General features: G+C 50.5%; 2 protein-coding genes and 1 pseudogene across 19 annotated transcripts; 1 reads left to right on the top strand and 2 right to left on the bottom strand.

Moving 5' to 3' along the window:
• Positions 1-1,485: 1,485 nt before the first annotated feature.
• On the top strand, positions 1,486-61,908 carry ZFYVE1 (zinc finger FYVE-type containing 1). 16 transcript variants are annotated; one of them, XM_089322288.1, is made up of 12 exons: positions 1,488-1,735; positions 3,155-3,971; positions 31,744-32,248; positions 36,682-36,896; positions 51,048-51,154; positions 53,615-53,723; positions 54,185-54,282; positions 54,372-54,489; positions 56,469-56,639; positions 57,650-57,830; positions 58,305-58,418; positions 60,474-61,908. In XM_089322288.1, exons 2-12 carry the CDS (start codon positions 3,489-3,491, stop codon positions 60,704-60,706), a joined length of 2,334 nt encoding a protein of 777 aa, XP_089178414.1. In that variant the 5' UTR covers positions 1,488-1,735; positions 3,155-3,488; the 3' UTR covers positions 60,707-61,908. The 16 variants fall into 16 exon arrangements, with proteins under 16 accessions (XP_089178415.1, XP_089178414.1, XP_008270324.1 ...); XM_008272102.5 differs by having other exon boundaries at positions 3,085-3,971; XM_089322287.1 differs by lacking the exon at positions 1,488-1,735 and adding an exon at positions 1,859-2,022 and having other exon boundaries at positions 3,085-3,971.
• On the bottom strand, positions 40,274-40,429 carry LOC127490139 (U2 spliceosomal RNA; annotated as a pseudogene).
• Positions 61,909-68,582: 6,674 nt separating the features above from the next.
• Positions 68,583-101,513, bottom strand: DCAF4 (DDB1 and CUL4 associated factor 4). Of its 3 annotated transcripts, none has more exons than XM_008272110.5 (14): positions 101,352-101,513; positions 87,171-87,270; positions 83,643-83,776; positions 82,785-82,942; positions 81,712-81,794; positions 80,928-81,030; positions 78,495-78,638; positions 77,301-77,350; positions 74,048-74,127; positions 72,502-72,597; positions 72,321-72,418; positions 71,419-71,592; positions 71,030-71,144; positions 68,583-69,148 (listed from the first exon to the last, which is right to left on the bottom strand). In XM_008272110.5, the coding sequence occupies exons 2-14, from the start codon at positions 87,260-87,262 to the stop codon at positions 68,955-68,957; spliced, it is 1,521 nt and encodes a 506-aa protein (XP_008270332.3). In that variant the 5' UTR covers positions 87,263-87,270; positions 101,352-101,513; the 3' UTR covers positions 68,583-68,954. The 3 variants fall into 3 exon arrangements, with proteins under 3 accessions (XP_008270332.3, XP_089178411.1, XP_089178412.1); XM_089322285.1 differs by having other exon boundaries at positions 82,785-83,103; positions 101,352-101,425; XM_089322286.1 differs by lacking the exons at positions 74,048-74,127; positions 83,643-83,776; positions 87,171-87,270; positions 101,352-101,513 and having other exon boundaries at positions 76,758-77,350; positions 82,785-82,885.
• Positions 101,514-120,941: the final 19,428 nt, after the last annotated feature.

The following is a 120,941-nucleotide window of genomic DNA, read 5'->3' as shown; positions in this document are numbered from 1 at the left end:
CTCTCCAATCATAAAAAATATTATCTTGTTCCCAGTACGTCTCAGTATTCTTATTTGATAAGCAGGGATATGAAGCAAACTGAGAAGACTTCAAGAAATTATAGCAGTCGTCCTAGGAACAAAAGCTTCCAGTGCTGTTTCACGGCACACTAGAGCCTAGATCAGTATCTGTTACCTTAGCTTGTTTCTAGAATCTCTCATTTCCTTTCCCCACACCCCTGTATTTCCAAATAACATTTACATTTTACAGTGCTATATATAGCTTAGCTCTTGATAGCCTGGTTTGTGCCCTGGCGTAGGAAAGAAGTCTCTCAGTCATGCTGTGCATTTGGTGCATCTGTGGCTTTCTGCCCAGTCTTGAAAACTTCACTTCCGGCCATGTAATCATCAGACCTGGCTCATTTATTGTGAGGTAGATTTGATTTTATCATTGGTCTATGTATGTTCCTTGAATCATAAGGTAAGCAAAGTATCTGCCTTCAGATCAGGAGGTGGGGTCTTGTCACAGCTTTGTCAATAATTTGCTGTGTGACCTTGGCAAAGCACTTGACCTTAGTTTTTCCCTTCTGGGTTAACGATTATCAGGATAGAATCATATGAGGTTACCGCCGGCATGGACCTCAGAAATTACGCAGTACAATTCCTTCATTTCAGGGATGGGTTGAGTGACTTGTTCCAGGCACCCATATAGCCCGCAGCTTTTCTAGAACATGCACTCGTCTTGGGCATCACAGATCAGTGCTCTTCTCATTACATGAGATTTTCTTTCAATGTTGTTCCAAGAAACAAGCAGGGAAAGAAAGCGAAAGTGCTAGGCAAACATGAGGCCATTTTCAAAAAGCAAGATAACAGTGTTAACCATTAGCAGGCACTGTAGCCTGAAAGTTTATCTGACAATGTACTCTTCTGACTTAAAGAGAATTTAAAATTCAGAAGCTTGAAATTATGTAAGGAAAGATTTTAAAAATAATAGGTAGGAAAAAAGTTAACTGTTGGTTTGAAGAATATCCTTGAAGCGAAAGCAAAACACTATGGCATGAGTACTTGCATTCCCCAGTCAATTCTTTCTAGCTTTTTCCTAGTTTGTGCGGAGTGAAATTGGGGAAGTGTGTTCTTATAGGCTTCTGAAGCAACGTTGGTAGTAAGGGTTATTTGAAATCACGTTATTTGTCTCGCCATTTTCCATCTGTACTTAACACGATTACATCAGTTCTCTAATTTAGCGCCATTCCTTCCCAGGCCACTACCCAAAGCAAGGAGCTAAGACCTGTGAAACCACAGTCAGTGCAAAAACTCCAAGTCCCGAGATGCCCTTTTGTCGGCCTCTACCGCGGGCTCGCCAGCAGCCTCTGCGCTACTGGGAGTTGTAGTCATTAAGCGGCACCACTTCCGGGAAGGAGGCCGAGGACGCACCTCCAGGAACTACCTCTCCCAGGAGACTGTGCGCGAATTCCCCGCCCCCGCCGGCGTCGGGCTCCTCCCCCTCCCGCTCCTCCCTCTTGGACTGCACCGCTCACGCCTTCCTGTTAGTCCGAGCTGGGAGAAGTTCACTCCGATCAGCTGATCCCAACTGACAACAGGAGAGGAGGAAGCCCGGGAGGCAACGAAGGAGGAGGGAGGCGGAGATGGAGGAGATGAGGATGGATCCACCGGTGCCCTGAGAAACAGCCCCCGCCCCCACCGGCGTCCCGCGCGGCCCCCACACGCGTCCTCGCTGCGGCCGAGCTGCTCCGTGGTGGGGTCCCCGGGCCGTCGCGGGCAGGGTGGGGAGGGCACGGCCCTGCGCGGGGCGAGCGATCGTCCTGGGGCTCCGGCTGCCCCTGAGAGGAAGGGGGGCCGGGTGCGGCTGGGGTGGGGGTGGGGTGGCATAAACAATGGATTCGGCTGTGGGCTTTGCCGGCGTGGGGCAGATTTGGGGGGCCCGCCTTTGTTCTTAGGCTCCGCTCCTACCCCTCGGGTTGTGGTGGTGGTGTCCGGGAGGAAGGCTGCCTGAGGAACCCCCGGCCGGAGGGCTGCGTCGAGGTGGGGGCCCCGGTGGGCAGATTGTTTGCTTGCTCTGGCGGGGCCGGGGGGTGGGGGAGGTTGGTGGTGAAGTGTTGTTTTTTGAAGGTTGATTTTCTGTTTTTTTTCACAAATGTGACAAGTTTTGATTTTTGTTTCCGTTTTGGGAGCTGGCTGAGCGTGTCTGAGGTTCTGGTGTAAATAAGGGCCCTCTTCGCTCCCTTGGCCTTCCTTGTTTATGTAAAGATAAGATTGATAGACTGATTACGGTAGGGGAGCTAGCAGAGCGGGAATGGGGGTCAAGGCTGCAGAGAGTTGGAAAATAGTTGTCCCGGTGACAGAAACCTCTTTCTTGCTCCAGCTATCCCTTTTCCTTTCTTCTTTTTTTTTAAAGTTATTTTTAAGTTAGATTTTGAATGACAAAGAGAAAAATGGTTTTGACTCACTGAGGCCTGGCTCTGCAGTGGTCAGAGTGGAGGAATTCTGTCTCCTGTTGCTCCCCCCACCCTTTTTTCTTTTTGCAGAGAAAGGGACTAAAGGAAGTACACTAATTGCTTTATTGTTTTGAACGTGCAGTTGTGGCTGTTGTTTCCAAGTTGCGATCCTTACTAAGCATCTGTCCAGAATGGAAGCAGGCCAGGCAGAGGGTAACTGGTTCTCCCCAGGCCTCTGATGGATCTCAGGCTGTATTCTCTTTTTCCTCTAGGTTTTTACAGGGCTCTTCCTTCACCTCCCCCAGGTGTGCGATGCAGGCGGTTGTCCTTTCAAGGGAGGGAGTATTTGGTGATTTTTGGTTCTCAATTTCATAACAGGATTTTAGTCCGAGAAATAGGGCAGCAGAGTCTCTTATACATGGCTTGGACCTAAAGGTGCTGTTTGTTTTCAAAAGGAGGAGCTTTGGCCCTGATTTTGAGAAGATTTCTAGTGTCAGAACAAGCCAGTCTGAGTCTTGTAAGTGAGGATGCGAATTTTTCTCAGGAATTTTGGCCTAGTATTTAATCACAGTCTTTTTTTTTTTTTTTTTTTTTTTTAGGTGTACTTCTGTTTTTTAAATGAGTGAAATCCATTTCCTTCCTCTTCTAGGCATCATCAGAAATGCTGCCTTGAGGCTGGATTCCATTGGAAGTCTCCCACCCACTTTCTTTTATTCCAGAACCTTTGTGCCTGAGCACAGCAAGGGAGAGTCCACCTGCATGAGCCCGTCAGACTTAGCCGGAAAAGCCCCCTTCAAGTTCATCCTCACAACGTATTTGCCTGCGCTGTATGGAGGAAGAAACCATCAAATCAAGTCAGCGTCGCTGCTGACGCCAGAGTCTTGGAAGCCAAAAATCAAAAACCCGGCCGTTGGTGAGGGCGTGAAGAGCTGAGACAGGACACTGCGGGTTCCCCTTCCTGTGGCCGCCCTGTGCCGCCCCTTCTCTGCGCTCGCTCCTGGTAGAAGCTTGACAACTGTTGTATGGTGCGTGTCACACCCGACCTCCCCGAGTATGAGCGCGCAGACCTCGCCAGCAGAGAAGGGCCTAAACCCGGGGCTGCTGTGCCAGGAGAGCTACGCGTGCAGCGGGGCGGACGAGGCGGTGTTCGAGTGTGACGAGTGCTGCAGCCTGCAGTGCCCGCGCTGCGAGGAGGAGCTCCACCGGCAGGAGCGCCTGCGCGACCACGAGCGCCTCCGCCTCAGGGCCGGCCACGTCCCCTACTGCGACCTCTGCAAGGGCCCCAACGGGCACTCGCCAGGCGTGAGGCAGAGGGCGGCCGTGAGGTGCCAGGCCTGCAAGATCAACTTGTGCCTGGAATGCCAGAGGAGGACTCACTCCGGGGGTAACAAAAGGAGGCACCCCGTTACCGTGTACCTCGTCAGTAAGGTCCAGGATTCGCTGGAGGCAGAGGAGATGGATGAGGAGACCAAGAGGAAGAAGATGACCGAGAAGGTCGTGAGTTTCCTCCTAGTAGATGAAAATGAAGAAATTCAGGTAAGCACTTGGGCACAGAGAGGTCCCAGGACCTGGTGTTGCAAGGCAGTACTCAAAAGCGAATCCTGGGGGTGGGTGTTTGGCACAGCAAAGATAACCGCTTGGCACTCCCACAGCCCACATTGGAGTGCCTGGGTTCCAGTTCCAGGTCGGCTTCCGATTCCAGCTTCCTGCCGGTGCACGCCTGGGAGGCAGTAGGTGATGGCTCAACTTCTTGGGTCCCTGCAACCCACGTGGGAGAGCCAGGTTGAGTTCCCAGCTCCTAGCTTTGGCCTGGCCCAGCTCAAGCTGTTACGCCATTTGGGGCGTGAACCAGCAGTTGGAAGACCTATCTGCTGTGTCGGGTGTGTCTCCGTCTCTTCCCCTTTCTCTTTATCTCCCTCCCCTGTCTTTGCCTTTCAAATGAGTAAGTACATAATAATTAAAAAAAAAAAAAAATCGAGGAGTAGTTTACCTTTTAATCATTAAAAGGCAAGACCTCTGAAGGGTTCGGTTACAGGAATCAGATGTAGCTACCAACTGCTTGACCTTGGGCTGAATTGCTTTACTTCTCTGAGCCTTAGTTTCTTATCTATAAGATGGGGACAGTGCCCGTTTCATTGAGTTTTTGTGTGGATGGGAGAAGACAGTGTTCATAAATCCTGTCGCATAATAAATGCTCAGAATGTGGTAGCTGTTGTGGACATTATTGTTCATATCAGGAAGAGCTGGCTTCAGACAGTGTTCTGAGTGAGAACACTTTGGCGGGTGGGAGTCAGTGTCACCGGGAGGGAGGAAATAGTAGCAGTGGGTCCATGGAACAGCCAGGCACTTAGGCCCGGACTCATTTTAGAAAGGCAGATACTGCAGAAATGTGTGTTTCTTTTTTAGAGATTTATTTATTTGAACGGCAGAGTTACAGAGAGAGAGAGACACAGAGAATAAGAGATCTTCCATCTGTGATTCATTCCCCAAATGTTCACAATGGCCCGAGCAGAGCTGATTTGAAGAAGGAACCAGGAGCTTCTCCTGGGTCTCCCGTGTGGATGCAGGGGCCCATTAGCAGGGAGCTGGATCCAAAGAAGGGCAGCCAGGACTTGAACCCACACCCATATGGGATGCTGGTGCTATGGGCTTTACCTGCTGTGCTACAGTGCTGGCCCTAGTAGTATTTTATTTATTTATTTTTTTAGGATTTATTTTTATTTATTTAAAGGGCAGAGTTATAGAGGGAGAAAGAGAGACAGAGAGATAGAGATCTTCAATCTGCTGGTTTACTTCCCAGATGGCTGCAATGGCCAGGGCTGTGCCAGGCTGAAGCCAGGAGCCCAGGGCTTCTTCTGGGTCTCCCACGTGGGTGAAGGGACCTGGACTTGGGCCATCTTCCACTGCTTTCAAGCTACATTAGCAGGGAGCTGGATTGGAAGTGGAGCAGCCAGGACTTGAATTGGCACCCATATGGGATGCCGGCACTGCAGGCTGGGGCTTTAACCCGCTGTGCCACATCACCGGCCCCATGTATGGGTTCCTTAATCCATTTTCTGTTGCTGTAACAAAATGCCTGAGGCTGAATAATTTGGAAGGAGTAGGAGTTTATTTATTTATCTATTTGGCTCATCCTTCTGGAAGCTAGGACATCTGGTGAGGGCTTCCTGCTGCATTGCCAGGGGGCAGAGGGTGTGGGCATCACCTGGAGACAGAGCCAGGGTGTGTCAGCTCAGAGTAGCGCCCAGTCCCTCAGTCCCCAGCCCCGCCCTGCTGGCCGCACCTCATCCTTATTACCCCTGCAAGAGCCCCCCTTCAAAATGCCATCAACAATTTGTAGTTAACCGCCACAGACTATAGAGCGAGGGCAAGGACAAATGAAAACAAACAAGCGACCAAACAAGCAATGCCATCTGCAGAGGAGATTGGAGAGTGAAGTGTCCACCTGCATTTTGCTGGAGACATTGGCCCATGGCGATTTGGGATTAGTAAAAGCCAGTGAGGGCATCGGGGAAAGCAGATGCCTGACTGCGGTCACTCTGAGTCCCAGCTGAGGAGCAGAGAGGGTGTGATGGAAGAGACTGATGTCGTGTGTGACGGAATGTCAGGGAAGGGGTGGTATCAGGGTTGTGCTTGGAGGTGATGGTCCAGGGTGTGTACCTTTAACTCCATCTGCTGGGATTCGCATCCTGGTTTGCTGTTCACTGGCTTTGGAACCATTTAAGCTCTAAGCCTGTTTGACTTGTACTTGATAGCACTATCGAGAGGGTTCAGAGAGACTGGGATGGAAAGGATTTGTCACAGGCCCTGACACACCGTGTCCACTATGACTTTGTTGTCAGGATCCTTGGTCACTCAGTCCTGCAAGGCATCCCTGTGTCCATTACCAGTTGAGAAACTTCCCAAGCACCTGGTAAACGTTTTTTAAATCTCCTTTTCTCCTCCTTGGAGAAGCTTATGGGAATGAGTTGTATCATGATTCCCATGTACTACCATTGTCAGCGGAATACTTTGCTAACGCAGACTTTTCTTTATTGGTCGGAGAGGAGCTCACAGCGTTGTGGGAGAGTGACCCAGATCCCGTCCTGCCTCCCTTGTCAGCAATAATGTCTTCATTATGGACTACGCGCTAATTGGGCAACATTGTGGACTGAACAGTTCGTACATGGAACACCTGGATCTGGTTGATTTCTGTTGGTTTTGCTGTCGATTCTATATTTTTTGTCAGCCTCTGGAAAGTCATAGTTTGAGTTCCTGTCCCTTTCCACAAGTGAGAGATTTGGGATGAACCAGTAACTCTCCTGCTATCCTCCAAAAATGTTTTTTGGGTAGAAGGAGAACGTGCATTGTTTTTTTCTTTTTGTTAACATTGGTTCATGTTAGTAGGGAACCAGAAAAATATAAAGAAATGTAATGAAGACAAGTCGGGCTACCCAGGGATGATTCTTAGTCTGGGTTTTCCTGCAGGTGCATGTGCCATGTGTATGTTTGAGTTGTTTATGGATATTCATCCTGCTTTTCCACCCTTCATAAACATGGACTGCTTCCCAGGAAATAACAGACTTGATTAACTGCAAGCAGCATTAGTTGGAACTAATGGACTAGGTCAAGATTCGTTCTGAGAGTCGTGAGTGGAAAGTGCTTTAAGAAAATAGGGGCGAGCGGTCAGCACAGCCCGTTGGGGTGTCCGCATCCCGTGTCCTGTGTTTGGCTCCCGGCTCTGCTCTCCATTCCGTCTTCCTGCTGTTGTGCTTCCTGGAAGGTGGCAGGTGATGGCTCAAGTGATTGGAATCTTGTCATCCGCATGGGTGACTCAAATTGAATTCCAAGCCCTTGGGTTTGTCCTGGCCCAGCTCTGGTTGCGGGCATTTGAGGAGTGAACCAGCCAATAAGAAACCTCTTTGCCTCTTTCTCTGCATTTCAAAAAATAAAAAAGAAAACTGAAAAAGTTCAATTTTCTGCTAGGTGGATGTCCAAAATAATTAGATATTTGTCGTATACAAATTAGATTATAAATTCAATTAGAGGGGCCAGTACTAGTGTAGTGGGCCAAGATTCGCCTGCAGTGCCGGCATCCCATCTGTGGCCTGGTTTGAACAATTACCATTGACAGTTAACTGTAGGCCCTTGTAGAATTTTTTCAGGGGTACTTATGAGTATAGGTATGCATTCTTCTCATTTTTATTTATTTTTAAAAGATTTATTGAAAGAGTGACAGAGAGGTCTTCCATCCATTCTTTGACCCCCTAAATGCTCACAACAGCTGGGGAACTCCATCTGGGTCTCACCTGGGTGACAGGGACTCAAGGACTCGAGTACTCTAGCCATCTGCGGCCTCCCAGGTGCATTAGCAGAAAGCTGGATTGGAGGGAAAGAAGCCAGGGCTCTAACCAGGCAGTCCATCAGGGGATGGGATATCCCACACGGCTGCTTATGTTGCTTGCCACAGTGCCTGCCCCTTTGCATGGTATTTCTTTGAATGTTTTTTCTGTAATTTTGCCTGTTAATGAATATTTGAATTGTTACAAACAAGATTATGATGGATATCCTGTATATCTATTTAGAAATAGAATCTCTTATCAAGTGAAATGAATTTTTTTTTTTTTTGGACAGGCAGAGTGGACAGTGAGAGAGAGAGACAGAGAGAAAGGTCTTCCTTTGCCGTTGGTTCACCCTCCAATGGCCGCCGCGGCCAGCGCGCTGCAGCCGGTGCACCACGCTGATCCGACGGCAGGAGCCAGGTACTTCTCCTGGTCTCCCATGGGGTGCAGGGCCCAAGCACTTGGGCCATCCTCCACTGCACTCCTGGGCCACAGCAGAGAGCTGGCCTGGAAGAGGGGCAACCGGGACAGAATCCAGCGCCCCAACCGAGACTAGAACCCGGTGTGCTGGCGCCGCAAGGCGGAGGATTAGCCTAGTGAGCCACGGCGCTGGCAAAGTGATATGAATTTTAAATGTATATAGACTTGACATTTCTGACCTTTATTAACCTCTAAAGTGCTTAAATGACTGTCTCATGGGTTCTAGTCTTGCTCATGTTAGCTAAACTCTGGTGAGCTCTTACTATGGTATCAGGACTTATTCTTAGAACTTAATTATATGTGATCATTTATTTATTTTTAAAGATTTTTTATTTATTTGAAAGAGTTACAGAGAGAGGTCTTCCATCTGCTGGTTCATTCCCCAGATGGCTGCAGCAGTCAGAGCTGAGCTGATCTGAAGTCAGGAGCCAGGAGCTTCCTCCTGGTCTCTCACGCTAGTGCAGGGGCCCAAGGTCTTGGGCCATCTTCTACTGTTTTCCCAGGCCACAGCAGAGAGCTGGATCAGAAGTGGAGCAGCAGGACTAGAACCAGTGCCCATATGGGATGCTGGTGCTACAGGCTAGGGTTTTAACCTGCTATACCACAGTACTGGCCCCTGTTTATTTATTTTTAAAGACTTATTTATTTGAAAGTCAGAGTTATAGAGAGAAAGTAAGAGAGAGATCTTCCATCTGCTGATGCATTCCCCAAATGACTACAGTGGCCACGGCCAGGTAAGGCCAAAGCCAGGAACCAGGGCTTTGCTCTGCTCTGCTTTCTCCCTCCCTCCCTCCCTCCCTCCCTTCCTTCTTTCCTTCCTTCCTTCCTTTTACTTGAATGGCAGAGTTATGGGGGGTGTGTGTGCAGGGAGAGAGAGACAGAGATCTTCCATTTTCTGTTCACTCCCCAAATGGCCGCAATGGCTGGATCTGGATCAGGCCAGAGCCAGGAGTCAGGAGCCAGGCGCTTCTTGTGAGTCTCCCACATGGGTGCAGGGGCCCAAACAAAGACTTGGGCTATCTTCTGTTACTTTCCCAGGCACATTAGTGGGGAGCTGGATTGGAAGTAGAGCAGCCAAGAATTGAACCAACGACCGTATGAGATACCAGCATCTCAGGTGGCAACTTTACCTGCTACACCATAGGACTGGCCTCTGTATGAGATCTTTTAATCTGATACGAGCCCTATGTGTTAGTTTCTTCTTGCTGCTCTAACAAATTACCATACTTAGTGGCTTAAAACAACACACACTCAGGTCAGATATGCCAGAATGAGTCAACAGGGCTGTGTTCCTTCTGACTATAAAAGAGAGTCTCTTTCCTTGTCTTCTGGCTTCTAAAGTCCACCCGTATTCCTTGGCTCTTATTCCCATCATCCAACTTCAAAGCCAGCAATGTAGCATTTCCCAGTATCCCTTTCTGTTTCTCTGCTTCCCTTGTTGTGTTACCTGCTGTAACTGTGGCCCTTCAGCCTCCCTCTTACAAGGAGCCTGTGAATACATTTGGCCCACTAGATAGTCCACCATAACCTCCCCATGTTGTCATTCTTAGCTCAGTCTGTCTGCAGAGTCCCCTTTGCCACATACAAGTGACATACTCACAGGTTCCAGGGATTAGGACTTGGACATGGGGCCTGCCACACCCTGTGAGGTAGATTGTGTTTCACAGATGAGGACACTGCAGCTCAGAGACAAGTAACTTGCCAAGATCAAGTTACAGTTAGCCAACACAGACGTTGGGCTCTATAATTCTCACTCTTAACGGTGAGCATTACATTCTTACTGTCAATGAGTCTTATTTATTTTTTATTTTTTGGATTTATTATTTGAAAGGCAGAGTTAGAGAGAGTGAGTGAGTTAGAGATCTTCCATCTGCTGGTTTACTCCCTAAATGGTACCAGCACTGGGCCAGGCTTAAGCCAGGAGCCAGGATCTCTGTCTGGGTCTCCCACATGGGTAGCAGGGGCCCAAATGCTTGGGCCGTCTTCCGCTGCTTTCTTAGGCAAATTAGCAGGCAGCTGGATTGGAAGTGGAGCAGCTGAGAGCGGAACTGGTGCTGTGATATGGGATAACAGCATCACAGCCTAACCCGCTGCACCACAACACTGGGGCCTCAACTTTGTTGTTGTTGTTGGCTGTGCTGCTTCTTAGTTTAGTACATAGATTATTTAGCACCTTGTAGGGTGTTACTGTTGTGTGCAGTTTCCTCAAAGTCTGTGGCCTAGAGCCTTTTAAGGGTTGTTGCTTGGGTTTTGGATATTACTCAGTGTAATGGCCAGGGCTGGGACAGGCCAAAGGCAGGAGTGAGGAGCTTCTTTCGGGTCTCCCATGTGGGTAGCAGGAGCACAAGTGCTTGTGCCACCTTCTGCTGCCATCCCAGGCACGGTAGTGGGGAGATGGATTGGAAGTAGAGCAGCCAGGACTTGAACTAGTGCCCATATGGGATTCCAGCCCTGCAGGTGGAAGCTTAACCTGCTACCGCACAGTGCCAGCCCCAAGTGTTGTTTTTTTTTTTTTTTAATGAAAGGTAGAAAGACAGTCAGAGCTCCATCCGCTGGTTCACTCTCTAGATTGGCACAACAGCTGGGGCTGAGCCAGGCCAAAGCTGGGAGCTGGAAACTCAAATCCAGGTCTCATGTGATTGGCAGGAAGCCAGTTCCTTGAGCTGTCACCACTGCCTCCCATAGCCTGCATTAGCAGGAAGCTGGAATGAGGAACCAGAGCAGGCACTCTGATGTGGGATATGGATGCCCACCTGGTAGAGGCAACTTCTAAGCAGAGACGTAGACCTCTAGAGAGAGGGAATGCGAAGAGACGGCGCGTTTGAGACACAGGAGCAGACCAGTGTGGCAGGTGTGAGCTGGTGGAGAGCAGTGAAGAACGTGGCATAGCGGTAATGGGGGCCGGATTCGAGGAGGTCTTGCCAGCCCGAGACGGACATGAGGATTCTCTTTTAAGGGAATGGGAAGCAGCAGACTGCTTTACGGTAGGAAGTCACATGACCTGACAGCAGGTTTCCAGAGATTTCCTTTTGTCTTTAGCATAAAGACTAGATTGCAGTGATTGCAGTGCCTAAAAGGGAAAGCTGGAAACCACAGAGGCTGTTGCTGATGAGGTGAGAGGTTATTGAGACAGAGAGGCATTGATGAATTTGGGACAAAGTTTGGAAGCAAAACAGGAGTGTTGGTCTATTGAATGGAGGAGTGAGTGGGTAGGAGAATTCAGTGGTGACTAAGTGTTTGGTTTATGCAAATAACACCAGCTTCATACCTCAGATTTTATTGATGTCAGCTGATTGTCTTTGAGAACCCACCTTACCCCATAAAGAGGCTGTGTTAGTCTCATTTGGTATTACCTAGCAGTGGTTCTCACAGGGGTGATTTTGCTCCCCCAGGGGGCTTTTGGCAACGTTTGGAGACATCTTTGCTGTAAGTGGGGCAGGAGAGGATGCCGTTGGCTCATGGGTAGAGGCTGGGGTACTACTACGTATCTTCCACAGGGCGTAGGGCAGCTGCTCCCTCTCCAATGCCCCACATAATTATCTGGAACAGAATGTCGGTAGTGTTGGGACTAAGAAACTGATGATGAAGATTTAGTCTGGTAGTGGATGTGGATTCTACTAAAGTGGGAAACATATCAGGGACAAAAAATGTAACCAAACATGTTTTTCCTTCCTCTTTTGGTTCTGTTCACTGCTCAGAAGAAACCAAGCTGGTCGAATCAATATTCTCTTTGGGTTTCTTTTGCAGCCTTTCCAGTGAAATGGTTGGGCTCTCTGGGTTGTGCTCATTGATTTTGTAGGCCTCAGTGGAACAGTGCTAGGAAAACCAAGGGACTTACAGATCCATTATTTAAAACCCATAATAAATAGATGATCCACGTGGACAAGTCATCCAGAATCTCTTGAAGCCAGGGCGCACCCTTAGCAGAGAACTCAAAGGTTAGAAAAATAAAGTTTCTAGCAATTGCGGTTCCTAGTGGAGGAAGAGGAGAGTGTTTTCCTACCTGTTGTGTCCTATAAGGGACTCAGGCACTTGTCTTCAGAGTGTTTACCAATCAGGAGGGAAAAAGGGGAAACACTAAAAGGTATCTTTCCCCTTCATTCTTGTCTTTTTTTTTTTTTTTTTTTTTTTTTTTTTTTTTTTTTTTAAGAGAAACTCATACAGGTTTTTCCTCGCTTCATACCACCCCATTCTCCTCTTTGTCTCTTTTCGGCACACTTCCTGTGGCTGTCCTCTTTCCAAGAGAGCGGAGAAGCAGCAGACAGGAAGTTTTCCCTGTCTGCACCTCATGCTTGTTGACCCCTGATGGTCATGAGAGGAGACCAGGAACTTTCTTGGCTGAAAGACCCCTGACCTTTGGTCTTCTCAGGCTGAGCATGTGGGAGGGCTGATGAGGAAGCCAGTGACCCGAGGGTGGTCGAGAAGGGACTAGGAAATGCCCCCCTGGGCCAGGTCCTCCATGACTTAGACATAGCTGTGGACCCTCTCTTGAATGGGAGTCCAGGATGATCTGCTCCTGTCCCTGAGACCGTTCCTTTAAGAAGATCCATCCTGGTGCTTGGCTCCCGCCCTTGTTTACAGTCCCAGAATAGAGCCGCTCCAGACACTGGGCCTTTGCTTTCTCTCTGTTTTTAAATTGGCTAAAGACACATCATTCCAGCGGGATTCTCATTACAGAAGAGCAGAGGGCGCTTCCTTTGTGTGGGGGCGTTCCCTGCCAGGTCTGCCTGAGCTGGTCTGCCATGGTTGTGTGCTGCAACCCTGCTTCAGCTCCTGTGCCATCGACCCCTGGGCCCTGTGCTCGCTTCCTGGGCTGGTTGCTTCTTGGGACCTGCTCCTTCCAGGCCCTCTGTTTGGGACAGGCTGGCAGAAGCCCCTCCGGGCACCATCTGGTCAATAGGATCCTGAGCCAGAGGGATGGAAGTCTTCTCAGGTGTTGAGTGTCCCTGTTTTGTCAAGCAATCAGACTAGAGCAATGTGAGGACTAATTTTGGGACTGTGGCTGGTTAACCCTTGGGTGGATTCTGGTTGGAACATGAATATAGGAGGGGATTCTAGGAAGATGTGGGAAAAGAGAATTATTATTTTGGTGCAGATTTTTTTTTTTTTGAGATCTGTGCATGGTTATTCCAGCAGATACATTTTCCATGAACTTTTTGAAGACCCTTGGTATGCATAAGTGAAGTTCACAATTTTTTTTTTTTTTTTGGCAGGCAGAGTGGACAGTGAGAGAGAGAGACAGAGAGAAAGGTCTTCCTGTTCCATTGGTTCACCCCCAAGTCGCCACTGCAGCCGGCGCACCACGCTGATCTGAAGCCAGGAGCCAGGTGCTTCTCCTGGTCTCCCATGCGGGTGCAGGGCCCAAGCACTTGGGCCATCCTCCACTGCCTTCCCGGGCCACAGCAGAGAGCTGGACAGGAAGAGGAGCGACCGGGACAGAATCCGGCACCCCAACCGGGACTAGAATCCGGTGGCTGGCGCCGCAGGCAGAGGATTAGCCTATTGAGCCGCGGCACCAGCTGAAGTTCACAATTTTTTTTTTTTTTTTTGACATGCAGAGTGGACAGTGAGAGAGAGAGACAGAGAGAAAGGTCTTCCTTTGCCGTTGGTTCACCCTCCAATGGCCACTGCGGCCGGTGCGCTGTGGCCGGCGCACCGCGCTGATCTGGTGGCAGGAGCCAGGAGCCAGGTGCTTTTCCTGGTCTCCCATGGGGTGCAGGGCCCAAGCACCTGGGCCATCCTCCACTGCACTCCCTGGCCACAGCAGAGGGCTGGCCTGGAAGAGGGGCAACCGGGACAGAATCCGGCGCCCCGACCGGGACTAGAACCTGGTGCGCTGGTGCCGCTAGGCGGAGGATTAGCCTAGTGAGCCACGGCGCCGGCCCGAAGTTCACAATTTTTAAAAAAATATTTATTTGAGAGGCAGAGTTAACAGACAGATCAAGAGACAGGGAGAGAGGTCTCCCATCCGCTGATTGACTCCCCAGATGGCTGCAGCGGCCCCAGCTGGGCCTATTCAAAGCCAGGAGCCAGAAGCTTGGCCCATCTTCTACTGCTTCCCCAGGCCTTTAGCAGGGGGAGCTGGATTGGAAGTGGAGCGACCAGGACTTGAACTGCTGCCCATATGGGATGCTGGTCCGGCAGGTGGAGGCTTAGCATACTGTGACACAGTGCGACCCCCAAAGTTCACATTTTTTTTTGTACCAAAATAACCTAACCTTTTAATTGCATTATTCTATGAACTTTTTGAAGAACGCTTGTATTTACTATTGGTTTTTCAGGTATCCTACTTACAAAAGGTAGGAGGGGCAGACATTGTGGTGCAGAGTAGGCTGCCCTTGGGATGCTTTTATCCCAAGTCAGCGTGCTGGATGGAGTCCTGGCTACTTTCCTTCTGATCCTGCAACCTGGCAGGCAACAGAAGATGATTCAAGTACGTGGGCCCCCGTCCCATATGTGGGAGACCTTGATGGGGTTCTGGACTTTTGATGTCAGACTGGTCCTGTCCTGGCTGTTGGGGCATTTGGGGAGTGAACCAGTGGATGGAAGCTTTTTTTCTGTCTGTCCTTCTGTTGTGTTGCCTAATAAACATTTTTTAAAGAACCTCCAGTAGCTGAAATTTTAAAAGAAGTAACAAAATAACAAGTGTTTATGAGCTGTCTGTTAAAATGATAAGCCATAATTGGATGTGTCCAGTAGCCTGCCTTCCCTGCCACTGGGTTTTGCTCATAGAAACCCAAATAAAAGCCCCTTTTGTTCAGTGGTGGTGGCAGCGGGGAAGGCATTATATGGGATTACTGGGAAACACAGGGTGGAGGATGACTCAGACAAACAGAAGATGAAAGAGCCCCTATTTTGTGCCTTCAGTTTCTGCTCAGCATCATGGGTGCTTTCTCAGCTTTGGGCTGATTCAGTTGTAACATACCCCTGGCATGTGCCCTGGGAAGCTATTCTGTTTAGTCCAAGGCTCTTTAAAATTTGACCCGTGTGAGCCACTGAAGCCGCCGTGAGTCAGCTTTTCAGGGAACCTCTTTTTAATTATTTTAAGTTAACCTCCAAGTGGTGTGCTTCTGTTCTTTCTCATCTCTCAGTTTGTTGAAGTGATTGATTTTTCTAGCATATGGCAAGCATTTGGCTCTTTGAGCCACAGTTAATATCATATTAAGTTGGCTTTGTATGTTTTCCCGGTGGGTACATCCACTGGCTGTTCCACTCTTGTCTGTCCTGGAGATTAGGTAGCACAGAAAAGCCTCCCATGGCTGCCTGAGCTGGGGTGGGAAGTCTAACCTGTTGTGGGAGGAGCTCCCGCGTCATCTCTGAGGTTAGCACTGGTAAATGTATTGAGCACATTTGAGGTGATGGGAAACCAAGGAAAGTTCCAGGCAGGAAGAATTGGAAAGACCTTTAGGAAGAGATACAGGCTTGTTTGTTTTTAAAATCTTTATTCACTTTCGTCTACTTGAGAGGCAAGGTGACAGGGAGAGTGAGAGGGTGAGGGAGAAAGAGAGAGAGAGAGAGAGATCCATCTTCCATCCACTGGTTCATTTGCAAAATGCCTGGAACAGTCAGGGCTGGGCAAGGCAAATCTAGGAACCAGAATTCCATGGGAACTCCCATGTGGGTGGCAGGGACCAAAATAGATGGGCCATCATCTGCTGTCTTCCAGGGACATTAGCAGGAAGATGAATTGGAAGCAGAGTCATTAGGACTTGGACTGGGCACTCCGACACGGGTTGTAGGCCTCCTAAGCAGAGGCTTAACCCACCGTGCCACAGTGCCCGCCCCCAGAGGGACTTCAGAAGGCAGGAGAGGGTGGATGCTTCCTTGGAGGATGTTTTTGCGCCTTTTGCCCCCTTTTCCAATGGCCTGTCCAGCAGTTAAGAGGCTATGTTTGGCCTGTCGGGTCAGCTGGGTCGTGGCTGGGGATCTTGGGCAGAGATGTGAGCACCGCATATAAGCAACTGACCCCTGGCTTGACTTAATTTGAGAATTCGACTTTCTGGGAACTTCTATAATTTTGTTTCTTTTCCTTTCCTGGTCTCTCTTTTTCTTAAGTTAGATTATTACTTTTCCCAGAGAATCTGACTTTAGATGCTAGAATGCTGGGGAAGAACTGACAGAGCCTGGTTTAGGCACCTAGTTATAGACTCTCCAGGTTTAAGTTAAGGGATAATACAACCCTGAGCAATCCAGCACTCAGGGAAAGAGTATTTGAGAAATTCTGTGTGATAAGTAGATCATTTCTAGGGCTACACTGTTCCATCATCTCTCAGCCTTTTCTTTCCAGGAGCTCAGCACATTTCAGGTGTGTCATTTTAGTAATAGTCATGAACATTTATTGAATTGTCAGTTGTGTGCCTATTAGTTTGGGTAATATATGTGAACAGATGTTTTATATGAATTGATATTTTAATATTTTTTTTTAGATTTATTTTATTTATTTGGAAGTCAAGAGTTATATAGAGAAAGAGAGAGATAAATAGAAAGATCTTCCATCTGCTTTTTCACTCCCCAAATGGCCATAATGGCCAGGGCTGGGTTGGATTGAAGCTAGGAGCCAGGAGTTTCATCAGCGTTTCCCATGTGGGTGCAGGGGCCTAAGCATTTGGGCCGTCAAACTGCTTTCCCAGGAGCAATAGCAGAGAGCTGGATTAGAAATGGAGCAGCCAGGACTTGAACTAGTACCCAGATGGGATGCCTATGCTGCAGACAGCAGCTTAACCTGCTGTACCCCAGTGCTGGCCTCAATGAACAAATATTTTAAAATTAAAATTCAGGGTAAACAGAGTGGGGAGAAATGACAGCGTTCTTTTCCCCTGGAAAACCCAGTTCTCTTTTGTTTGTCCCCGAGTAGAGGCTATTTGAAGATCCACAGTTCTGTTTGTGCACTCTTTGTGGCCCTGGTGGCCACAGGTGTAGTTTGTAGCGGGTAAGGCACTATTGTTTTTCCCCCATGTCTCAACATGCCAGATAATGCCAGATATATGCCAGATAATCTGTTTCTATTCGCCCCCCTCCTTCCTTTGTTTCTCTCTCTCCCTTTCCTCTTCCATCTCCCTACCCCTTTCATGAGTTAAGACTTTAAATCTTGGAGCAGGTGTGTGGTGCAATGGTCAAGTCGTCTGCGTCTGCATCCCATGCCATTGTGCGTGTGATAGTTTTGAGTGTTGAGGCATGTCTAGTAGTAGTTCATTTCTTTCTATTGCTGAGTAGTGCTACATTTTATGAATATGTCATCACTTACTTATCTGTCCAGATGTTGTTAGACATGTTGTTTAATATAAATTTTAATTGTTTAAGAATTGTTTCTTTTTCATGTAAAAATTTTTTAATTGAAATATGTAATTCATAGAACAGAATGTAGCTTTTTTTTTTTTTTTTTAAGATTTATTTCTGGGCTGGTGCTGTGGCGTAGTAGGTTAAGCTGCCTTCTACAGTGCTGGCCTCCTATGCTGTTCCAGTCTCCGCTGCTCCACTTCTGATCCAGCTCCCTGCTAATGTGCCTAGAAAAACAGTGGGAGACCTGGAAGAAGCTCCTGGCTTCTGGCTTTGGATTGGCTCAGCTCCTGCTGTTGTGGCCATCTGGGGAGTGAACCAGTGGATGGAAGATCTCTTTCTGTCTTTCTCTCTCTCTGTCACTCTGCCTTTCAAATAAATAAGTCTTTTTTTTTTTTTTTTTTTTTTTTTGACAGAGTGGACAGTGAGAGAGAGAGAGAGAGAAAGGTCTTCCTTTGCCGTTGGTTCACCCTCCAATGGCTGCCGCGGCCGGCGCACTGTGCCGATCCGAAGGCAGGAGCCAGGTGCTTCTCCTGGTCTCCCATGGGGTGCAGGGCCCAAGCACTTGGGCCATCCTCCACTGTACTGCCTGGCCACAGCAGAGAGCTGGCCTGGAAGAGGGGCAGCCGGGACAGAATCTGGTGCCCCAACTGGGACTTGAACCCGGTGTGCCGGCGCCGCAAGGCGGAGGATTAGCCTAGTGAGCCGTGGCACTGGCCCATAAATAAGTCTTAAAAAGAAAAAAAAAATGTTCACAGGCAGAGTGACAGAGAGAGAGAGAGATCTTCAACCTGCTGACTCAGAGGCAGAGCAGTGCGCTCCCATTCACTGCCATTTGCTGACTCATTCCCCAGATGTTTGCAATGGCTGGGGCTGGGCCAGGTCAAATGCAAGAGCTTCTTCCGGGTCTCCCACATGGCTGGCAGGAACCCAAGTGCTTGGGCCATCTACTACTGCCTTCCCAGGCACATTAGCAGGGATCTAGATTGAAATTGGAGCAACCAGGACTCCAACATGTGCTCCGATATGTGATGCTGGCTTTGCAAGCAGTGGCTTACATTACTGTGCCACAACCCTTGCCCCCAAATTAATCATTTTAAAGTATGCAATTCAGTGGTGTTTAGTGCATTCATGATGTTACATATCCAGCACCTCTGTCTATTTGTACAACATTTTCATGGGGCCAGTTTGAGTCCCAGCTGCTCCACTTCCAATCCAGCTCCCTACTGGTGCACCTGGGAAAGCAGCAGAAGATGGCCCAAGTGCTTGGGCCCCTGCACCCACTCTTTTTTTTTTTTTTGACAGGCAGAGTGGACAGAGAGAGAGACAGAGAGAAAGGTCTTCCTTTTCCGTTGGTTCACCCTCCAATGGCTGCTGCGGCTGTTGCGCTGGGGCCGGCTCACTGCACTGATCCGAAGCCAGGAGCCAGGTGCTTCTCCTGGTCTCCCATGGGGTGCAGGGCCCAAGGACCTGGGCCATCCTCCTCTGCCTTCCCGGGCCACGGTAGAGAGCTGGACTGGAAGAGGAGCAACCGGGATAGAATCTGGTGCCCCGACCGGGACTAGAACCCGGTGTGCCGGTGCCGCACGGCGGAGGATTAGCCTATTGAGCTGCAGGCTGGCCACCCTGCACCCACTCTTCTGGAGAACTGGAAGAGGCTCCTTGTTCCTGGTTCTGGCTTTGGCTTGGCCTTGCCCTGGTCGTTGTGGCTGTTTGGGGAGTGAACTGGTGGATGGAAAGTCTCTTTCTGTTTCTGTCTCTCTCTCTCTAACCCTGCCTTTCAAATAAATACATCTTTAAAAAGGAAACCAAAAACCCCCACATTTTCATTGCCCCAAAAGAAAACTCTGTACCTGGGAACAGTCTGTCCCCTGGGGCAGTGATTTTTTTTTGTCGTCTTCATACAGCTTTTATTATTTTGCAATTATAAAAAGAACATAGATTCATCATGTGAAAATATCAAACATACAATGAGTGCAAAACTTTATCTTAATTTTATAATAGAATTAAAGCCATTATTAGTACCTCAGTCCTTTTGAATGTTGTGTTTACTTTTTTTAAAAAAAAGTTTTTATTTATTTATTTGAGAGGTAAAGTTACAGACAGTGAGAGGGAGAGACAGAGAGAGGTCTTCCATCCACTGATTCACTCCCCAAATGGCCGCAATAGTTGGAGCTGAACCGATCTGAAGCCAGGAGCTGGGAACTTCTTCTGCGTCTCCCATGTGGGTGCAGGGGCCCAAGGACTTGGGCTACCTTCCACTGCTTTCCCAGGCTACAGCAGAGAGCTTGATTGGAAGAGGAGTAGCTGGGACTCTAACGGGCACCCATATGGGATGCCAGTGCCTCAGGCAGGCTGAGGATTAACCTACTGTACCAGGGTGCCGGCCCCCGTGTTTACTTTTTTTTTTTTTTTAAAGATTTATTTATTTATTTGAAAGTCAGAGTTACACAGAGAGAGGAGAGGCAGAGGGAGAAAGAGGGAGATGGGTCTTCCATCCGCTGGTTCACTCCCCAACTGGCTACTATGGCCAGAGCTGCACCGATCTGAAGCAAAGAGCCAGGAGGTTCTTCCGGGTCTCCCTTGCGGGTGCAGGGGCTCAAGGACTTGGGCCATCTTCTACTGCTTTCCCAGGACATATCAGAGAGCTGGATCAGAAGTGGAGCAGCCAGGTCTGGAACCGGCGCCCATATGGGATGCTGGCGCTTCGGTCCAGGACATTAACGCTCTGCGCCACAGCACTGGCTCCCCGTGTTTACTCTTAAAACAGTTTTACTGTGGTGTTCGTGTATCAGCAGTTCACCTGTCTAAAGCGGACAATTCAGTGGTGTTTGGCTATTTACATGTAATAGGACCCATCACCACAATTGTAGAACATTTGTGTTTTTTAATTAATTAACTAATTTGTAAGGCCGAGTTACCAAGAGGAGAGACAGACAGATCTTCTATCTTCTGATTCATTCCCTAATGGCTGCAACAGCCCAGGATGGGCCAGGTTGAAGCCATGAGCCATGCCCTCCATCTAGGTCTCTTAGGTGGGTGGCAGGGGCCTCTGGGCATGAGTACTTGACTCTTACGTTCATTAGCATCTAAAACAGTGTTTGGCACTTAATAGGTCCTCCAGTGATACCTGGTGAATAAATGAATGTCTTGGCTAGTTGTGCTCTATAGTGTGCTATATTGTGTTCTAACAGAATATCGGGGGCTGGGTAATTTGTGAACAGTAGGAAGTTATTTCTCACGCTTGGAGAGGCTGGGAAGTCTAAGAGCAAGGTCCCGGCAGGCTGGGTACTGGTGAGGGCCAGTTCCTGTTCCTAAGCGAGCTTTTCCTCCCGCACAGGGGACAGTGAGTGTCCTTGCCTGGCTGGGGAGCTAAAAGAAATAACTCACCCCCTTGAGCCTACCTCCCCCTTTTTCTGAAAAATATTTATTTTCTTTGAAGAGCAGAGAGACAAGAGACAGATAAAGCTCCCAACTGGTGGTTCAGTCCCCAGCTGCCTACATTGTCAGGGACTGGACCAGGCCAAAGCCAGGAGCTGGGAACTCAATCCCGGTCTCCATGTGGTTGGCAGGAATCCACTGACTTGATCCACTGCCTGCTGCTTCCCAGGGTGTGTATTAGCAGGAAGCTGGAGTTGGGAACACAGGGGGACAAGAACCCACACACTGCAGCACTAGATACTGGTACCCCAAGCAGCATCTTATTATTAAAGACTTACTTACTCATTTGAAACTCAGAGTTATATATATAGAGAGACAGAACAAGAGATTTTTTTATCTGTTGGTTCACTCCCCAAATGGCGGCAACAACCGGGACTGGGTGACCCTGAAACCAGGGGCTTTGTCTGGGTCTCACACGTGGGTTCAGCGGCCCAAGCATTTAGGCCTTCTTCTGTGGCTTTCCCAGGCATGTTACCAGGGAGCTGGATCAGGAGTGGAGTAGCCAGGACTCCAACCAGTGTCCATATGGGATGCTGGTATCCCAGGTGGAGGCTTAACCCACTATACCACAAACGCCAGCCCCCCAAACAGCATCTTTTTATTTTTTTAAAAAAGTATTTATTTATTATTTGAAAGGCAGAGTTACAGAGGCAGAGGCAGAGAGAGGTAGAGAGAGAGGTCTTCCATCTGTTGGCTCACTCCTCAAATGGCAGCAATGGCTGGAGCTGGGCCGATCTGAAGCCAGGAGCCTGGAGCTTCTTTCAAGTCTCCTATGTGGGTGCAGGGGCTCAAGGACTTGGGCCGTCTTTTACTGCTCTCCCAGGCCATAGCAGAGAGCTGGATCGTAAGTAGAGAGGCCAGGACTCAAACCAGCACCCATATGGGTTGCTGATACTGTAGGTGGTGGCTTTACCTGCTACGCCAAAGTGCTGGCCCCCAAACAGCTGTGCCACATCTGCTACCTGCCATCTGAGCCTTGTTGTCCCACCCATGAGTGCTGTGCTCTCATGATTTACCTGCTGGAATACCATCACATTGGTGATTCAGTTTCTACATGAATTTTGTGAGATCCAAAGGTTCAGACCTTCAGTGTGAGTTAATGATAATGAATGAATGAATTCCACAGTTATCTGAAGAGTATCAGCTGTGTGTTGACAACTGAGGGAGATGTAGCGTGGACTAAGACACTAAGCTTGCCCTCGGAGAGAGGACAGGTGAGTGGTCATTGAAGACACGTGCATAGAAGTAAGGTGGACAGTGCCAGAGTGAAATAGATGGACATTATGGGGATTCAGAGGACGAACTTGCTGGAGGTATCCCCTATTGTTACGGACTTTCAAAAAAGAGTTCCATGCTGTGCCCACATTGTTAGCTTCACCAGGGCCCCGCTGCAACATCTCATGGAGAAGAGAAGTCCGGCCCTTTCAGTCAGTCAGTCAGTCAAACTGTTGTCTATTAAGATCTTCAGCTTAAGCTGTGAGGCCATTTTAGGGAGTCTTTGATGCAGCCATCGTGGAAGCATGTCACATCATTCTTTTGAAGAGGATACAAACGTATTCCAGAAGATTCATGGAGAAATGGAATTAAAATACAATGTATTTTCACTGAGCTTTTTAAAGTAGCCTTGTCTCTGTATTATGCAATCTTGGCCTTTTCTTTTTTTCAGAGATCTATTTATTTATTTATTTGAAAGAGAGAGAGAAGGAGAGAGAGAGAAAGGAATAATGGATCTTCCACCCACTGGTTCTCTCCCCACATGTCTCCAGTGGCCAGGGCAGGGCCAGGCTGAAGCCAGGAGCTTCATCCAGGTCTCTCATGTGGGTGCAGGGAGTCCTAAGTACTTGGGTCATATTCCACTGCTTTTTAGGCATATTAGCAGGTAGCTAGATTGGAAGTGAAACATCTGGGACTTTAACTGACATCCATTTGGAATGTGGACATCGTAGGTGGTGGCTTTACCCACTATGCTACAAAGTTGACCTGGCCTTTTTTTTTTTTTTTTTTTTTTTTTTTTTTAAGATTTATTTATTTATTTGAGAGGTAGAGTTACAGACAGAGCTGTGCCGATCCGAAGCCAGGAGCCAGGAGCCAGGAGCCAGAAGCCAGAGCCAGAAGCTTCTTCCAGGTCTCCCACGTGGGTGCAGGGGCTTAAGGACTTGGGCCATCTTCTACTGCTTTCCCAGGTGTATTAGCAGGGAGCTGGATGTGACGAGGAGCAGCTGGGACTAGAACCAGCGCCCATATGGGATGCTGGCACTTGAGGCTAGGGCGTTAACCTGCTGCGCCAAAGCGCCGGCCCCTGTATCCTGTGCTTTTACTAAGTCCTAGAGCCTTTTCTTGAGCATACATCTGTGTTCATAGCTGGCCCAGTCTGGATACGCCAAGCACTTAAGAAGGGGGCTGCATCTCCCATCTGGAAGCTCCTTGGAAAGATCTCTTGAGGATAATGCGGGTCTTGAAAATGACTCGCTATTTCCAGTCTGTCCTCAGAATTTGGCTTTGCCTTGGGAAGCTTTTCATCCAGAGATAAATGGAGCACCAAACTGGGTGTGTTGGGTGTGGTGGAAGACAGTGATCATGGAGCTAAAAATTACTCTTTTCAGAGAATTTGTTGGTCATCCCTACACAGATTCTTTCCTGCCAGGGTGGGAAGGTGCTGCGTGCAGACAGTGCACGCACGTGCCAAGCACCCCCAGTACCAAGACATGGAGGATTCCTGAGCCCTCAAGTCATGGAACACTTTGGGGACAGTGGAGTGGAAGAAAGTGATCTTTGCCCTGAGCAAATGTGCTCAATGTGTGTGTGAGGCCAGCCTCGTGACTCCAGTGATCTTAAGAAAACATGTGATTGAGAAATGATTGCATTTGCACATGAACCTCTATCGGCACATAATGGAGAAGCACCAAGTGCACACGTTTCTTCTAGGATGAATTGAAAGGGAATTTTCTGAATTGCTGTGCTGGTGAAACAGGTTTAATAGAATTTCTGGTAGTATGGGCTTGCTATTTGGAATAGAACCTCCTTATCATTTGGGCTGACTGACTACTGATCGTTTGACATAGTTTAAGGAAAGTCCTGTTTGAAAATCAGGCCATGGACATAAATCAACGTCCGGTGGCTTTTCAGTGAGACAAAGTTGGTTCTGGATTTCTCAAGGGAGACTTCCCTCACCTACTACTTCTCCTTTCCTTCCCCTGGAAAAAAGAAAATGTCTCCCAGGTTCTGTGCCTGAGCTGGCCTGGTCACCAGGTCAGTGCTGGACGCCAGGTGAACTTGATACATGTCTGCACAGTAGATGGAGAATCAAGTTCTAGTTGCCTCTTCGATAGTGACCCCTTGTGACCCGAGTTCTTATAACAGCGTAAGTGTTGTTTGGTTTCTCTGGTTCTGTCTCTTTCTCTGAAATCAACCAAAAACAGAATGAAAACAAAATAAACCAATAAATAGAAGTCATTAATAGGAACTTCATTTTGGGAATAATATCAACTTATGTTAGTTTTTTTAAAATTTCTTTTTAAAGGTTTATTTACTTACTTGCAAGTCACAGTTACAGAGAGCGGGAGAGAGAGAGAGAGAGAGAGCTTCCATCCAGTGGTTCACTCCCGGGTGGCCACAACGGCCAGGGCTGGGCCAGGAGCTTCATCCAGATCTTCCTCATGGGAGGCAGGGCCCACACACTCGGGCCGTCTTCTGCTGCTTTTCCCGGGCCGCTAGCAGGGAGCTGGATGGGAAGTGGAGCAGCTGAGACAAGAAGTGGCACCTGTGTGGGATGCCAGGTTCACAGGCAGCAGCTCAATCTGCTATACCACAGTGCCGGCCCCAACTTAGGTTAGTTTTAGAATCACAGTGAGGGGCTGGTGCTGAGGCACAGTAGGCTAAGCCTCTGCCTGCCATATGGGCATCAGTCTGTGTCCTGGCTGCTTCTTTTCCAATCCAGCTCTTTGCTTATGGTCTTGGAAAGCAGGGGAAGATGGCTGAAGCGCTTGTGCCCTGTACCTACAGGAGAGACCTGGAAGAAGCTCCTGGCTCCAGGCTCCTAGCTTTGAAATGGCCCAGCTGCAGCCATCTTGGTCATTTCGGGTGAGAACCAGAGGATGGAAGACCTTTCTCTTTGTCTCTCTCTCTGTGACTCTCTCTCAAATAATAAAAAAACAAAAAACATAAATAAATAAATATATTTTTAAAAGAATCAGTGAAAGTTAAAGAATAATCATTTGTTGATCCAGTGATGGATTTTTTTTTCAGATTTATTTATTTATTTATTTGAAAGACAGAGCTACAGAGATGGAGACAGATTTCCCTTCCACTTGTTCATTCCCCAAATGGCCAAAAATCCAGGTCTGGGTCAAGCTGCACCCAGGAACCTGGAACTTCATGCTCATCTGCCACGTGGGTGGCAAGGGCCCAATACTTGGGCCATTTTCTGTTGCCTTCCCAGATGCCTTCCCAGGAAGCTGGATGGGAAGTGGAGCAGCCGGGACTGCAACTGGCCCAGGCTGTGGCTGACCCGCTGTGTCACATGCCTGCTCCCAGGGCTGGGATTTATTATGAACATTGGCTGTGGAGCAGTCAAGCCTCCCTGGCACTTTCCATTAGTTGTGGAAGGTGCTGATTTTTGCCTTGATTTGCAGGAAAATATCTCTGACAATTTTGAGCACCATAGGATTCAGTGTTACAAATGAGATCCCTTTCATCCAGAGGACTAGAACTGGAAGGACCTGATGGCGACTTTCTCCCCTCCTCCATGTTTTCCCTGATTGCTCTGTTGATGTTGCTTCCTTCCAAGGTGGTTTAGTTCCTTCCCCGTCTCTTACTTTTCTGTTCCCAGATCGCCTCGAAACAGCCTTTGTGTGTGTGGTGGTTTTTCCTGGAAGGATTTTTCTGGGGGGAAAAGGAATCTCTTGAGAGAGACTCGACATTTCCTTTGCTGGAGTCAGACGGTGACTGTTGGACTCTTGACTGCCAAGAACTGTTCTGAATTTTAAATCAGAGCAATGGGGATCATTGAGTACTGCCATATTTCATTATTCAGACTCCATTTGGAACTTTGTGCAGAATAAAAGCCTTCAGTGAGATAGCAGAACAAAGAAGGAGGTGCTCTGGGGTTGCTTACAGATTAATGTATTAGATGCTGTCATGACTAAGAGTCAGTTCTCCAGCAGTGTTAATAATACATAGAGGGGCCGCAGCAGGTTAACACCCTGGCCTGAAGCGCTGGCATCTCATATGGGTGCCGGTTTGAAACCTGGCTGCTCCATTTCCGATTCAGCTCTCTGCTATGGGCTGGGAAAGCAGTGGAAGATGGCCCAAGTCCTTGGGCCCCTGCACCCGCGTGGGAGACCTGGAAGAAGCTCCTGGCTGTTGGCTTCGGGTTGGCCCAGCTCCGGCCAGTCAGTTGGGGTCAGTTGGGGTCAAGCCTCCCTGGCTCTTTCCATTACTTGTGGAAGGTGCTGATTTTTGCCTTGATTTGCAGGAAAATATCTCTGACAATTTCTCTTTTTCTCCCTCTGCCTCTCCTCTCTCTGTGTAACTCTGACTTTCAAGTAAAATAAATAAATCTTAAAAAAAAAAAATATATATATATATATATATATATAGAAGGAGAGGGAAGGAGCTATCTGAAACAAGCAGTGGACTTTTAGGTGGAACCGGTTTAGATCGCAGTGCGTTGCTGAACTGGCCCTTGAATGAGCAGTGAGCACAGGTGCAAGGCCAGCTGCTGCTACCGGGCACCTGGGAGTTTTCCCAGCAAGTTGCTCTTTAAGTAATGATGTCTCACATTTCTCGAGTGCTTGCTGTGTGCCAGGCGGTGTGCCGCATCCTTTGCACACTTCATCTCATCTAGTTCCTTCCGTGTCCCTAGGCCTGTCTGGCAGACAGTCTGTCGCTGTCTCATTCAGCTGAGGCCTCAGTAGCAAAGTCCGTCGTGGACTTGGGTGTGAGTGGCTTGCCTGCTTGGGGAGGACAGAAGGTAGAAGTGGGGGAGGGACGGCTTCAGGGTCACTCCTTCTGCAGGTGTGTCAGTGCCAAGGGCCATTTCAGACATGCTGTGGAATCTGGTGGGGTGGCCAGCGGGCAGCTCAGGGTCAGGGAGCTGATTTCTCTACAGCAGTGGAGCAGAGTGGGGTCACTGATTGCAAACAGGCAGAACGAGTAGAGCAGAGCCTTTGGGCCCTTTCCTTCCTTAGTCAAAGGGAATCTTCTTATCTTTTCTTTAGCTTTGCCTCCTCTGAGGGGAAACCTGTCTTGCCACTGCCAAGGCCTGGGCAGTTCTCTTCTTTTTGGCTCAGGGGAAGGCAACCACGGGTTAAGGACAGGTTTAGAGATAAATAGGGAAACACAGTGTAAAATGCAGGAGGAAGCAGCAAGCATGGTTTGAGTTTGCTGGGCATTTTCTCGCTTACCTTTGGATCTCATTGGCAGACGCTGCTCAGTCAGCGGAGGCAGATGCGGTTAGAGCCTCAGTTTACACATGAAAATTGACAATCAGTGCTTGTTAAACGATCGTCCGCAGCTTGTCTGTAGGAAAGCCAGCCTAGTGCATTGAGTGCCTCACCCTGGACACACATACATGGGTCCAAGATGTGAACAGGACGCCAGATGCCAACACAGCACCCCCAGATGGTGTCAGGGAATGCTTTAGTTTCATCCCAAAGCAGCTATCTTATGTATGTTAGGTGCGCACTTAATGTGCGTCCTGAGATGTTCATTCTGTATAGGTTGCCGCATGCACTTTTTAGGTGCCCACACATGTATTCCAGATAGCATTTGTTGTTTTCTAGGTTAATAGATTCACGACAGGGTAGGTTTTCATGGAGAGAAAGCCCCTAGGCCTGGTCTTTCCACAGGGCTGTTTGAGAAGATGGGTGGCTCTCCAGCTGCCACCCTGACCTTAGCTGACTCCTCGCTGGTGGAGGTTTGCGGAGCTTTTGTTTTGTTTGTCTTGCTGGCCAGCTGAGCAGCTTGGACCCAGGCTGGCTGAGTGACACAGGTCCAAAATGGGCGGTTCTGGGTAACTTGTTTGTTGGCAGTTGTCTGCCAGATCAGTGAGGCCTTCACCGAGTTGATCGAATGTTGCGCTGTGTTTAGTCCTGTGGTGCAGGGAGAAAAGCAATTGAAGTGCCCAGCAAGGTGCTTGGTGTCATTCGCTCATTCACTATTGAGCTACAAGGTGTCAGGCTGTATGTGTCTTTTTTCTTTTTTTTAAAGATTTTATTTATTTATTTGAGAGGTAGAGTTACAGTGAGAGGGAGAGATAGAGAGAAAGGTCTTCCTTCCATTGGTTCCCTCCCCAAATGGCCGCCAAAGCCAGGAGCCAGGGGCTTCTTCCTGGTCTCCCGTGGGAGCGCAGGGGCCCAAGGACTTGGGCCATCTTCTACTGCTTTCCCAGGCTACAGCAGTGAGCTGGATCGGAAGAGAAGCAGCCGGGACTAGAACCGGCATCTATGTGGGATGCCAGTGCCGCAAGTGGAAGATTAACCTACCATGCCCTGGCGCCGGCCCCTGTATTTGTCTTTAGTGCAAAGACAAGACAGAGTGTTCCCTCGTGCATTTAAGGAAGAGCACTGTTGGTGTTGCTGCAGAGGGCATTCAGTGAATTGGTGGTGCTCTCATGAACTTGAAGCCTTTTTTTTTTTTTTTTTAAGGTTAATTTATTTGAAAGGCATTACAACAGAGAGGGGAGACAGAAAATTTCCATCCACTGTTTCACTTCTCAAATGCTCACAACAACCAGAGCTTGGCCAGACTAAAGCCAGGAGCCGGACACTCCATTCAGGTCTCCCATGTAGGTGGCAGGGACCCAAGTCCTGGGGCTGTCATCTGCCTCCAGGTACATTAGCAGGGAGCTGGTGTGGAAGCTTGAAGTAACTGGGGCTGGAACCTGCATTCAAATGGGATGAATGCGACCCAAGGGCAGCTCAACCTACTGCAGCACAGTGCCCGCCCTGTTGAAGACTCTAGCTGATGGAACAGTAGTGATGTCATTAGCGGAATAATGAGCGATTCGCCATCTTGGTGAGGTGCAGGAAATGAGGGCTTTGCCTAGGTTCATGTCTGCATTTCTCTAGCTGTTCTCCTTTTTTTTTTTTTTTTCTTTTTTGACAGGCAGAGTGGACAGTGAGAGAGAGAGACAGAGAGAAAGGTCTTCCTTTACTGTTGGTTCACCCTCCAGTGGCCACTGCGGCCAGCACACCACGCTGATCCGAAGCTGGGAGCCAGGTGCTTCTCCTGGTCTCCCATGGGGTGCAGGGCCCAAGCACTTGGGCCATCCTCCACTGCCTTCCCGGGCCACAGCAGAGGGCTGGCCTGGAAGAGGGGCAACCGGGACAGAATCCGGCGCCCCGACCGGGACTAGAACCCGGTGTGCCGGTGCCTCAGGCGGAGTATTAGCCTAGTGAGCCACAGCGCTGGCCCCCTCCCCTCTTCTCCCCTCCCCTCCCCTTTCTTTCCTTTCCTTTCAAGATTTATTTATTTATTTGAAAGGCAGAGTTACAGACAAGAGAGAGAGAGATCTTCTACCTGCTGGTTCACTCTCCAGATGACCACAACAGTTGAGGCTAGGCCAAGTTGGAGCCAGGAGCCAGAGCCAGGAGCTTCTTCTGGGTCTCCCACATGGGTGCAGGGGCCCAGGGACCTGGGCCATCTGCTGCTTTTCCAAGCACTTTAGCAGGGAGCTGGATTGGAAATGGAGGCAGCCAGGACTCGAACGAATGCCCATGTAGGATGCTGGCCACAGCACTGGCCCCCTCCCCCTGTGTTTTCAAGGTCGTCCATGTGGTACTGTGTAACAGTGCCTCAGTCCTTTGTTTTTCTATTCAGAAATGTCAAGCAAATGTTATTCAATAGTCAGTTACTTTCATTTCACAAAAATTATTTTTGACGTTTATACATAAATGTTATTAGGGAACAATGAAAAAAAAATTTTTTTTTAAGGATTTATTTACGTGAAAGTCAGAGTCACACACACACGCATACAGACAGAGAGAGAGGGAGGGAGAGGTCTTCCATCTGCTGGTTCACTCCCCAATTGGAGCTGGAGCTGTGCCAATACAAAGTTAGGAGCCTGGAGCAGCCAGGATTCGAACCGGCATCCAATATGGGATGCCGATACTACAGGTGGTGGCTTTACCCGCTATGCCATAGCCCCGGCTCCTGCTCCACTTCTGATGCAGCTCTCTGCTATGGCCTGGGAAAGCAGTAGAAGATTGCCCAGGTCCTTGGGCTCCTGCACCCGTGTGAGAGACCCCGAAGAACCTCCTGGCTCCTGGCTTTGGATCCGTGCAGCTCCAGCTGATGCGGCCAATTGAGGAGTGAACCAGAGGATGGAAGACCTCTCTCTCTCTTCTTCTCCCTTTCTCTCCCTCTCTCTCTCTGCCTCTCCTCTCTGTGTAACTTTTTTTTTTTTATTATTTATTTATTTATTTTTTATTTTTTTTTGACAGGTAGAGTGGACAGTGAGAGAGAGAGAGAGAGACAGAGAAAAAGGTCTTCCTTTTCCATTGGTTCACCCCCCAATGGCCACTGCGGCCGGCGCACTGCGCTGATCCGAAGCCAGGAGCCAGGTACTTATCCTGGTCTCCCATGGGGTGCAGGGCCCAAGGACTTGGGCCATCCTCCACTGCCTTCCCGGGCCACAGCAGAGAGCTGGACAGTAAGAGGAGCAACCGGGACAGAATCCGGCGCCCCAACCGGGACTAGAACCCGGTGTGCTGGTGCCGCAGGCGGAGGATTAGCCTATTGAGCCGCGGAGCCAGCTGTGTAACTCTTTCAAATAAATACATAAATCTTTAAAAAAAAGTATCCTAAGGACGAAAATAACAAATGCGTTATTATATTAATGGGCGGAAGTAGGCTCAATTCTTCTTATGTCTGAATACTACTTCAGTGCATGAATCTACCACATTCTGATGCATATTTGGGTTGTTTGTACTTTTTGACTATTATGGATAATGCTGTTGTGAACATTTTTGTACATACAAGTTTTGTGTGGACATTAGTTTTCAGTTTTCTTGGTCATATACCCAGAAATGGAATTACTGAGTCTTATGGTGACTGCATAATGTTTTGAAGAGCTGCCAGACTGTCTTCCAGAGTGGCTGTGCCATTTTATAATCCTGTTAGCTGTGTATGAGCTTTGCAATTTCTCCAGATTCTTATTAACACTTCTGTATAATATTTATTGACTATGAAATGATATCTCACTGTGGTTTTAATTTCCATTTCCTTAATGACTAATGATATTGAGCATCCTTTCATGTGGTTTTTGGTCACTTGCATATCTTTGGAGAAATATCTTTTCAAATTCATTGGTTATTTTTTAATGGAGTTGCATCATCATTGTTGTAAGAGTTGTTTGTGTATTTGGAACTCTAGTCTTATCAAATACTTGAATTACAAATCTTTTCCATTTTTGTAGTTTGTCAAGTCACTCTCCTGGTGTTTTTTGAGGCACAAAGTGTTTTGATCAACTCCGACTTATATATTTTTCTTTTATTGCTTGCCTTACCTAAGAAACCATTGCCTAATCCAAGGTCACAGAGGTTAACTCCTGTGTTTTTTTTTCCTAAGAGTTGTATTGTTTTTGCTCTTTTAATATCCGTTAAGTTGCTGTACTGACTGAAGCTACAGAAGCGCCTGGCTAAGGGTGGAGGTAGGGCAGGGCCTCTGCCCTAGATCTTTCTTTCCTCCACCTTGACAAGTCAGCTGAGGACCCTCCACCCTAGGAAGATATTTCTAGCTGTTTTGTGGTTTCTGAATTTTAATGTCCTTTTCAATTGCTTGTTTTGAAGGTAACTAATGAAGAGGACTTTATTAGGAAATTGGACTGCAAACCTGATCAGCATCTGAAGGTGGTTTCCATTTTTGGAAATACTGGCGATGGGAAGTCTCATACCCTAAACCACACTTTTTTTTACGGCCGTGAAGTCTTCAAAACCTCCCCTGCCCAGGAGTCCTGCACCGTGGGAGTGTGGGCAGCCTATGACCCTGTGCACAAGGTAGCGGTGATAGACACGGAGGGGCTCTTAGGGGCTACAGTGAATCTAAGCCAGAGAACAAGACTGCTGCTTAAGGTCCTGGCCATCTCAGACCTCGTCATCTATCGAACTCACGCAGATCGGCTGCATAATGACCTCTTTAAGTTCCTTGGGGACGCCTCGGAAGCTTACTTGAAGCACTTTACCAAGGAGCTCAAGGCTACCACTGCCCGCTGTGGCCTCGATGTGCCCTTATCCACTCTGGGCCCTGCGGTTATTATTTTCCATGAGACTGTGCACACTCAGCTCCTGGGCTCTGGTGAGTAGATGGACACAGTGTCGCACATGGGCTATTTGAGTAGAAGCAGGTCGCCACTGTGCTGGCACTAGCAGAGTGATCAACTATGTCAGAATCTGCTTATGGGTCAAGTAGGATAATGATTGAGACCTGCTAATTGGCTTTGGTGATCTGAATAAGACCTGTTTCTCTGGGGTGGGGGGTGGGGAGGCTGAGAGCTTGATCAAAGTAAGACCAGCTGAGAGCTTGATTAGATAAGAATTAAAGAGTATATTCAGCTCCTTCAGAGAGTTCTATAACTGGAAGCCAAACAGTGGGATGGTATTTCCTTTTAACAATTTACGATGGGAGATAGTGCAGATACGGGATGGTACCGAATTCTGCTGAGAGTGATTCTATAGAGAGGGAGCAGTGTGGGTGCGAGAAAGAGTGTGGGGATGATTGGGATGGGTGATGCTTAGAAGGGAGGCGGGGCTTCATTAGCAGCACGGGCAGTCCATCCGTTGGCAGCAGGAGGGAAAGGGGCGTATATGGACATGGAAACAGGCAAGTAGATGGATGTGAGGGAGTGTGTGTGTAACTTCTTGTGAGTGTTTCTGTTTAGAGAAGTGGGAAGCAAGGCCATCACCTCAGTGGGAGGATGGAGCAGGTGCTGGATGCAGTGGGGCCCTCAAACTCTTCCACCGTCCACCAGTGCATTCAGTCAGCAGTTGCTGCGTACGCATCTGTGCTGAGCCTGCGGCTGGGAGCTGGAACACAAGGCCTCCCTGGAACAGCTGGCAGTGTGGCTGGGGGACCACACAGTGTTGGGTTCTGTGGGAGCTGTGGGAGTGCAGGGGAGGGACTCTGTACTTCCTGGTGGGATCTAGGAAAGACCAAGTGGGTTTTGAATGCCGAAAGTAGAAGAGAAGGCTGTTCTGGGAGGAGCACGCCCCTCTGCCTGCAGGGCCAGCAACTTCCCGAGTTCCAGTCCAGCCCCTCCAGTTCGTTTTCTAGAGGGAGCTTTTCCAAGCTTCATTTGTGATTTAACCCTTGTCACAGTCCTGCTCACCACCAGCCAGTGGCTTTTGACTACATCAAAGTAGAATTCCAGCTCTAACCTCCGAATGGTAGAGACCCTGAGGCCCGGGCCCTGGGGGGCCCTGGGGGCCCTGCTGCAGTGCTTGGGTGTGAGAGGGGCTCCTGAGGGAGCTGAGGCAGGGTGTTACGTGATCAGGGCTCTGCTTTCAGGAGGTCCCTTGGGAGCCTGCTGCAGGATGAATTCAGGGGCCTGCCCGGTACAGGAAGAGCACTCAGGAGATTATCACAGCACTGCGTGAGGAGTGATGAGGATTGAGCCACGCGGTGGCTGTGGGATGGAAGTGAGTGGACTGGAACCTAAGGGGGGATTGAAGGGAAGGACCCGAGAGCAGTTGATTGTGGTGGTCCCAAGGACTGCCGACCCATAGGAAGATGAGAAATCTTTATGTTCCACAATGGAGGAAGAGAGACTCATTAGCAAGCAACTGTAAGGTAAGGAGAGGAGGTGATAGGCTGACTTTAGGATGCTTCTCATGATTAAAACTTTTTTTTTTTTTTAAGGATTTATTTATTTATTTGAAAGGCAGAGTGACAGAGGGAGGGAGAGACAGGGAGAAAGAGGTTTTCCATCCGCTGGTTCACTCTCCACATGGCTGCAATGGCTAGAGTTGGGCCCGATCTGAAACCACGAGCCAGGAGATTCTTCTCGGTCTCCCTGTTGCTCTCCCAGGCACATTAGCAGGGAGCTGGTTTGGAAGTGGAGCTGCTGGGACTGAAGCCGGCGCCTATACGGGTGTACCACCTATGCCACAGAGCCAGACCCTCCAGTTCAGGGTTTTGAAATAACCAATTCCTTAAAAAAGAAAAAAAAGAAAGAAAGAAACAAAGAAAGAATTCCTCAAAAATTATTTTCTGCTTTGTGTCCTGCACTGTGCTAGGTTTTCTAAATAAATGCTAACTAACTTAATTCCAACTTTATTACGCAGTGTAGTCAGTAACAAACCCGTTTTACAGATGCAGAAACTGAATTCAGCCTTTTTTTTAAAGATTTATTTATTTGGCTAATTAATTAATAGGCTAATCCTCCGCCTAGTGGCGCCGGCACACCAGGTTCTAGTCCCGGTCGTGGCGCTGGATTCTGTCCTGGTTGCCCCTCTTCCAGGCCAGCTCTCTGCTGTGGCCCGGGAGTGCAATGGAGGATGGCCCAAGTGCTTGGGCCCTGCACCCCATGGGAGACCAGGAGAAGCACCTGGCTCCTGGCTTCGGATCAGTGTGGTGCGCTGGCCGCAGCGCGGTAGCCATTGGAGGGTGAACCAATGGCAAAGGAAGACCTTTCTCTCTCTCTCTCTCTCTCTCCTCACTGTCCACTCTGCCTGTAAAAAAAAAAAAAAAAAAAAAAAAAGATTTATTTATTTGATAGACAGAGTTAGGGGGGGGGGGGGTCTTCCGTCTGCTGCTTCACTCCCCAGATGGCCGTAGTGGTTTGAGCTGCACCAATCCGAAGCCAGGAGCCAGGAGCTTCCTCCGGGTCTCCCACAAGGGTGCAGGGGCCCAAGGACTTAGGCCATCTTCCACTGCTTTCCCAGGCCATAGCAGAGAGCTGGATTGGGAGTGGAGCAGCCAGGACTGCAGCCGGCACCCACATGGGATGCTGGCACTGCAGGTGGCAGCTTCACCCGCTATGCCACGGCACCTGCCTCTCAACTCAGCTTCTTCGATTATGTAATCAGAAGGTCTCACTAGCAAGTTACAAAATCGGGATTGTTTCTGGAATACCGTTGCTGGTGCTTGTAGCCGTAAGATGGAAACAAGGCAGCAAGATTGTATGCAGGGTAGGAGAAGTGGTGGAATTGTGGACAAGTTGATAATTAGATTTTTCTCAGTCTCATAGGCTTTCTGCATTTCTGTTTGATCGTGTATTTTGCTCTATAGAACACTCCTCGAGGGGAGTGGAGTGGGTATGTGAACTGTTTCTGCTTTACAAATGAGGAGAACCAAGTCATTTGGGAGCAGCGATTCAGTGCATGCATCCAGGGACAAGTCACGAGGTCATGCGGGAGTGAAGTGTCATTTGCCAGGCTGCGCTCCGTAGTTGGTGACTGATGAGCTACTCACAGGGCACTGCCTGCTGATTTCAAAGGTAGCTGCTGCTGAGGCAGATCAGGTAGGCTGGGTGTAGGAAGTAGCTGTGGAGCTACGGCTGGGTCCCTGACGGCGGTCTTTGTGCTTTACCGTCTGGGCTAGTGTCGTCAGTGTTGGGGTTATTTTTCTTCCAGCCTTTCACTTGAAGACATTGAGCCTACATGTGCTCCCACTGCCCAAGTTTGTGGACAGTTGGTCACGTCTTCGGCAGCTAGGACTTTTATTCACACGCACTTTGATCACAGCCGCATCACATGAAGACCAGGACTTCCAAATTATAGAAAATTGTTTTACTTTTTAAGTTCATTAATTAACTTGAAAGGCAGAGAGACAGAATGAGTAAGCTCCCACACTCTGGTTCACTCTCAGTGACCAAGAGGCTCAGAACTCAAGCCAGGTCTCCCACATGGGTGGTCTCCCACATGGGTAGCAGAAACCTAGCTATTTGAATCATCACCACTGCCTCCAAGCCTCTCAGGAGCTGGAACTGAGGATCAAACACAAGTACTTGGGCATGGGACATTGGACATCTTAACTGCTAGGCCAACCATACATCCCAAAGTATAGACTTTTAAATGTTCATTTGTAGGTGATTGGTTAAATATGAGGATATATCAAAAAGTTAAAATTATATATATTATGAAATTAGTATGTTTAGATGTTTCTTAAAATGAACAGCTTTTTAAGAAAAGTCTCTTCCTGGGGCTGGTATTTGGCCTAGTGGTTAAACCACTGGTTGGGATGCGTGCATACCTCATCAAAGTACCTGGTTCACCTCCAGTTCAGCTTCTAATTCCAGCTTCCTGTGAACGCAGACCCTGGGAAGCAGCAGGTGATGATTCAGGTAGCTGGGTTCTTGTCAACCACATTGGAGACCTGGATCAGGTTCCCAGCTCCTGGCTTTGGAATGGCCTGGCCTCCACCATTGCAGATATTTGGGGAGTGAATCAGTGGTTGGGACCTCTCTGTGTGTCTCCCTGGTTTTGGATAAGTACATTTAGAAAAAAATTCAGACTCAGTTTTGAAATATACCTGTGGGGAAGTACCTACCCAGCAGGTGTGTTTCCACAGCCTGAACACGCCCGTGAGATCCATGTTAGACAGGAGCCATGAGCATCCTCTGCTTAGAAGCCTTCTCGTGTTCCCTGGCAGGCAAGGGCCAGCGAATTCTCCTGGTGTGCGTGTGGAGTCCAGGCCGGTCTGACTTCACTGTGAAAGCCAGGCCCCGTTGTGGTTATTTTTTTAAGAAAGCCCCACTCGCTGCTCATGGGCCTGTGTTTCTGCTCGTACAGATCATCCCTCCGAGGTGCCAGAGAAGCTCATCCAGGACCGGTTCCGGAAGCTGGGCCGCTTCCCTGAAGCCTTTAGCTCCATTCACTACAAGGGAACGAGGACTTACAATCCTCCCACCGACTTCTCCGGGCTGCGGCGCGCTTTGGAGCAGCAGCTGGAGAACAATACCACCCGCTCTCCCCGGCACCCAGGGGTCATCTTCAAAGCCCTGAAGGTCAGTTGGCTCCAGCCCGGAGTGCTTATCATCAGGGTGCCCGTGTGTCGGGGGCAACACCCCAGTCTCTGGCTTTCTTGGTGCTCGTGCTGGGCACCGCGGCCTGGAAAGAGGTCAGGAGGAGAGGCAGTGTGTGAGTGGACTCTGCACGTGCTGGGAGGTAGGGTATGAAGGAATCTTGGGGGACTGTAAAAAGGTGACAGGGACTCATCGTGGTGAAAAACTGGGCTTTGGGGGAATAGGACAAAGCCTTCATTTCTTGGTGGTTTGGCCCCGCCCTGGCTAGTTGACCTCGTGCTGAGGCTCTCTGAGCTGGGCAGCTCTTATGCTTGCTTTCTGTCCACTCTGTGGTGCTTTCTTACCTAAATCAAGATGGAAATATTTTGATGTCTCTACGTAGAAAACTAGGATGGCCGGTACAGAATTACCAACACTAAATAGGAACAGATGCATGGCAGCAGGCATTCCTGCGTACTGTTGGGCAGAGTGCAGAACACTCTGCATGAGCTGTCCATGTAGCCCTTACCCCAGCTCTCTTGTCATCCTCGTTTTACAAGTGAGGCAGCTGAGGCACAGAGATGAGGTGCTTGCCCACAGTTAGTTACTGAGTGACAGGGGGCAAACCTCTGGCCATTCTACCCAGAACTCCTTCTTCAGCTGGGACTGCTGCCTCCCAACAAACTCCATAGTATTTCTTAGCTAGACTCTGTGGCTCATGAGACTGTGACCTGTTTTTTCTTTATGTAGAAGGGAGATTAGCAAGTATTCTGGAGGTGATAAAGGTATCCTTCTACCCATGTGAGACCGAGTCCTTAACAGCATCTGCTGTTATGAACAAGCACTAGGAAGGGACTAATTTCTCCTGCAGAATTTGGTGTTGCTCAGTGGATCAACCAAAAGTCTTTTTTTTTTTTTTTATTTTTAAAGATTCATTTTATTTATTTGAGTTACAGAGAGAGGTAGTGACAGACAGACAGAGTCTTCTATCTGCTGGTTCATTCCCCAAATGGCCACAACGGCTGGAGCTGAACTGATCTGAAGCCAGGAGCTTCTTTCAGGTCTCCCATATGGGAGCAGGGGCCCAAGGACTTGGGCCATTCTCTTCTGCTTTCCCAGATGCTTCAGCAGGGAGCTGGATTGGAAGTGAGCAACCAGGACTAGAACTAGCGCCCATATGGCATGCTGGTGCGTCAGGCCGGGGCTTTAACCCACTGTGCCACAGTCTGCACGCTTCATGCTTCCCCCCACCCCTCCATCTTTTTTTTTTTTTTTTTTTTTTTTAGGATTTTAACCAAAAGTTTTGCCCTGGACCACCTAAAATCAGTCAGGAGGTGTGTATCAGTGATGAGATGCCCTCCTTTTGGGAATCTCATCTCTAAGCATTATATCTTTTTTCCTTAAAATTGAGCAAATTGTCCTTGTGTATCCCAGCAGTACTACTGATGGATCGATTTGCTAGACTCGGGTTCCCTGTTGCACACCATGATGGGCAGCGCCTGCTTATTTGTAACACGGGGAGGTGGCTGCCTGCCAGGTACCCCCTGGGAGGCCGTCAGGGTTGAGGCTGCTCTGCTTTATCCAGCAGAATCTTAGCTCTTACTTGCGCCTACGTTGGTAGTGCTGCTGCACCACTCTTACATCCTCATAGCCGTCTCCACAGGTAAGAAATTGCCGTAATAGCGGCAGTGTGGGTAACAGAATAGGACATTGAAATAGGACAACTGAAAGCTATGATTTGGAGTATTACTGATGATTGAAAATTTTATTTTAGAATACGTTAGTTTGTCTTGATGAAATTTTGGTGTCTTATCACATACACAATAGTCATAGCGTTCCTTGAGTCTGCTAAAGCTGGAAAGAATGTTTCCAACAGGAAATTTTAAAATTTTTTGTTCAAAGATTTATTTTATTTATTTAGAGAGAGACACACAGAGATTTTTCATCCACTGGTTTACTACCCAAATGCCTGCAATGTTCAGGCCTGGGCCAGGCTGCAGCCAGGAGCCAGGAACTCCATCTGGGTCTGCCACGTGCAGGCAGGGACCCAAGCAGTTGGGCCATCTTCCACTGCTTTCCTAGGTACATTAGCAGGGAGCTGGATCAGAAGTGGAGCAGCCGGAACTTGAATTGGCACTCACATGGGATGCTGGCTTTGCAGGCAGAGGCTGAACACACTGCACCACAATGCTGGCCCCCACCAGAAATTTAAAAATTGTTAATGTCATCATGGACAAATGGAATTGCAGGACTGTTTATTCAGTGATCAGTGTAAATTGCATTTGTCTAAGTTCATATCCTCTGGTATGCAGGAGGAATATGTGCTGAGGATAGAGAATGTAGACAGCAGGGTAGAGTGTGATGGTGCACAGAGTCACCTGTAATCCCTCCACGGGCTTGCCAGTGTCAACACTTCCTGGGTGTGCTTTACACCACGTGTCTGTGCATTGTGAAAAGATACGTAACTTGCCTTTGCTTATAACTAGAAATTTGAAGTCCTTTTTCCATGTAAAATTATAAACACTTTGCTAAGCAGGATGAGTATCTCTATTCCCGAAATCTAAAATCTAAAATGCTTTAAATTCTGAGACCATTTTTTTAAAAAAAGATTTCTTTAAAGTTACATTGTTACAGAGAGACAAAGGCAGAGAGAGATAGAGAGATCTTCCGTCTGCTGGTTCACTCCCCAAATGGCTGCAATGGCTGGCGATGGGCTGGTTTGGAGCTGGGAGCCAGGAGCCAGGAGTTTCCTCGGGGTCTCCCATGTGGGTGCAGGGGCCCAAGCACCTGGGCCACCCTCCTGTAATTGTTCAATGAATGTTAATTATTGTGATTAATATTAAGGAAAAACTTTGAAAAGTTACTGTATTTGCCTAATTTACGAAATCTCCTCATTAGAATCTGAGGTTGAAGTGAACATAGATGTGTCGCTGCTCGGGTGCTTGCAGTGGGGCAGCAGCTGCAGAACGCGAGACTGCAGGTGTGTTGTGCAGGTGGATGCTCTGGAATACGAAGGTGGATAAATCTGGGTTTGACGAATTGTAAGACAGGGCGAGACAGTTGCAGTTTCTTGGCTGTTTTTTTTAAAGATTTATTTTATTTACTTGATATTAAACTGATACTACACTTGGCCGGCGCCGCGGCTCACTAGGCTAATCCTCCGCCTTGCGGCGCCGGCACACAGGGTTCTAGTCCCGGTCGGGGCGCCGGATTCTGTCCCTGTTGCCCCTCTTCCAGGCCAGCTCTCTGCTGTGGCCAGGGAGTGCAGTGGAGGATGGCCTAGGTGCTTGGGCCCTGCACCCCATGGGAGACCAGGAAAAGCACCTGGCTCCTGGCTCCTGCCATCGGATCAGCGCAGTGCGCCGGCCGCGGCGGCCATTGGAGGGTGAACCAATGGCAAAGGAAGACCTTTCTCTCTGTCTCTCTCTCTCACTGTCCACTCTGCCTGTCAAAAAACAAAACAAAACAAAAAACAAACAAACAAACAAAAAAACCTGATACTACACTTGATCTTAGCCAAAAGGCCGAGAAGCGATTATTTTATTTGAAAGAGAATTACAGAGAGAGGTAGAAACAGAGGTCTTCCATCTGCTGGTTCTCTCCCCAGATGGCTGTAATGGCTGCAGCTGAGGCGATCCGAAGCCAGGAGCCAGGAGCTTCTTCCTGGTCTCTCACGTGGGTGCAGGGGCCCAAGGACTTGGGCCATCCTCCACTGCTTTCCCAGGCCACAGCAGAGAGCTGGATCAGAAGCAGAGCAGCTGAGACTCAGCAGTGCGCATATGGGATGCCGGCGCTGCAGGCCAGGGCTCTAACCTGCTGTGCCACAGCGCTGGCCCCAAGTTTCTTGGCTCTTCTGGAAGAGAACACAGCTGAATGCTTCCGTAAGGGCATCAGGGACACCGAGTGCTGGCAGCAGTCATTAGTGCTCAGGGCTTGAGCCTCAGGAGCCCTGCGTGTCCGGGTCCAGGCCTGTGTGTTAGGTACTTTGAGAAGGATAGTTGTGTGTATGTTTCCACAGTGACTGTGATTCCTGAAGCTTGCCGTGATTATGGGGAGCCCAGTCAGCTGCAGTTCTTGTTGGTAACTGGTGTCCCCAGCATGTCACTTGGGGCTGATACTTCTCTGGGGCACTTTGGGCTGGTGCAGGGTGCAGCCTATCCCTTCTGTGGGAGGAGTCCCTGTCTGTGGTGCTGTTTGGTCTTTCCTCAGAGAACTGTGCACTTGTCATCTAGCTAATCCCTTGAAAAAATCGTTTTTTTGTCATTTTGTTTTGCTGTTAACCTCCGTCTTTTAATTAGAAGTAATTAATTCTCTGATTACCAAGGTCTGCCCTAGGGAAATGCACCATGGAGTTTAGTGCTGTTAAAATTGAACCAAAGACCCGGTTGCCCCTCTTCCAGGCCAGCTCTCTGCTGTGGCCCGGGAGTGCAGTGGAGGATGGCCCAGGTGCTTGGGCCCTGCACCCCATGGGAGACCAGGAAAAGCACCTGGCTCCTGGCTCCTGCCATCGGATCAGCGCGGTGCGCCGGCCGCAGCGCGCCGGCCGCGGCGGCCATTGGAGGGTGAACCAACGGCAAAGGAAGACCTTTCTCTCTGTCTCTCTCTCTCACTGTCCACTCTGCCTGTCAAAAATTAAAAAAAAAAAAAAAAAAAAAAAAAAAAAATTGAACCAAAGTCGGCTGGTGCCGTGGCTCACTTGGCTAATCCTCCGCCTGTGGCGCCGGCATCCCATATGGGTACCAGGTTCTAGTCCCGGTTGCTCCTCTTCCAGTCCAGCTCTCTGCTGTGGCCCGGGAGGGCAATGGAGGATGGCCCAAGTGCTTGGGCACCTGTACCTACATGGGAGATGTGGAGGAGGCTCCTGGCTTCAGATCAGCACAGCTCCGGCGGTTGCGACCATTTGGGGAGTGAACTAATGGAAGGAAGACCTTTCTCTCTGTCTCTCTGTCTCACTGTCTAACTCTGCCTGTAAAAAAAAAATAAATAAATAAAAAATAAAAAAAAAATTGAACCAAAGTCTTCATCATTTACAGCAGTGTATAATATAATGACTGTCTATTCTTTTCTAAATTTATTTTTAAGGAAGACACAAACATACATATAGACACACAAAAAATATTTTGCATTTGCTGGTTCACTCACCAAATGCCTACAACAGCTAGGGCTGGGCCATCCTGAAGCCAGGAGCCCAGAAGTCAGTCCACCTCTCTGGCAGCACCAAGTACTTGAGCTGTTTTCATCTATTGCATTAGTAGATGTGCTAGAATCGTATGTAGTATCAGGACTCAAACCAAGCACTCCCATGTGGGTTCAGGGGCCCAATCACTTGGGCCATCTTGTGCTTTTCCCAGGCCATTAGTAGGGACCTGGATTGGAAGTAGAGCAGCCAGGACTTGAACTTGTGCCCATATGAGATGCTGGCACAGCAGGTAGTTGTTTTACCCGCTTTAGCACAACACCAGCCCCTTAACCATTCTTTTTAAAATACTTCCCTTAAATAGGCAACACTTTTTTCTTTTTTAAGATTTCTTATTTATTTGAGAGGCAGAGTTACAGACAGAGGGAGAGAAGGAGAGGGAGAGACAGAGACAGAGAGAGGTCTTCTATCTGCTGGTTCATTCCCCAAATGGCTGCAACAGTTGGAGCTGGGCTGTTCCGAAGCCAGGAGCTAGGAGCTTCTTCTAGATCTCCTGTGTGGGTGCAGGGGCCCAAGCACTTGGACCATCATTCCCAGTTTTCAAGGCCATAGCAGGTAGCTGGATCAGAAGTGGAGCAGCCCAGATAGGAACCGGTGCCCATATGGGATGCTGGTGCTGCACGTGGAGGCCTAGCCCATCATGCCACAGCATAAAATCTTTTTTTAAAGACTTGTTTATTTATTTATTTGAAAGCCAGAGTTACACAGAGAGAAGAAGAGGTCTTCCATCTGCTGGTTCACTCCCCAATTGGCTGCAACGACCGGAGCGGCACTGATCTGAAGTCAGGAGCCAGGTGCTTCTCCTGGTCTCCCATGCGGGTGCAAGGCCCAAGGACTTGGGCCATCCTCCACTGCACTTCCCTGGCCACAGCAGAGAGCTGGCCTGGAAGAGGGGCAACTGGGACAGAATCCGGCGCCCCGACCGGGACTAGTACCTGATGTGCCGGCGCCACAGGCGGAGGATTAGCCAAGTGAACCGCGGTGCCGGCCTTCTCTACTAGCTTTTTGTCACCATAATTAAATATGTCATGCTATCCAAGTCTGTTTAGCTCACAGCTGTGGCAATTCACAAAGCCCTCAGCATCCAAGATGAGGACCGCACTGTTTTGGTCCCTGGTGATGGCGGCAGCTGGCATCCTGTCATGGCAAGAGCATGCGCAGGGCACTGCGGTCACACTCTAACGGGGTGCAGAGAGGGACAGGCGTGGTCCTTCTCTAACAGCTCTCTTTCATGAACAGGAGGGTGGCATGAAAAGCACCTCAGCTGTTGGAGGGCAAGGGACTCCAGTGGCTGAAGATCCTCACCCCAGGTTCCACTTCCCAAAGGGGCCTGCTACCTTCTGCCGCTCCCATCTTGGCCACGACCGACCGACAGCTTTTCTGTTTGGTATTTATTTGAAAGGCAGAGAGAGAGAGAGAGAGAGAAAATATGAATGAATGAGAATAACTTCCTCCCAAGGGTTCACTCCCCAAATGCTTACAATAGCCAGGGTAGGGCCAGGTCAAAGCCAGGACCCAGAAAGTTAATTTAGTTCTCTCTCTCTCTCTCTCACATCAATCTGCTTGAGCCATCGCTTGTTGCCTCCCAAGGTCTGTTCTAAGAAGAATCTGTAGCCAGGGCTGTAGCTGGAAGTCGAAACCTGTGAGGCATGATTGAGTGTCCTTTACTTTCTTCACTCCGACTCCTCACTCTGCAGATAACTATCATTAGTAGTTTATTGGATGTAGTTCTAGAAATTTCCAACACTGTGTAAAAGTGCATGCATATATATATTATATATATGTCTACACACATGCACACACTTTTTTTTACTTCATAAATGAGATCCATATCATTCATATCATTCTGCTTTTTTCAGTCACTATGCGTCTTGGTTATCTTTCGTGCATAATACATTCCTCAGTCTTTTTAATTACATCAGTGTTCTTTTTATGTAAACATACGTATTTTAAAGGTTTTCTTTGGGGCCAGTACTGTGGCATAGTGGCCTAAGCCTCCAGCTGTGGTGCCAGCATTCCATATGGGTGCCATTTCCAGTCCTGGCTGCTCCACTTCCCATCTAGCTCTCTGCCCTGGCCTGGGAAAGCAGTACTTGCACCCGCGTGTACCTGGGGAAAGCAGTACCTGGCTCCTGGCTTTGGATTGGCTCAGCTCCGGCTGTTGAGGCCATTTGGGGAATGAACTAGCAGATGGAAGACCTCTCTCTCTCTCTCTCTCTCTCTCTCTCTCTCTCTTTCTGTCTCTACCTCTCTCTGTAACTCTGTCTTCCAAATAAATAAAATAAATCTTAAAAAAATGATTTTCTTTACTTATTTTCATTATTGAAAAGTAGAGAGGCAGAGACTGATATAGATTGTCCATGCCTGTTTACTCCCCAAATGCTCTCAGCACCTAGGGCTGGGCCATGCTCCCACGGCTCCTGGAGCCATCACCCCTGCTCCCCAGAGTGTGCATTAGTGGGAAACTGCAATCAGAAGTGAAGCTGGAGCTTAGAGCCTGGCACGGAGGTATGGGATGTTGACATCCCAAGTGGCCTCTTAGGCGCTGTGCCAAACTCCTGCCCCCATTAGTAGGGTTTTAAAAAGTTACTAGCTGTATCTTATTTATGAGGTTCCACCTGACGAATGCAGCACTGTTGGATTCTAAGGGAGTTCAGTGCCACTTTTCGTGTTTGTTATTGAATAGGAAGTGTGCGTTAGGAAATGTGATTAATGAGAAGGAATGAAGGATTTGGAGGGAGGAAGGGAGGGGAAGAGAGAGATTGAGGTTGAGATTGAGATCTGTACTCTTTTTCTGCCTCAGTGGCTTGGCCATTGTTCCTGGGAATGGTTTTCCTATGCAGCCTGCTGACATGGTTCGCTTACGTTACTTAGCCGCATCTTGGGCCAGACCCTTGTCTCTTTTCCACACTGGGTTATTTCCCACTTCTTGATCATTCATTCTTTTGCTCAGGACCCACAGCCCAGATGCTTGTAAAACATGCCCTCATTGAGTAGGGAAATCTATTTAAAGGGACAGATATTCAGGGCACAGTTGAACAGGGTCATTAACTTTGAATCTTGCATTGTGAGTACTTGCTATTCAAAATAATTGGGAGCACCATTTTAAAGTTGAATTTACAGTTTATGTAATACCTTCTTCAGCTACTTTGATCTATAAATGTAGGAACTTTGACCTTATATTCCATCACATCAGGAAGCATCTGCTAGATGTTTATAGTTATTTTATTTTATTGAGGGGTGGCATTATTGATTATCTGAGAGTATCAATGTTGAGTTAGGAGTTCACTGCAAGCCCTGGTGTCTGGGGCTGACCTTGCAGGAACAATAGAAGGAGCCATGCTGTTGCCAAGGCAACTGAAGTTCAAGATCATCTGGTCTCCCAGCAACCTTTTCCAGACTTGTCTCAGAAGCTTTCCCAGCTGCTCCGAGGAGAGGCCCTTTCCTGCATTCCTCTTCCTACTTTGGGACCTCAGGAGGAAGAGGCCAAGACACCGTGGAATGATGTGAGGTTTGGAAGTTTTGAACTGGCAGAGTGTCTGGTCAGGTGGTGTCTTAGTCTGTCCTGGAAAAGGAACACCAGGTTATGGAGAAAGGAGGACAGTTTCTCCTTCCTGTGGGTCTCAAACACTTAACATGGATCTCTGTCTTTTAGACTGCTACTGTTTTGTTCCTGTGGGCTGCCTGACGCTTCCCTAAGTCTGATTGACTACTGCCAGCTTGTAACTTGTGTGAGTCGTGAGATGTTTGCTCTCTTAGCCGGCATGTAGAGGCCAGCAACAGTTTTGCAAAGGAGTTCTTCTCTTTCTGATGTCATAGGTGTCGCTGTTGCCGTGAACAACATAAGCCGACAGTTTGTCTAGGGTGGGGAGGATGGGGCTCTGTGGGAAGTCATGCTTCAGATTGTTTCATGCCAACCCTTGCAATGCTTAACAATGCTTACATGTCTCTGAAGGACTTACAGAGAACCAGGCCACTTAGACTGGAACAGAAAAAACCTTGTGCTGTCACTGCTGTTGGGCTGCCATTTTATATTTCCATGGCTTGTGTGATGCCCCTCCCCAGATTCCACCCAGCTGCTGAGTTAGTGCTGTGACATTATTTTTCATTAGGAAAACCAGTACTTAGGTTAGCGTTACTTACCCGTTTAAAAGGAAAGACTGCAGAGTGGAGAAAGGCTGTCCTTTGGTGCCCACAGACCTCCAGCAGTGTGGGGAAGCACAGAGTGAAGGATTCCCCAGCGGTCCCCTCTTGCTGTTCTCCGTCACCTCCTTAGGTGCCTGAGCACCTTCTTGCAGCTGGGTATTGGTTCACGCATGCAATTGCCCATGAAGACCGTCATAGAAAGTTGAGGGCTTGGGGCCGGTGCTGTGGTGTAGTAGGTTAGGCCACACCTGTTAAGCCCCTCCCATATGGGCTCTGGTTCTAGTCCCGGCTGCTCCACTTCTTATCCAGCTCTCTGCTATGGCCTGGGAAAGCAGCAGAAGATGGCCCAAGCGCTTGAGCCCCTGCACCCACTTGGGAGACCTGAAAGAAGCTCCTGGCTCTTGGCTTTGGACTGGCCCAGCTCTGGCCATCATGGCCATTTGGGAAGTGAACCAGCAGATGGAAGACCTCTACTTCTGCCTCTGCCTGCAACTCTGCCTTTCAAATAAATAATAAATAAATAAATAAAAATACTAGAAAGTTGAGGGCTTCTCATACCCTTGCACTGCCTGGATCTTGTAGTGAGAGTATGTCAGGAAAAAAAATAAGATGGTTCTTAGCATTAACAACACAAGAATGATATTGGTAACAGCAGCTGCCGTTTTCTGAGCTCTCAGGTGCCTGGTGCTCTACTTGGGTAACCTTGAGCCTCACCATGATACCTATGTGGAGACAGCGAGGAGGGTGCTGTGGGCATCCCCACTTCATGGCTAAGGAGACAGGCACTGCGAGTGCAGAACTGCCACCTGTAGGGTCTGTTTTGTTTGTCCAGAATTTCCAGTTTCATAGCATGTCTGTTTTTCATGTGGAAACCACTTCTCCAGAGCTCCAGTAAATTGATTTACTAGGAAGATTACTGCTCGGTTTTCCCCTGGTATCCTGAGAGTCATGCATGAGCCCGACATAGTTGTTTGAGAAACGCAGCCTGGAGAGTTAACAGCAATTTGGTTGTAAGTTAGCCTTAAATTTGAGAGAGCCTTGGATGAAGCCTGGGGCCAGGCCTGGAGCAGGAGAGGCGGCTGGAGGTTGGTATGTGAATGAGGGGTTTGTGATGGGCACCCCAGCCCAGAAGTCCTAGTTGCGTACTGCTCGGGCCTTTGCTAGCCTTTGGAGAAGGATACAAAGGCAGGAAACTTCTTTGGCAGTGTTTCTGATCTAGTCTGGGAGGCAAAATACCTAAAACAGGCCCTTAGCTGTGCGTCCTTGCCCAATTACTCAGTACGTAGTTCAGGTGTGGAGTACATTAGGCCTCAGAAAAGGCAGAGTGGTGCATTCTGGAGTGATGGGGCAGGCTGCATTGGAACAGGTGAAACCAAAGGAATCCCTGAAGAATGGGTCACAATAGAAACGGGGAGGCAGGTGTTCGGTTTAGCAGTTAAGCTGCTGATTGAGAATGCTTCTTTCCCGTATTGGGGTATCTGCTGGCTTCACTTCCCAATTCCAGCTCCTAGCTGCAGCTTCCTGCAAGTGCAGACCCTGGGATGCAGCTGTGATGGTTCAAGTCATTACATTTCTGCCTCCCACAGGGAGACCTAGATTGCATTCCTGGCTCTTGGCTTTGGCCCAGCCCATTCCTGGCCATTATAGGCATTTGGGGGGAATGAACCAATACATAGAAGTCCGTTTCTTTTTGTGTCTCAGCTTTTCACATTAAAAAAATCAATTATAAATGAATAAAAAGAATGATGTATAAGCTGAGTGATTCTACTTGCCTTGTTTATTTATTTTTAAAAGATTTATTTATTCACTTGAATGCTGAGTTACAGAGAGAGAGATCTTCCACCCACTGGTTCACTCCCCAATTGGCTGCAATGGCCAGAGCTGCACCGATCCAAAGACAGGAGCCAGGAGCGTCTTCTAGGTCTCCCACGCAGGTGTAGGGGCCCAAGGATGTGGGCCATCTTCTACTGCTTTCCCAGGCCATAGCAGAGCGCTGTGGAAGTGGAATAGCCGGGTCTCTAACCGGCACCTATGTGGGATGCTGACACTACAGGCGGCAGCCCCACCTTGTTTATTCATATATTTATGTATGCATTCATATTTCTTTTTTGGTAAAGATTTTTTTAAAAGATTCATTGATTTATTTGAAGAATTTAGGGAGAGGGAGGGACAGCTCTTTAATCTGGTTTACTACTCCCCAGATGGCTCAACACCCAGTGTTGTGCTAGGCTGAAACCAAAAGCTTCATCTAGATTTCCCACAACGGTGGCAGGGGCTCAAGTACTTGGGCCATCTTCCCATGCTTTTCCCAGGCCATGAGCAGGGAGCTGGATGGGAAGTGGAGCAGCCGGGACATGAACTGGTACCCATAAGGGATGCTAGCATTGCAAGTGGCTGGCTTAACTCCCTACTCCACAATGCCAGCCCCTAATTCTGGCGGAATCATCATCTGAATGTCCTCAGGTGAGTGGTGTTTCCCCTCGATTTAACACATTCCCTGCCACTCCTCTTACACCTGATTCTCACTCAACACTGATACCACGTGTAGGTACTTATGTGCAACTCCTGGTGTTAAGACTTGATTAAAATTAGGCAGCTTGAACAAGAAGTTCTTGGGGAAGTTCTTGTGGTGCAGCGGGTTAATTCTCTACTTTTTTTTTAAGGTATATTTATTAATTATTTGAAAGCTATTTAAATTTGGGGCCGGGGGAGGTGAGTAGAGAGATTTCTTTCATCTGCTGGTTCACTCCCTGGATGGTCCCAACAGCCAGGGCCTGGCCAGGATGGAGCCAGCAGCCAGGAGTTTCATCTGGGTCTCCCATATGGGTGCAGGAGCCCAGACACTTGGGCTATCTTCTGCTGCTCTTCCCAGGACATTTTCATGGAGCTAGGTCAGAAGTGGAGTAGCTGGGACACGAACTGTCACCCATATGGGATGCTGGTGTTGCTTTATCCACAACGCCGGCCCTAAGCCTCTGCTTTTGATGCCTGCATTCCATATCAGAGCACTGGTTCAAGTTCTAGCTTACCTGCTTCCAATCCAGCTTCCTGCTAATGAGGCTGGAAAGGCAACAGGCTCAAGTTCTTGGGTCCCTGCCACCCAAGTGGGAGACCTGGATGGAATTCTTGGCTTTGTTCTGGCCCAGTCCTGCCTGTTGCGAACATTTGGGTAGTGAACCAGTAGGTAGAAGATTTCTCTCTCTCTTTGCTTTTCAAGTAAATAAATCTTAAAAAAAAAAAAAAAAAAAAAAAAAAAAAAAAATTCTTGTTGAGACTCTCCAGAACTTGAGAACCTTAGTTTAAAACCAGATTTTCAGGCCGGCGCCGCGGCTCACTAGGCTAATCCTCCGCCTAGCGGCGCCGGCACACCGGGTTCTAGTCCCGGTCGGGGCGCCGGATTCTGTCCCGGTTGCCCCTCTTCCAGGCCAGCCCTCTGCTGTGGCCAGGGAGTGCAGTGGAGGATGGCCCAGGTGCTTGGGCCCTGCACCCCATGGGAGACCAGGAAAAGCACCTGGCTCCTGGCTCCTGCCATCGGATCAGCGCGGTGCGCCGGCTGCAGCGCGCCGGCCGCGGCGGCCATTGGAGGGTGAACCAACGGCAAAGGAAGACCTTTCTCTCTGTCTCTCTCTCTCACTGTCCACTCTGCCTGTCAAAAAAAAAAAAAAAAAAAAAAAAAAAAAAAAAAAACCAGATTTTCCTAAACTTGCTAAAATTTCTTCTGTTCTTAAAGAAAAAAGGAAGTGGATCTTGCATTTGGGATTAAGATGCCAGTGGAGTTGCCTGCTTTTCACATCTGTGTATGGGGTTCAGTACCGGGCTGTGGCTCCTGACTTGAGCTTCCAACTAAGGTGGACCCTGGGAAGTAGTAGCAGTGGTTCAAGTGCTTGGGCAGCTGCCTTCCATGTGGGAGACCTGGATTGCATTTCCAGGTTCTGGCTTTGGCCTGGCCCAAGTTCCCTGGGGAGCTTCCTCACTCTCTTTCTCTGCCTCTCAAATAATTAAATGATTTTTCTTTTTGAAAAAGGAAGTAACATCTTGTCCTTTTGTTTAAGGCTGCCTTCCCTTCTCTGCCGCTGAAGAATTAGTGTCCGGCTGCTGAGACTGGGGGAGGGACAGCAGCTTGGGACAGCGAGCAGTGAATGGCTTTTCAAGGCTGGAAAGCCCCTTTTTGATCTGCCTGAAGAGTGCCTTCAGGATCAAGGCTTGCGTGCAAGCAGGCTCGCCGGCAGAAGCCCCCACTCTGTGCCTTGCGTATGCTGTATGGGGCTTGGCTTTTATTTTGGCCATATGTCGACTTTGAGTGTAGCGGAGTTGATAAGCGGCTGCCAGACACTGTAATATTTCTTCCTTGTTTTTCTGCTGATGACATTTTTTCCTCTGTTGAGAGTTCTCTGGCCCAGTAAACTCTGTGGTTTACTGTTACTGGATGTGCCTGTGGTTAGAACTGGGATGGAGGCCCAGGAGACTCCCAGCTCGCTTCTGGGCTCTCCCCTGACTTCAAGAGGGTAGGCCCAGCGTCCGAGGTGAGGTGGGCACTGGTCAGCACTGGAGCCCGTCTCGATAAGAATGCGAGGGTGTCACATGTCCGGAACTTCCAGGCCAACTAGGAGAGACCGGGCGCTGGGCTGACTTTTGATCTCTTGGGAAATGGGCCGGTTCTTTCTGAGGTTTTCTGTGGTGAGGACTGGTGCAAGTTGGGTCATGAAGGTCAGGGGTAAGAGCTGTGGTGTTGTAGGAAGGTGGCTTGGGGGGGAGGCCCAAAGCGTGGGGCTCTGGCTGGGGGCCTCACTGTCGCCTTCCCTCCTCGGCAGGCCCTGAGCGACCGCTTCAGCGGGGAGATCCCCGATGACCAGATGGCACACAGCTCCTTCTTTCCCGATGAGTACTTCACCTGCTCCTCCTTGTGCCTCAGCTGCGGGTAAGTGGGGCAGCCGCCGGCCTTGATGTAGAGCGGAGCCTCAGGGTGGCGCTTCCCGGCCTCCTGCCAGTAAGCTTGGGCCTGGATTTAATGATGGGCAGGGTAAGGCCCGAGAGCCTGGAGGATGGGGACTGCTCTTGGAAGCCACAAGGGCTTCAAGGACCCATGGCCAAGAAGAATGTCCTGCAGCTGACCTGGCCCCAGGGTCAGCTGGTTTTTGTGGCAGGAGACCTAGGGTGGGCCTGTTTTTCTGTGTTTCTTATGCAGGATTTTTTTTTTAAGTATCCGCTCTTTTTTAAAAAAAATATTTATGTGTTTGAAAGGTGGAGTTATAGAGGCAGAGAGAGATGGACAGAGAGAGGTCTTCCATCTGCTGGTTCACTCCCCAAATGGCTGCAATGGCCAGAGCTGGGGAGAACTGAAGCCAGGAGCATCTTCTGGGTCTCCTATGAGGGTGCAGGGGCTCAAGCACTTGGGGCATCTTCTACTGCTTTCCCAGGCCACAGCAGAGAGCTGGATTGGAAGTGGAGCAGCCAGGACTCGAACCGGCACTCATATGGGATGCTGGCACTGCAGGTGGCTTCTTTACCTGCTACAGGACAGCTCAGACCCCTCTTACCCAGGCTTTAAGTCTTTTATGCATAGTTTTCCCTGCACCTGGCTGCCTTCTGAGTGTGGGCCTGGATCCCAGGGTGCTTGTTTCACAGTGAGGGCAAATGCTGAGGCACTTTAGACTTTGCCAGGAAGCTCCCAAAATCACTGAGGCCACGTCCAGGGTCCTCAGTGAAAGTGATCCGGGTGTATGTTTAAAGGTTCATCACCCCGTTCTAGTGCGCAGGACAAACTGAATGCCGAGGACACTGAGTTAGGGCATGCTACTCACGCTCGAGTGTTTATGAGCATCACCGAAGGTCTTAGGAAGATCCAGATTGAGTCAGGGCTGAACCTGGCCAGGGAGCAGCTCTGGGGTGGTACCTGTGCTGTTGATTCATGGACCCCACTTTGTTACATGTGTCCAGAAATTTGGAAGGGTGTGAGAAGACATTGTTGGGCCCTGCTCTGACAGTTTCCGATTGAGTAGGTACCGAGTAGGGCCTGAGGATCTGCATTATTTTTTAAGAGTTACTGATTCATTTGAAAGGCAGAAATGGAGAGAAGGAGAGAAGGAGAGAGAGAGAGAGGTCGATCTTGCATCTGCTGGTTCACTCCCCAGTTGGCCCCAATGGCTGCAGCTGGGCCAATCCAAAGGCAGGAGCCTGGAGCTTCATTCAGGTCTCCCACGTGGGTGCAGGGGTGCAGGGGTCTAAGCACTTGGGCCATCTTCTGCTGCTTTCCCAGGCACATTAGCAGGGAGCCGGTTCAGAAACGGAGCAGCTGGACTCCAGCTGGCACCTGTATGGGATGCCTGCACTGCAGGCAGAGGCTTAACCTGTGTTTTTAAACAGTTGCTAGGTGATCCAGATGTTGCTTGCTGGGCTGCATTTTGAGAATGGCTGGATTAGTTGGAGCTGTTGATGGCTGTCACGTCACAGTCCTGTGACTTGTCTGAAGGGCCACTAGGGGTTTAAATGCAATGAGTCAACGTCCGATGGCTGTCCCTATCTCCTGTAGGCCCTCCCCGAGTTGCCTTCACCGCGGGAGTGTCTGTGCTCATCCCAGCACCACTTCCTGCGTCCTCCACACCTCCCATCGGCAGGAAGAGGCGTGAGCCTCCTGTGGTCATGACTGGCTTTTTTGCACTGAACGCTGCTGGCCAGCAGCTAGATCGTGAACCACTGCTGACCTGAGTACAAAGGACTTGGCTCCTGGATTTTGTGATCTGTGCCAGGATCATCTGGGGCTGTTCAGCTTGGGAAGGGGGACCGGGGTGCCAGTCCAGCGAAATGTCCCTTGCTTTTTGCTGGCCCCCACAAGCCCAGAGTAAGGGGCTTCAGCACTGTTGACTCATCACTTTGCCGTTCTAACTGAACCTCACCAGAATTTCCAGGATTCTCGGTTTTGCCCCAGTGAAATGCCCAAGTCCTCGTCTCTGCCTCCGTGTGGCCAGGCTGGCAGAGCTCACTGTTAGTTAGGAAGTTCTTCTCCTGCTGAAGCCTCCCCATGAGGCACTGCCGCGTCGCGTTGTGGGGGCTGGTTTTAGTCCTGCTGGAGTTTCCCTGAGGGCGCTTGAGGTTTCATTGCCAGCCACAGTGGTGTCTGGTTCTTCCGTTCCTGCTGAGGGGCCAGGTAGAGTTTCCGGGATTCCTCCCCACCTCTTTCTCGTTTGAGGGAAGCGCTTGCCCTGCCTCCGGGTGCTGCTGATGCAGGCGTAGCGCATCTGCGTGGTCTGAGATGAACCGTCCCACCTGCCCTCAGCGGCCGATGCCAGTTCCTGGCCTGGGGTCAGCGCCTCTGTGCAGGTGCCCACGGCCCCCTTGGTCCCCCTTGGCCTCTCAGCATCAGTTTTTGGACCTCACTCAGGGTTGGATGTAAGAACAGCATGAACCATGGGAAGGAAGGAGTGCCTCATGAAGCCAAGAGCCGCTGCAGATACTCGCACCAGTACGACAACCGCGTTTATACGTGCAAGGTGAGTCCCGCGAGCGGGCTGGCCACTCGCGCTCTCCTTTGTTGCTGTCCTGAGCTGTATCCCAAAGTGTCTGATGCTCAGGTTAAATCTCTGCAGCTTCTCCACTGCTCTAAACCAAAGCACTCCCGCTCTCCAGGGCTGGCACCCCTAGGTCTAGTTCTTGAAGCTCTTCCCTCTCTCGTGTGGAGTTTGTGCTGTCAAGGTCACGTGCTTTGGGTATTCATTCTCAAAGAGAGCAGAAGTGCTCGTCTGGCAGGTGGCTGCTGTCTATGACAGGTGTGCATGGCCTGGACCCCGTACACACTCAATTCATTATGCAGGGCGCTGGCTCCCTGAGAGAAATGGACTTTCTGACAGGCCAACCTCAGGGTCGGAACCCTCAGCTGCCATGGGGGGGCTGTCGGGAGCTGGTTGGCCTGGTGTATGTCAGCGCAGCTGGCACGGTGCTCTCCACGTTTCAGGCCTGCTATGAGAGAGGCAAGGAAGTCAGCGTGGTGCCCAAAACATCTGCTTCCACCGACTCTCCCTGGATGGGGCTCGCCAAGTACGCCTGGTCTGGGTGAGTTGAAGCAGCCTTGCTCAAGGACTTTGGGTGTATTTTGTCCCCAGGCACCTGGTGCGTAACAGTATGGATTTGCTCCCTCGTAGGTATGTGATCGAATGCCCTAACTGTGGCGTGGTCTATCGCAGCCGGCAGTACTGGTTTGGGAACCAGGATCCTGTGGACACCGTGGTGCGGACGGAGATTGTGCACGTGTGGCCCGGAGTAAGACCTCTTGCCTGTTTCTCCTGTGTCGTTGGTTACTCACGCAGAAAAGCAGAGCGTAGTTAGAACTGAGTTAGCCAGCAGTCTCAGGTGGTGGTGTAGGAGGGCGCGAGCTGGAGAGCCTTCCTTGTTTAATTGCTTTCTTTCCTCTTGCATAAATAGGAGGAGTGCACCTTTAAATAAAGCAAAAATTTAACATGCAGTTCTAGTCCTTTAGCAAATAGCACTTTTTGATGTTCTCATTCACTTTCGTGTGGTGTATATTTTTAGAGATTATCATTTACAAGCCTTTGTATGCTTTTTTTCTCCGTAGACATTTCCATTGTGTTTTGTTTCCGCATTGCTTCCATTTTTTGTGCTTCTCATTTGCAGTCACCGTGTACAGCTTGATGCCCCATTCCTTCAGTTTGGGGCATTTTTGCTGTTTGTGATGATTGTATATTCACAGTAAATGCTATAGTGGCCATCTTGCTGTGTGTTTCAATTGGACTCCTGAATTAAAAGATGTTGGGAAAACAAAGCTGTTTCCAGCAGTGCCGTGGTGATTCCGTTGCACATGCAGCAACCCTTCCCATTAGAATAGCCCCCAAATCCCAGCAATTCCGAACCCCTTTCTCGTGGGAAAAGAAGTGAGTTTTTCTGACTTCACGGTGCTCCCCTTGCTGGTGCTTCCTAAAGCTATTTTTTTTTTTAAAGATTTTATTTATTTATTTGAAAGGTAGAGTTACAGACAGAGCCAGAGACAGACAGAAAGGTCCTCCATCCACTGGTTTACTCCCCAGATGGTTTACTCCCCAAATGGCCACAATGACTGGCATTGGGACAGGCCAAAGCTAGGAGTTCCTTCTGGGTCTTCTATTTGGGTGCAGGGACCCAAGCACGTGGTCCATCCTTAGCTGCTTTCCCAGGTGCATTAGCAGGGAGCTGGATCAGAAGAGGAGCAGCGGGGACCCAAACCAGCACCCACATGGGATCTAGGCGCCGCAGGCAGAGGCTTAGCCTACTATGCCACAGCACCGGCTGCTCGAAAGCTACTCCTGAGCTTGGTAGTCCCACCTGCACATGCACGTTTGAGCTTGCCTGGCCTCCCGTGGATACCATCAGACTCGAGATTTCCTTGTTTTCTTCCTCTTTTTCCCAATTTCCAGGCCCACTGGGACTTGTTATTGTAGTGTGTTTCCTTCCTGGAGCCAGCCTCCCTGGCGCTGTGGTCCGGGACTTCCTGTCCAGGGGTTTCATGTGGCTGTAAATCGAGAAAGTGTGCTACTGCTGGGCTCACTGACGCTGCCGGAAGTCACTGAGCGGCTGCATTCCGCGCGGTCCTTGGGATTCGAACACAGGCCCCTCCCTTCTGTGTGCACACTCATTCATTCACTCATTCAGTACTTGAACGTGACGTTGAGTACTTTGTGCCCAGAACTGAATTTTAGAATGTTTTTTTTTTCCCCCTAGTTCTGTGAAGAATGTCAAACCTGCTTTGGCTATTTAGAGTTATTGCTGCTTCTGTGTGAATTTTAGGATGGTTTTCTCTGGTACTGTTGAGATTGTATGTGTCCCAAATGAAGCTACCTAGGTGCTTTCCAAAAATACAAAAATGAACCAAGTAGTATTCTCCGAGCACTCCTACTCTGATGGGGAGTCAGGTGCACTTCACATAGAAGTAGAATTCCCAGAGACGTAAGGCACTGCAGGAACTGAGACCAGCCTGGGGTGGAGGAGGAAGGCCTCCTGGAGGAGGTGTCAAGTCCCGTGTCATGGGGGAACAGGATATACAGAGTGAGTAGCTGCACCCCAAGTCTGGCCACCTAGGGCAGAGAAGTCAGGGCTGTTTGGGCGTAGACTTGCCCAGGAGCTCCAGAGGTGGCTGCCCGCCCCTCTGGTCCCTGCCAGGCAGTGAGGGTCGTGCCGCTCCCTGGCGACGCCCTCGCCCGCCTCTTGCTGCCTGCGCTAAGCCTGCTGGGGGCTGTGTTTCCTTTCAGAGCGACGGATTTCTGAAGGACAACAACAACGCTGCCCAGCGCCTGCTGGACGGGATGAACTTCATGGCACAGTCGGTGTCCGAGCTCAGCCTTGGCCCCACCAAGGCTGTGACTTCCTGGCTCACGGACCAGATCGCCCCTGCCTACTGGAGGCCCAACTCCCAGATCTTGGTACAGTGGGACGGGTGTCCGTGCGCCCTTGTCCCTGAGCTAAGCTTACTCTGGGAGAGGGCCACAGCGCTTTCCTCCCAGTAAATCAGCCGCCAGGGCATCTCCTTTTTAAAAAAGATTTGTTTATTTGAAAGCATTAGAGGGAGAGACAGAGAGAAAGGTCTTCCATGCGCTGGTGCAATCCCCAAATGGTCACAGTGCCTGGGAAGCTTTGTCCAGGTCTCCCATGTGGGTGTCAGGGACCCAGGTACTCTGGCTGTCTGCTGCTGCCTTCCCGAGCACATTAGCAGGGAGCTGGATCTGAAGTGCAGCGGCTGGGGCTTGAAACAGCACCCACATGGGATGCGAGCATTGTAGGCAGCAGCTTAACCAACTGTACCACAGTGCTTTCCCCTCACTTTCCGATTTTGTTTTTGGGAGGGGGGCAGGCAGGTAGGGACCGAGTTCTAATCCTGTAGTTCATTTCCCAAATGCCTGCTGGGGCTGGACCAAGTTGAAGCGAAATCTGGGTTTTCCATATGGGTGACAGGGATCCAACCCCTTTATCACCACAGCTTCCCAGATTCTGTGTTAGCAGAATGCTGGCATCAGGGTGGAGCCAGGACTCAAACCCAGGAACTCGGATATCGGGCTTGACCACTAGGCTAACTGCCCATCCCGTCAGCATGCATTTCCTTTGTGGTGATAGGTTTGAGGGTTCTTCCCTGCGGGGCCCAGCTAAAGCCCCAGGATCAGGGGTCGTATCCACAGGCTCTGGAGGTAGAGGGACCTCCGAGGCTTCGCACAGGACCCTCCAGTGCCCTTGCCTCATGCTCTTTGTGGCCGGAAACTTGCTCCTTCCGGGGCTTCCTCTCGCCCGGAGTAACTCTTATTAGTGGGGAGTTTGTGTCCGTATTGAGCTAAAAGCCTTGTCTCGGTTCCTGGTTGCTCCCTGGGTCATGGGGAGGTTCTGTGCTGCTGAGCAGACCCGGTGACCCCTGCCTGTCTCTTCTGTCTTGGGTTCGGAACAGAGCTGCAACAAGTGTGCGACGTCCTTTAAAGAGAACGACACCAAGCACCACTGCCGGGCCTGCGGGGAGGGCTTCTGTGACAGCTGCTCCTCCAAGACGCGGCCCGTGCCGGAGCGGGGCTGGGGCCCCGCGCCCGTGCGCGTGTGCGACAACTGCTATGAGGCCGGGAGCTCGCACCCAGGTAACGGGGACCTGGCAGCTGCCAGGGTGGAGTGGTTGGCACCTGGACTCCCACGGGCCCCAGGCCTGATGTCCGTGCAGGAGCCGCAGCTCCTGTGGCTGGGGCCAGTCGTCCTCTCAGCTGTTCCTCTCGGAGTCGAACGTGTCCTGTGGCTGAAGCTGCCAGGGAGCCTCTGAGAGAACATACACACACGTGGTTACCACTGCAGCTCGCAAGGGTTTGCTTGGACCACGTCTTCCTTGAGAACACTCCAGTTCCTGCCCACAGATCTCCAGCTTTCCTTAAAAGGTTTTAAAATAGTTTCAGAGGGTTGCAGGTGCAGGGTAACAGCTGTTACCCAATTTCAATGTCAAGGTCTGGGCTGACCTGACCCACAGCCCAGACTCTTACAACCTTTGCATGACAGTGCCCTCAGAAGCATCCAGAAGTGTTCTGAGGTTGCGACCCCAGCTTTCCCTTTGTCCTTGTCTGTAGATGTTGCCGAGGCACAGGCGGACGATGAAGGCGGAACATTGATTGCTCGGAAGGTGGGCGAGGCTGTGCAGAACACCTTGGGCGCCGTGGTGACGGCCATGGACATACCACTAGGTGGGCTTCTGCCTGTGCTGTGCATGAGGTGGGCGGTGCCCTGCTGTCTGAGGCTGGCCACCTAGCCTGAGCTGGGGAGCCAGGAATTGGTGACCCACTTCCCAGTGCCTGGCCTCTGCTGCCTGCCGCGGTGGGCTCACGCGCATCCTGGTGCACCACACGCTTCATGAACTGTGAAGGCTCACAGGGACAACCACTTTATGGTGTGGGGCCAGAAGTCGGGAGGGTCACTGCTCTGCTCTGGGTGCCACTGCCTGGAGTTCTCCTTCACTGATACTCCAGGATGCGGCCGGAGTGGTCTCAGCGGTCCAAGCTGACCTCACTCGTATGCCAGCTGCCTTGGCAGGGATTGCCGGAGGAGGCCTGTCCCTCTCATTCCCCTCTCTGGCTCTCCCCAGGAGTAGCTGCACTACCATGGTGGCTCAGGGCTGAAGAGCTAGCATGAGACAGGAAGTAGAAACTGCCTGCCTCTTAAGGCCCGAGCCTGCAAGCTGGCATTTCTCCCATAGCTGGTTGCAGTCACAGGGCAACTGGAGCCTCACGGAGGGAAGGTGTGTCAGGTTTCATCAGTGTGAAGCCCGTTGCGCCAGCCAAGCTCTTCTGAATTCAGGACTTGAGGTTGCCACTCAGCTCCGAATAGGAGGGGTCAACGTTGGTAGCTCCAGGGGGAGAAAAAGGGAAACCGACCAGGGCGTGGAGGGCTTAGGCAGGGGCGGCCCCAGGTGCAGGTAGTTTGGTTCACTAGAGGGGAGAGTCCAGAGGTTCCTGGGTGGGTGGTGATGAAGAGAGCTTGGCTCCAGGCCGGCGCCGTGGCTCACTAGGCTAATCCTCCGCCTTGCGGCGCCAGCACACTGGGTTCTAGTTCCGGTCGGGGCGCCGGATTCTGTTCCGGTTGCCCCTCTTCCAGGCCAGCTCTCTGCTGTGGCCTGGGAAGGCAGTGGAAGATGGCCCAAGTCCTTGGGCCCTGCACCCCATGGGAGACCAGAAGTACCTGGCTCCTGCCATCGGATCAGCGCAGTGCGCCGGCCGTAGCACGCTGGTGGCGGCGGCCATTGGAGGGTGAACCAACAGCAAAGGAAGACCTTTCTCTCTGTCTCTCTCTCTCACTGTCCACTCTGCCTGTCAAAAAAAAAAAAAAAAAAAAAAAAAAAAAAGGAGCTTGGCTCCGATGCACTAACTTTGGCACACTGAGTTTGGCACAGAAAGTGAGTAGATGGTGAGCTCTTGGCTCAAGGGTGTAGGAACAGATGGATTTGCACAGGCTTGAAGCTCAGGTCGTACCTGCCCTCAGGGCTACCTGGAAGAGGCAGGGCTGCCCTTGGCACAGGTTGCTCTAGCTGTACTCACCAAGGGTTCCCAGGCTAGTGTGTCTGACACGTTACTTCTTGTCAACCTCCTAGCAGCTTTCTTAGGGGAGTGGGTGAGGCTGAGTAAGTAACCTCTCTCAGTCCTGCGTGGGCTCGGGGGAAGCGGGCTCTGAGCCGAGGCATGTCTCAGCTGCGTCCAGAGTGCGGGCTTTCTGGGGGCTCCTCCCGGAGTTCTTGATAAATTAATGGATTAGCAAGGCAGAGGCAGAGAGGGGAGAGACGTGTCTTCCTCCTGCTGGCTCACTTCCTGAGTGTGCCCAGTGGCCAGCGTCTGAAGGCAGGAGCTGGGAACTCAGTCCAGGTCTCCCGGACAGGTGGCAGGAGCCCAGTTCCACTGCCTCCCTGGGGTTGTGTCAGCAGGAATGCAATCAGGGATGGAGCCGGGGCTGCAGCATGGGCTGCAGGCGGCCCAGGTGGCCAGCCCCTCCCCCGACTGTGGGTCCCTATGCAGCAGCATTTAGGCTCACCGGAGAGCACGTGGATCTAAAACGTCACTGCCAAGGCCTCCGGGCTGATGATTCTGATGGGCTCGGGGAGCGGGAGTCCTGCCGCTGCTGTTCTCGGCCAGTTGTGTGGTGACACTGCGTGCAGCTGGGGTCGAGGCCGGTGGCTGTCTGAGGATGGCTCTGGCCAGCTGTGACTCGGTCGCGGGTCCTTTCCTGACCGTGCCTGTCCTTCCCTGGCGCAGGGCTGGTGAAGGATGCGGCCCGGCCGGCGTACTGGGTGCCTGACCACGAAATCCTGCACTGCCACAGCTGCCGGAAGGAGTTCAGTGTCAAGCTCTCCAAGCACCACTGCCGGGCCTGTGGGCAGGGCTTCTGCGACGAGTGCTCCCACGACCGCCGCGCTGTCCCCTCTCGTGGCTGGGACCATCCTGTCCGAGTCTGCTTCAACTGCAATAAAAAACCCGGTGACCTTTAACCCCAGCTCCCTCTGTGAGTCCTTCACAATTCCTTAGGTTCTCAGGGTTAGAAACACAAGTCTCGTTGAGGTAGGCCCTCCCTCCGGTCACCTGTGTGTGTCCTCTCCTCTACCCCTCCTGGGGCCACTTGCCGTCGGTGGGGGGCGAGCCTGGCGGCAGGCCCGAAGGCGTCAGCCCCTCCGGGCAGGGCACCTAGCAGCTCAGAGCAAAGGGGACTGAACCAGAATCCGTTGCTTTCATATCAGTTAAAAATAGTAAATAAATCGGCGTCTAGCTCTCCACGTACACACACGAAAGGGCCTGGGAGCGGGATGGGCCGTGCCCTGCGCTGGGGGCGGCGGCTGAGGCAGCAGGTCTCCCGCAAGCCCTGCCTGTCCCCTGCTGCTGCTCGCGGGGCCCGGGAGCGTCTCCACCTTGCTCCTCAGCTGCCTGGGAGGTGAGCGTGCAGCCGCTGCTCGCTTCAAGCAGCCTGAAGGGACTCCAGGCACTCGGGCAGCGGCAGCTCGGTTCTTGGTTTCCGCCTGTTCCTGGCAGATACACCCAGTTCAGTGCGCAGGTGTCTAGAGAGGCGCAGGGCCCGCCCAGAGAAGCAGCGTGCAGGGGCCATGCCGCCCTCCCCCAGGCCACGCCCCCTTGCTAATCAGGGCTCCCGCCATACATCCTCTCCGGCCCCACCTGCCTCTGAGCATCGCACTACAATTTTTATTGCTTATTTTAAAGTATCTTAAATCTTTGTTCCCAGACACACAGCCCCTCTAGCTATTGGAGGGGTGATCGTGAGAAGCCTTCCAGGGAAACAGAGCACAGAATGGACTGTTAGTTGTTTTTTAAAGTATATTTCCACCGATCATCAAGAAAACATCCTCTCTTCTCAGAAGAGAAGTCCAGTGAACTTTGGCTTTTACCGCGAGCTTGGACATCTGGGTCTGTCGTGACTGGAGAGAGACTGTTGTGCTGAAATCCTGTCATGGTGGATTTTGTCTTCGATGGCCAAAAATGAAGAACGAAAGCCAGCGGCTCTTCACAGGACTGGTGGGTGGAGTGAGCGTCGGGACTGGTGCGGGTGTCACTGTGGTGGAGCCTGGACGTGCTGGTCCCTTGCACACCTGCTCCTGCTGCCTCCTGTGGCCCGGGGTCTGCCCTGCCCTAGAACTGTGTATTACCAGGTTCGCCGTTATAAAGGATCTTCCTGCAGAACACAGCTCGTGTGCACTCTTTATGTCTCCCTCTCGCAGTAGATGGGGAAGTGGCTGGGAGCTGTCAGAGCAGAAGCCAAGTGAGAGGCGTGTGTGAGGGGCTGCAGCCGATCCACGCACAGGCGTGATCAAAGACCTCACCGAGGTGCCTGTGCCTGTCAGGGAAGTGTGGATTTTAAAATGTTTTGGCCACAAAATACTTCGAATTCAATTTTCCATGACTTGTTGAAGTCCCTGTTGTACTTAGAGAAGTGTTTCTGAGATTTTTTTCTTTGACAGGCAGAGTTAGTGAGAGAGAGATACAGAGAGAAAGGTCTTCCTTCCGTTGGTTCACCCCCCAAGTGGCTGCTACGGCCGGCACACTGCGCCGATCAAAGCCAGGAACCAGGGGCTTCCTCTTGGTCTCCCATGTGGGTGCGGGGCCCAAATACTTGGGCCATCCTCCACTGCACTCCCGGGCCACAGCAGAGAGCTGGCCTGGAAGAGGGGCAACCGGGACAGAATCCGGCACCCCGACCGGGACTAGAACCCGGGGTGCCGGTGGTGCCAGCCTCTGAGATACTTTTTAAAATATTCATCTGAAAGGCAGAATTAGAGAGGGAGGGACAGAGAGAATCTTCCATCTGCTGGTCCACACCCCAGTATGGCCAGAATAGCCAGGGCTGGGTTAGGCTGAAGCCAGGAGCTCCTTCCTGGTCTCCCACATGGGTGCAGGGAAACAAGCCCTTGGGCCGTCCTCTGCTGCTTTCTCAGGCACATTAGCAGGGAGCTGGATTGAAAGTGGAGCAGCCAGAACTTGAACCAGCACTCACATGGGATACCAGTGTTGCAGGTGGTGGCTTAACCCGCCATGCCAGCAGAGAGCAGCTGTGGGTCTGGAATGGGTTCCTGTCACCATGGCTGGCCGTCTCTTCCCCACCAGCTCGTACAGGGGCAGAACTTGTAACTTAGCAAGACTGGTGTAGAGAAGGAGGTCATGGAGGTCACAGCTGCTGCCATGCCCTTGTCCTGTGCTGGGGCCCAGCTCTGGGTGCTGTGCAGCCTGTGCGCTCTGATTTTTCCTGTTAGCTCTTACCTGCCTCCCTGGACAAGACTGCGTGTGGCACCTCGCTTGTGATTTTTAGGGTTAGAGTGGATGCTACTGTGACCTGTGGAAATCCCGCCAGGTCGGAGCTGTGGGTTCATTCGGGTCTCCCGTGTAGGTGGTGGGAACCCAAGTGCCTTTGCCGTCCCCTGCTGCTTCCCAGGCTGTGCACTTAATGCAGCCAAGGTGGATCTGAAGCAAAAGCCTTGAAGCTGCTTGGTTAAGTTACTAGTCCCTAGAGCCGGCGCCGTGGCTCAATAGGCTAATCCTCCACCTTGCGGCGCCGGCACACCGGGTTCTAGTCCCGGTCGGGGCGCCGGATTCTGTCCCGGTTGCCCCTCTTCCAGGCCAGCTCTCTGCTATGGCCAGGGAGTGCAGTGGAGGATGGCCCAGGTGCTTGGGCCCTGCACCCCATGGGAGACCAGGAAAAGCACCTGGCTCCTGGCTCCTGCCATCGGATCAGCGCGGTGCGCCGGCTGCAGCGGCGGCCATTGGAGGGTGAACCAACGGCAAGGGAAGACCTTTCTCTCTCTCTCACTGTCCACTCTGCCTGTCAAAAAAAAAAAAAAAAAAAGTTACTAGTCCCCCCTAGATGTGAGAGTGTGTGGGGAGGCTCACTTGTGCTGCTGGGTGTGAGCGAGTGGTTAGAACTGGTCGAGGCGGCCCAGGAGTTCCCGAGGTGCCAGGTTTGGTTTCTGCATCTGGATGCTGGTGTTGCGAAAACCAGCCGAGCTGAGATGTGCAGGTTGGTTCAACTGAAGAGGTGGAAGCAGGGAGGGACCAAGCCCAGACTGCAGTGGCCCAAGCGAGGATAGGGGGGTGGCTGGCAGAAGGTGGGCAGACCAGGCAGGGAAGAGGAAATGAAGGTGGAAGTGCCACATTCAAAGGTAGGAAACGGGGCAGGCACTTAGCACAGCAGCTTATGTTGCACTTAGGAATGATGTGTCCCTATTGGAGTGCCTGGATTGAGTCCTGGCTCCTCTGCTTTGAGGTGATGGCTCAGGTACTGTCTCTGTCACCGACATAGTAGACCCAGATGGGGTTCTCGGCTCCTGCTACAGCCTGGCCCAGCCCTAGCTGTGGTGGGCATTTGGGAAGTGAACCAGTGGATGGGAGATGCTGCCTTTCAAATAAAATGAGGTGCGTGTGGGGGGAACCCACCCTCTCGCTCTAGGACGGTGGGGATGGTTGCATGTAGCGTTGGGACCCGCTGGACCCCTTACACATCCTTGGGTGTAACTCGGCTGGCGTGACTTACGTTGGAATGGAGACATGGAAAGAACCAGCACTTCCCTGCCTGTCACACTGCCCGGTATTGTGTTAGCAGCTTTAGATGTGGCTGCGGGAGCTGGCGCTGGGGGTCACTTGGTTAATCCTCTGCCTGTGGCGCTGGCGAACCATATGGGCTCCAGTTCTAGTCCCGGCTGCTTCTCTTCCAGTCCAGCTCTCCGCTGTGGCCCGGAAGGGCAGTGCTTGGGCTTCCTGCATGGGAGACCAGGAAGAAGCCCCTGGCTCCTGGCTTCAGATTGGTGTAGTTCCGGCCATGGTGGCCATTTAGGGGGTGAACCAACGGAAGGAAGACCTTTCTCTCTGTGTATAACTCTACCTGCCAAAAAAAAAAAGAAAAAAAAAATGGCTGGGAACCCTCACAACCACGTAGGTGGTTTAACACAGCAAAGCCCCTGGTGGACTAGACTTGAGGGTGGTGCCAGGGCCCAGCAGGACTGGAGCCAAGGAGCGTGTGCCCTGCCTCCCACACCACTCCCTGCAGTGCCCCTCCCTTCACAGGTTGTGAGTTATTCTGCATTCTAGGGAAGGTGTTTTTCCTCTAGAGGATGTTGTGCAGGCTTTCCTTCCTGGGTGATCATTTCTTCGAGTCTCATGACCCAGGCCAGCAATACTACACTAGGCAGCTGAGCACCTGGTCTACCCTCTAATACAAAAGCCACGCTTCCAACTGGTCAAGGAAAAATCTGATATAATGGTAATTTTACAACTGGCCATGTTTTCATTTTGAATTTTAGAAACATCATTTGGGGAGAAAAACTGAACCCCTGGTAGTAGCTTTCCAGTCAGCTGTAGCTGGGACAGAAATTATCGTAGATGTGAACACCGAGTCCTGTGCAACCGGGCCCACTGCACCCTTTGGTTAACAGATTTACCCACGAGGGCTGGTGCGCTGGCGGTGGGTTAAGCTGCTGCTTGACGCAGGCAGCCCACACTGAACTCGAGTTCCAGCTGCAGTGCTTCCAGTCTAGTCCGTGCTAATGCACTGGGAAGCAGGAGAAATGGCGGAAGTACCTGGGGCCTGGGTACCCATGCAAGAGACCAGAATGGAGTTCCTGGCTCTGGTCTGGCCCAGGCCTGATTACTGCATGCCTTTGACGAGTGAACCAGCAGATGGAAGCTCCTGAGTCTTTTCAGTGTGGACTTGAACTGGCACTCTGATATGGGACGGTGGTGTTGCAGGTGGCAGCTTAACTTGCACACCAAAAAAGCTTTTAAGGATTTATTACTTATTTAAAAGTCAGAGTTAGAGAGGCAGAGTTAGAGAGGCCTTCCATCTGCTGGTTCACTCCCCAGATGGCTGCTAATGGCTGTAGCTGGGCTGATCCAAAGCCAGGAGCCTCCTCTGGGTCTCTTACTGTGGGTGCAGAGCCCAAGGACTTGGGCCATCTTCCATTGCTTTCTCAGGCCACAGCAGAGAGCTGGATTGGAAGTGGAGCAGCTGGGACTCGAACCAGCACTCAAATGGGATGCCAGCATTGCAAGTGGTGGCTTTACCAGCTGTGCCGCAGCAATGGCCCCCACCTGCATGGTGAAGTTAAACCCCTGCTCAGAAATCTGGGATGGAGTCACCCCCTGCCACTTCGGCTCCAGCTTCCTGCTGTGCATCCTGACATTATCAGAAATACTGGCAAGAATGTGACATGCCGAGTCTAGCTTTGTCGGGTTTGGGGTGGAGTGGGGGTGGTGGAGCCACACTTCCTGAAGAAACCTTTTAAGCTGGGCTTTACTCACCTTCTGCATTTTTCCAGATTAAATGGAGGGATGTGTTAAGCCAGGCCTAGACTAGGTCGTGTTTGGGAAGGTAAAACTCATTACTGTGTCCTCCAAGCGCCAGGGGGAGGCAGTAGTGCGTGCGATCCAACACAGGGGGCACACAGGGCACAGGGAAGCACTGACAGCAGCAATCTGGACAGATTTCTCTGCACAGATTTAGGGAAGACGGTCGGCAGCTTTTAGTTAACGGAGAAACGGAGGAAACTAGATTCAGTCCGAAGTGGTTTTTGGAGGTGGTTTGGTGAACATTATAACCAGGACAGATGTGCAGCTGACCGGGCCGCAGACAAAGGACACTTCCAGGGCTCCGTGCTGGGGGCCGCGGCAGAGGCCGTGCCTTTGACAGCATGCTGGGCTGGCAGAATTCCGGGGCGACTCAGCGACGTGGGCTGGTGTGTTAACTATTGGTCGTATCTCTACTTAGAAGGTCCCGAGAAGCCAGCACTGGGCTGGGTGCAGGGGTGTGGCACCGCTCAGTGCCACTGTCAGTCACCCACTCATCCCCTAATGGACCTGCTAGTGAGAACGCGTCCATGCAGCGTTCATCTTTATGAGGCCACGGGAACGGATACGCCAGCGGACCAAGATACTTCAGCTTCTCAGCCACCTGGAACCATGTTTCATGAACCTAGACCAAATGTTCGCAGCTGTGATGCTACCCGGGCAGCAAAGTTCAGAGGTTTGTGGTAGCCTCAGGGAAATCTAAAATGTCCCACTTTGTCTAGGCAAGAAATCTGATCCGTGCGTGGCACAGGTACCTGAGGAGTGGGCCACACTGTCAGAGCTCTTCCCAGTATTCTCTCCGGAGGGAGGACAGTTACCCGCGAGTTCTCAGCCCAGAGTCGGGACAGAACCATGGGAGAGCCTCTCACTGATGTGCAGGTCCCGTAACAAATGTGCTGCATGGTCTTCAGGTAACGGGACTGCTGGGAAAGGAAGCTGTGGGGTGTGAGGGTCACACGGGCCCAGCTTCCCTGTGCTTGCCTGCTCTGGGCAGTGGCATGTCACCACTTACTGCAAATGCCCCGCAGTGATGGCGACCAAGGCACAAGTCAGACGGCTGAGTCGTCAGACAAAATCGAAACAATTCCAGGCCAAGTTAGCAAGCTTCTGTCACTGGCCAGCGCCAGAACTCACCTGCCTATGAGATGCTGGCATTACACACTCAGGCCTGCATCAATCCCCAGGGCACCACGTGGCGACCCCACGCCAGGCCTGCATGACCAGGCCAGGGGAGCAAACGCAGCAGACAACTCCGGCCCTCCCCTTAACGGGGCTGTCCTCAGAAGCAAGTCACTTGGTGTCTCTGGGCCCTGGCTAATCTGTAAATATGCTCATTTTACGCCACTATCATCACACATCTTTTATGGGATGCTGGAAAGATCAAATATGAATAGGGTTAGGGAAAGCTCCTTACAAGTGCAACACTAAAATCGTTACACAGAGCTCATCTGTCATTATCCTTGCTTTCTATTTGGATCTCTGTATAAGAAATTGTAGGCCAGTGCCACGGCTCACTAGGCTAATCCTCCGCCTGCGGCACCGGTACCCCAGGTTCTAGTCCCAGTCGGGGCACCAGATTCTGTCCCGGTTGCTCCTCTTCCAGGCCAGCTCTCTGCTGTGGCCCAGGAAGGCAGTGGAGGATGGCCCAAGTGCTTGGGCCCTGCACCCCATGGGAGACCAGGAGGAAGCACCTGGCTCCGTGGCAGCCATTTGGGGGATGAACCAACGGAAGGAAGACCTTTCTCTCTGTCTCTCTCACTGTCTGACTGTCCAAAAAAAAAAAAAGTATTAATCAAGATTCTGGTGGGGAAGTGTGAAGCATCCTGGGGCTGGCAGCAGTGGGGGGCGACTGGCAGCTGCACCTCTGGGTGGCCGGGGGAGCCCAATGCTGTAGCCGGCCCGGCTCAGCCCAGCAGGAGGGCAGCTAGGGAGCCGTCGGCCCCAGCCCCTTCTCCTGCCCCCTGCTTTCCTGCTGGCTGAACCCACCTGGCTGCTAGGGGCCAGCGGTCACAGTGGGTCTGCAGGGGCTACCGGAAGCCCCCCGGGGGGGCTGTTAAAGCGGGTCGCAGCCTCTCCTCTCCTCCGAAGCCACTTGCCATGCCAGTCCTTCCCAGTTTGCTGGTGGCAGAAACACAGGTTCTTTCACACCTGCACGAGCGTCTCACGCTGCTGCTCTAGCGACAACACTGAGGCTGGGTCCTGCCATGCAAGCCGGCCCGGCAGGAACCGGAGCTGCTGTGCTCACATCCTGGAAGGCACCGCCTCAAGCGCACGCCAAGGACCCCGCACGACTTGCAGCGTTTGGAAAGACCCAGCTGCCCTTCGGCACCCATGGCGGGCAGTGAAACCCGAGACCTGCTGATGAGTTGGGAAGATCAAGTCCAACGACTCCAGACTCAAGCCTTCAACGGCTCTGTAGACACACAGGGCTGCCCACGCCCTCCCTGGGACCCCCCCCTCTCCTTGGCCCCCTCCCTCTACCCGTCTCGCCAACATCATCAGTGTCATGGTCAGGCTTCCACACAGGGCTTCCTTGGTCAAAGAAGGGTCTTTTAATTTAGCTTTTGTCAAGCTTCAGTTCTTAGAAAAAAAAAGTCTTTTTTTTTTTCTGTTAAAACAAGCAAAAGATGGTGAGGGGAACTATTCTAAGGAATCCAACAAGAAAAGGGAACAAGTACCTTTTATGAAAAGGACTTTCAAGCTCACTGAGCCCCGAGTTTAACGGAAATATCCTCATGGAACCGTCTCCACGCAAGACACTTAGCACCGCGCCCTAGCAGAGGCGCGGACGGGATCCAGATTCACCCAGCGTCACATACAACACCCTCAGCAGAAGTGGAAGCAAAGCACTCTTTACTCTTTCAGTCAAGTCCAAGGTCCTCCGGGCTGCGTGCTGCTGGGCTAGCTGTAGGAGAAGCAGTAGAGGTCCTGCCCGACGGCCATGAGCAGCCCCGGCGCCCCGCAGAAGCCCCCGAGGCGGGAGGAGAAGGCCACGCTGGGAATGTCGGCCTTGGAGGTGGGGTACGGGGAGGGTATGGTTCTGAGCAGCTGGCCATCATGCAGGCTCCAGATCCTTGTGTAGCAGTCCTGGCCCACTAGAAAGAGGGAAGACACATGCAGCAGGTTAGCAAGAGAACACAAAGGAAAACTCAGGCAGCCAGGACACAGCCGCTCACAATTCCTACGGCCAGCAGGGGTCTCGTGCCAGCATCGGGAAGTGCTTCTACTGTCAACACGCACTCTGATAAAAACCAAAACCATGTGATGCTGCAGGGGCCCCGCGGGTGCGTGTCCTGCTTCTCTTGTGGTCAGCACAGCTTAGGTGGGGGCCCAGCCCACCCAGTCTAGATGACAGGCCACTCATCTTTACCTGCAACAGCAACCAGGACGTCCCAACTTCATTCTACCCCGTGGAAAAGCTGGGCAACATTCCCCACCGCCACCGCACGTGGCCCAGGCCCTTCGTGGCCTGGTGGTGTAGCGCCTCAGGACCAGCTGAGGCCCTGAGCGACACGATGCATTATCGGTTCAGGATACGGTCATGGCCACTGGCCTTGTGCTGCAGCAGCAGGAGGGGCCGGCCTCTGAGAGCCCGGATTGCACATCTGTGCTCCTGAGCCCACAGGTGCCACCTGGCTCACCTCTTCTGTTACCCAGCACACAACTCTGCTGTGGCGGACACTCGCGCATCACCACAGACTAAGGCGGCTCCGTGCTGGTGCCAAGGACAGTGAACAGTCTCAGAAAGGCAACAAACAGGCGCCACCTGCGGTGCCGGCGTCCCACATGGGTGCTCCACTTCCGATCCAGCTCTCTGCTATGGCCTGGGAAAGCAGTAAAAGGTGGCCCAAGTGTTTGGGCTCTGCACCCGCGTGGGAGACCGGAAGAAGCTCCTGGCTCCTGATCAGCGCAGGTCTGGCTGTTGCGGCCATTTGGGGAGTGAACCAGTGGACAGAGGACCCCTCTCTTCTCTCTGCTTTTAACTCTGCCTTTCAAATAAATAAATCTTCAAAAAATGTAAAAAGCAGATGCTGCTTAGGAAGTACTTTCTATGGTAGTATTAGCAAACTTGAGTACTAATGGCAGGGCCCACTATCTCATGTTTAAAATCTCCATCTCTCAGGCTACCATAATATTCTACAGCACAGAAGCAGTGCAATCTGTAATCAGCCTGTAGCTCTTCCATGGGGCTCAGTGGCTGACAGCCGCTGCCATCCAGCAAGTTGTGGACCCCCATGAGTGGGGCCACGGGAGCAGCCATCGGCAGCTTTACAATGACCCCACTTGAGCACAAAAGAAACTGAGCCCAAGTTCCAACACAAGACCGCTGCCCGCTGCACGAGGGTAACAATACTGGCCCGAGGGACGACCCCAAGCCCAGCCTCCCAGCTGCTAGTTCTTAGTGCACCTCCTCTGTTTCTGAGTGACGTCTGCCCCTGGCATGGGGACGGAGGAATGTCCTAATGCTGGGCAGTCCAACTGTTGCCTTTTATTTTTTTTAAAGATTTATTATTTATTTACTTATTCGAAAGAGTTACACAGAGAGAGCAGAGGCAGAGAGAAAGGTCTCCCATCTGCTGGTTCACTTCCCAATTAATGGCCAGAGCTGTGCCGACCCAAAGCCAGGAGCCAGGAGCTTCTTCCAGATCTCCCACATGGGTGCAAGGGCCCAATGGCTTGGGCCATCTTCCACTGTTTTCCCAGGCCATAGCAGAGAGCTGGATCGAAGTGGAGCGGCCAGGTCTCGAATTGCTGGCCACATGGGATGCCGGCACTGCGGGTGGAAGCTTTACCCGCCACGCCACAGCACTGGCCCCTGTTGCCTCCAATTCCACATCCCGCGTCTCCCCACTCAACCGTCCACACTCCGCCTTTACTCAGCTCTGGCTTAGGGTGACTTCTCCCTGTGCTGCTGAGGTTGCTGGGGCCCTGGGAGCCAGCACGTGCGGGGGTGGAGCCTCCCCTGGCCCGAGTACCTGCCACCACGATTTCCTCCTCCTCATGCACGTGCAGGGGCAGGTAGGCATACTCGTTCACATGGCCTTTGTACTCCCTCAGACACTTGGTGGTCCTCAGGTCCCACAGCTTGATCTGCGGGGGAAGCACCGGAGGCAGTGAGCGGGCTGGCAGGTGCACTGGTGCAGCCCAGCTGTGAAGCCAGGGAAGCCAAGGGGCCTCCGGTGGCCTCTTCAGGGGATGGAGACCTGCACGTTGGAGTCCATCCAAAGCACGGAACTGGAGGGCCATGTCCACTCCTTCAGCCACACTGGGCTCAAGTGGACAGTGAAGGCGCTCCCTAGACAGTCTTGCCTGGCCTGTGTTTTGGGTCCCATGTGGCCATGGCTGGAGAGCTGGTGTCCCTTACCTTTCCAGCCATGTCTGACGCCATCAGGCACTGCTCTTCCTGGAGGATCTGCACCGAGGTCACGGCCGAGTCGTGGAACAGACGGGTGGCCTTCCAGCCACTGCCTTGACCAGGACATCGCACATCAATGCCAAACACCTCCCCGGAACGACAGCCATTGTAGAGCACGGGAGCCTGTGGGAAGAGGGACTGCCTGGGCCCTGCCGGTACTCTCCTCCCCTCGGTCAGGCGGCCGTGGAGATGGGCGGTTTGGTTCTCAATGGACTCGGAAGGAAGCTGACTCTTTGTGGAAGGGTAGTGGGAGGACTGGAGCCGCGTGGCCCCCAGCACTTCCTTGCTGGCAGCACACAGGCCCGAGAAGTGGCTCCCGCTGCTGTGAGGCCCCTCTTGGAAGCCCAAACGCCGCAGCTTGTCTCCAGCAGGGGGCAGTGAGCGAGATCAGGGTCCCAGTTAGAGAGGGGATGGGTTGGCTAAGATGGCCTGACTGAGGGACTCCCTGCTTCCTGCCCAAAGCAGGCCAGCACCCTCCCTCCCCCACGCCTTCAAGGGATGGCCACGCTCACTGCAGGGTGCATCTTGGAGATACAGCTACTGTAACTTTGACTTTTGAACATATAAAATGTACAACCTGAAAGCTACACACGAAACTGTGAAGTGTTGTGAACTGGAACTTAATTTATACATTTTGGAACTAGTCCTGCTGGCCAATCCAAGTACTCAACAACGGCCCACTACAGACTTAAACGGGAAGTTCTAGAAAGCCAGCTTAGGAGGCCACCACTTCCACTCAGCTCAGTGGGAGTCAGGAAGCAACGCACTGATCCTCTCCAGCGTTCCTTCTCCCCGGTGAGAGAGGCCACCAAGTCCCAGGGAACTGCGACCTCCTGCCCCACCCAACCAACCAGGAGAGCAAACTGCTGCGCCAGGACGTCACTGTTGGTTCCGTACGACTGCCGGTGCCCCGTCACCACGTTGGTCAGCAGGACCCGCCGAGACAAGCCTGGTGGAGACAGAGCTGGGTCAGTGAGACCAAGGAGAGGGCCGCTGGGTGGACCTCAGGGCCCGGCAGCAGCCGCGGCTCACCGGTACTGAAGCAGTTGTTTGCCTGGATGTTCAGGGACCACGCGCAGGACCAAGCGCCAGGGATGCGGAAACTGCACAGCATGCCAGGCCGCTCCCCTGCTGAGAGAAACAAAGCAGGCTGTCCCTGGGCCACCAGGCCAGTGACCTGTCTGTCCCTACGAGGGCATCAGTGGTCCTGTGAGACCTCAGCCAGAGTGCCTGCTGTCTCGGCACGAGCTGCCCTGTGCTACGGTGCATTAGAGCAATTAGGCACTGACGACATGACAGGGCCGTCCGTGCCCCTGACCTCTCAGCCTCTGCAGTCCCACAAAATAAGCCTCTACTGTATACCCTGCCCTGTAGTGACGATACTGTCAGCCGTCAGGGAGGCAGACAGAGTCACAGGTGAGCTGACTGCCAGTCATGAACCACACCGCCAGCCATGCGAGCTCAGTCAAAGTTTTTAAAAATAAACTTTTGGGGTCAGTGCTCTGGCATAGGGGGTGAAGCTGCTGCCTGCAGTGCTGGTATCCCATACAGCTGCTGGTCCCAGTGCCGGCTGCTCCACTTCCCATCCAGCTCTCTGCTGTGGCCTGGGAAAGCAGTAGAAGATGGGCCAGTCCTTGGGCCCCTGCACCCACGTGGGAGACCCAGAAGCTCCTGGCTCCTGATCAGCCCAGCTCTGGCTGTGTGGCCATCTGGGGAGGGAACCACTGGATGGAAGACCTCTCTGCCTCTCTGTAACTCTGCCTTTCAAATAAATAAATCACAAGAAAAAACAACAACAAAAATAAACTTTCGTGTCAAGTGCAGAGTTCAGGGAGCTGTCGCGGGTGCTAGAAGCCTCCCTCCCCCCCTCAGCTTTCCCAGTTGCCTGTGCACACCTCCCGGTGGCGTGCAGAGAGAAAGGTCTCCCATCCGCTGGTTCCCTCCTCACACTAACGATCTGCGAGGCAAATTCTGAGCCTGGCTTTGCCCCAGGGTCCTTGTCTGCACAAGGGTCACAGGACACCCGCCCTCCGCTCTCCCCGCAGCGGCCTGCCGGGCACTGTGCTGAGGGCCCACAGAGGCCCCGGCAGGCATCCCCCGAGGTGAGGCTGGGAAGGGCCGGGCCAGGGGCCAGGTCTGCCTGTGGCCTGCACTCCCAGAGGCTGACTCTTGTCTTACTGATCCCCATCCTCCAAAAGGCTGGAAGCTTCACACCCACAATGCTGCCCGGAAGTAGTCAGAGTGCCTGTCATTACAGCCGTTCAATATCGGGCTTCTGAATGGCCAGTGCAGGGAGCCCAGATCAACGCTTTGTTGATCTCTGCGTTGATGGATTCTCTCTCTCTCTCTCTCACACACACACACACACACTTTGCTGTGTTCTGGTTGCTACAATGACCCAACAGGGGTAAGAGGAGGGGGCACGGAACAGCTCCTGGCACCCAGCCCGGGGCAGGCTTAGGGAGCCCTCCCCCAGGGCTTCTGCACGGCGGCCCTGTCCCCTCCCTTGCAGCTGTGCTCATGCAGCCAGGCGCCTCCCCCAGAGCAGCGGCTTTTGTCAGAGCAAAGGGCCCCGTACCTGGGTGACTGCTGACAAACAGTGACGCCGGGAGTAGTGTGGCACAGCCCGGAGTCTCCGCAAGCCCCATGAGGCAGAGCCTGGACGGAGGTGTTAAGGACAGTCAGGCGCAAGGCTTTCCCCAGGGGGGAGAGCGGGCGCGGGGACCCTTCAGGAAATGACAGACTCACAAAAGGACAGAAGACAGACACCCTGCACCCAGATGGACCTCGCCTGCAGCTCGCACACTCAGAACACCACGGCTCAGTTACAAGGTCTGGCCCTTCCCGGTCCAGTTCTGCCTTCTCCTCCACCCAGACAGAACTGGTGCTCTAAGAACAGGGCAAGTTCTTCTGGGCCACGTCACGACACTTCCTCCACAGAGGGTGCCTGGCCATCAGTAACTCGGGATTTACTTTATTTATTTGAAAGGCAGAGTTACAGAGAGAGAAAGAATGAGACAGAGAGAGGAAGGGAGGGAGGGGGAGACAGATGGAGACAGATGTAGGTCTTTCATCCATCTTGTTTTTAAAACAGAGAAAAGGCAGCATGAAGTCTTCTCCAACTTCCTGGGCTCCGCATGTGGCTCCAGGTCACTCCTTGCCATCACGGGACTCCTTCTAGGAGTATACGACGACACATCTAACATCTGGCTGACGGCACCTGGGCTCTGCTCCCTGTCTCCCCGCCATGTGCTGGTGCTCTCTAAGGCAGCGGCTCTCTACCCACAGCCTGCGTTTCACATAAGCACGCACCCAAATCCATGAGGCAAATGTTCCACACGACCTCTGCCCTGACCCTAAATATGCAACTCTCCTCTGGGGACCGAACCAGCAGATGCAGGACCCCTTCTCTCTGTAACTCTTTCAAATAAGTACATCTTTAAACAATAAATACAAATACAAATACTATTTCCTAGTCTGGTTCATGAAACAAAATGCAGCCCCCAAAATCGACTTCATGGGTCACTGATGAGTTACGACCTCAGCCCGAAAATGCTGCCCCGGCGTCTACAGCAAGGGTGGAATTCCAGGGCCACAGGGATGGACACCTGCAGCTTCGGAGTGCTTGTATGTGATTACTTACACCAGCAGCTTTCTTGGTTTTCCACCTTGCCCTTAAAGTTTGCTTATCTTAAAAAAAAAAAAAAAAAAAAAAAAAAAAAAAAAAAGATCTGCAAGATATAATGAGAGAGAGAGAGAGAGAGAGAATCTTCCATCCAATGGTTCACTCCCCAGATAGCCAGGAACCATGGCTGTGCCTGGCTGAAGCCAGGTGCTGCATCCGGGTTTCTCACATGGGTGGCAGAGACCCAGGCACCACTTGGATCATCTTCTGCTGCCTGGTCCAGGAAGTTTGCAGGGAGCTGGATTGGAAGTGGAGCAGCCAGGACATGAACTGGTGCCCACATGGGGTGCCATGTTGCAGGCAGAAGCTTAACCTGCTGCACCTCAATGGCAGCCCCCAGTTTTTGCTTATCGTGAGGGGTTATAAAACGACATGGCGGAGGCAGGCACTTGGCACACAGGTTATCTGCAGCTTTAGATACCCATGTCCCCTACCAGAGTACCCCGAGTTCATGTTCGGTTCTGCTTTCCATTCCAGCTTCCTGATGAGCACCCTAGGAGGCAGCAGGTGACAGCTACAGGACTTGGGTCCCTGCCACCCATATGGGAGACCTGAACGGAATTCCAGACTCCTGGCTTAGCCTGGCCCAGCCCCGGTTGCTGTGGGCATTTAGGGGAGTGAGCCAATGGACAGAAGATCTGTCTCTCTGCCTTTCAACAGGAAACCCTAAAAAAATTAACATCTCAAGACTGAATTTGGATTCCCCTGACTACAAGCAGGTGTACCTACTGCAACGATGAAATCACTTGGGGTTTCTTCTCTTTGAATTCCCTCTTTACACCCTTGCCTACCTGTTCCTGGTTTGATTCCTCTCCCTTTCCCTTCCCCACTGAGCTTCTCTCCAGAGGGGCCTGTGCTCAGCCCCACTTCCTCACCTTTCTTTCACTGTTCAGCCCAGTGGCTGCTTCTCACAGTCACGACTGAGGTCCATGTTTCAGCTGTGCCCTGTGGCCGTGTTGCCTGTTTCCAACCACACATGCCCCCGACTTCCAGCCTGCCTCCCTCCCAGAGTTCTATTGTTGGACCTTCTCCTGTCACCAAATGCTTGCCATGGCTACGGTTGGGCCAGGTGAAGCCAGAAGCTAGGAACTCAGTCTAGGTCTTCCCCACATGGGTGGCAGGAACCCAATTACTTGAGCCATCACCCCTGCATCCTAGGTTCTACGTTAATAGGAACTGGAGCCAGAAACCAGAGCTGGGCATCAAACCCAGGCACTGCTGTGGGTCAGGGGTGTCTACCTGTCCCCTTAAATGAAGTGCATGACCACATCACTAATGTACCTCAGGCTTTCAAACCCTCTGAAACGGAGTGCTGTGAAGCAAGTGAAGCGTTTCTGACTCAGCCGTCATCTGTGTACTAGCAACTGAGGGAAGTGCATTCACAGTTAACTAATGGTAAACTCAGGCAATGCAGGCGGTCAGCGTTCAGTGCAGTTTCCCGAACTCATTTATTACGGGAATGGGCTAAGGACAACAGCCACGTACACGTGGCTTTGGCTTTTAGATCAAACAAATCCTGTGCAGCAAAGGAGCCCCTCAGAGTTCCAGAGGACGGGCCCATTCCCCACAGTACTGTGCTCCTGGCAACCTCCCCCATGCCCACCTTGAACGAGGGAGGAAAGGAGAGCTCTCAGAAGGCCATCAATTGCCGGAAGGAGCCTCAGCGCTGGAGCCTCAGTGCTTTCCCCCTTGGCCTTAGGAGGATTCGGGGCTCCATCCCAAGGCTGTACTGCTCCCTTCTGCCGTCTCTCTCTGCTAAAGCACCAATTCACAGGTGTGGGTGCTGGGCCCGTCCAGAGACCCAAGGCCTGATGCCACATGCTATAGTGGCAGAGAAGGCTCAGGGGCCAGACTGCCTGGGTCCTCACCCTGTCTCTACCACTTGCATGTGAAGTTTCAGAACAACGTTTGGCACTCAGAGGCATTAGCATCATCCTAAGAGACAGCCACCACCCACGGAGCCTCGACGGCTTCGCTGTGCTGCAGGATCGGCTCTGACCCGCGGCACTGCTTTCCTCTGGAGGGTGACAACCAGTGCGGAATGGCCCGGCCCCCGCCACCAAGAGGCCATCTCACAAGGGCAGGATGCTCAGGTCCACACTAAGGCATGGCTGCCCCCCGCCCATCTCCATCTGCCAAAGGATACAGGATGTGGGAATCCAGGTGATTGAGCGAGGCCCAGCACACGGAGTTCACCTGGTGAGGAAGCACATGGCAGGATGGAGAGAAACAGGAAAATGCCTAGGAAATGGCCTGGGGGAGACACACATGCACCCTTTTTCTTCGGGCCTCACTGCTCTTAAAATGGGCCGATCTCCTTGCCCTGCTAGTCAGGGAGGTCACTGGCAAGGGCCCCACAGTGAGGCATCTGGTAGCCCCTGTGGACCCAGCTGAATCCTCCACACCGGCAGGGACGAAGCTTCCTCCTTCACTCAGACACCACTTAACTGACATCCATCTCTCTTTTAAAGAAAAATTTATTAAAAAATTTCAGACTTACAATGGATACATATACACCAAGCCTCCCTGAACTCTACCAAAAGGAAGAAGAACCCTGACGATGAGGAGACCCCTTCAATCAGCAGGGAGAACTTTACGGGCCATTCTAGCAGTCCCAGGCACTGCACTTCCACTTGGAGTCAGTACTGCCAGGGTTGACACTTGGGCCTCAGAGACTCGCTCTCTCCCAACCTATAACCATCACCATCTTCAGTGTTTGTGGCTGGCTTTCTCTCACTTCACTTCCCCCACCTCTTGGGAAACTCTGACATTAATAATAATTATGTTCACCCTAGCAGTACCTAGTTCAGACAGGAGATCTAATCAAAAGGAAAACAAGGGATCAGTTCGTCTGGTCTACGCTGCGGCTCACGACCCAGGTGCCCTGAAGGACGCAGCTTCTGGATGCAGCAATCATCCTGGGGCGACTGAAACGTTGCTCCTGTGACAGCGAGCTTCTGCCATTGCTTTACAGCTGCGCTGGCCACAGGCCCACTGATGTCCTGATGCCCAGGAGCTGACTGCTCCATCAGGCCACGGTCAGTGCGGCCCAGGACCCCGAGCCCTGGTAGGGGCCTCTGGACGAACTCCTGAGCCTTGGAGGGAGCGTCCTTTCACCTGGCTAAAGCAGCACTGCCTCAGCCCAGCCCAACTCTCTCCATTATCTTGTCTTCCAAAACAAGAAACACCCTAGGGTCCTCACCCCCACCCCACATGGGCTCTCAGAAGTAAAAATCCTTTTGCCCCACGAGAGCACACATGCTCCTCTCCCCTCTCTCTCTCTGCAGTGCCCTGGATGAAAAGGCACAGTGGGCTCAGGGCTACAGAGGGGACGACGCACCTTACGGTTGGTGAAGTAGAGGTTTTCGTGCATGTGCACCTGCAGCGTGGGCATCTTCAGACCGCGCAGGCTGATGATGCCATACTTGGAGCCTCCGACTCTGACGTCATTAACAGTGAAGAGCCGGCTACTATTGGTATCCGCCTGGAGGGGGAAGTGGGCACGGATGACCTGCCAGGTTTGAGCCAGCAAGGTTGCCACAGACTACCTGGCCCCTCTCCCACGCTCTGTGTACTTTCCACAGGTGAGAACTTGTGTTCACTTGGAAGAATGGAGCCATCCCTGAGCAAAGCTAACAGGTGTCTCGGGTCTACCAACTCGGGAGTAGGAACGAGGACAACACAGAGGGGGCTTAGCACCACGAGGAGGAATGCACCACGAGGCCATCACGAAAGTGATGCAGCAATAGGGAGGAGGCTAGTGGTAACTGCTAAGACAGGAGGACACAGACCTGTCTTCCTGCACCACAGGCAGCAAGACTGCCACAGGAGAAAGAAACAGTGCACTGACTAGGAAGTAGACAGAGCAGGCTGCATTAGGGGTGGGACTACTTTTAAGACTTTTTGCCTGGGTTCCAATCCCAGCCATGGCTCTTGGTTCCAGCTTCCTGCTAATGCACACCCCAGGAGGCAGCAGGTGATGATTGAATTAGCTTGGTGACCTGGGAGACCTGGACTGAACCCCCAGCTTCTGGCTTTGACCTGGCCTGGAACTGGCCACTGCAGGCATCTGGGTGGTGAAGTAGCTGATGAGAGCTTTCTCTGTTTACCTGTCTCTCTTGGTCTCTTGATCAAGTAAATAAAATTTAAAAAGTAGTTAAAATGACTTCAAAGCAAAAACTACATGCTTATGTATTTTAAACATATTAACACGGAGACATATGCATGGGTTTGGATGCTGGTAAAACTGTACTGACTACAAAATGACTTGGGAAGAACAGCTGTGTTCCTGAAGTGTCACTACCAGTGTGGAGAACCCAGTCTCAACACTGCTTTCCGGGTGGCAAGCTGCCTTTCCCAGCCCTCTGGTCCCACCAGCCAGCCCGTCTACTGCACTGTTGGGTGCTGGGGAGGATCTGCCAAGGGCCCCACACAGCTTTCAAAGTGAGACAAGCATGAGGACTGGGGCTCAGGCTTAAATGAGCAGCACAAGCATCATTAGACCCCATATACCAACTTCCCTGGTTCCTACCTGGTGTGCCCTGGAGAAGGAGCTCTGGAGGGGAATCCACTATGAGAAAATAAACTACTGGGGGCCAGCGCTGTGGCACAGCAGGTAAAGCCTCTGCCTGCAATGCCGACATCCCATATGGGCGCTGGTTGAGACCTGGTGGCTCCACTTCCGATCCAGCTATCTGTTATGGCCTGCGGAAGCAGTAGAGGATGGCCCAAGTCCTTGGGCCCCTGCACCTGCATGGGAGACTTGGAGGAAGCTCCTGGCTCCTGGCTTCAGATCAGCACAGCTCTGGCCGTTGTGGCCAATAGCGGAGTGAACCAACGGATGGAAGACCTTTCTCTCTTTCTCTGCATCTCCTTCTCTCTGTGTGTAATTATGACTTTCAAATCAATCAATCAATCTTTAAAAAGAAAGTATACTACCAACTCATGTCAAACTCTATGCCCCAAACAGAGGGCAAGGCCGCAGCAGAGAGCCTGGGCCCTGGTGCAGCACTGCACAGGGAAGGCTCTGATGTGGTGGTCTCCTGGGGCAAAAGGACCCAGCACCAAGCTCCAGGGCTGGCCCTGGCGTTAGCTGCAGTCCCGCCAGCAGAGCACCGTAGAATTTTGTGTCCTTCTCACTCGCCCTAGCCTTTCCCTCGGCCTCCAGGACGGGCCTGCCAGGCTGCCCGGGTCCTCATGGGTCCATGCGCAGACGAGGCTCCCCTCCCTTGTAGTGGACCTCCTAGCTCTCTGCCTACACTTCCCTCGCCCGGGGCTCCTGCAGCCCAGATCTAACCAAAAGCAGACTCTGAGCTCCCTGCAAATGCTGTGAGGGAGGTAAGCAGACAGGCAGGCCCCTGCCACCCAGGCTGGGGTCAGAAAGCCAGGGAGCCAGACCCTGTTCCTCCTGGGGCACACGAGCTTCAGGCTCGGCCACCGAACCCTGCTCTGGAGAAGGAAGGGTTACAAGTCCCCTGGCTACCGGTGCCTTTTCAGTTCTATACGTGACACAAACAAGCAGTTCTCTTGTAATGGCTCTTCCTCAGCGTGCAGCCAGGCCTACTCCAAGGTTGAATGAGGTGGGAGTGGTGCTGGACACAGCAGGCATCTTCCCCCAGGGTTAAGTGGGTTATAATCACAAAACCACGAGCCAGCTTTGCTAGCTTCCACTGCAACCAGCTTCGGCCCAGCCAGGCTTTCCACCAGTGCTAGGCCACAAGGTGCCCCGGGGACGGAGCCACATGCTGGTATCCACACAGCCCCTCGCACTCACCAGGATGAGGTTAAATCGATCGCTCGCCAAAGCAGAGGGATCCGAGCTGCGGATGTGGACCTTCTTCCTCTGCATGCAGCTCAGTCGCAGCTCGTGGGCCAAACTGCAGAGAGACGGGCCGCAGCTAGACCCCGCCCAGCCGGCGCAGGGGCTTGCGTCCTTCCCGCCCCGACGCCGCCTCTCCAGAGCGGAGCTGAGCAAGACTCCCTCACAGGAGGGACACGCAGTGCCTGGCCTGCCACTCCGGGTGGCGCTGGTCCCCGCGGAGGGCTGAGCCTGGGAAGCCACCTCCCACACAGGTGGGAGGCAGCAGACTGCAGACCTCAGCAGCTCAGGTGCTGGCGTCTCGCAGAGCCCACCTGAGGGATTCATCTCGAGCAAGTCGCTCCACCGTGAGCCACGGCCTCTAACAACAGGGGAAGTGTCACCCACCCCACGGGGTTTTATTTAGAATCGTACCAGACATCACAACCGTATGATCAGGTTTAGTACTTGCACTCGCACTGAATGCCCCTGGAGGAGGAGCTGGAGGGCCTCCACCACTGATCACCAGGAAGAGTAAACATCGGCGTTTCCGGCTCCCCCTGCCCCACCCCCCAAGTTCCCAGGGCCAGGGAAGCAGAAGGCAGGCTGCCACTTGGAGCCCCAGCTATGCGGACACCTGGTGGAGCAGTCAGTCCCCATGGATGTGCCTGGTCCGGGTGCGATCCTGGACCGTGGAAGTAAGAGACGGGACGGGAAAGAACATTCATGAAGAAAACCTAACAGTGAGGCATTGTCTTACCGGCAGTAACTGGTGACACTGAGAAAACCCAGCTGGCGTTTTTGTAGGAAGGAAGATGTATTGAATCCCTTTCTGGGTACTTTCTAAGATTAAAGAAAAAGAAATTCAATGAGGATTTATTTAGGTTATGGGATTAACGGAGATGTTTTCATTCCATAGGGTATGATGAAGGAAACAGGTGCTACTCTCAGGAATTACAGGCCCCAACATCTAGCAAAGCGTGCTCTGTAAGTCTCCTTGGGCAGAAAGTCCAGCCTGCGAAGGCACACAAGGGGCGGAACCTGCTCTGCACCGCTGTCCAAGCCTCCCAGGGATTTGTGCCTGGGAAGATGATGCCACTACCACTGGACACTCGGGGCTGTGTTGTGTTCTTGCTTCATCCACACCGACAGCCACCCCCAGAGCACATGCTCCATCCAGCTGCCACAACCAGCATGGTGACCTGGCATGCCAGTCACACACCTGGTCTACTAGCAGGCATCACTGCCACTACCCCCTGCTACTCCCAGGGTTATCACACACCTGGTCCACTAGCAGGCATCACTGTACCACCCCCTCTACTCCCAGGGTCATCACACACCTGGTCCACTAGCAGGCATCACTGTACTACCCCCTCTACTCCCAGGGCTATCACACACCTGGTCTACTAGCAGGCATCACTGTACCACCCCCTCTACTCCCAGGGTTATCACACACCTGGTCTACTAGCAGGCATCACTGTACCACCCCCTCTACTCCCAGGGTTATCACACACCTGGTCTACTAGCAGGCATCACTGTACCACCCCCTCTACTCCCAGGGTTATCACACACCTGGTCTACTAGCAGGCATCACTGTACCACCCCCTGCTGCCTGCCAGGGTTCCCGTGGGGAAGGACAAAGTGGCAGAGCTGCTGCTGGAACCCAGCACACAGGAAGGAGGGGTGGGGGTAGGGCAGGAGCCTTCTGGCCGCTTTATCTCTCCATCGTCTTCCTGCTGGGGAGACTCTGGGCCACACTCCCTGAGCACCTGCACTAAGCACACAGATGGGACTGGCAAGGGCAGGGGAGCGGCGGCCAGGAGCAGAGCCCACCTTTTCCTGCTTGTCGTCTTCCTGGAGCAGCTGCAGCCGTCTGCTCTCCATTTCCTTCTGGCGGATGCCCTCCATTGTGAGGGGGTTGCAATTGTTATGTCCTGGGAGCAGGCGGAAGTAGCGGTTCTTTTCAGGGTCGTAGTAAAACCCTGGCAGCTCTTTCAAGAGAACAATGAAATGAAATTTACCAAGGTAAAACACTGCAGGTTGGGGCCGGTGTTGTGGTGTAGAGGGTACAAGCCGCCGCCGGCAGCACCAACATCCCATGGCCAGTTCACGTCCCAGCTGCTCCACTCCTGATCCAGCTCCCTGCCAAAGCCTGGGAAAGCAGCAGAGGATGGCCGAAGTGCTAGGGGCCCTGCCACCTACGTAGGAGACCTGGAAAAGCTCCTGGCTCCTGCCTTTGCCTTGGCCCAGTCCTGGCCATTGTAGCCATTTGGGGGGTTAATCAGCAGATGGAAGAATTCTAAAACTGCCTTTCAAATAAATAAAATAAATCTTAAAAAACAAAACCCAAAACAAACCAACCACAGTGGGCTGACCCACCTAGAAGATGCCAGGCGCCTGCTGCCTGTCTTCCTCATGGGCCCCGGGACCCAGCTCTGCCCTGGTGGAGACCATCTGCTTCAGGACCTCAATTCCTGACACACCCGGCTCCTTCCTTTCATTTGTTCACTGAATTCCCATCAGGCCAGGAACGGGGTGGTGACCCCATGTAAGTGAGTAGACAGAGACCCACGTCCCAGCCGTGGCTGAAGGGCTACCAGGAGAGACACCAGCAGCTGACAAGGCGGGATTCGGTTCCACACCTCCCCACGGGTAAGGGCTAGGGCAGCCCCAGCCAGCGCACTACCTTACCTGGCACAGAACTCCCAGCCGAGGTGGACGAGGTGGACGAGGTGGACGAGGTGGACGAGGTGGACGAGGTGGATGGGGATGCGGCATCATCGGGGCCAGGGTCTGGTGGGCTCTCCAGGGCCCCCTGGTGCACCCTGTCAACACAAGGGAGGCTACCTCACAGGGGAGGGCCTGAGCGCCTCCTTGGCAAGCCCAGTTCTGCGGCCCTTACCTGTGCCCCTCCAAGCTTTGATTCCTTGGGGAGCACTGACCCATTGCAAAGGCACCACGAGGGAGCTGAGCATGGGTTTCTCCTGCTGTCCTGCTGACGCGGATGTGTACCACAGTAATGCTCTTGCCGCCGCACTTGAGCATTTTGTAAGATCTTTTGGAATTTTCCAGATCAAAAGGAGAACAGAAATCTATGCCAATAATAGTTTTACCATCTGGGCCCCTTGTCAGCCCAAAGCAGTTACAAGGCCAGATGAACGTCATTCTTTACTGGATCCAGAAGTGCTAGGAGTTTAAATTTTACTTGGTTACCCAGCCTTATAGTACAGACAATGGCGTTTGGGAACAGAGGTAGTTTGCTCAGTTACTCTGGGACAGAGCCACAGTTAAAATGCTGGATTTAGGCCAGCGCCGCAGCTCACTAGGCTAATCCTCCGCCTAGTGGCGCCGGCACACCGGGTTCTAGTCCCGGTCGGGGCACCAGATTCTGTCCCGGTTGCCCCTCTTCCAGGCCAGCCCTCTGCTGTGGCCAGGGAGTGCAGTGGAGGATGGCCCAGGTGCTTGGGCCCTGCACCCCATGGGAGACCAGGAAAAGCACCTGGCTCCTGGCTCCTGCCATCGGATCAGCGCAGTGCGCCGGCCGCAGCGCGCCGGCTGCGGCGGCCATTGGAGGGTGAACCAACGGCAAAGGAAGACCTTTCTCTCTGTCTCTCTCTCTCACTGTCCACTCTGCCTGTCAAAAAAAAAAAAAAAAAAAAAAGCTGGATTTATAAAGGCCCACGTCGCCTCTGTGGCAGGCTGAAAGATATGGTGAGAAAGCAAAGGACCCTTCAGGCCAACCAGAATCCTGATGAAATTCATGTTAACACAACTCTGCCTTCCTACCACCACACTGAAACACAACCCAAAAGGAATACAAACTGCCCAAGTGGACTGAGGAATGAAAGAATGTTCTTTCTTCCATAAACACTGATGCTACGCAGCATTTCAGGGAAAACCGTCTATTCCCCTGCCACAGCACACTCAGCCCGTGCAGGCTGTCTACAAGGGGTTGCAGGAGGGATTCCGTGTCATGAGCAACGTGCACGTTTCCAGGCTGAGGCCCACCGCTCCGTTCTCACCCTGGGCCCAGAAGGCCACTGTCCAGCAGGTTTCTAAGACATTCCACTAAAGCTGGGCCAGGACACGCTTCTTGTGCAGGTCACATTTTGCTCCATGTTCTGCTCTTGTGTGAAGGCCTGGAGCCCACAAAGTAGCCATGGTTCTCCTTCCAAACACACAAACGTTGGGCCCTGTCCTGATCTTCCTACAGTGTGGGTCAAGTCTGGGAATCTGCACCCACTGAGACACATGGCACACTGACGGTCTACTCAGAGCCAGGCGGCCTGGGAAGGGGGTCCCACACATCACCTCCAGAGGACTTGGCCTGCTCTGTACAGGCAGCAAACAGGACTCACAACCAGACCTCCTCGTTCTAAAGTCCTGTTCTTTCCACCTTTTTGTTCCTATTTGGGTCTATCTGTTTCTTTTCTTTTTTTAAATTTATGTGAAAGGTGCAGAGTGAGAGAGAGAGAGAGTGAGTCTTGAGATCTTCCATTCCCCCAAATGCCCGCAACAGCCTGAAGCCAAGGGCCAGGAACTCCATCCTGCCCTTTCACACGGGTGGCAGGGGCCCGGGCAACTGAGCAGCATCCGCTGCCTTCCCCAGTGCATGAGCAGGAAGCCGGACTGAAAGCACAGCAGCCAGAACAGGGACTGGCGTGCCAATATGGAGCGCCGGTGTCACCAGCAGCAGCTTAACCTGCTCGGTCACAACGCTGGCCCCACTCTTTCCCTCCTATTTTATTTATTTGAAAGGAACAGACACAGAGACAGACATGGGCAGATCTCCCATCTGCTGGTTCACTCCCTGGTAAGGGCGCAGCAGAACTTGTCTCCTCAAACTCGAGCAGACGTTTAAACCCCAATGCTTTAATGTTAATGCTTGATTGAGGTAGAGACTTCCTCTACTGATAGCATCTGGGATGACGGGGCAGGTGGGAAGGCCCTGGGTCTCGGGGGCGTGCCCTGGAGGGTGGTTCTCCTGAGAGGTTTGATATTTGAGCTCAACTTCCGCCTAGAAGCTCTCTCTCTCTCCTTCGTGGCTCACCGTGCGATCATGCCTAGTACCCGCCATGAGCAGCCTCCATCAGAAGCCCGACTATGGGGCTGCCCCATCCTGTAACCTTCAACTGTAAGCTGAAATAAATTTTTATGTCCTCAGGTGTTTTAGTTAAAGTAATGACAAGTGGGAAAATACACTCCCCAAGTGCCCATGGCAGCCAGGGCGGGGCAGGCTGAAGTCAGAAGCCAGAACTTCACGGGGTCTCCCACGTAGTGGCAGGAATCGTGCCAGCTGAGCCGTCACCTGTTGTCTCCTGTGGTGTGCATTAACAGTAAGACAGACTTGGGAGCGGAGCCAGGATTTCAACCCAGGTACGTGCATCTGGGACGCAGGTGCTCCAACTGCTAAACACCTGCCCCGGTTAAAGCTGTTCCAGAGAAGCATCTTGGCGTTTGACTGTTTCGGCTCCAGCACTCGCACCTGTCCATTCTCACAGGAGGCCTGTTTTTTGGAAGAGTTTGGATATTGGCACAAGTGACCTCTTTGGTGACGAGGAGTGTGCAAAACTGAGGGCTGTTCAGGCTCTCTGTGGCCAGAGACACAACAGCACCTCCCTCGTGAGGGTTCTCTGTTGAGATGAAATCATTTGTACCTGCCTCATGCAGAAAAACTGGCAGAATCTGGAACACGTTTATACCAGGGACTTTGATGGACATATCACCTGGGTTTTATTTTTCAAGCTGGTGAGTGGGTACACGGCTTTCAGTATTGCCATACACCGTATATACACTTCTGTGAACATCAGACACTGTATTTTATATATTAACATATATTCATATACCAAACACAAGTTATATATTACATGAAACCATATAAATGCATTTACATGTCCTTTTTCAGGACTTAGGCTGAACTAATGAAATTTAAGTTCCAGAAAGATACCTTCATTGGATGAAAAAAAGAAAAATCAACAAAATGAAGCAGCAGGTCTCCAGTGGTACCAGATGTGCGCCTGCAGCCTCAGAGCCAGTGCTTGGCTGAGAGTTGCTTAGTCACGCTGTGCTACTCAGCACGGGCACTCAGCAGCAGCCACAGGCCCTGGGAGCTACCGGAAACTCCTCAGGCCCCAGCTCGGACCCACGGAGTCAGAGTCTGCATTCTGACGAGACCCCCAGTGATCCCCACGCTCTACTGGATGCTGAAACATCACTTGCCTCTCGTTCAACTCCTGTTGTCTCAGCCAAGGATTGCGTGGGTGTCGGCTTCTCCCATGTTTCTTCTTACGCTGCCAGCTGCTTCTATTCATTTCTGTTCCTAGAAGACAAAGACAGCACCCCGGTGTGCATGTTCGCTAGCTGCCTCTTGAAGCTCAGGCGGGTTAGCACCCAGGCCGCAGCGGTAAAGGGCTCCTGCCACACTTGCCCCACAGCCTTCCCCACTCCCTTCTTGGGACCCCGTGGTAGCTGGTGTGGTTCCCTGTCCTGCAGGGGTGAACACCCTTCTTCCCGGCCCACGCCCCCACGCACTCCGCAAGTACCCGTCCTTAGTCTTCCTGTTTTCCCTCGTGTGCTGGGCAACAGGTGACCCAGCACGTTGTCCAGGTGAGCTCATCCCACCTGCCCCCTGCCCTTCCCAGGACTCTGCAGACAGCTCCTGCCACGTATGTTTAACGTCTCCAGCTCCTTAACTCAGCTTAGAAACACATCCGGGCTTTCTATCTGTGCTCCAGCACCAATCCAAAGGAGCACAAATTCTGCCTTCATTTCCCAACATTCCCCGGTCCTTTGGCCTCACCTGCCTGCTAAGAGAGGCTCTTTTTTTTTGACAGGCAGAGTGGACAGTGAGAGAGAGACAGAGAGAAAGGTCTTCCTTTGCCTGTTGGTTCACCCTCCAATGGCCACCACGGCTGGCGCGCTGCGGCTGGCGCACCGCGCTGATCTGATGGCAGGAGTCAGGTGCTTCTCCTGGTCTCCCATGGGGTGCAGGGCCCAAGCACCTGGGCCATCCTCCACTGCCCTCCTGGGCCACAGCAGAGAGCTGGCCTGGAAGAGGGGCAACCGGGACAGAATCCGGCGCCCCGACCAGGACTAGAACCCGGTGTGCCGGCGCAGCTAGGTGGAGGATTAGCCTAGTGAGCCGCGGCGCCGGCCAAGAGAGGCTCTTAATGAAGCACACCAACGAGCACCTACTTGCCAGCCGCCTCCGTTCCTGTGACACGCGGCATCACCACACTTCACTATTTCTTCAGCTTCTGCACTGTCTTCCTCTTGGCTTTACTCTTACTTGTCAAATCAGTCCTTTGCTGTTTCTCCTGGTCGTGCACCCTGTGGATGCTTTCCATATTCTGTCCCAGCTCTTCCTGTCACACCTGACTCCACCTCAGCCACCAACATATAGGTTCATTCCCATTCCCAGCAAGCCCCAGCACGAAGTCCCTACACAGCTGCCCCTGACCCCTGTGCCGAGTTCTGTACCTGGCTCCATTCGGACTCCAGCTTCCTGCTAAAGCAGACCATGGGAGGCCGCAGTGACAGCTCAAGTAACTGGAGCAGATGGGAGCTCCCTGTCTACCTCTCTCACACATACATAGCTAAAGTAACTGCTGTGTGCTGATTTGGCCAGGGAGAACATTTCTATTAAATCGCCAACTCACACCTGCAAAGGTTCAGGTGCTTGCTACAGTAGAATAAGGTAGGCCAACACCAACTGAGCTATGAGCAAGATCAAGCCAAAATCATTTTTAAAAGCCCCATGGGTAGAGGCCTTGCAAATACAGAAAGGGTTTAAAAACTAAGTTTTCAGTAGCTTTAAGAATCTTTTTCAAGACATAGCAGGCTAAGGCTCCGCCTGCACTGCTGGCATCCCATATGGGTGCCGGTTTGAGATCCAGCTGCTCCACTTTCAATCCAGTTCTCTGCAGTGGCCTAGGAGAGCGGGGGATGTTGGCCCAAGTGCTTGGGCCCTTGCACCTGTGTGGGAGACCTGGAAGAAGCTCCTGGCTCCTGGCCTGGATTGGCTTAGCTCTGGCCATTGTGGCCATCTGGGAAGTGATCCAGCGCAATGGAAGACCTTTCTGTCTCCCCATCTCTCTGTAGCTCTCTCAAATAAATAAAAAATCTTAAAAAAAAATCTTTCCCCACACACAGGTGCAGCCGCATCTCACCACGGACATATGCGCTGGTCACCCAGCATTTGGCTGCTTATGCCCCCGTCTCACACTAAATGGGGTGTGAATTCTCTGAGGCAAGGATCCAGTCCTTTTTTCTAATCCTGCACCCATGGCCTAGCTGGCTCTCTGTAAACTGTGTTAACTAAAACAACAAACCCACAGCTACTTTAAATCCCAGTGAGCTGTCTTCTGCGCAGGGCATTTTCCTGGACTACTCGACACACATTTACAGAGTGCCTACTCCACGTCGGCCACTGGGCTAAGCAGGGGTAAATACGCCGTGGTGTCCAGACTCGTGGCCCTGTTTAGTAGGCGAGCCAGATGCATAGACCACTTCCTGCTGTGCAGGGTGAGGTGAGGACCCAGGCCTCTTGAGGATTAGAGGACAAAAGGGAGTGGCTGCTCTGGGTGGACAGGCCACAGAGGTGAGGGAGAGGCTGAAGTGTGGTCAGGCAAGGTGCTGGGGGCGGGGCCTCAGGCAGCTTGATATGGTCAAAACCTGAGGTAGAGGGGAGGGGCGAGCTGGACGGGCAGCAGGGCTGGATCATGAGGACGGTGGGTGCGAGGCAGTGGCACGGTTAGGCCTGCCTGGACAGGACACAGCACAGGCGATGCGAGGTGAGAGGTGAGAGGTAAGGGGTGCTGTAGCAGCCCAGGTGAGCTGCACTCACACTCACACTATGGAAGGGGTTCTGGAAAAAGAGGGCTTGAATTTACTTTTTAAGAATGTATTGATTTCTTCTATCTACAGGTTCACTCTCCAAATGGCCACAACAGCTGCGGCTGGGCCAGGCTGAAGCCAGGAGCTAGACAGTCCATCCTGGTCTCCCACATGGGTGGCAGGGGCCCAAGTGCCCGGGCCATCACTTACTGCCTTCCCAGGCACATACGCAGGAAGCGGAATAAGAAGCAGAGCACCAGGATTTGAACCGGCGCTCTGATCTGATATGCCAGACTCACAAACAGTAGCTTAATACATAATGCACTGAAGGATCTCTGTGAGACCCCAGGGGAAAGAAGGGGCCATCAAAGAAGGAGGTACCTTTCTCTGAAGGGAGGAGAGAACTTCCACTTTGCTTATGGCCCTGTCTAAATACTGACAGAGTCTGTGGACTCAAAAGGCTTCCATAGCCTTGCAGCTCATGTCAAGAGCCTCGGGTGATCACTAACGTCATAAATAAGAGTGTCAATTGCTAAATCAACAACGGGAGTCACTGTGCACTTGCTCCCCATGTAGGACCTCTGTCCTTAGTGAGTGGTACTGTGAGAATTAACTGTAAAACTTGTCTTCAAACAGTACTTTATACTTTGTGTGTCTGCAAACTGTAGACATCTTTACTTAGTACAGAGTTAGTCTTCTGTATATAAAGTTAATTAAAGACAAAGCTTAATTAAGAATGGGATCGGAGAGGGAGTGGGAGGTGGGACAGGAGTGGGGGTGAAAGGGCAGGTATAGGGGGAAGAACCGCTATATCTCTAAAGCTATACTTATGAAATTTGTATTTATTTAATAAACACTTTCTAAATATATATATATATTTATAAAATGCACAGTATGTATTTGCTTGAACTTGGGAACATTTAGAAAGTGAACTTCATGGGAGAGGTAGAAAGAGGGGCTGAGAATGGATAAATAATTGTTAGTGTCAGGTACTGGAGGAACAAGAATAAAGGAGAAAGAGCAGTTTGGAGAGAGAGGATAAATAAGTATGATTTTGAACAAATCAATTTCAGGAGGCCAAGTCAGAAGTAAGGGTCTGAGAATTCAGAGGAACCCAGGCTAAAGACACAGATTTGAAAGTCATTAGCAGTTGTTGACACAGATTGAGACAATGTGGTTCCAAAGCCAAACACAGTGAGAATTCAAATTAAAAGCCAGACAATTTTATCCAACAATATGAAATCCAGCACACATCACAGCTAGTAGGAACAATGCTTCCTAAGCAAGGACAACTCTGGCACTGAGACATATGACTATGTCTGGAAACGTTTCTGTCCTAACTCAAGGGGGTGGGGTGGGCTGCTACGGCAGCTGGTGGCGAGGAGCTGCCGGGGATGCCGCTGAGCACCCTACGATGTGCAGGACAGTCTCCACACAACTACCCAGCCCCAAACAGCGCAAGGTAGAGAAGCTCACAGCAACTTGCCGGCTAAAATGCTACACCCAGCAGGGCACAGACATCAAAACCAGATGTGCTGAGCTTGTCTTTGCCTTTCAGAGAATCTTCTGAGTACCTGAAGGCATAAAGAATAATTTCTCAGAGGCCAGAGTTGGGGTGTGGTGGGTAAAGCACCTGCGATGCTGGCAATACATATGGTTCTGGTTCATGTCCCAGTTGCCTCATTTCCAATCCAGCTCCCTGCTAATGGTCTGAAAAAAGCACCAGAAGATGGCCAAGTGTCTGGCCCCTGCTACCGACATGAGAGACCTGGAAAATGTTCCTGGCTCCTGGTTTTGGCCTGGTCCAGCCCTGGCTGTTGCGAGTCTCCCATATGACTGCAGGGACTCAAGTACTTGAGCCATCGGTTGTTCCCAGGCACATTAGCAGGAAGCTGGATTGGAAGTGTAGTAGCCCGGACTTGAACGGCATTCCTAAATGGGATACTAGCAACACAAGTGGCAGCTCAGCCTGGTGTACCATGACACTGGCCCCTCCTTACAAATATAAACACACAAATCCTCAACAAAATGCTGTAAGCCAAATCCAGGAGTACAACAAAAAAAGGACTATACACCAAGGCCAAAAGGGATTTATTCAGGAATATCAGGTTGGTGCAGTATTAGGAAAATCAATGTACTACAATGCCAAATCAACCATGTAAAATGCCAGTGTACAATGGCATTAATAGAACAGATGGGGGGAAATCTCACAATTATCTTGATACAGAAAAAGCCTTGGGCCAGCGCCTTGGCTCACTAGGCTAATCCTCTGCCTGTGGTGCCAACACTCTGGGTTCTAGTCCCAGTTGAGGTGCCTGTTCTGTCCCAGTTGCTCCTCTTCCAGTCCAGCTCTCTGCTGTGGCCCGGGAAGGCAGTGGAGGATGGCCCAAGTGCTTGGGCCCTGCACCCGCATGGGAGACCAGGAGGAAGCACCTGGCTCCTGGCTTCGGATCGGCACAGCGCGCCGGCCGTAGCAGCCATTTGGGGGGTGAACCAACGGAAGGAAGAGCTTTCTCTCTAACAACTCTGCCTGTCCAAAAAAAAAAAAAAAAAAAAAAAAAGAAAAAGAAAAAAAGAAAAAACCCTGGACAACATTCAACAGGATTTCATGATAAAAACACGCTACAAACTAGGAATAAGGGAACTTCCTCAACCCAATAAATGGCAGACATTAAAAATCCACATCTAACATTACTTCTGCCTAGTGGTGAAAGACTGAAAGCTTTCCCCTGAAAATGGGGAAAAGGGCGGGCTCTTGGCGCAGCAGTTAAATCCCAGCACCCCATTTCCGAGCGTCTGAGTTTGAGTAGTGCGTCTGCTTCCAACTCAGCTTCTAGCCGATGCACAGCCTGGGACGCAGTAGGTGATGGCTCAGGTGCCTCGTTCCTGCTACCACCTCGGAGACCAAGACAGTTCCTTGGGACCTGGCTTTGGCCTGGCCTAGCCCCAGCTGTTGTAGGTATGTGGGGAGTGAACCAATGAGTGAGAAATCTCTTTGTGACTATCTGTCTCTTGGCTTTTCAAATAAATGAAAATAAATTTTTTAAAAATTAAAAAGATCAGGAATAAGACAAAGATATTGGCCCTAACCACTTTCATTCAATATTATACAGGATGTTCTAGTCAGGGCACTTAGGTAAGACAAAGCAAACAGCAAAGTAAACTGTCCCTATTTGTGGATAACATGATCTTATATATGAAACATCCTGAAGAATCCATACCGAAACAACAAACAAAACCACCCAACAAACTCCAAAAACAAACTACTGAAGCTAACAAGTTCAGTGGGTTGCAGAATACTAGATCAATAAGTAAAAACTGTATTTATAAACAGTATCAATAAACAACCTGAAAATGAAGTTTAAGACAACTTAAATTTACAATAGCATCAAGAAGAATACAGTACTCAGGAACAGTTAGCAAAGTAAATGCATGACTTGTACTGAAAACTGCTGAAAGAAATTACAGACTTAATGCAATTCTTTTTTTAAAAAATATTTATTTATTTATTTATTTGAAAGTCAGAGTTAGAGAGAGAGAGAGAGAGGTCTTCCTTCCGTTGGTTCACTCCCCAAATGGCCACAACGGTCAGAGCTGTGCCGATCCGAAGCCAGGAGCTTCTTCCCAGTCTCCCACGTGGTTGTAGGGGCCCAAGGACTTGGACCATCTTCTACTGCTTTCCCAGGCCATAGCAGAAAGCTGGACAGGAAGTGGAGCATAAGGGATGCCAGCACTTCAGGCCAGGGCTTTAACCCACTGCACCACAGCGCCGGCCCCAGTGCTATTCTTATCCAAAGTCCAATACCTTTTTTTTTTTTTTTTTTAATTTTATTTTTTAATTTGAGAAGTAGAGACAGAGGTCCTATCCATTGGTTCAATCCTCAAATGCCCACAAGAGCTGAGACTGGGCCTGGTCAAAGCTGAGAGCTGGGAACTCAATCCAGGTCTCCCACATATGTGGAAGGACCCAGTCACCTGAGTCATAACCACTGCCTCCCAGGGAAGGAAGCTGGAATCAGAATCTGGAACTATGAATCAAAAGCCAGACGCTCCGATGTGGGATACAGAATGGGACATGTGTGTCTTAACCACTAGGAAATGACTACCCTAAAACAGCCCCCTTTTAAAGATCCTAAAACTCCTTTTGCAAAGGCAGGAGACAATCTTGAAAAATAATACAAGAACAATTCAGTTCCCTGTTAATGTGCCTGGGAAAGCAGCAGAGGACTGCCCAGGTGCTTGGGCCCCTGCACCCATGTGGCAGACCAGGAGGAAGCTGCTGGCTCCTGGTTTTGGCCTGGCCCAGCCCTGGTCATTCTGGTTGTTTGGGGAGTGAACCAGCAGATGGAAGATCTCTCTCTCCATTAACTCTGCCTTTCAAATAAATAATGTAAATCTTAAAAAAAAAAAATAGTATAAATACAACACATAGGATGGGAGAAAAGCTTTATAAAGCATAATGGTTAAGGATCCAGTATACAGTAAAAAGAATTTATAACTCTGTAAGAGAAATACAACCCAAATAAAAAAACCACCAAAAGTGGTGGGTGTTCGGTGCAGCAGTTAAGATACTTCTTGGGATGTGCACGTCCACATCAGCGAGCAGGCTCTCCTCCCAACTGCAGTTTCCTGCTAATGCAGACTGTGGGAGGTAGCAGGTGAGGGTTCAAGTACTCGGGTCCAGATGCCAGCACAGCAGCTTTACCTGTTAGCCACAACCTGGCCCCAAGATAAGTAAATTTTTAAAAAAAGAAAAAGCCAAGCAGCCCATGAAAAGACGGTCAACATCATGCAGACACAACTCAAGCCCACAAGATAGGACTTTGTTTCAACTAGGAATGCTATAAAAAAAAAAGTAAAGATTAAAACAAATGCTGGTGAGGATATGGAGAAATCAGAACCCTGACACACTGCTCCTAAGAATGTAAAATGTCAGAGCCACTTTGGAAAACAGGCTGGCAGTTCCTTACAGGTCAAACACAGAGTCACATATGATCTAGCAAATCCTCTTGTAGGTATATTCTCAGGAGAAATAAAAACATATGACTGGCCGCCGCAGCGGCTCACTAGGCTAATCCTCTGCCTTGTGGCGCCGGCACACTGGGTTCTAGTCCCGGTCGGGGCACCGGATTCTGTCCCGGTTGCCCCTCTTCCAGGCCAGCTCTCTGCTGTGGCCCGGGAGTGCAGTGGAGGATGGCCCAAGTGCTTGGGCCCTGCACCCCATGGGAGACCAGGAGAAGCACCTGGCTCCTGCCATCGGATCAGCGCGGTGCGCTGGCCGCGGCAGCCACTGGAGGGTGAACCAACGGCAAAGGAAGACCTTTCTGTCTCTCTCTCTCATTGTCCACTCTGCCTGTCAAAACAAAAAACAAAACAAAACAAAACAAAAACATATGACCATACAAAAATCTGGACAATAGCCAAAAAAGTAGAAATAATCCAAATTTCCATAAACTGATGAACAGACATGGAACATTCATACAAGAGAGTATTATCCACCAAATAAAATGAAACTAAACATTAATACATGCTATAAAATGTGGATGGACACTGAAAACATGATGGTAAGTGAAAGCAGCCAGACCTAAAAGGCCACAATATTGCATGATTCATGTATGTGAACCCTCCAGAAGTGGCAAATCCAGAAAGAGACAGAGAGATGACCTTCAGGGTTTGGAGGTAGTGTAGGGGGATGAAAATGGAGAATCAGAATCAGGATGACTTTTAATTGGTAAAAAAGTTTTTGTTTTGGCTGGTGCCGGGACTCAATGGGCTAATCCTCTGCCTGCGGCGCTGGCACCCCGGGTTCTAGTCCTGGTTGGGGTGCCGGATTCTGTCCCGGTTGCCCCTCTTCCAGGCCAGATCTCTGCTGTGGCCAGGGAGTGCAGTGGAGGATGGCCCAAGTGCTTGGTCCCTGCACCCCATGGGAGACCAGAAGAAGCAACTGGCTCCTGGCTTCGGATCAGCGCGGTGCATCGGCTGCAGCGCGCCGGCCGCAGTGGCCATTGGGGGGTAAACCAACGGAAAAGGAAGACCTTTCTGTCTCTCTCTCACTGTCTAATTCTGCCTGTCAAAAAAAAAAAAAGTTGTTGATTTGTTTTTTAAATCTTTCTTGGAAGTCCGTTACAAATTGTTTACCAATTATCTCTAATGAGTTGATAAAAGATCTGATTAAACTGTTTTCTATTTTCTGTAATCAGATTGACTGTACACTCTCACCAAGTCTTTGCTTAGTACATTTTTTTAAAAAGATTTTATTTATTTGAAAGAGTCAGAGAGATAGAGAGAAAAAAGAGGTCTTCTATCTTCTGGCTCACTCCCCAAATGGCTGCAATGGCTGGAGCTGAGCTGATGGAAATTAGGAGCCAGGAGCTTCTCCTCTTTTTTAAAAAAGATTTATTTTTTGAAAGTCAGAGTTACACAGAGAGAGAAGGAGAGGCAGAGAGAAAGAGAGAGAGATCTTCCATCCACTGGCTCACTCCCCAATTGGCCACAACGGCTGGAGCTGCGCTGATCCGAAGCCAGGAACCAGGAGCTTCTTCCAGGTCTCGCACGTGGGTGCAGAGGCCCAAGGACTTGGGCCATCTTCTACTGCTTTCCCAGGCCACAGCAGAGAGCTGGATTGGAAGAGGAGCAGCTGGGACTAGAACCAGCGCCTATACGGGATGCTGGTGCCGCAGGCAGAGGATTAACCTACTGCCATGGAGCTGCCCCCTACTCCTTTTTAAAGATCCATTTATTTATTTGAGAGGCAGTTACGGGGAAGGGGGGAGGAAGGAAAGGGGAAGGGAGACAGAGAGAAAGGTCTTCCTTCTGTTGGTTCACTCCCCAAATAGTTGCAATGGCCAGAGCTGGGCTGATCTGAAGCCATGAGCCAGGAGCTTCTTCTGCCACTTTGGTGCAGGGGCAGAAGCACTTGGTCCATCTTCCACTGCTTTCCCAGGCAAGAATTCTAGCGGAGAGCTAAACTGGAAGAGGAGTAGTTGGGACTAGAACTGGTGTCCAACGGGACTTCGGTGCCACAGCTGGTGGCTTAACCTACTACACCACAGTGCCGACCCCATGAGTCATATTAACGTGTGCCTGTTTCCTTTTCTCCCTATCCCCCAGAGCTCTGACCCCAGTGTTGAAGAGCTCTGTGCCACAGCGTTCTGGGCTTTGTTCCCACTCTGAGTTTGCTTGTTTTCTTTGGAAACACTCCACCAAAGTACGAGCTTTCCAAAAGCTGGAGTACCACAAACAATAACACAACACTCTAGGATGACAGTAGCTTTTCTGGATGTGACTTTAAGAGCAGAATTAGGCTGGATGTGACTTTAAGACCAAAATGCATGATTTATGCATGTTTAGAAACCACTGACATGTTGGTGTCAAATCTGTTTAAAGATCAATTTACAGGGGCAAGCATAGTAGGTTAAAGCCCTGGCATCCCATAAGGGCATCAGTTCTAGTCCCAGCTGCTCTTCTTCAGATCCAGCTCTTCCAGCTCTGTGCTATGGCCTGGGAAAGTCCTTGGACCGCTGCACCCACGTGGGAGACCTGGAAGAAGCTCCTGGCTCCTAGCTTTGGAATGGCGCAGTTCCAGCCATGGTGGCCATCTGGGGAGTGAACCAGCGGATGGAAGACCTCTCTCTCTGTCTCTACCTCTCTCCGTAACTCTTTCAAATAAATAAAATAAATCTTAAAAAAAAAAAATAAATTTACAGATCAAATACGAAACTTCATGTTTCAATGAAAGTAAAAAAGAAAACTGGTCCTTTTTCTTTAATGCTTCATGGAACAGAATTTGTATTTAATCAGAACACTACAAAGGCTTCTTTTCTGGCATCAACATAAAAGAAGTTAAGTTGGAACTGTTAGATCTTTTGGTTTTCACATGTACTACCAACTAGGCATAGTATATAGTATATTATTGTGAAAATACTCTGAAATTCATAAACCAGAGGAAAAAAGGGAATTTACACAAAAAGACTGCATATCACTAGGTAGGGTGTTGAAATGACAGGATGTGTAATATTTTTTAAGTATTCATTTTGGGTCAGCATACATTTAATTTTTTTCCATTTTCAGTAACATTTTGTGATTCAACATAGCAAGTCCCTATTAAAGTTTTACAATAATGTAATCAGTTGACTCATTTTAAGATAAAAATGGAAACTAAAGAAAGTACATTTAAGAAATTTAAAGTCAAAAAAATGAAATCTAAACTTTATTCGTTTAAAAAGATTTATTTGAGGTCTTCCATCTATTAGTTCACTCTCCAAATGGCTGCAACGGTCAGAGCTGGGCGGATCCAAAGCCAGGAGCTTCTTCCCATGTAGGTGCTGCAAGACCCCAGCACTTGGGGCCACCCTCTACTGCTTTCCCAGGCCATTACCAGGGAGCTGGATAGCAAGTACAGCACCAGGACTTGATCCGGCACTCACATGGCCACAGGTGGAGGCTTAACCCGGTATGCACAGCTCCAGTCTAACTCTTCTGTAGCATTTCCATTTTCTGCTTACTCATGGTTCTTGGACAGGTAGATACTTGTCCTATTCCAGGTACACATTTAGCTGACAGCAATCTCTGAAAAGGCAATTTTGAAAGCACTCCTTCAATATTTTAAAAATAAGTTATGTGGGGCCGGCGCCGTGGCTCAATAGGCTAATCCTCCACCTTGCGGCGCCGGCACACCGGGTTCTAGTCCCAGTCGGGGCGCCGGATTCTGTCCCGGTTGCCCCTCTTCCAGGCCAGCTCTCTGCTATGGCCAGGGAGTGCAGTGGAGGATGGCCCAGGTGCTTGGGCCCTGCACCCCATGGGAGACCAGGAAAAGCACCTGGATCCTGGCTCCTGCCATCGGATCAGCACGGTGCGCCGGCTGCAGCGGCGGCCATTGGAGGGTGAACCAACGGCAAAGGAAGACCTTTCTCTCTCTGTCTCTCTCTCACTGTCCACTCTGCCTGTCAAAAATAAAAAAAAAAAAGTTATGTGGTGGGTAGAGTACTCCTGAGAATTTCTAAATCTTCTTTCTCATAATTTTCTGTGTGTCTGTGTGTGTGTTTTGGTAGGCACACTTGTGGAAAATGGAATTAAAAGATACATTAGGGGCTGGTGCTGTGGCTCACTTGGTTAATCCTCTGCCTGTGACGCCCGCATCCCATATGGGTGCCAGGTTCTGTCCTGGTTGCTCCTCTTCCAGTCCAGCTCTCTGCTGTGTCCCAGGAGTGCAGTGGAGGATGGCCCAAGTGCTTGGTCCCTGCACCCCATGGGAGACCAGGAAGCACCTGGCTCCTGGCTTCGGATAGGCACAGCGTGTCGACCGTAGTGGCCATTTGGGGGGTGAACCAACGGAAAAGGAAGACCTTTCTCTCTGTCTCTCTTTCACTGTATAACTCTACCTGTCAAAAAAAAAAAAAAAAAGATACATTATTTTGGCATAAAAATTTTTGAGATCCACGTTGTGGGGTGGGCTGTTGGGTGCAACAGTTAAGATGCCTGCGTTCATTCTGGTGTGGCTGGGCTTGAGTCCCAGCTCCACTTCTGATTCAGCTTCCTCCCACAGCACTCCCTGAGAGGCAGTAGGTTCCAGTCCTCAGGTTCCTGCACCCACATCAGTGACCTGGACTGGGTTCAGGATTTCCACTTCAGCCTTGCTCCCGTGGGCCCTTGGGGAGTAAACCATTGGATGAAAGAGCTGTCTCTCTGCCTTTCAAACTCATAATAAAAGGAGGGGGCCGCACTATGGTGAAGTGGGTTAAAGCCCCAGCCTGCAGCACTGGCATCCCTTGTGGGGATGGCCAGAGCTGGGTGATCGAAAGCCAGGAGCCAGGAGCTTCTTCCGGGTCTCCCATGCAGTGCAGGGGCCTAAGGACTTGGGCCATCTTCTACTGCTTTCCCAGGCCATAGCAGAGAGCTGGATCGGAAGAGCAGCCGCGACTTGAACTGGCACCCATATGGAATGCCAGCACTCAAGGTGCTGGCTTTTCCTGCTATGCCACAGTGCTGGCCCCATCTCTAAATATACTTTTAAAACACCCACTGAGTGGGGGTCAGCGTGGTGGCACAGCGGGTTAAGCTGCCACTTGGCACACCCAGTGGTCCAAGTTACAGCTTCTCTCCTTGAGACCCAACTCCCTGCTAATGCACCTGGGAAGGCAGCCATAGCCCAAGTGCTCCAGTCACCTGCATGGGAGGCCCAGATGGGGTGCTCGGCTGCTGGCTTTGGTCTGGCCCAGCCCTGGCTGTTGCAGCCATTTGGGGAGTGAACCACCAGATGGATGCTCTCTGCGTCTCTGGCCCTCTGTTTCAAGTAAATAAATAATATTAAAAAAAAAAAAACCTGCACAATTTTACTCATTAAAATGGCCAATTTTATGGTATGTGGATTGTTCCTGAAAGAAAGATGCCAACTACCGCACACTACAATACTTAGAGTCAGAAACCACCTCAGTAACCGCGAACCGGGGACAAGGCTGCGAAATGCCGACGCCACGTGTTTGCGGCGCCCAGCACAAAATGGCCGCTCGCAGCCCCGGCCGAGGGCCGCGCGCATGCGCCGGGGTTCGGTCTGCGGAAAAAGGCGAAACAAAGGTTTCTGCTGGCGCTTGGAATTTGATATTCTGGCGCCAGTCTTTGGTGAAATGCCCACTGGAGTTTACTTTCACAGATTTAACAGACACACAGATCTGATTTACTGTTTTACTCCGCGAACTGCCAGGAGCCAGGAAGTCCACCCCGCGTCCCACGCGCAGGAGCAAGAAGCTGGATCTCAAGCGGAGCAGCAGCTCAACCCCCGAGTTATTTATTTTTAACCGTCTTTACAGATGCACAGACCACAGAACAGGGATCCCGCCTCAATTAAAATCCCCATTGTTATGTTAAAGCCGGAGGTTGGGGTTGGAATTGCGTCTCCTGCGGGCAGCTGCCCCAGCCGGTTCCTAGTCTGCTGGGTGCACAGCTGGCTGCCCGGGACGAGGTTGGCGGACCGCCCGGGTGCGGGGCGTTTCGTGGCAGCTGGCTTCCTCGCTCAGCGTGAGGTGGACCTGGTGCAGGTTACCCTGGCGAAGTGACCACCTCGCCATAGATACCGCAGAGCCGGCGTTCGGCAAACTTAGTGAACGTCCGCCAACCAGCCGGCAGGCGCCGGGCGCTTCGCAGGCGCTCAGTGTCTGCTGGCCGCGGTGTCCACTCTTCGGGAAAAGGCGACCACGATGTGAATTTTGATAGGGCAAAGCCCCCGGCGGGTTTGCACTTCAGCTCCGGCCAGGTGCTGGGCGGGGCCTTTCAACAGCAGCGATTGGGGAAGGTTGCTTCCGGTCAGACACGGAGCAGGGACACTCGGCGCCCTCCCCACCGTGCTTACCGCTGCGGCCCCGGCCGGACAAGGCCCCCCGGGATCCACGCCCCCCAAGAACGCCGAGCTCGGGGCCCCGCCGGGAAGCGGTCAGCGGTCCACGTGCTCACTCCTCTCCGCCCCTTTCCCTGGCCTTCCCCCTGACGCCCAGTGCCACCCCGAGCTGCGCCGCGGAAGCGGCAGACGCCCTTCGGCCCAGGCCACAGGCCACCCGGCCTGCAAGGCTTTACCTGTTTGGAAGGTCCCTTCCGGCTCCCCCGCAGGCCCTGGTTCTCAGGAGTAGGGGCGAAGCGTGGAAAAACCCGGAAAGGCCTCGGCGTGGCGTCAGTGTTTTAGGTGCGCCGGGCTTTGTGTTGTTGCAGCCGATTGGGCTACGGCGGCCGCCCTTTCCTTCTCATTGGCTGCGGTGTCTGTCTGTGGACGTCCATAGGGGGCGTTCTTACGGAGAGGGCGGGCAGTGCGGTTTCGGCTCCGCCCGGACCCGGCCTGTCCCAACTCAGCGCGGTTGTGGGCGGGGACTGGGCTAGCTGGGGGGCGGGGCCCGGCGTGCTTCGGGGCGGGGCTGGGCGCCGCCCTGGGAGCTGCGGGCTGGCGAGGCGAGCTTCTTCGAAGCGGTGGAAGCCGCGTTGCGGTGCCGCTGACCTACTGGTCTGACCCGGGAGAAGCCCTCTTGCTTCTCGGAGCTACCATTTAAGCCCCCACACCAAGATTTGAGGAGGAGAAAAAAATTGTGTTGTGGGGAAAGGACTGCGGGGGCTCTGAGGTGAGGGAGGGAGCAAGGAACAGTTGGTGAACCGGTGGTGACTTCTCGTCAGGGGCCGAGGTGGCTGAGGAGGTGCAGAGGAGCATGCCCTGGGCTGGCAGTTCTAGGGCTAGTCCTGCTTTTTTTAAAGAATTATTTATTTTTATTTGAGAGGGAGGGTCAGAGGGAAAGGTCCTCCATCCGCTGGTTCACTCCACAAATGGCTGCAGTGGCCGGAGCTGGGCAGATCCAAAGCCAGGAGCCAGGGCTTCTTCCTGGTCTCCCTCATTGAGGGTGCAGCCACCCAAGCACTTGGATCTCTTCAGCTGCTTTCCCAGGCCATAGCAGAGAGCTGGATGGATTGGAAGTGGAGCAGCCGGGACTCGAACTGCTGCCCATCCCATATGGAATGCTGGCAGTCCAGGTGGAGGCTTAACCTACCGCACCACAGTTCTATTTCCTACTTTCTGAGTGACCCAGAAAGGGAGTCTATTCCCTTCGCTCTGCCTTAATTTCTTCTGTTGAGACAGAGACGTTGATCTAACTCGAAGTTTGTTCACATAGCCAGTATTTCCAGAATGATCCATGGGTGCTGTCCTACTTCTCAGGATCGGTTGTCAGCCATGCAATGCTCTCAGAGGAACAGGGAAGCCTGTGATAGGCACCTGGCTGGATGCGGCGGTTTTGTGAGGAGAGCTGGGTTCAAATAGGCCAGGCTCGGTGGGAGCGCCATGTGCTCCCTTAACCCAGAACTCTGTGGGTGGCTGGACCCGTGAGAACCAGGCTGCGGGTTTGCTGATGGTACTTGTGTGTAGGATTTTGCCTCTTAGGGAGTTGACCAACAAGGGCAGAGTGTGGAGTGGAACTGGCTGATGGTGAGGGAAACGAGGGTATAGAGTGAAGTCAACATACAGCGCAGCTTCAGGAGGCTTGGGCACCCTGGAAGGGAAGGCGGAGAGAGTTCTGGGCTGGATGCACAGTATGGCTGCAGGCCCCCGTGAGGAGTCATTTTGGCTGCTAGGGAGGGGAGTCTTGGCAGCAACCCTGGCAAGTGAGGTTGGGGCTTGATAATGCAAGGCCTCCAAGGCCCAGGCACAGTGGCAGTGGGAGGCTCTGAAGCACCAGCCCTGTACTCAGGAGGAAATGACCTGGGCAAGCTCCATCCGGAAGATTGGAGAGGGGGCTGCAGAAGGCAGTTACCAGGCTTCTGAATGCCCATCAGAGCTGAGCCAGGACGGTGGCAGCCGGCCTGGAAGGGAGCGATGTGAGGGAGAATCTGCAGGATTTGAGCTCTTTTGGGAGAGGCAGACAGGGGTCCATGCTGGAGAGCTGAGGTCGCTGAAGGCAATGGGGAGGGGTTGGCTTGGTGCTTGCTCAGTGAATAAATGGCAAACAGGCCGATGCCACGGCTCAATAGGCTAATCCTCTGCCTTGCTGTGCCGGCACACCGGGTTCTAGTCCCGGTCGGGGCGCTGGATTCTGTCCCGGTTGCCCCTCTTCCAGGCCAGCTCTCTGCTGTGGCCTGGGAGTGCAGTGGAGGACGGCCCAAGTGCTTGGGCCCTGCACCCCATGGGAGACCAGGAGAAGCACCTGGCTCCTGGCTTCGGATCAGCGTGGTGCGCCGGCCGCAGCGCGCCAACCGTGGCGGCCATTGGAGGGTGAACCAACGGCAAAGGAAGACCTTTCTCTCTCTCTCTCTCTCTCTCTCTCTCTCTCTCACTATCCACTCTGCCTGTCTTTAAAAAAAAAATAAAAAATAAAAAAAAGCAAACAGCCAGCCAGCCAGTCAGCCAACTCGTGAATATCTAGTAAGGGAACAGTGGTGCAGGCAACGGATGTCCCCCGGGGACCTGTAACAGCATCAAACAGAACATCAAAGACCTTTTGCAATGGGCAGAAGAAGCTTGACCTTGGGCCATCCTCCCAGGTAAGAAGAGGCTACGACACCTGCCAAGAAGGTTGCTGCGAGGAGCAGAGGCTATGAGAACCCCTCACCTGGCGCTTGCTCTACAGCTCCCATTGGTTGAGCAGCCGCTCTTGTGAGCATGTGGTGTGTGTTACCATCGAAAATGAAAACAGTGACTTGTTTTCCATTTGATCTCCAGAATTGGAAGCCAGGTCAGATGATTTCTTTTTGGTTGAGGTGGAATCTAAATGAATGCGAAATTTGACTATGCAAAAAAAAAAAAAAATGAGGGTACCTCAAAATATTGGTGGAAAGTGAACTTAAAATTAGTTTGTTTTGGAGCAAAAAACTTGAAATCCATGCATAGTTTTTTCATAAAACTTAATTTTCATGAACTTTTTGACATCCCCTTGTACTTTGCTAGTCCATGTATTAGGTATTTCCTAAGACCTTCTCCTAGATTTATTCTTTTAGTTACAACTCTCTGAGGTAGATGCTAGTAGTATCATTAATAATTTGATAAATTGAGTGACAGAGGTTAAGTGACTGTTGCATGGTCACGTAGCAATTGAGTGGGCAGAGAAGAGTTTGTGGTCTCAAGGCAAATGCTATCATATATAGAGTTGAAAGAAAAATGCATATTAGATATAAAATACTTGCAACTCACATCACAGGAAAAAGGCTAATTATCCTAGTGTATAAAGTGCTCCTACAAATAAACTCAGTAGATAAAATGAGCAGCAACTATAAGAAAATACAGAAAAGGAAGTGAATATGAAATGATATTCTACTTCACCAATCTAAGAATATATTTCAAAATTCTTCTGACATATCCTTAAAAAAAAAGATTTATTAATTTGTTTGAAAGTCAGAGTTACACAGAAAGAGAAGGAGAGACAGAGAGAGACAGAGAGGTCTTCCATCTGCTGGTTCACTCCCCAGTTGGCTGCAACCACCAGAGCTGCACTGATCAGAAGCCAGGAGCCAAGAGCTTCTTCTGGGTCTCCCATGAGGGTGCAGGGGCCCAAGGACTTGGGCCATCTTCCACTGCTTTCCCAAGCCATAGAAGAGAGCTGTATTAGAAATGGAGCAGCCGTGACTCAATCTGGTGCCCACGTTGGGTGCTGGCACTGCGGGTGGTGGTTTTACCTGCTATGCCATAGCACCAGCCCCTGACATATCCTTTTTCATAGTCAGTCACAATCCAGTGTTTGTACCAATCTAATGAGGTAGTTAATAGTAAGGCTGTCATACAATCATGGAAGGGGAGTTAGTTTGGCAATATTTATCTGAAGTTCAAAATGCACATGCCTGTGAATTAGCACTGCTAGGAACATATCTTTAAGTTGTATTTGCTTCTATCAAAGTGAGTAGGCACATGGAGCCTAGGTTTTTTTTTTTTTTAAGAGTATGCAAGTTTCACTTTATTTCGAGCCAAGTCACATTTTCCTTTTCAGTAGATGCTTGAGCCAAACAAGCAAATGCAAATGAAAATACTAGGAACATCTTCATGTCTCAACTTTTAATCCAATTTGTCTTTTACTGTCTTTTCTATTTCTTCCACTCTTTTCCTTTATAATTTATTTTTATTTTTATTTTTTTTGACAGGCAGAGTGGACAGTGAGAGAGAAAGACAGAGAGAAAGGTCTTCCTTTGCCGTTGGTTCACCCTCCAATGGCGTGACCGCACCGCGACCGGCGTGCTGCGGCCGGCGCACCTCGCCAATGCAATGGCAGGAGCCAGGTATTTATCCTGGTCTCCCATTCGGGTGCAGGGCCCAAGCACTTGGGCCATCCTCCACTGCACTCCCAGGCCACAGCAGAGAGCTGGCCTGGAAGAGGGGCAACCGGGACAGAATCCGGCACCTCGACCGGGACTAGAACCCGGTGTGCCGGCGCCACAAGGCGGAGGATTAGCCTAGTGATCTTTGGTGCCGGCCAGCCCAGCCCCTTTATTTTACAAATTGAGGTAACCAAGATAAAAATAACCTTGAGGGTGCAGAAGTTAGTGCTTAACTGGAACAAAACCCCAGCTCTCTGGAATCCTCAGTTTTTTCCCCACACCTGGCTGTGGCAGGGAGCGTGATTTATAATATTGAAAGTTTGTAAAGCCATCTTAAGGTACATTAGAAGACTAGTTAAAAAAAAAAAAAGCAAACAGATGGGCTCATAACTTAGATGGTGGCTGAGAGAGAGACGCAGTGAAGCCACTGGCACATGGGCTTCTGCAGGTGACAGGGAATGGAAATGACCGTAAACACTGCTGCAGTGCAAGAAGGAGGCCACAGCTACACTGAGGGTTAAGAGATCCAATTTGGGTCCAGTCTCCCTCACCCTGGGTCTCTCGGGGAGTGGAGAAGGCACAGGGAGATTAATCTAACTCCACTCCCATATATTTTTTTAAAGATTTATTTATTTATTTGAAAGTCACAGTTATTCACAGAGAGAAGGAGAAACGGAGAAAGAAAGATCTTCCATCCGCTGGTTCACTCCCCAATTGGCCACAACTGCTGGAGCTGTGTCCATCCGAAGCCAGGAGCCAGGAACTTCTTCCAGGTCTCCCATGTAGGTTCAGGGGCCCAAGGACTTGGGCCAATTTTTATTGCTTTCCCAGGCTATAGCAGAGAGCTGGATCAGAAGTGGAGCAGCTGGATCTTGAACTGGTGTCTATATGGGATGACAGCACAGCAGGTGGCAGCTTTACCCGCTATGCCACAGAACCAGCTTCCCATATTCTTTTTTAAGATTTATTTATTTACTTGACAGGTAGAGTTACAGGTTATAGATAGAGGGAGAGATGGAGAAAAACATCTTCCATCTACTGGTTCACTCTTCAAATGGTTGCAATGGCCAGAGCTTAGTCTGGCTGAAGCCAGGAGCCAGGAGTTTCCTCTAGGTTTCCCATGTGGGTACAGGGGTCCAAGCACTTGGGCCATCCTCTACTGTTCTCCCAGGCCATAGCAGAGAACTGGATTGGAAGAGAAGCAACTAGGACTCCAACCGGCTCCCATATGGGATGCTGGTGCCACAGGTGGAGACTTAGGCCACTATGCCACAGGAGGATGCTTCAAAAAGTTCATGGAAAATGGAATTAAAAGATAAATTTAGGGATTGGTGTAGGGAAATAATGGGTAAAGGATCGGCAACGTGACTCAATAGGCTAATCCTCCACCGGCAGCGCAGCACCCCGGGTTCTAGTCCCGGTCGGGGCGCCGGATTCTGTCCCGGGTGCTCCTCTTCCATTCCAGCTCTCTGCTGTGGCCCGGGAAGGCAGTGGAGGATGGCCCAAGTGCTTGGGCCCTGCACCCCATGGGAGACCAGGAGAAGCACCTGGCTCCTGGCTTTGGATCAGCGCAGTGCGCCGGCTGCAGCAGCCATTGGGGGTTGAACCAACGGAAAAGGAAAACCTTTCTCTCTGTCTCTCTATTTCACTGTCCACTCTGCTTGTCAAAAAAATAAATAAATAAAAATAAAAAATAATGGGTAAAGTCACCACCTGCAATACAGGCATCCCGTATGGGCACTGATTTGTGTCCCGGTTGCTGCACTTCCAATCCAGCTCCCTGCTAATGACCTAGGTAAAGCAGCAAAAGTGCTTGAGCCCCTGTCACCCATGTGGGAGACCTGGAAGAATCTCCAGGCTTCAGCCTGGCCCAGCCCTGGCTGTTATAGCCATATGGGGAGTGACCCAACAGATAGAAGATATGTCTTTCTCTCCTTTTCCCTCTCCCTCTCTGTGTAACTCTGATTTTCACTAAATAAATAAATCTTTATAAAAAGAAAATATGTTTTGATGCAAAAAAATCTTTGAAATCAAAACAAATTCACAAAAATAACCTTGAAATCATGAGCATGGGGGACTTTAAAATGTGTACTGTGAAAAAACTATGCATACATTTCAAGTAAGTAAATAAAAAATTTATATGTTGGTTTAAACAAATCACATATTAATTTGACTTCTTGATTATGGTGATATTGTTTGGTTAGGCTTCTCCAATGTGAAGTTACTCTTCTTCATATTTTAAAAAATTTTGATGTTTGAAAGATAGGTTCACAGAAAGTTGCGAAAATAGTTCAGAAGGGGCTGGCGCTGTGGTGCAGTAGGTTAATGCCCTGGCCTGAAGCGCTGGCATCCCATATGGGTGCGGTTCTAGTCCCGGCTGCTCCTCTTCCCATCCAGCTCTCTGCTGTGGCCTGGGAAAATAGAAGATGGCCCAAGTCCTTGGGCCCTTACACCTGTGTGGGAGACTCAGAAGAAGCTCCTGGCTCCTGGCTTCGGATTGGCGCAGCTCTGGCATTTTGGCCAATTGGGGAGTGAACCATTGGATGGAAGACCTCTCTCTCTGCCTCTCCTCTCTCTGTGTAACTGTTACTTTCAAATAAATAAATAAATCTTTAAAAAAAAAAGTTCAGAGAGGTCCCCGATACCCTTCTTCTAGCTCTCTCAATGTTAAGGTCTCAACTACAGTATAATGTTACTCTTTTTATTTTATTTTTGTAATCTTAGAAGTATTTGTGAGGCTGTACAAACACTCTATTCTGCATCAGACTGTATTTATTAATTTATTTAAGAGGGAGAGAGGGAGGGAGGGAGTGAAAGAAAGAGAGAGAAACATGCTCCCATTGTTGCTTCACTGTACCAATGTCCCTAACAGTTGGGGCTGGGCTGGGACTTAAGTTGAAGTAGGAACCAGGAACTCAATCCAGGTCTCCCAAGGGAGTGGCAGGAACCCATTTACTTGAGCCATCTCTGCTGCCTCCATGTTTTTGCATTAGCAGGAAGCTGCATTCAAGTACTGGAGCCAGCAATCAAATGCAGGCACTTTGGCATGGTATGTAGGTGTCTTAAACTGCCAGGCTAAGCATCTACTTCTCTTTTATTTATTTGTGGGCATGGTTCCTGGTTATTCTTTGAGTTAAATGCATTACTATCAGTGTTTGTTTTGATGCTCAAGTAGTCTGAATTTGGCCAGTAGGAGCCCCTTCAAATTGGTCTAGGGAGATTTCAAATTTACTCCTTTCCCTTTAAAGCGTTGATAATGTTAGTATATGAAATAAACTGACAATAGGCAGATATCAACATAAAGAATGTGTGTGTTTTATTATATGCCAAAGCATAGGAGTATAAGACTCAAGGAATGGCTGATTCTTACATGGAACTTGGAGGGATAGAGCCTTGGACTTCTGGGGCACAGTCCAGGCGGAGACACAGTCCAGGCAAGGTTGAGGGAAGGGGGTACACAGCAAGTGAGGGTTATTTTGTTATGCAGATGAAGTGTTCCAGGTACTGGCCACCTGTGGCTTCTGCCTGGGTCAGGTGTCGGAGCTGCAGTCTCTCCTTCCTGTGGAAGAACTCTCCTAGGGGGTATCTGGTAGGATTGTCTGTCTGCAAGTGCTGTTTCCTAATACAGACAGACCTCAGTCTCTTATAAAAGGACTGCTTTTCAGAGGCATTCCTGTGACTACAGAATCCAGTTTCTCTGAATAACCAATTTGAAATATGCCAAAGAAAAATATTTGGGGTGGGGTGTTTTACTCTCCCACACTGGCTTCTGTGTTCTTTGATCATGTCCCTGCCATTTCTTGAGTATTTCCTTGTGTGATAAAAGACATTCCAGGCTTGTCTTGTACTTTCCCTGTCATAGCCTTGGGATGAGTCTGTCTTTAAGGAATTGTAGTCCCATTTAATGGAGATTGGTATTTAGAAGCCAAGATCTGAGTGCTAAGAGTGCTTATTGCTTTTAGGGTGTCCCTGTTGCACAGCCCTCTCAGTGTTTACACTTGGGGATACATACATGCTCCCACATACAACACACACATATTTATAGCTCTATTTAGTTGTACTACACTTGATCTTAGCCAAAAGACCAAGAAGTGATAGAGCTGTATTTAATTGTATATCTGTATCTAACTATCTATCTACCTACCATCTGTCCATCTTGGAAACCATGAATTCACACCAAACCCTCCAATTCCACTCCATTATTAGAAAGCTAATTTTAGTTTTCTCACTTTCCATATTTGAAATTCTCATTATGTTTATTTACTTATTTGGTCAGTCCCCTTGATATTGGAAATGACGCCCTAAAATCTATATCAAAATGTGGCCCCTTAAAGTTCCCCAGAAATGCTATCTGGGGTGCTACCAGAATTTGGGGTGCCATACAATATCAACATATGCTTATTAATAAATCCCCAATATTAATAAGCCCGAGAGGGTCCTTGCCTAATATTTAGAGAAGAATTCTAAATACCGGCACAGATAAACGAGGCAGTATAGTACATTTTAAGCCTTTATTTAGTGAGAAAGACGCATAGAAGAGTGAGAGCTTTATCTAAGACAGAGGGGTAAATCTGGGTTCATACTGAGCGCCAGGAACCAGCCACCTGGAGGAGCATCTAGGCCAGGAAGCCTACAGCCAGCCCCTTCCTGGAAGAGGCCAGGAAACAGAAGAGAAGGGCCACACACCGTGTCCCTGGCGGTTAACCCACTTCCAAAGGGGAGTGGTTAATTAACCTGATTGGCTGGTGGGCACCCAGGTGTGGCCAGGTAGGGGAATGAGGTCACACAGGGGCGTGGCGAAGGCGTGATCTTCCAGCTCACTGACCTAATGGATTTTAACCCGTATGCCTGCCTACTTCACCTTTGTGTGTAGCCATCTCTTGTTTCTGCTCCCACCCCACCCTCCCCAGTGCAGATGCTCTTCTCACCACAAAGACTCTGAAAACTTGTGCTGGGTCGTACACCCTCCATTCATGAGGATGCCTTCGTCAGTCTTTTCTTGTTTTTAAAAAATGTACTTATTTATTTTGAAAGTCAGAGTTACAGAGAGAGGGAGAGAGATCTTCCTCAACTGCGGTTCACTCCACAGATGGCTGCAACAGCCAGGGCTGGGAAGGCCAAAGCCAGGAGACAGGACCTTCTTCAAGGTCTCCCACGTGGGTACAGGTGCCCAAACAATTGGGCCGTCTTCTACTGTTTTCCATGCATTAGCAGGAAGCTGGATCCAAAGTGGAGCAGCCAGGACATGAACCATTTCCATGTGGGATGCCAGTGTCGCAGGCAGCAGCTTTACCTGCTATGCCACATCTCCAGCCCCTTCATGAGTCATCTGTGGGATACAGTTTTTAACAATGTTAGGAAACTGGCGCAGTTTTAGCCAGGTGGCCTCGTGGCCCAGCTACCTGAGCCAGGCTCCATCCCCATCCTAATGGGATTTGCTGCTCCTGCTTCCCTGCCCGCCCTCGGGCAAAGTTTTAAAAGGGCCTGTTCCTAAACAGGTGCTCTCTTGGTTCCTCTCTCTAGCCTCCTCTGGTCTCTTGACTCTTCTCTCTTGGTTCCCCTCTGCTCTCTTCTCTCTCTTCTCTCCTTGCTAGCTCTTCTCCTCTCTGTTTCTCTCTTATACTCTCTTTCTCTCTCTTTCCCTTCACTGCCCCTTCACTCTGGTCTGCTGGGTGTTCCCCAATAAACCCTTTCCCTTACTCCGGTGGTGTTCGGTGTGTTTTGCGACGGCTAACATTAATATATAACAAACAAGACTGACAAATTTCTTGCTTTCAAGGAGCTTACATTCTAATGATGGGGAGCAGGGTCAAAGAGAAAAAAATTAAACATCAGATGCTGAGAAGTGCAGCAAAGAAGCAGGATGATGTGGTTAGAAGTGACTGCAGGGCCACTTCCAGGTTGGGTAGTATGTTGATTATTCTCTTTGTGCCTCTCTCCCCCATCCCAGACTACTTTGTGTATCTAAGAAATGCATTACTTTTGTTCCTCTGCTGCCAGCCTGCTGGTTGTCTTCAACCAGCCCGAGGCACTGTTGGTAGACAAGTGGGTGGGAGGAGAGAGAAATGAGGGTTTTGCTTGTTCCATCCCAGGTTTGGGATGTGTTTTTTGGCATTAATTCCTACTATAGGCTCCAGAAATTCCATTTCCTCCCCTTGTTCCATCAAGCCTCCTGGTAATTGATGGAACAAAGACATAAACCTCAGCCATTCTAGCCCATTGCCTAAGAGAGATAAAATTGGAATTTATCCCAAAATAAAAAAAAAAATGGAATTTATCCCTTGCCCCTGAATCTCAGTTGGTCTATGCCCTATTGTCTTTACCCCTCCCCCACATTCTTCCCCAGGTTTGGAAGCCAAACTTGAAAGAGCAGTATGGAGAAGCCTACTGCCCCCCACTCCCCGCAGGCCACCTAAGATATGAAAAGGCCCAGCCTGCTGGGGTCTGAGTTCCGTATGTGAGTGTGATGGCAGTTGGTTGACCTCTGTGAGTTTATTTTCTCTGAATAAATTCGGTCTGGCTGCAAGTTTGTATTCTGTCTCCTCTCTGTTCTATGCCCCCTATTTCGTACATTAGGTGCCCCCCTCCCTTTTTTTTGACAGGCAGAGTGGACAGTGAGAGAGACAGAGACAGAGACAGAGAGAAAGGTCTTCCTTTGCCGTTGGTTCACCCTCCAATGGCCGCCACGGCCCGCGCACCGTGCTGATCCGATGGCAGGAGCCAGGTACTTATCTTGGTCTCCCATGGGGTGCAGGGCCCAAGCACTTGGGCCATCCTCCACTGCACTCCTGGGCCACAGCAGAGGGCTGTCGGTGCCCCTTTTGAGGAAGCACCAATCTGCACTCTTTTCCTTAGAGTAATAACTTCCCATTTCTGTTCACCTTTAGGTGCTCCCGTGGCCTTGTTGCTTTCTTTTTGCCTTTGTTATACCTCTGTTAATAATTCCTTTGTTAAAGTCTCTTGAACTGGGGCAGATTGGCCTAGTGGTTAAGCTGCTGGTTAAGATGCATGTATCCCACATCCGGATTCATTCCTGGCCCAGCTCTGGCTCTGGCTCCTTTTCCAGCTTCCTGCTGATATAGACTCTGTGAGGCAGAAGGTGGTGGCTCAGGTAGTTGGGATTCTGCCACCCTCATGGGAAACCTGAATTGGGTTCCCAGATCCTGGCTTTGGTCCTGGCCCACCCCGGCAACTGCGAACATATCTGGGAGTCAGCTGGCATACAGGGGCGCTCGCTCGCTCTCTCTCGCTCTCTCTCAGGTGCTCTGGCTCCAAAATACATTAAAGTCTCTTGAACCATCTAAGTTGGATTGTTTTTCAGTAAGAGACTTTGTGAGGAAATTGTTTTGCTTTAAAAAATTTATCATGAACAATTTTTCAAGTCATTATATAGTATATTAACAAGGAAAGTATTACTTAGGTTTGTTTTCCTGGATCTCAATGCAGAATCTCTTTACCCAGTAGAAAATGTTTTCGCCCTGCCCATCCTGATGGCCAAATGTCTTAAGTTGTGCATTAGAAGGAGTGATGTGCATGTTTCTGTAACTCTACCTCCCCAGGATCTAGATTATTCAAATAATGTCCTTGTGGCTTCTTTATGGTATAGCAGTGTGCTTCAGCTAGCAGGCTTCATGGTTGTGTATTTCTTCACTGAAGGGGTTTAGGTCATTAGGAATCATTGGGGCCATTGTAGTTATTGGGGCCAAGAATGGTGTTTCCAATGGAGTAGTCTCCAAATAATTAAAGAAAGCTTTTTGCCCCCTTTGCCTGGGGTCTTCCAGGGGTGGATTAGATTAGAGAATGAGGAGGGGCTCCCAGGAAGGTTCCTCACTGTGGCTGCCACTCTGAGCAAGATAGAAGAATATAGGATGCACATTGTTTCTGACTGACTTTATCAGTGTCAACAGCCTTATAAACATGAAACACTATAGATCGAGAGAGAAGGGGAAGAAAATCCTGCAGAATAAGAGCTGGGGGAAGAAACTGAGGTGTGTCGCTGTTCCAAATTTCACTGCTTCCCTGGTTTCTTCTGCATTTGAATTTCTGTTTAACACTGATAGCAGGCTTGCCTTTAGGGGACTCGAGGAAGGGACTGGGGGAATCCGTGTCAGTTTAGCCTTAGGAAACCACAGAAGGATGTGAAGCTGAACGAGTTCATCAAGAAACTGGTATGTGGTTGTGCCTGGAGAGGCTTTTAAAATATCTTATGAGAATTGTTGTTGCTGGCCCAGGAAAGAGCATTCAGAACCTGGAACAGTCTTTGTCATTTTCTGCGATCACAGAGGATCAGGAACCTCTTCAGCCCCAAATCATGTCCCTAACTCCCCCCACAATCTGTCATGTGAGTCAGTACCAGTGCTTTCACAAAATTAATTTCTTCCTTGTTTGTTCTGTCTCCTGTTAGGCAACGAAGGAGGTGATTTGAGGCACTGTAATCCCATCTTTCCAGATGAGACGATTAATACACTATGGCTGGATGAGGTCATGTCTTTGGAAGTGTTTTGTGTATTGGAAGGAAGATACTTTATAGATGTGGCTTATTATTGTTAACCATCACCAGCAACATAACCTAGGGGTTAAGACTGGGCTGTGGAGCCAGTTGACCTGTGCTCCAATTCCTGTTCCATCACACTTTAGTTGTGGGATCTTGGGCATACAACTGAGCCCCTATCTCTAATGCCTTGGATGTAGACTCTGTCAGATCCCAGTCTGCATCCCTTAGCTTGCATTTCCTCTGTCTCCACTGTGATGATGGAATGTCAACTCCTTCCTAAAGATTAACTCAGTGTGTTAAAGGAATGATACGTGGCCTCTGTAGTTAATATCCTAATGCTAGACTTCATCTTGAGATACTTCATAGGAACCTCAGGGCATGATCAAAGTAATAATTGTGTGCCTGTGCATCACAGGTAGACCAGAGCCCACTTTGCCATCACAAGTGTCTCAGAAGAGTGAACAGGCTGTCCCATCTCTGACCAATCAAAGGAAGGCCATGAGCACTGTGGACTAACCAGACACTCAAACATGAGCTCACTACACACTACTCAACCTCGCTATAAGATTCACTTAATCCATTGGGGAGTTCTGGAATTATTTTTTAAAATATTTATTTACTTATTTGAAAGGCAGAGTTAGAGAGAGAGAGAGAGATCTTCCATCCGCTTGTTCACTCCCCAGATGGCTGCAGTGACTGGGCTGGGCAAAGCTGAAGCCAGGAGCCAGGAGCTTCTTCCAGTTTTCCCACACAGGTACAGGCTCCCAAGGACGTGGGCCATCCTCTGCAGCCATGCACATTAGCAGGGAGCTGGATGGGAAGTGGAACAGTTGGGGTTTGAACTGGCACCCTTATGGTATGCTGGTGCTGTAGGCATGGCTTTAAGCTGCTGTGCCACATTGCCAGTCCCAGAGTCCAGGAATTGAGTGACAGCTGCCCATACCCCTTACTGTGCTCTTTGCAAAATCAACAACCACTTTCTTTCACTATGCTGGTGTCAGTGATTGGCTTGCTGTGCATCAGGTGAGTGAACCCAGGTTTTATTTGGAGTTCTACACAGGCATCTTAACCTTTCTGAACTTCAGTTTCCCCATCTGAACAATAAGGACAGTAAGGTATCCACCTCAAGGTGAGGATTAAAGACATTTGGATCATACGAAGTTCCTAGAACACTGCCTGACACATAGCAAGCTCTTGAAAACTCAGTGAGCTTGAACCCAACAGCTGCACAGTAACCTTCTTCCGTAGGCACAGGCAGAATCCCAGCAGCTCAGCTGAGCCCCTTGAGAGAAAGCTGAGAGGGGAGAAGAGAATTGCAGTGGGACATTTTCTAGGTATCTGCTTTGCCATTCTGAGGCATGGGTGTGATTTCTCTGCTTTTCCCCTGAAGAGGCAGCGCCTTCAGACAAGGCTAAGATTGAACCTCGGTGCGCTGCTGCTGCAGAAACGTTAACCACCTCGTCTCACAGCAGAGACTTCAGCAAAATGTGCTTGTCGGTCTGTAAATGGCCTCTTCTCACTGCACAGCTGTGGACAGTGTCTAATGCTGGTGTGGGCTCATTTTCTGAACCAAATCAACATTTGTTCCCACTAGCCCCGTGGTGCTAGCGCCGCTGTTAATGAGCTGTGGTGTTGCCCAGTGCTGCAGGAGTCATTAGGGAAGCCCTGGTAGAGTTCTGCTTATTGCCAGGGGAGGTGTCGGAGGCAGGGAAAGCACAGCTGGGGCTCCCAGCCCTCCAGCAGATCGTGCAACACGGGCAGCTGGAGCAATCATTCTTAGGCCCATGAAGTCAGGACATAAATTCCAAGAGGAATAAAAATGGGTGAGATAAAGGGTTTGGGAGTCTATGATTTAGAATCATCTTTCAGGCTTCTGAGATGTGTGAAGGTAGGATGGTGGTGCAGTTTAAAGCGCCTCTCCGGAGGGGGTAGCAATTTGAGCAGTGCTCTATTAAGGAGCAGGCCAAGCTCTGAGCTGGTTTCCTTGGCAGAGTCTGCACTCTCTGGTGTCCAGTAAATACACATTGTAGGCACAGGAGATTGGCTGAGCCATCCGGGACATCATCAGAATGGATAGGGTCCATCACAGTACACCATGCATGGAAGTATGTTATGATGAGATGCATTGGCCCTTATCTACAAAACCAAACCAGCCTTTGCAAACACGCTGAGACTGTGCACAGCCAGCTGGCTGGAAGGAAATCCTGACTTTAGATATAATATGAGATTGACATAAAGGTAGGTGCTTCTCAGAACTTGCTTATGGCAGACTGGACTATCACAAAACACTTGCAGGTGCTGGTTTTAGGTGAGATTGCTTCTGGCTGGATGAATCATTAGTTTGCTAGGACTGGCATAACTGAATACCACTGACTGCTGGATTTAAACCACAGCAATTTAGTTTCTCATAGCTTGGGAGGCCAGAAGTCCTAGATTAAGGTGTTGGCAGGTTTATTTTCTTCCAAGGCATCTCTCCTCGGCCTGTGGGTGGCCTCTCCTTTATGCTTGAGCATCCTCGGTATCTGTGTGCCCAAATCTCCCCTTATTGTAGGGACCTCAGTCCAAATGGATCAGGGCCCAGCCTCATGACTTTCTAACTTTATCACCACTTTAAAGGCCCTTTCTCCAAAATCAGTCATGTTCTGAGGTGCTGAGGGTTAGGGCTTCCTTGAATTTGGGGAGGATACAATTCAGCCCCTGACATTATCCAATAAGTAAATATTTGGAGAATAATGGGAGGCAGAGTTTGCACTATTGGAGAAGGAAGCTAAAAATACTGAAAAGAAATGAAATTGGAATTGTATTAAAGTAAAATTATGGATACACACACACAAACCCAGATGTAAATGTGTGTATATGAATATTCATATATTCTCTAACTCTGAAATAAGTATATATTATATTTAGGTCTTGATTCCTAAATACTGTTTTCTACTAAAAAGAGTCAGAGCTGGGGCTGGCGCTGTGGCACAGCGGGTTAAAGCCCTGGCCTGAAGCGTGGGCATCCCATGTGGGTGCCGTTTCTAGTTCCAGCTGCTTTTCTTCCAATCCAGCTCTCTGCTATGGCCTGGGAAATCAGTAGAAGATGACCCAAGTCCTTGGGCCCCTGCACCATGTAGGAGACCTGGAAGAAGCTCCTGGCTCCTGGCTTCTGATTGGTGCGGCTGCAGCCGTTGTGGCCATGGGCAGTGAACCAGTGGATGAAGACATTTCTCTCTGTCTCTCCCTCTCACTGTCTGTAACTCTACCTCTCAAATAAATAAATAAATAAATACATCTTTAAAAAAGAAAGAGAGAGTTTTTGTTGTTGTGTGAAATTCCAGAGTTGAGGCAGAGAAAGTCTAAGGAAAGTAATGGATTATACTGAATATCGAGGAATCATTGAGTCTATACCAATAGAACTGAATGCATAAGTAAATGAGGGAAGGAGAAAACTTTTTTAAAAAAGATTCTTTTTAAAAAAGATTTATTTTATTCATTTGAAAGTCAGAGTCCCACAGAGAGAGGAGAGGCAGAGAGAGAGAGGTCTTTCGTCTGCTGGTTTGCTCCCCAGTTGGCCTCCATGGACAGGACTGCACCAATCCAAAGCCAGGAGCCAGGAGCTTCTTCCGGGTCTTCTACATGGGTACAGGGAACCAAGGACTTGGGCCATCTTCATTGCTTTCCCAGGCTGTAGCAGAGAGCTGGATCGGAAGTGGAGCAGCTGGGACTTGAACCGGCGTATACTGCAGGCAGAGGCTTTACCCACTATGCCACAGTGCCGGCCCCAAATAATACTTTTTTTTTGAATATTTTATTTATTTGTTTGAGAGGTAGAATTATAGGCAGTGAGAGACAGAGAGAAAGGTCTTCCATCTACTGGTTCACTCCCCAAATGGCCACAACAACTGGAGTTGTGCCGATCCGAAGCCAGGAGCCAGGAGCTTCCTTCCGGTCTCCCATGTGGGTGCAGGGGCCCAAGCACTTGGGTCATCTTCCACGGACTTCCCAGACCACAGAAAAGAGCTGGACTGGAAGAAGAGCAGTCGGGAATAGAACTAGTGCCCATATTGGATGTCAGTGCTGCAGGCAGAGGATTAACCTACTGTGCCACAGCGCTGGCCACTCAAATAATTCTTTAAAAAGAAGCATTAAAGTATTTTAAGTGTGATGGGGCATCATGTTGGCAACTCATTTTCAAATGGTTCAGGAAAGCAAGGGGTTTTTGTTATAGTTTTGTAAAGTTTTATATTTAAAACTATTTCAAAGTAACAAACTTATCTAAATAAAAATATGAAGACCAAGTGAAGATGTTTTATTGGACAAAGGCCAAGAGTTCACTGCCAGCAACCTAGGAGAGGGAATTCTAAAGTACATTTTTTTCAGGCAGAATGAACGTGGTCTTAGATGGAAGACTGGAGATAAATGAAGGAATCAAGGAAAACAAGGGGAGGCTGGCACTGTGGCGTAGTGGGGTGAGCCTCCGGCTGCATTGCTGGCATCCCATAAGGGCTTCAGTTCTAGTCTCTGCTATGCCTGGGAAAGCAGTGGAAGATGCCCCAAGTGCTTGGACCCCTGAACCTGCATGGGAGACCTGCAAGAAGCTCCTGGCTCCAGATCGGCTCAGCTCTGGCCATTGCAGACGTTTGGGGTGTGAACCAGCAGATGGAAGATCTCTCTCTCTGTGCCTCTCCCTTTCTCTGTTTGTAACTTTGCCTCTCAAATAAATAAATAAATAAATATATTTTTAAAAAAGCTCTGGCCATTGCAGACGTTTGGGGTGTGAACCAGCAGATGGAAGATCTCTCTCTCTGTGCCTCTCCCTTTCTCTGTTTGTAACTTTGCCTCTCAAATAAATAAATAAATAAATATATTTTTAAAAAAGTACAATGAAGGGGATAAACAAGAAATGTAGAAGAACACCCACTCTGGAGCTAAAAATAAAATATATGGCAAGGATAATGTCTAAGTTGGGAGGGTGATATGTGGACTTAGATATCTTAAAAATTCCTTGCATTTTCTTGGGGGAAAGTAGATATAGTGACTACTGTGATTTTTGATTAATTTAAGAATTAAAAGAATAGTAAGAGAATAACTTCAAAGAGGATAAGAAGATAAAATAGCACAAAAATTTCCCTGTTGATCCAGAATTAGGCAAAAAGGAAAGAAAAAGGAACATAAAACAAGTAGAAAGCACATAATTATTTAAATTATTTAATTATTAAAATGGATTTAAATTTAAACATATCAGAACTCAACTGCATATGGAATAGATACTTCAGTTAAAAGACAGAGATTGTCGAATTGGGTAAAATATTTTTTTTTGACAGGCAGAGTTAGACAGTGAGAGAGAGAGAGAGAGAGACAGAGAGAAAGGTCTTCCTTTTTCCATTGGTTCACCCCCAAAATGGCTGTTACTGCCGGCGCGCTGTGCCGATCTGAAGCCAGGAGCCAGGTGCTTCCTCCTGGTCTCTTATGTGGGTGCAGGGCCCAAGGACCTGGGCCATCTTGCACTGCACTCCTGGGCCACAGCAGAGAGCTGGACTGGAAGAGGAGCAACCGGGACAGAATCTGGTGCCCCAACCGGGACTAGAACCCGGGGTGCCGGTGCCGCAGGCAGAGGATTAGCCTATTGAGCTGTGGTGCCGGCCGGTAAAATATTAAAAAAAAAATTTTTTTTAAAGACAGAGTTACAGAGAGAGGTAGAGATATATATAGAGAGATCTTGCATCTGCTGGTTCACTCCCCAGATGGCCACAATGGCCGGAGCTGCGCCAATCCGAAGCCAGGAGTCTTCCAGGTCTCCCACATGGGTGCAGGGGCCCAAGGATTTGGGCCATCCTCCACTACCTTCCCAGGCCAAAGCAGAGAGCTGGATCAGAAGTGGAGGAGCCGGGACTAGAACCAGCACCCACATGGGATCCCAGTGCTTCAGGCCAGGGCTTTAACCCGCTGCGCTACAGTGCCGGCTGAATTGGGTAAAATATAAAACCACACCAAACCCAATTCTCTGCTGTTTAAAGGAGACAGAGATAAAACAACAATGTTTGAGAGTCAAAGGACAATAAAACTAAATACAAGCAGACACGATGGTATACTTGTGGCTATAGTTAGTGTTAGCATAGGATTTTAGGGCAAAAATATCACTGGACATAAAATAGTCTTCTCATAATGATTATGGGTTTAATTTGCCATAATAATCCAATAAATCTACATTTCAGTGCACCTAATAATTATGGCTTAAAATATATAAAACAAACACAGAACTACAAAAAAGCAATAGATAAATTTATAATTAAGGAATATTTTAACATAATGTCTTGATAAGTAATTGGACAAGTAGATAAAAATCAATAAACACTTGGTGATTTGAACAACATCATGCACACAATTTAATGGAAATATCAATACATTAAACCTTGTATCCAAGGTACATATTCTTTTCTTTTCTAAAGATTTATTTATTTATTTGAAAGGCAGAGTTACAGAGAGAGAAGGGGAGAGAGAGAGAGATTTTCCATCTGCTGGTTCACTCCCCAAATGGCTGCAATGGCCAGAGATAGGCCAATCCGAAGCCAGGAACCAGGAGCTTCTTCTGGGTCTCCTATGTGGGTTCAGGGCCCAAGGACTTGGATCATCATCTGCTGCTTTCCCAGGTGCATTGGCAGGGAGCTGGATCAGAAGTGAACCATCCAGGACTTGAACCAGCGCACATATGGGATTTTAGCACTGCAGGCAGCGGCTTTACCCACTACACCACAGGGCTGGCTCCTGGTACATATTCTCTTCAAAACCAAGCACTATTTACAAAATTAAATACAGTTGGTTCTTTGCTTTCATGGATTCAAACCAGTTATGGATTTTAAAAAATAAAAAAGAGGAAAAATTGAGTTTGTCCTGAACAGATTTTTTTCCTC

The sequence above is a fragment of the Oryctolagus cuniculus genome, chromosome 20 (genome assembly GCF_051225735.1).
Source record: "Oryctolagus cuniculus isolate XC-2025 breed Fujian yellow rabbit chromosome 20, ASM5122573v1, whole genome shotgun sequence".
In the NCBI taxonomy this organism is placed as follows: domain Eukaryota; kingdom Metazoa; phylum Chordata; class Mammalia; order Lagomorpha; family Leporidae; genus Oryctolagus; species Oryctolagus cuniculus.
This window is presented reverse-complemented; position numbering and strand designations above follow the sequence as displayed.

Bases quoted from the DNA above. Each gene is read 5' to 3' on its own strand.
- ZFYVE1 (XM_089322288.1), top strand. From the start codon at position 3,489: ATGAGCGCGCAGACCTCGCCAGCAGAGAAGGGCCTAAACCCGGGGCTG. The intron at 51,155-53,614 runs GTAAGTGGGGCA...GACCTCACTCAG, and splicing joins TCCTTGTGCCTCAGCTGCGG to GGTTGGATGTAAGAACAGCA. The intron at 54,490-56,468 runs GTAAGACCTCTT...GTTTCCTTTCAG, and splicing joins TTGTGCACGTGTGGCCCGGA to AGCGACGGATTTCTGAAGGA.
- DCAF4 (XM_008272110.5), bottom strand. From the start codon at position 87,262: ATGAATAGAAGCAGCTGGCAGCGTAAGAAGAAACATGGGAGAAGCCGA. The intron at 83,777-87,170 runs GCAAGTGATGTT...TTGTGTTGACAG, and splicing joins CAACAGGAGTTGAACGAGAG to GGTGCACCAGGGGGCCCTGG. The intron at 74,128-77,300 runs GTATCCTTTGGC...ACCTCCGTCCAG, and splicing joins CACCTGGATTCCCACATCCT to GCTCTGCCTCATGGGGCTTG.